Source organism: Amblyomma maculatum, chromosome 1 (assembly GCF_055883805.1).
Source record: "Amblyomma maculatum isolate TAMU_Amacu chromosome 1, ASM5588380v1, whole genome shotgun sequence".
Taxonomy (NCBI): domain Eukaryota; kingdom Metazoa; phylum Arthropoda; class Arachnida; order Ixodida; family Ixodidae; genus Amblyomma; species Amblyomma maculatum.
Window position 1 is genome coordinate 184,342,279 of NC_139344.1, and position 144,179 is coordinate 184,486,457.

At 47.2% G+C, this 144,179-nt stretch overlaps 1 protein-coding gene across 1 annotated transcript; it reads left to right on the forward strand.

Annotated features, from left to right (window-relative positions):
- Positions 1-7,271: 7,271 nt before the first annotated feature.
- Positions 7,272-116,405, forward strand: sbm (L-type amino acid transporter sobremesa). Its single transcript, XM_084589787.1, has 13 exons — positions 7,272-7,403; positions 74,704-74,874; positions 81,627-81,728; positions 84,476-84,751; positions 86,055-86,180; positions 100,376-100,475; positions 100,744-100,788; positions 100,949-101,072; positions 110,799-110,902; positions 111,748-111,844; positions 111,906-112,055; positions 112,183-112,351; positions 115,816-116,405. Exons 1-13 carry the CDS (start codon positions 7,376-7,378, stop codon positions 115,887-115,889), a joined length of 1,566 nt encoding a protein of 521 aa, XP_084445913.1. The 5' UTR covers positions 7,272-7,375; the 3' UTR covers positions 115,890-116,405.
- Positions 116,406-144,179: the final 27,774 nt, after the last annotated feature.

Below are 144,179 nucleotides of genomic sequence, written 5' to 3' on the forward strand. Positions count from 1 at the left end.
GCTGACATACACGATGCCTCTAGAGGCGGAGCAAGAAACTTCTAGAACCATATAAGCTGGCTAGGGAAGAAGAATCAAAGAAAGCAGGATCGGATTCAAGACAACGAGGGAAATTGTTTAAAGGGAGACAATGCAGTGAACTACATTACATCAGTTATAGCCGAGTCATTTAAGAGCGACGATAGGGTAATCTCCGCAAATCAGGAAGCAACACAAGGCAGCAGAATACAAAGCAGCTTAGAACTGACCAATCTAAACTGGAAAAAGGCAGAAAAAAATATTCCTAAAACACATCTACAGGAATAGATGGAATTCCGATCAAGCTGATTAATGAACTTGGTCCAAAAAGCAAGGAAACGTTGTTAAAAGCTCTGGAAACAGTCATAACGAATAAGCAAATTTCGGTCAGCTGGCGGCATAGTAAAATGAATTTGATTTATAAAGGGAAAGGAGAAAGGATGCACATAAAATCCTACAGGCCGATTACCATAACATCTGTTATGAACAGGTTGGCCATGCAGGCGGTGAAATTAAAGTTGCAAGCATGGGTAGAAAGTAACAAGATACTCGGAGAACTTCAGAACGGCTTTAGAAATGGTAGGCGCTTAGATGATAGCCTGTTCGTGCTTACCCAATGCATCGAAATATCTAGAGTGGAAAACAGACCTTTGTAGTTGGCCTTCCTGGACATAAACGGGGCGTACGACAACGTAAGCAGGGCACTCCTGTGGAACATATTAAAAGAAGAAGGTATCGGTTATGAAATAATCGAGTTCCTACAGGAAATATACCGGGATAACAAAGTAGAAATCACGTGGGAAGGGATAAGAAGTACGGAAGATGTCAAAGTATCCAAAGGATTAAGACAAGGCTGTCCTCTATCACAGCTGCTGTTCATGTTTTATATAATAAACCTGGAACGGAGGATACAAGACAGTAACCTAGGTTTTATCCTGTCATATAGATTAGATGGAAAGGCGATAGAGCAGCGCCTCCCCGGTTTGATGTATGCAGACGATATTGTGCTGCTAGCTGAGAGTCTGGAAGAATTGCAAACTCTAGTTAAGTTTTGCGGAGACGAAGGGGACGCTGGCTTCAGTTTTAGCGCAGTTAAGTCGGGTCTTATGATTTTCAACGGCTCAACTGATCAGGGTCTTAAAATACAAGGCCATGAAATACCCAGAGTAGCAGAATATAAATGTCTGGGGGTATGGGTAAACGAAGGATTGGCATACATTGCAAAGCATGAGCAATCACTTAAGGCCAAAGGGCGAAGGAATGCCGGGATAATGAAGCATAGGGCATTGTGGAGATACAACAGGTATGAGGTTTTGAGGTGTATTTGGAAAGGAATTATAGTACCCGGACTTACTTTCGGAAATGCGTTTTTGTGCCTAAAATCAGAGGTACAGTCGACATTAGAAATAAATCAAAGATCCGTTGGACAATTAGCACTAGGTGCCCACTGCAAAACCACAAATGAGGCGGTACAGGGAGATGTGGGCTGGGCATCTTTCGAAGTACGGGAAGCTCAGAGTAAAATATTATATGAGGAACGCCTGAGGAAATTGGACAGTAACAGATGGGCAGCTAAAGTATTTAAATACCTGTACTTAAAAAGCGTTGACTCACAATAGAGGGAAAGAACTAGAAAACTAACTAGTAAGTATGCTAGTCACAAGGGGGGAGAAATAAAGAGCATTAGGCAACAGGTGAAAAACACAGAAGACAAAAATTGGATATATTCGATGGAAAAGAAACAGACTGTGGAATTATACCGAAAGTGGAAAATGCAGATCAGGAAGGAAGATTTCTTTGATAACTCAAGAGGTAGTGCCCTACTTTTTGAAGCTAGATCAGGGTGCCTTAGAACACGCAGCTACAAAAAGAAATTTAACAATGGAGATGACGCATGTGCTGTATGTGGTAACTCCAGTGAAACAATTGACCATACTATACTCGAATGTAATGGTATCCATCCGGAAGTTGATGCAGGCGCAGTCACAGTTCCTGAAGCTCTGAGGTTTAGAGATACCAGTGGCCGGGTGAATAAACCGGCGGTGGAAACTAGCAAAACCGACTGGAAGATTGGTGGCTTAAAAGCAGGGGAGTGACATAATGTTAGTAATGTAGAAACAAAAATTTAATAAATAGAATGATGGTTTAGTTAACCAATCTAAATCAATAATTAAGATGTAGGTAGAAAAATGAGCATGATAGCTACCGCTACAACCCCGTTTCAAAGGGGACGCTCCTATATTCCATCCATCCATCCCATTCACGCAGCCGATACAATGCGTCAGCGTTATCATGCGAGCTCCCTTTCCGGTGCTGCACCACTGCATTGTACCTCTGTAGCGCTAGCGCCCAGCTTGTTAGCTTAGCTCTCGGCGGAGCGTGAGAAACGAAAGGCGATTGTGGTCCGAAACAACGTTAACCGGGGCGCCGAAGAGCCAGATGTCAAACTTATTTAATCCCTAAATTACCCCAAATGCCTCCCTCTCGATCGTAGACCATCGGGTTTGCGTCGGAGAAAACTTGTGACTAGCAAACGCGATTGGCACTTCCGCGCCGTTTTCATCCCGCTGAGATAAGCAAACCCCTGTGGCGAACGCTGAGGCGTCGGTGTAAAGCCAAAATGGCTTGCTCGGGTCCGGCGTCCCAAGAAAAGCGGCCTGACAAAGTGCATCTTTGAGGCACTGAACCGCCCGTTCGGCTTCCGCAGGCCACGAAATTTTGTTCAGCCCCTTTTTTCTCGTGAGCTCTGTCAAAGGCCTCGCCATCTCAGCATAGTGGCGCACATACTCCCGATAGTAGCCGCACAATCCCGGGACACTCCGCAGCTCTCTTTTAGTCGTTGGAGCTTCCAGCCCTTTGATTGCGGCCAATTTGTCGGGGTCCGGCACGTGCCGCCCTGATATGATAATGTGTCCCAGGTACCGTACAGATCCCTGCGCATCCTGACACTTTTCCATCTTTACCTTGAGGTTGGCCTGCCTTAGGGCGTCAAAAACCTGGCGTAGGTGTTGGAGGTTCTCCTCTAGCGTTCCGCTGAACACGGCAATGTTATCGAGGTACGCGCACACGTACTCTGAATGTGGGCGCAAAAGGTTGTCCATTGCCCTCTGAAACGTTCGCACTGCGTTCTTCAGCCCGAAGGGCATCACTTTGCACGCGAACTGTCCTCAGTGGCACACGAAAGCTGTCAAGAGCTGGGCGGAGGGGGCCAACGGCACTTGCCAGTATCCCCTTTGTAGGTCGAGCAACGTGATAAATCGCGCCCTGCCTACCTGCATTATCAGTTCTTGGGGGGAGGGGGGGGGGGGGGGGCTCATCAAGTATGCATTCGCCACCGTACCCGCTTCCAACCTGCGAAGGTCCACGCATAACCGCGTGCTCCCATCTCGTTTGGATACGCGGCCGACGGGATGTGCCTGCGGGCTTTCTCACGGGAAGATTAAGTCAAGGCTCAGCAGTTCATCTACCTGTTTGCCCACTTCCCCTCTTAAGCTCGCTGGCACCCGGTACGCATGCGATGCTTTTGGCGTGGAGCCCTCTTCCAGGATGCTGTTATGTTGCTTTACTTCGGCCACTTCGGGCTTGTTGCCAAACAAGTCTTTATATTGTCCGAATAACCTCATAATCTGGTCTTGCTCTTTGCCCTGCAGGTGGACGGTCATGTGCGCGGTGAATAGCTCGGGATCGGTTAGGCGAACTGGTAGCCGAGGTGTGCATTCTACATCCCCGAAAGAACCGTCCTCCTCGAACATCGCGCTCAACGCCATTGCCCTACTCTAGTAGGCCCGGAGTTTACTGGTGTTATGACCGCGCATGGTCCGCACTTGCGCGCACTATTGTTCGCCTGTGGGCATGGATATGTGCTGTGGATATGTGCTGTTGATGCAAGGGCTCTAAGTGAGCCTGTTTCCATGAATCTTTTTGTGGGAGACTGCTTTGCTTTGTCGAGACCCTGCAAAGGCCAAATTGGCCCTGTAAAGGGAACGTCAAGAAAAATACAAAGAAACGTCGACCTGTGAGAAATAGCCGGATGTGCTTTTGTTCATTTGTTCACCCTTCCCGTCGAGAAGCGCTATTGTCAAGTGAGGAATGCCTATTATCCAAAGGAGACTACAGAGTGACACGTCCGCTGACGTACAGGACAAGAAAGAAGCATGACGAATACGGCCATTAGAGGAATTCCCGGGAATGCAGGAAAGATTTGCAATTGTCGGAAAGGGACAATGCTGGGAGCAGTATGTGGCGCACGTGCACTTGGGTTTCTGAGAAGGAAATCCACTTGCCGGAACCACCATATCGGATCTTTGCTGAAGAATAGAAATGTACCTCCTCGCCGTTCCCAAGCTCTTCCCGCCAACAAGTGACCACGCGCAACGAAACAATACCGGACCAGTCAGTGCATCAGACCATCAGTGCAGTGATGTGTTCGATTGGATGCCGATATCTGAGGGGCGTGCCCTGGAACTGATTGGTCAGCATCTTCAGAGAGGGGCTGGAAATAGGGGGTTTTAAGGACGTTGCAGAGCACGAAATGACGCTCTGAGCCCTGGGTAAACGGCTCATCCAGACGCTTCTCGCTATGAACTCTTAACGCTTGCCATTTTGCTGATATACCCTTCTTTTTCATGTAAATAAGTTTTCTCAAAGTGCCATTAAACATGCTTGTATATATTTTACCAACTTCGAAGATTCAATCCTTCTTCAACCCGGAGTCTCTGCACGCTACCAAGTGAAGGCCGGGTCGACTTAGCCCCAGCGTCACGACACTGGTATGAACTAGCTTTCGGCTACCTTCGGACGTTTCGACAAAATATGAGCGGTCCCTGTACCGGCCTGTGACCGTTCCCGGCTCCTTCCATTTTGGGAGAATTTTTCCCGTGCGTTGGTCATCGAACACCAGCACCGCTTCTCCCACCACGAAGCTTTTATTGGAAGTCCACTTATTCAATTGACGGGCATACGCGTTCTGTTGTTTCTCGCTAATCAACTCAGCTGTCTCTGCCGCTTGCCTTAAATGCGTTTGCAATTGCTTCAAGTACTCCGAGGGGAATGTCGCTAGGGTTGGGGGCACGAGGTCGCTAGTGCTGGGGGCCTATCGGTTGTCGACCGTAAAGCAGATGGAAGGGAGCCACCTCCGTACTGTCTTTGGGCACTTCCCTGTAGGTCCACAAAGGAAAAGGGACATACCTGTCTCAATTTGTACCACCTTTCTGTATCACATGACACAGCATGTTCTTAAAAGTTCTGTTGAACCGTTCAACTGCTCCATTGCTCTCCGGGTGGCCTGGTGTTGAAAACCTCGGCGAACAGCCTAGTCTTGTTAGAAAAACTTTGGTTATCTCGGCGGTGAAGTTTGTGCCGCAGTCAGACGCGACTATTTCCGGCACACCGGTCCGGCTGAACACCGTCAGGAGGGCGTCGCAGGTAGCTTTTGTGCTAAGTGAGCGTAGGCATACCAGCTCATGCCAGCTAGTGCACAGATCGATGATGCACAACACATACCTCTGACCCCTCCTCGACGGAAGCTCAAGCGGCCCGATTACGTCGACGTTCACCTGTTAAAACGGAGCTGGGCCTCACAATGGTTGAATGGGCCCGTTGTCCGCCCTGCGTATACAGTCTGATCTCATCTGGCAATCCCGGCAACTATTGCAGTGACATCTTACATCCTCCTCAATCCCTGGCCAAAATAAACTATATTTTATTCTGGCCTTAGTCTTACGAAGTCCTAAGTAACCTCCCCTACTCGATTCGTGGGCCATCTGTAGGACCTCCTTCCGCTTAGGTTTAGGGAGAACAAGTTGCGATACTGGTTGTCCCATCCCCCTGTCCGCGTGGTAAAGGAACCCGTCTACCACTGACATACCTCCCTTGCCTTTCGGCGGTTCGGCGGCGTATGTAATCTTCACCCCCTTGCAGACGGACCTTTCCGTTCATACATGCGGCCCATACAGCAATCCTCCCCCCATCGCTACTCTGGAGATTGTGCCCATCATTCATGCCATCGTGTCCTTTTCTGAACTTCCTTGCACTTCTTCGTACGCCGTTTGCACTGACTCCATGGCGGCTATTCACTTGCTGCAGCGGCGGCTAATTCCTTCTGACCTAGAAATAGAACTACACCACGCCTTACGTTCCTTGGCTCCATCGTCAGTCGCTATACGGTGGGTCCCTGGCCATGCAGGGATCCCATGAAATGGGCTCACTCATCACATAGCTCGCGATATTCACATCCGGGTGCTTGTGATCTCGTAGTCAAGCCCCCAGACGTGGGACGATGCGTTGGCCAATAAACTCACAATTAAGGAGCACTACCGCAAACTAAAAACGTCATATAGGCATGTACCCTGCCCCCATCCACATCTCAACATTGCTCAAGCACATATACTTCGTAGGATTCAAACAGACACCCTTATTACACCTTCCTGACAATTACATTTCCGTCTTCGTTCTGACCTTTCCTGTTCCAACTGTCCTGCGCTGTATGCCAATCTAGAACACTGCCTCTTCTCCTGCCCAGTTGCACAGTCTAGTCACTACATCCCTTCATTTCACCCCCATCCTGGAGTGCCTGGCTGTCGTCGGCACAGATGGAAGATCAGCTTGCCTTGGTTAACCAGGCGTAGGATATGTTGAGTGCTTAATATGAGCTCTTAAATAAATTGTTTATCTCTCTCTTTCTCTCTACCTGTGCGTTCCTCCTCGCATTCGCGCGTCATTAGACACATGGAAAGCGGAGCGTTACATCGAGTTGATGCGCTTAGAGCGACGAGGCGCGCCGACGAATAAATGAGGCGGGCTGAGCGAAAAGGTTTCACTTGGTGCGGGGAGAAGAGGTCTGTGCTCCACTGTCGAAACGTCGTGCTCGCCGTGCAAATCTCCAATTTGCCCGATGACATGTTGACGGTGAACTGACTACGAGAGGCCTAGGTGATGCGGCAAAAGCGCCAGCAAGAAGCAAAGATGCAGCGACGAAAGGCAGAGGCGAAACACCACAGTCGTGACGATGACAAAGAATTGAGACAGCGCAGCATTAATGCTTTCACATATAGTCCATCGTTCAAGGAGTAAACCATTGAGAAGGACACCAGCTATCTGAGACGCTGGCAGTGTGCACAGCGGCTGGATCATAGAGCAGCTGGGTTTCTGATGCTCAGTGGGATACGTAAGTTGGCCGGCGATGCACAGATGGCGCCACGGAGTACCGGCGCTGCTACTCCGCTGGGAACGTCGTCTGCTCCCGCGGCGGCAAAGCGGAGCCGACCGGCACGGCAGGCGCACGCAGCACTCCGCTGGGACCCGAGGACGCGGGCGACAACCGGCTACCGCTGCTCCTGCTGGCCGGATAACGCTGAATATGTCTGCCGAATACGACTATGCGCCAGGTGAGCGGCCACGTGGGCCCTTCTCCCTCTCGACATAATGGTTGCGCTCATCTCTTTAGTCTGCATATCGCAAATAATTTTCTGAAACGTTTGTTTGATGCCAGAGTGCTTCGTTGCCACGTGAAAGGCCCTGCCTTTTTTTTTTTTTTTTTTTTCACACCACGCCGAAAAGCGCGCTTGAAATGTCATCTCAATGGCAACTTTGTTCCGTAACAGCGGCGACGGTCGTGCGCAGTTCGTTGCTTCGAAACGCTCACGACCTGAGCCCAACTGAGCTCCTGAAACACGCTAGTCCGTTCATCTATCGTGCACAATGTGGCCGGACGAGAGCATTGACGTGCTGCTAAAGAAGCGGAGAGGGGGCGAAGCACTTGACTGAAGCTACTAAGGTTAAGCCGCCGTCCAAGATATGAACGTGTTTAACGATAGAATTTAAAGCATCGCCGATGATGCTAGAGCTTTCCCGGTCGCGTGGCGCTTCATGGCAGTCACCGATAAAAGAATGTTCGTCTTCACTTTTTCAACTTTCACTCTCAAGCAACCAAGACGTGTACAGGTGCGGACGTAAGTAAACAGAGTGTGTTTTTACCTTCAAATTAAAAACACGCCTTCAGCACTGGACATAAGAAAACAATATTTGTCCAAGTGAAAGGGCACCTGTTCGCGCATACTACGACTGGAAGTTTCAATCATGCAATGCGTGAAGAATTTTAGAAGGAAATAGCTCCTTTTAGTTTTGTCCGCACCGGTACACAGCGAAACCCTAACTTCCCCACGACACAAGTACCTACGTACAAATGGGATACTTCCAATTTCAGCTCCCATCGCGCGCTACACACCCACACAAAAAATGCCTCGGGAACTAATTCCTCCAACACTTAAGCCGTACGCAAGTAACGCGTAGTTATTTGTTACTTAATATGCTGTTGTGGAAATAAATGCCCTTTTGTGACCGTCAGAACATGCTACAACGTGCTTGTCTTTCATGCTCCTGCAGGATATTTTTCAACCAGATGGATCAACGCAGAACGGAAGAAAGTTACAAAATTTTCCTGCATGTCTTTGCCCATCCAGTTAGAACAGTGACACCAAGAGCAATGGGTTCTTTGCGAAATGGCCACGGTTTTCGTCCAGATGCCGATTTTTACCTCAAATCCATGCCACCAAATATAATTTTCCCCTAACACTCTTTTTGCCCAAGTCCCGTGACAGACTCCTGGTCAATGACGGAGAAAGCTGGTGCACTGAACTAGGGGGCCTCTACAGGTGGATTGCATCAGAGCGCTGCCGCATGTAAAGACTTGTTTCGAAGCGCCCAGTCGTCGTCAGGCTCATTAACGTAACACTTGAGACTGCGCACACGAATGGATCTCGGAATGTCCGCAAAAACGTACTATAATCTCAGAAGCGCCACATGTGTGCCGCCTAACGATGAAGCGATCCACTCCTTGCAGCGTCCGCACTTTTTTCCTCGGCGCTTGTTTTTACGAGGCGCCGCTTGAATATTCATGGCGCTCAAGCGGGATCACCGCGTTGGAAGCGGAGTGCGTTCGAGGAGAATTCGCAGATGCGAAATCCGCTGTCCGGATAGGCTCCTCCTGCACGAAGCCAAGTCGGTGGCACGAATGTGGTCACAAACACATACACTCGCTCAAAGACTCACGTGTAGGCAAATATGCGTACTTTCAGCGTTCGGAATGCACAATTCCCCGTGTATCGTGTACCACTGTTAGGTGGCCCCTTCCTTGGTTATGGAATGCAACCGTCAACTCTTCAATAGTTTCAATTTTTTATGTGTGCGCGCTTCTTAAGTTTTATATACTGGGTGCTTCTGAAATACTTTCAAAAATCTATGAAGATAGTTTGGCTGAAAAAGGAAAAAAAAAAAACAGTGCAATGCTGTGTCCTTGCTATATCATGCGCTGCTGTTCTTGCTATGAAAAAGAATGCATCCTTCTGAGGACACACCGGTAACAAGAAGCTCGGGTGGGCAAAGTTCATTGGAAGGGCACACATCACTGCTTGGCACTACTTGAAGTTCCAGGGCATGCGAAAAACACATGCTCACTATTCAAGAAGATCGCTGTCTAATTTTTAGTTAAGAAAGACACACTTTCCGGTGCTTAAGGGACACGCAGGTGTTCAGGAAGGTCGCCTATGACCAAATAGATTGCTATGAAGGCGCAGGGATGTCCCCGTCTGCATTGAGCTGCCACGGGCGCGCATTTTTCACTCCCCAAGTCGAGCAAGGCAGAAACGTTGAACAAGTCGCGTGACTGCTGGCGAACGATCGATGCCACTTAATGCTTTTCGGCGTTCTTGGCGGTTTAGCGAACGATAGTAGAGGGTCGCTCTTTTTCCGTCCGTCTCTCGATTATTCTGCTGCCGTGCCCTTGAGGCCGCGCGTGGGCAGGACGCAGTAAAAGCCGATCGTCGCATCCTGCCGCCGAGCGCAGCTTACAGGGAGAACGAGTCGTCCCTCAGCTTATGTGCGAAGGACGCGTGCTGCATTGCTTGACTCAGACCCCAGGCTGAGAACGCCGCACGAGGCATCTGTCCTCTGTCGAGCAGCAAATTGGACGCCTGCAGCCACGACGGGCATTTATGACACCGCAGTTGGTGGCCGTCGACCTCCTGTGGCATCCGACGACGGAAGGCTTGTATGCCGCCGCTGGGGTTCTTTTCAGAGCTCGGCACAAAGGCCGCCTCAAACCAGTGTCTCACATGAACGCGCATTTGCTGCTCGTGAAGATTAGGCTAGAAAAGATGAATTGCGTAATGGCAACTAATTTTCGATTAAACGTAAGAAAAATAAAATACTTTGTTCTAAGCTTACTGCAGATTCAGGTCAGCGCTACATAAAGTTCGGTCAGCGTGCCCAATGAGCAACCTTTATAGGATTTTCGAATGCGTGAGTCCATGCGAGATCCGTCATCAGCTCAAAGAGCAGCCGAGAACCATGAAGCATTCTTAGAAAGATTTATGGAAACTTCCTAATAGTTCAGCTTCTAAGCAAATAAGGAGTAAGCTGTATCGACACTCTTCTCTACGGAGTTTGGAAAGGGATTTGGGGAAGACAAAGTTGCGATATCATCGGCCCTTTATTATTGCAGTGCCTTACCATGTAGGGCCAACGTATCGTTCCAGCTCAGCCTGTCTCAGCTCATGCTCACCGTCGTGTTTTGCGGGATGGAGGTGGCTTAGGGAATTTATTGCGGCGTTTTAGAATTATAGAAGAAAAATTCTCCAGTCTCGGCACATTTTTAAGCTCTCATATAATCCATGAAAATTACTTGGGTGGAAGGGATGCCGTTTTCGCAGTAAATGACCTGCTCTAATCAATGAGGTATAAAGCGGCGTTTTGTGTAAACTATATCTAGACAGCAAAATTACTTGTCAACATAGGTGGGCAACCTCATGAGATCGACCTGAACCTCACTCAGTGAGTGAGGTTGGAGGCAGTTCGAAAGTTTACTAGTAAGGCAGAAAAACGGACCTCAACCTCACGCGTGAGGTCATTCAGGTCAAAATTTTGACCTGAATAACGTCGATTGAGGTCGAAATTGTAAGGCCCAGGCTTTTCGCAGTTCCGGTGATTTATTCCGATGAGCACCCCGCCTGACGCGGACTTCGAAAGTACCACCGTGGTAGGCATGCAGTGATGCTTTGTGTTCGGCTATCACCCGTATACGGACGACCGGATGTCGCAGCCCGCTCCCAGCTTTCGGCGCTTTATATACCGCAGTGGCTGTTTAGCACGATCCTACAGGAGGACGTTTACCTCAGGTCTTCTTGGAAGGAGTGTTTCTCCACGACTGCATGCGCAGTTGCTTGCCGCCGGCTCAAACACCCAGAAGCGCGCAAATCGCATAACTCGGCGATCCGCGCTACATAGCTCTGTCCGAAGCCGCAAACAAGCGTGTTCAATTCAAGCGCTCCTTAGCTACAGTGAACAATAGTTCAACGTTTTTCATTTTCCTATTTATTCAATGTCATTTTTATTGATTTTATTACTGTAATTTTTGTCAATTGTTAAAGTTACGATTTTAGTATCAACCACTAATCACCCACCACACTTTCCATTCGTAGCTAATCATTTTTATTAGATGGACAGACCAATGGGTCTAAAATTTCCGAGGTCGAATTGCGAAGTAATATATTCAAATATCGTTTTCTTTTTTGAATCAAGACATGTGAAATGAGACGATTGCATAATCTGTGGAATACAGTACTGAGCTGATGTTTCAAGCCTTCTATAATATCACGCTTAATGGTTGGCGCAGTTGCCCTTTTTGTTTTCTGTATACGACATTTCTTTTTATGTTCGGCAACATTATTTTGCTTTTCTCGTATGGTTTAAGTTACACTCGGCAACTTCCCAGCATAGAACACACCGCACCCTTCGTTCTTGAAATTTCTTTGGCTGGTTTAGGGAGGCCCCCAGTTGATTTCCCTCTCTCCGTGTAGCGGCACAACCATTCGCCCCCCCCCCCCCCCCCCCCCTCTCCTTTTTTTTTTTTTCGTAGCGAAAAATGCAAATCGTGGTGTATTCCAGAGCGAAACTGGCATACGTGCGCCAATGCCTTTGGGTTGCTTTAGCCACAGTTCGGGAGCGCGCCGCTTCAGCAGAACCTGGGGACGGACTGCGAAGGGCGAAACGCGTCAACAACAGAGGGGAGCGCGGACCCATCATATCGCGTGTTCATCTCCTTTATGTTGTCCCAGTATTTTTTGTTTTATGTACACGTGCTGAAACTATACAACCCTAATGACGTAAACGGCTTCGCACAATGCAGGCACGGCTAAGCAACCTTTAAGGCACCGGCGTGCGATTCGTTAGGTCAGTTTTGAAGAAAAACAAATGAATGCCCCAAGGAAGCTCGTCTCAGTCTAGTTGACAAAATAGTACCCAAAATTCTGTTAGCACGCGCGGGTATATAGGCTCTCTCTCTCTCTCTCTCTATTTTTTCTCTGTCTCTTTCTCTCTCTCTCTCTTTGTGCCCCGGTAGAGACTCGAACAAACATTTTTCTGAGGCGAAATTTGACGGGGGAGCCGGTGTTCATGATGGGCAAAGCAGCTCACGAGTAACACTTTGGCCCTGCTGTTCTGACGCTCTTTTGCGAAAAAAAAAAAAAAAAAAGCATGGTGTTGGAAGACGAGGGAGTGGTTTGACCTTGAGCGGCTTGCATCTATACAGCATCAACAGAGTCCTTCCTCGAAATTTCCTGCAAGTACTCTTGTTTTCCTCCTGACTTAACGTCTTCCGTAGGTGGATAATGTTCAACTAATAAATAAAAAAACCTGCAAATTAAAAATTCTGTTTCATTCTCAACTTTAAAAGCCCGCTCAATTTTTGTCACCGTCGTCATCTCGAGGGTGAGCAGCATGTGTCATTGCAGTGCAGTAAAAAGAACACGCTCATTTGATTGCTAGCACTTTAAGTGCGCAGAATATTGGGCTCTCTTTTCGTATCGCTTCATGAGCCCATGTGTTGTAGTGTGGGATTCGTGGGGACCCTAGAATGACGCCAACCACAGGGGTAGAGCGACTCAAGAAAAGAAAAAGAAAAGAGGTCATTGCTCATTTTTTTTTTTTTTTTTGCTCAGCGCCCGACCTTAACCTTAACCTCAAAATTTGAGTTAGTTGTTGAGCTTGAGTGAGGTCGCCAGTGGCCGCTGGAAAAGTAAGGGGAGGTCGCCTGATGAGCTCAACCTCAATTGCTGAAGTCGAGGTTGAGCGAGGTCGCGAAATAATTTTGAGGTTGAGATGAGGTCGCGGTTTGAAGGTCATATGTCCACCTGTGCTTATCAACTCCGATCGTCCAGAACGAGAATCTAATCGTACTCTCCTCGACAGGAAGTAACACACTGTTGAACACAGTATCACGATCATTGAAGAAATTAGCAGCAATTTTGAAAGGAAAAAAAAAAGAGAAGAGAATGTCTAGGCATAAAAAAAAATGTAAAAACGTCGGCAGTGCTCTCGGAGCAATCGTTTAGTTTTTGGCTCTTTCTGCTGCCCAAGCGAATGTTTTTTATGTTTTTGTAAATGTAATTTGGTTTAAATATATATCGTACAACCATGGAGGCAGCACACGGGGCATACCTACATTCGACAGCCCCACTCACGAAACGGTGCGCTGCTTGAGCTACCAATTATGCTCCAATAAGAATTGTTCAGCGCCACTTTCACGCAGTGCATGAAGCGGGGCGGAACCTTGTTTTCCCATGTGGCACGAGGAACATGATTTACAATAAAGATGAAGAATTCAATTGTTTTGCAAAATATTAGTGCTGATCCATTAGCAGTATTGAAACACAAACAGTGATACATGAACTGTGGGCACTCGTCAAGTCACTTTGCTCAATCTCGTCAGTTGTCGTTGAAGCCTTTGTCTTGGCTATTTCGTCGACCTGTCCATTCTCGGCACATTAAGTTTGATCGGTTGTAGGATAAATTGCAAAAGTTTCCGATAATTTGATCACGCATATCAGGAGCGTCTGTAAGCTGTATTCATGCTGCATGTACCCGCAATCCGCATATCTTAGCAGTAAAATCTTTGATGAACCTGTGGCTCATCAAATCATCGTAATACTCCTAAAAATATTACCCGGCATCACTTACAGGTTATATGTTTTCTCACAGTCTCGCCAGAGAAGGCCATAGACAAAGAACTCATTCCCTTCTGTTCCCAGTGCGAATAAGCTCAACTTAGAAAGCGCTGTGGCTTGTAGAGGCAACTAACGTTCGTAGTGGTTGCAAAGTGCAGCCCAAGAACAACAATTGCTACGAAAGTTGTCTCACTTGCAGAAACGACTGGACGCAATGCATCGCCCAGCTGGAGCTGAACAATCAGTAAACAATGGCACAAAATAAATTTCTACTACGGCGTACTAAAATCGAAGATAGTTACACAATCGTAAAAAAAAATATATATATATATAAATACCAGCCCACACTTTCACTAAGACAAGGCTTCGCCCCGCTTTCGCTTTGCTTGGAATACGCTCAAATATGCGCTTTCGGTTCTTAATCAACGTTGTCACTTTTGTGCGGAGGGCCAGCGTAGGCGACCGAGCAAACCGTGCGAATACCCAAAACGACAGCACTGCATGCTGCGCTAGCGCCCTCAGACACTCGGCGGTAGTCGCGTGCCCTAAATGACAGCATATAGCCGCCGCCCCGCTGTAGATCAAGAGTCGTAGCAAAAGACTCGCTATTCTGTGTGGGGCCCGCGACGAATGCTGTTACTTTTTGCAAATGCAGTGTGAATGGCCTCGCTCGTCATACCGATGACACGCGCTCATCTGCGAAAAGGTCGGCTCTCGTAATCATGTACCCTGCCTCACTCGACACCGTGAAGAGGATAGAAGGCACTTTTCCTATTTGAAATGTGCTTGCAAACTCGCACAAATAGACCTCACGTAGCGTGGGCGCAGAATAAAACTTCCCGCTTCACACTCGGTACCAGCGCGAATCACACTAAATTCCGAGCTGTTTGCACACCGACCAGAGCGGCGAAAGCACCTTCGCGAACGTTGCGTCCCTCAGTATCTGCCTTTTGCCAGTTCTTTCGACGCCGAAATACCTGCTCCACGAGTGCTGCGTTCAACTGTGGCTCGACGTTCATGCGTGGAGAGCGTACACAATCAACGCTTACACAGCTGAGCATTTCACCCACGTCCGCGCTCCCGCTTGCAGGATAATCATGAAAAAAAAAAAAAAAAGATAGACAAAAAATGCGTTGTTCCAATTCCTTCACCGAACGGTGGGGCACATTAGAGAGCCCTTCTTTCCAACTCTCATTCTGAAATGATCGTCAAAACGTCATTTCGCCCTATCCGTTTTATGCCTCATTTTGCGCTTCGTCTGTCTCCGCTAAATCGCGTGATAACGGCGGTGAGCGACCCTCGTTAGCATCATCGCTCGCTTCTGCTGCCTTCACAAGCGCCTGTCGTTTTACAATAGGTCGGAATGCACCCGTTTTGCATAACAGTAAGATACGTTGAACTCATCCGCTGAAGCCTCCGGCCCACAACCCGTGACGCCAGCTGCCATACCGCAAAAGCTCCCGCTTAGGTCTCGTTCTTGTTTCTTTTTGTGTGCTTTTGTGGGTCAGACGATATTTTTCTGTCGAGCGTAGCGAGCAGCATCGACATAGAACTCCGTCAGTATCCCGTTTCAAAGCCAAGCTCTTGATAGAGCGCCTGAGGCTGTTTCATCGGCGATATTAGGCAACGAAGCTTTAAAGACACGAAAATGAAAAGCAGCACACACTGTCATGCTAGAGTATACGCTCGGCAGTGTCAATCTCGACCGTAGTGTGGTGTATGGTCACGAGAACTGCAGTGAAATCGTGTTTCAACTGCAAACTCATGACAGAGATTGTTGGGTTACATCACTTCATCTGCAATAATCAGCAAACATTATCGTCGTAGGCACGCGTGTGAGAATGAAGACGAAGATGCACAAACATGGCGCCATGTTCGTGTTTACTTTCTTGAGGAAGAAAACAATTACTCCCTTGAATTCCTAATGACACTCATACCTTTAGGTGTGTAAATGAGATATTCCAAATGGGTGGAGTATACAAAGCCTTCATAGAGGCGTGCATTGGAGGACGCGTCATTTACTCTCATCTGGGCTTATTTTCCCTAACGGTGCAGCTTTACTGACACGAATGTCTGGTTTAACGACGTTCCAGCCGAAGTAACGCTAACGTCCGTGTCTAAAAGATGTCAAGGATCATCATCTACATTATCTTTTCTCTTTGCCGTAAAAAATGTGACGAGGAGAACATAGAGAACTCGCAGGTCTTAATCACCTTTTGGCTATTTCACTGCATTTGTTCTCATGACGCATTCCGCGCGGCACCTGACACTTAGAGGGCGGTTCTGCTTGTCGAGCTGCCAGTCCAACCAATGGGTTTCTTAACCTATTAGTCCTCATTCGCGTAGTTATCGTACGCCAGTCCTCGCTGCGGAAGGTTGGGAGCAGGTCAGCTCGGTCGTGAAAAGACCTGGCTGAGTTCCACGAGCGCTTTTCGCGGCCTGCTGTGCGCAGCAGACGGCGAAGCGGCTGCACGTAGCAAGGTCCTGATAAATTACCTAACGCGAGCACGTCCTAGCGGCGAGCGTGCTAGTTGCCGCCGCAGGGCTCCGCTTATAGTAACGCGACTTCGGAGCAGCTCAGTCAGACACTCGGGACAACTATGACAGATTTGACGCCTTTGCACCGTGCGCTTTGCGTAGCATTGTGTCGTTTCCAAGAATCATTCGCTTTCTGAAGCAGCGCTTCCCTTTGTTCGAAAGCGCGTCCATGAATGTGGTGTGCACAGGGCTTAAAGTTAGGGGAGTCTCGGGATGTCTGAAGCCCCCCACAAGTACTTAAGAGGGGTCCGAGACCGAGAGGGGTCCGAGAATGTATAACACGAAGCGTGCTGCGATTTTTATTTTTGTCAGTGGTTTTCAGATCATTCCTTCTCTATTGTTTTTTCGCAATTTTGCGGTGAGTTTTAATAATAACCATTAACATAATTTCTAAAACCGAAGGCAAAGAAAAATTATTTCTCCCGTTGGAAAAAAATGATGTGCAAAGCAGGCCACCAGTCGCCTTCTTTCTCGCTCCCTCTTTATTTTCCTTTGCACCTGTGCTAAGCACCCCCCTCCGATTGAGACAGACTTTAAGCACTAGGCGTGCATGTATCTCACCATAGAATGCGACCGCTCAACACATATGGTCCAGAAGCTTCGTTTCTCTCAGCAAGCCACATATCATCTCGCAGGTATGTTAAATATTTGGCGTGCCAGCGCAAAACGTGCGCTTTTCAGTGTAGCGGATTTACAGTTGCGTTGTTCTTGTGGTAGGAAAAAGCTTCCAAGAGTTGGCTTTATAGGAGCTGTATACTGGAAGCTGTGGTTATGAAATTTCTCAGCAACGTTTTAAATAGATCTCACTTGTATGACAGCTCAAAACTTGACATGGCTTTTAGTACTGTTTGTTTTTTCTCACTCATATACCTTTTCCTTCGAATCAAGGGAATCCACAAACTTTGTATGAGTTAAAACGGCCATGTTGCACAGCCACTACTAGGAATTTCTAGCTTAAGCAAAAATGAATTGATTATATTTATGTTTTTGCCGCTATAACATTTCACGCATGCTTTCTAATAATAAAATACAAACCGACTTCGCTCAAAGTACTAGCCTTGATCGTGTAAAAGGCATTGAATGGAATCTTTAGAAATGTTTGCACCCTTTATAGTTGCATATAGAAAGGCACCTAAACATTCAAGGATATGCGCTTAGAGAAACGTGCGAATAAACCACTGAAATCTTGATCCTACCTTCTCGCTTAATGTCACCGCAAAATTAAAAAAAAAAAAAAATGAAACAAAAAAAAACATCGGCCAAGAAAGTGCTTTGAAGTCGCGAATACCAACGTGGAGTATATTTTTAAAACCTAAAGAAATGCCATGTGAATCATGAATGGGCATTTCAGCCCCGAGGCCTCAGCCTCTGGGAGTGATGTGCTGCCGTCGACGTAGCAGCAGTTAAGCTTGCTGTTTAACTCGGATACGCGGGCTCAACCAACTGCGAAGTGTGGGCCATGTCGCACCGCGCTGAGGGCCTCTCCTGCGGTAGTGTCAGTCTTTCAAAATGCACGAGAAGGCGATCACTTGGGTACTTGACGCGGCCTGTCCGAGGGAACTTTGAATCCTGGCCGACTCTTCCGCCGCAGAAAGCAAGGAGAGCGTGCCCGGTGCGTGCAGGAAAGCAGCCCGGCTGCAGACTGGAGGAAAGTATGCACGGATTATGGTGATGGCGCTAAACGAATGATCGACACGGAAGCGTGGCTTGGAAACCTGTTAGTTGTGCACTCTGGCCGTGCAAGTGCGTAACGCTCTTTACCCGGCTCGCCTACCAAGCTCCTTGGATGATACCAATTGGCGAGATAGGGAGCGCGCCTTATGCAATCGCCTCTGTCGCCCAGCAAGAGAGCTCGAGTTCCTTGCCTTCCGGCGAAGGAGGGCCGGAAGCGGCGTTCCTTTCGGACGGCTAGCTATTCTCCACGTTGAAGCCGTTAAACACCTGTCCCTCGCCTCGGCGGCATACAGCGATGGAGAGGTTTGTCTACAAACATAGCATTTCCTGTTGTTTGTTCTTAAAGAAATGCCTGCTCGTCGTGATAGAATGCTTTGCTAGCTGGCAGACGCTCTGACTTCACCGGGTTGGCTGCAGTTCCCTTCGCACAACTTCTCTGAAAAGCTGGAGCCGCGGGGAAGCTCCGTTACAGCAGGGCCACGACGCATGAGCCGCACCTTAACCTTCGCCCAGGGGATGCGAGGTTCCTTCCGATGCCCGGTCCGACGCCAAGTTGTGTTAGCGAAAGCGGCTTGGGCCGAGCTGTGTTAGCACATTTTTACCTTTATTTTGCGGCGTATGTCGTTAATATTCTGTATAGTCCCGTTGTTCGCACTATTTTCCATACGTCCGCATCAAACGCAAGACTGTGTGTGAACGAGAAATTGTGTGCCTGAAAGCAATGCAACTGACTGAACTAAGCAACGCGAAAGAAATACCATGTAGGCAGCCGCGCTCCAGCTCGTTTCGCGAGTTCGCCACTTGAGGCTTCGTCACCGAAACAGATGGTGCCGCAGGTCGGCTTTGTATACTCGTTTACGACACAGCTGCCCACGAGCCGAGCGCCATGCAGGATGTTTGCGCATATTGTTCAGTGCGCCGTTGACAACACACGTGAGCCCGCACAAGGACGGCAGCCTCCAACAGTGCCGTCGGGAATAGAGGGTCCATTGGCAGCTGTGCGCCCGGAAAAATCGTTGCTGCGCAGCACGCGTGGCACTCTTGGCCACCTTCACTCACCGGAACGCTTCCCGGGACCTGCAGTCGCAATCGCTGCATGTGTTTCCCACTGTTTAACGGAAACGCTCTCGCGCAACGTTTGCAACCAGATGGACTTTCGATTTGCCGCAAACGCGTTCGACGCAACTAAGAACTTGCCGTCCTTGTGAGCATCGAATGAGTTTACGCCTCCCGGATAACTTACACGCATGCACGGCTTGCATCCATGGCGTCTTTCCCTGCTTTCCAAAGGCACGAAAAAGCACTTTTGGTGTGACCACTGTTTATTTAAGCACCGCGGACATGCTAGTGGATAGTGCTCGACGAAGGCAGGCCGGAACGCGGCTCACGTCTCTCCCGGATGCAGCGGCGCGGTAAGAAATCGCCACGACATCCGGACCGACTTCCTGCCACCGCCGACGAAAAATGAACCGCGCTTTGTCCCACGAGTCGCCTGCCAGCTGAGAATAGTATCAGATCCTGATGACCCGCGAACCTCGTCATTAATTGGGTTCTCAGATTATGCAGGGGTAAAAATCGATACCGCCACTCCGCCACAAATGAAAGCTTAAAATGAGCTGCCGATTTTGTACGGGAAAGCTAACCAGTGGAACGTCGCGTCATTCGAAGACATCGGGCCTGACAAAAACGACGTCGCCGAGCTAAAAATGTCTCGTGTACCGCCTATGACGATCGGCTCTTTGCCACACACATTGCGTTGTCGTATGCACTCACGTCTGAGGCAGCGGGTACTGTGGACCAGATCAGGCCTCCGTTACTTGCTTGTAGACTGGCTCCATCGAAGGGGGCTCACTAGTGATAGTGAAAAACGAAACGAAGAGAGAGAGAAGAGACTGGCGGCCTGTTGTACGCATCATTTTGTATACCACCATCATCATCATCAGCCGGACTATATCCACTGCATGGCGAAGGCCTCTCCCACACTTCTCCAATTAACCCGGTCCTATGCTAGCTGCATGCTCGACCCCTGCAAACTTCATAACCTCATCCGTCCACCTAATTTTCGTCCGCCCCCTGCTATGCTTTCCTTCCCTCGGAATCCAATTTGTTACCCTTAGCGACCATCGCTTATCCTCTTTTTGCACCACATGTTCTGCTCGTGCCCATTTTTTCTTCTTCATCTCGACTAGGATGTCATTACCCGACTCTTACCCACTCTGCATGCCTCCTATCACTTAACGTTGCAGCTAGCATTTCTCGTTCCGTAGCTCTCTGCGCTGTTTTCACCTCTGTGTTGTCCTCAAAAGGTAGCGTTTTATAAAAAAAAAGGGAGAAATTATTTTTGAAGGTGATTTTCTGCTCAGTTTATGACAGGGGCCTCGTAGAAGCGACACCCACGCTCTGCAAGCGTACCCGACAGTATAAGTGACATAAAGCAGCTCGCAGTGAAAAGAAGCAACAGTCCTTTTAATGCATGTAATATTATTTGCGCAACTGTACTATGGCATAATGCTGAAGACATTGAGGACACAAGTAGCGTTAATGACCTGAGGGGTCGATGCGACGGAGACCGTAAGAAAAAAATGTATATTTTTTTTCAAATAAATGTGTTTTATTACACTTTATAAACAAAAGCACGTGGTTGTCTAAATATTTTCAACAGAAGGTTAACGAAGCGAAGACAGATATTAAACACCCGTTACCAAAAGTATTGCAAGAGCAACAGGCTAAAAGTACAGCTCCCGAATCTTTTAATATCATGCGAGGGCTGACAATTCTCTGTCAGCGCTGCGCATCGGAAAATCGTGTACGCAATAAGCACCAGTTGGATATTTGCGTAGTGCTGTCGACTTTTTATTTTTCTTCGGGTATAGAAGAAATGTTGATGATTCTTACAAAAATGGCAATGAAATATTAGAAATCATATAAAGAAGAAATGTTCCGACCACCACTAACAAAAAAAAAAAATAGCTGCCTATTTTGGATTCGTGCAGTCCCTGCATCGAGGGGTCTCATGTCTCTTGTCAGTACTAAAGGGGGGGGGGGGGGGGGGATCCTATTTTGAACTCAGAGTTGCTTCGCCTAAGCGCCTGTGCAGAGAGCGGTTGTGTACATCTGAACCGAGCCCGGATTGCTAAGCTTCTTCTCTTGTTTTCGTTTTTGCATCGCAGCCACTGTGTCTAAACGCCATGCGTATCCGAAAGAACGTTTTGCTACCATTTCTGCTTTGGGCACATATGCTTAGGCGGCTTTAGCCCCGCGACTACACTGTACACCTTGAGCCAAGAGAGCAGGCACGCCGAGTGAAAGTGAGCGTCGCTCAGACATGAACCTTTTTACAATAATCTTCTGCGCATGCGTCAACCCTCCTCGTTCACCATGTTTGACGACTATTCCAGGCGAAACTGAGGGAGGAGTTCGCTCATCAAGCGACAGGACGCGGTCATGTTCACCAGCTTCCCTTTGTCACGGATTAAGTAGACAAATTTCAGGAGAAATATGTGTCGGGGTGTGTCCACAGATGGCTGACGCTTCTCATGCGCAGGCATGGCGAGACTAGCCCTGCACAATCTGCTGCTTGGAAAATAAGCCCTTGGACTTTCTGTACAAAATATCCGAGGGAACCTCGGTAACCCGGCCCGTCATACACACTTCGTCGAGCGGCTGCAAGAGGGGTGCGCTACTGGGAAGAGGTCCGTTGGTACTTGGACAGCTGTCCTGAAAGTAACGGGACAAGTCATGGTGTTGCGCGCGTATAAGTGCGATTGAGAAACCGGTTTCGGAGGATGGTGGGCGAACCTTGAGCTTCTCTAAGCGACGAGTTCAGTTGGCTTTAAAAATTGAAGCGATTTGACGTGCCTAAGCTTGTAACCTTGCTTCATAAGTAATTTGAGAAAACAATGGAGCGAACGTTGGAACAGCTCTGCGTGAACAAGTTTTTAAATAAAGTGGAGAAATCGCCTGCAGAGACGTTCGATGTGATCAAGACAGCATACAGCAATGATTAAATAGGCTGACTGTAACTGTTCAAATGACAGAGATCATTTACGGACGAACGTATATATACGTGCAGTCCAGCAGTCCGAGTGCCCGTTGACGATGACTATGGACGCTAATGTTGATTGTGTGCGTGATTTATTTAGGGCTGTCGACATTTAGGTGTTCGTATGATTGCACAAGAGCCACATCCTGCTGACACTTAGACGCCTATTAGTTTTCACTGAAGCGTGTACAGCTGTCACATGACAATTGGGTTCGTCGTCACTGGGTCCCTTGCTCCTCTTGACGAATCTACGCACTGTAGCCCTGGTTGGGGAAAATCGAGAAAATAGCGCCACGGTGGAAGCGGCGGAGCAGCTCCAAATGCCCGTAACCACGTTCGGCTACTGGATGTCCTTGAAGTGCCTACTGTGAAAATATGTGCTGTGGTGGCTGAAGTGCGAAAGTTGGATATCACAAAATGTGACTGAGGATGCAAAAAAAAATTTTGACGAGACATCTAACTAGGCTTTCACATTCGCATTCTTAGAGGGTTCTAAGCATTTCCTGTAATTCTTTAATCCTGGGCTGAAGTTAGCTTGGACTCCTCGGTGTATGACAGCCCGAAGACTATCTCAGGAACCTTCCTCTATGTTGTCTGAGATAAATTTCATTCCGTCTTCAGACTTGGTGTACAGCGAAAGACTCGCGACGGTAACCACGAGGAAGCGTACTGTTTCTTCCTCCAGGTTTACTTCTGGTCTGTCTTTCGGGGCGCGCGGGAGTAACATATGGTGCATCTAAGCGTGCGACGTCGCACTGAAAACGAACCGGAGGGCGCTGCGCGCGAAACTTGTTCGGGGAGGAACCGCCGGGACGGCGAAGGGCATTACGAACGTCGCCGTGTCGCGGCGGCGGGCGGCCGCGTGACGCCGCGGACCCGATCTCGTCTGTCAACAGCCCACGTGGCGAGCGCCCCAAAGCCCCTCTCACTGCGAGTGCGTATCGTCGCATGGCAGCGGCTCGCTTTTGCGCAATGCTTTCTTCAGAGCTGGGTATCTGCCAGAAGAACAAACAAACTGAGCCCAGAAGCGCGTGCTCGCATCGTGCGCGCTAGGCTTTACTGAGCAGCTGGGGTGGGCGCCCGCGACCATAGTGACTTTTCATGATACTTGCCTTCTGCTCGCAGTCACTGGCTGCATTCGTTACTGAACGACGGGTCTGACAGCGAGATTGAAGTCTCTGTACGACTACGTGCAAGCAAAGAAATCCACCCAAACTGACTTATACTAAATGAAGACCAATAATTTGCAAGAAATGACGACCAGGTAAAAGCGTGTATTTTATTTGGAGCATTGCATAATTAACTGCGGTGTTTCGAGGGACTTGATAAGCGGCATCCAGACGGTGTGGTTCCAGTCGACAAGTTGGCTGTTTCAACAATCACAGCAAGTAAAGCATATAATGCTCCCACGATGCATCAGTATATATTTTAAGAAGATATTTCTCCTAGGTGGTCGTTGATATACATAGTTTGAAGAGATGAAAACCACGATACTGGGTGAGTGATATGCCATGCTTTACAGTGGCAGCAATCACACGGTCAGCATTTCTGGAGACTGCTAGGCCGAAGTCAGGTCTGCCGGAGAGATATTGTGCATGTTATCTCCTGATGTCGGCAGCGTCACATGACCGGGAATACTTTATCGCTCTACTCAGTAAACGTGTACGCCGTCTATGCGCGCGGACAAGACCGTATTAGCTGCAAGGAGTGATTTAGGACACGGTAAGGGAAGCTACAGGTCATTTTCATCCAGCACGCGGCTTTAATACGTGAGTACGATTACCTCATCCGTGTTTTCTTTTGTGCCTCATTGACGCTGGACTGTCATTGTTATGGGAGGGGAGCAACACTATATGTGCCAAGAGACATAAGCAGTTGCTGCGGTAAGCGCCAGAGACAAAAGTGCGCATGAGGCTGCTTCAAGGTGCATGCTGCTAAGGATGGCCGCGCCGCTGCTCTCCGCGCACCGGCTGCGATCGGAAAACGACGCGTCGATATCGCCAGTTCACATCTTCCGTTCTGACGCCTCCACCTTGCGGTGTTCTCCGTTTGTGCTCGCAGCGGGTTGCTTGGACAATAAACGTGGGTTCCTAGGGCGCTCGTAGGAGGAGCAATGAGCGGAACTGCGTCAGATGAGCAGTGCGTCCAGCTGCCGCGTCGTGTCGTAATTTATTCTAACATCTCTCGTTTCCTCTCGTGCTGCGCGAAGCAGCGGTACCTGGCTTTGGTCGCTTAATCAGTGGGTGGTGGTTTCGGTAATTACCTTCACCACTAATCGCCCTCAGCATAGTCTCGCGTGCGCCGCGTTCAGGTCTTTAAAGAAGGAACAACGCGATAAAGACGCGCTTCCGGTGGGCCGGGCGCCCCGAGGGAAAGGGAAAAGATGTGAGCCGGCGAGGGTGGGACAGGAAAGTGGACTGCGTTTAGGGAAGGCCTTAAAAGCGGAGCATGCTTAGACCAGTGTCATAAGCGGCACTCGAATCCGCGGAGCCACAAAAAAAAAGAAAAAAAAAAGGGAAACCTACAATAAAAAAAAAAAAAAACTCAAGGAAAGGTCAGATTGTCTTCTACGCAATGGAAAGCAACCTGTTTCAAGCGTTCGACTTTGTTGCGGTTTCGTTGGAAACACTGCAGAAAAATTTTACCGAGAATGTTTCGATCAGTGTATACGCCACTTTTATGTGCATCGAAACTGGAAACTATGAGCAGAGACCGCAAGGACGATTGGGTGTCGGCGAAAGTGCTGCACCGAAAAGTAATATACTGCTGAACAGGCAGACAATAAAACATTTTAGTGTAAAGTGGCGTCTATTTCATTTTCCACACCGAAGGCCATTATACGGCACAGGAACGCACGTCTCTGCGACGAAAATTTTAAGGGGCCGCGGTAAATGCTTCATCTAAGGTTTTCAAAACACTGGCGCAATCTGACAAATGCTAAACGCTCATCAGGCTATGCTAAAATAAGGGTAGTTCTTATCGTAGAGCGACTGTAGAAAGCGTAAAAGAAAATAAAATGTGACGATCACCTCTGAAAGAAAAATTCCGAGAGCACTGTGAAATCTACACTTCAGAAATGCGAAAGTCATCTACTAAACGCATCGTAATTGTGATTGCTAATGCCATAATTGTCATTATGACTAATTGCAGCGTAATTGCCATCGCTGCTATCATCCTCACGGTGGACAAGGAGAATTACGATGTGCGATCGCGGGAGTTAGTTAAAGCGCTCGGCTGCGGATGCAAGGGATGGAGGTTCGATTCGCAGCAGGATTTTTATTTTTCTGATAGCGTGATTATGACGTCGTGGCCGAATGAATGCCTTTCACTTTAAAATATCACTGCACATTTACGCGCTGAAACGACGTTGTTCTTGCTCATGCTTGAACCATTCGCTGTGTATTGTCATTTACGGCCGTTTTACGGTGTAACAATGTTGCAGTGTGGACGGGAAAACAAGAAGAAGCACAGTAGGGTGCTTCAAACTAGCAATTTCTTTTCAGCGCGTTGTATGTCGTGCACACGTGACGACTGCGTTGTACAGCAAGAATGTTTATTCTGCGTAATCTATGGCAGTTCTAGATGATGGCAGCTCTTTCCTCGCTGCAAAGAAATACCAACCTCTTTCAGATATTGGTGATCACGAGGCCCACTAGGAGAAAAGATGTAAACAATACGCAAAGCATAAGCATATGATATCCCAAGAGACTTGGGTCGCCACGTTTAAAAATAGCAAACTGTTGGGCTAGTTGCTTGTCTGGCTGCTATTAAGTGATTCCCCCTGCAGCGGTAGAGCAGCGGTTAGGGCACTCGGCTACTATGCCGAAGCATGCGGGATCGAATCCCGGCCACGGCGACCGCTTTTCGATGGAGGCGAAAAGCAAGGCGCCGTGTGCTGTGCGATTGTCAGCGCACATTGAAGTACCCAAGGTGGTCGAAATTTGCGGAGCCCTTCACTCTCATAGCCTGAGTAGCCTAACTAAACTAAACTGAAGTGATTCCATTAAGCGTGAAATTAGAGGACAATAGGAGAAGGCGATGATGAACACAAGCGCTACTCAAAGCTATTTTTTGACACTCACCAGATTGCACAGGTGCCATTATGCGGGACACTTCGGAGACATGTCAACATTATTATCGGAATATGACGAAAAAAAAAAAAAACGTTACCTCACCGTTATAAATAAATACTGAAAAATCGCTGAGGCAGTTTGGTCCTGCTTTCCTTATAGGAAATGCTTTCAAAGATTGCGAGCTGTTTTCTTCCCAGGATTTTCACATCACGGAAACAGTTTACAATCATTGAATGACTAAGTGTTAATTGGTCTTGCCGATAGGATTCCTCACAAGGGGATCTCGTCAAAGTTAGTGACACGCCGGAAGAAATGATTCTCGTGTTTTTTGGCAGTCACATTTTTCGCAAATAATGGGAAATCTCAGCTGGGTGCTTGCATTCGTCGCCTTCTTCCTCTCTTCGCGTAATTAAATCACTATAATGATGTCGCAGCACAACTGTGAATGGCTACCGAAACTGACCACTGAATGGCGGCGAAAATATTTTGCGTAACTTTCACATACTAAATACGTGTGACCTACGACAGAGCAACCGTTACACTAAGCGACATAAGTGCAAGGGGAAATTAATTCCCGCCCGCGTCAATACTTATAAGAAGCACATTAGTAACAGGCAGCACCGATGGAAGGAAAACGTTTTTTCGCTGCTTACTTCATATGCGTCTGTCCCTTCCCTGCGGTTTTTTTTTTTTTATATGGGACTACGCTCCAGATCTCATGGAAGGCGGGACACTCTGACGCCTTTTTGCGTAACACCAGTGAGCAAATGGACATAACAGCAGGTCGTTTTGCACAAACTCACAAGTACAACCGCGTCATTGTTCGACGTATTCGCGTGACGGTGGACACAGATATTAACAGCACTGCGCTTAATTCTGCTTAAGAGTGGAAATGACGAAAGTCACTTTACATGACTGTTTTCACTCATTGTCATCCCTCATCCCGTCATTGTCATCCCTATAATGTCATCATCATCATCTCTATCGGTACTATCATTATTATCAGCTAAATGCGCTGTCATTGTCATCACTATACTACCATCGTTATCATTATCCCTAACTGCAGCGTCATTGCCATCCATACTACCATCCTCTCGCTAGACAAAGAGAAGGGCGATCGGTTTTTCACGAACCCGGCGTGGCGTAGTGGTTTGAGCGCTCGGCGGTGATCGGAGAACGATTTTTTAAAGGTCAGTTCGTGCGAACACTTCCGCAGCCCATGAGCCTAAAAAGGTTTTCGTCTTAAGATCTGGAAAATAGCCCGGCCACGAAGCCCGCACCGCGACCGGGACTGTGCAAGCGCTCTCACCACTCTGAACGGCGACGCTGCTATCGCGGCACCGTAAGTTATGAGATTTTCAGAGCCAAAATAAAATTATAAGCCATCGTTTCTTCGATATCTTAGTGCTACCATATATGAGGAAATATCTGTTCATACGTTTAATCTCACTGTAAATTTTGCTCAGTGATCTGTCCCTTTAAAGCATCCACGCAGGCGTCTGCAACGAATCGTTACAGAGCTGGCTGCAATGTAAAGCCAAACGCTGTCAAAGGTTACAGCCACATAGTTGGCGATGACTGGTCTTTTCTTTCACTTATAGACCAGATTTCAGAGCACAGCCATTATCGGGCGCGGCCATCATTTTCTGCCGACTGATGCGCCGCCATGCGCCCGTTTCCTTGGAGACAGCAGACAGAGGGGCTGCAATGTCTACGCGGCCGCGCCTGCACGGTAGCCGCGATTTGCTTTTTATGTTTGGAGCGTATCAGACTCTTGCGTCTGGATGTCACCACATGACAAATCTCGTTAAACCCTGCACATTCATTATCGCACATGCCAAAAGAACAGCAACGGATGCTAGCTGGAGCATAACAAGTCGGTTTTCATGCGGTATATGGCGTTAGTGTTTCGAAGCCACATCAGATCTGAAGTACGTAGTGGGGTGCTCCTGTAGTACCGACCACCTGGGTTTCTCTAACGGGCGCTGACATCGCACATCACACGGGCGCCTTCCGGTTTGCCTAAATCAAAACATGGCTGTCGTAGCCGAGATAGAACGCACCTCCTGAGGCTCAGCAATCGAGCGCCTTAACAACCGATCCACTGCCGGGTGCACGAAACAGTTCTGTATGTTGTGTTTACGTGACTAAATATTAACATAGAAGCCAGCTCTCACGTGTTGTGCAGCCAGACGACGAGTGTATATTTTATTTTGAAACTCTCGCTCTGCGCGCGTTGCGTGCGTGCGCGCGCGTGAGAGAGAGAGAGAGAGAGAGAGAGAGAGAGTGTGTGTGTGTGTGTGTGTGTGTGTGTGTGTGTGTGTGTGTGTGTGTGTGTGTGTGTGTGTGTGTGTGTGTGTGTGTGTGTGTGTGTGTGTGTGTGTGTGTGTGTGTGTGTGTGTGTGTGTGTGTGTGTGTGTGTGTGTGTGTGTGTGTGTGTCATGCGTAAAACCATGATTTCCAGTTCCTAAATTGCCCAGTGAACTATGTACGTATACCGCGTCGATGACAGAAAAATACGCTTCATATAGCTGCCGAACTGTTTGGCACAGGAAAAAATGGCAGCAGCGATACGAAGCGCGCACCTATATTCATGGTTGGTAGAGCCCGTTAACGACAGAATTGAAGAACGTTTGCACACAAACATGCATTCTACGTACAACCATCTACGCTACCCGCAGACCCCGAGCCATGCGCGGCGACAGATGACACTCGCCTAGTGTCGAGAGAGCCGACACGCGCCAGCAGCCTACGTCATCATCATCAGCAGCAGCAACCGGACTATACCCACTACAGGGCGAATGCCTCTCCCATATTCATCCACTTAACGGCCGGTCCTGCGCTAGCTGCATCCACTTGACCCCTTCGAACTTCTTGACCTCATCCGCCCACCTAACCTCCTGTCGCGCCCTGCTACGTTTTCCTTCCCTTGGAATCCAGTTTGTTACCCTAAGCGGCTATCGGTTATCCTCTCTTCGCACTACATGTCCTGCCCATGCCCACTTCTTCTACGTGCGAAGGTAAAATGCACGAAGCAAAAGGAAGTGCAAAGCGCCCCTTGCAGACACTGCATACGTCCGCTCTCTTTTTGGTTCTACACTAGATTTTCTCCATACATTTGAGAATGACATCTTCGTTTCAGAAAGCGACATGGCTCGTTTGGGGCTGCAAACCATGGGCGGATTTATGGATCGTTGTCGGAGAAAGAACTCGGGCCACAAGGGGGTGGTCGCGTATATTTTTCGGACTTATTTTGTTGAAGGAATGGAGTTCATGTCTGGTGTTTTTACGCAGATTTCCTTGCTTATAGGGAAGAAGCTTAAAAATTCGCCCTTAGTGCTAATTGGTACTCACCACCAAATTGATTTGATCAAAAGGTTACTACTAAACAATAGATTTCCTTGCTTATAGGGAAGAAGCTTACAAATTCGCCCTTAGTGCTAATTGGTACTCACCACCAAATTGATTTGATCAAAAGGTTACTACTAAACAATAGTTAATATGATGTCAAATTAGCACGTTTAACTAACGGCCACCGCGGCTGACAGTTTAATCGTGAAATAATTTTATCTCGGTTTCGATCGCACTATGTTTTGAAATTTTGAAAGGGTGCGTCTAAACACCCGTATAATGAAAGCGCATTTCAAATCAATCAAGCTAGTCGTGATGCTCGCAGTAAGACTGTTTTTCTTTTTCATTCGAGGTACAACCCCAGAAAAGAGTGGATTTGTCCCTTTAAAGGACCGCTTACCCTCTGCACCCAATCCGACAATGGCGTCGATCCACTGTCATGATGCCGTGGATATATTTTCCCTGGACCCACAAGCCTAGCGTGTCAACGCATAGTGTGACAGATGAAAGAGGTGTTCACCACTATACTAATTCGGTCGAAGCCAATGACGGAGTTTTATCCGGCTATAGCCAAGGAGGTTAAAATAAAATTGCAAATTTATTATATAAACTCTTTAGTTGGATGAAGTCCCCCTTTCGTTTGCCACACTATGCGTTGACACGCTACGCTAGTAGGCCCATGGAAACAATCCACGGCGTCATGAGAGCGGCTCGGCGTCATTGGCTGATTGGCTGCATTGGTGAGGGGGGGTGAGGGGGTCCCTTAAAGGGCCAAATCCACTCTATATCGACAAAAACATTTTGTCACATGTTCCATTGAATTCACAGTAGTGCGGTTCAACTGCGGTCTCCGTCTCACAGAACAGTGCTGGCTAAGACCCCTATAGCTTCTTGCTCTGGATCACCAAAGAAAAGCTCCGCGGGGATCTGAAAAAAGAGAAAGTCATGAAGTGGCTACAATGACTTCCTGCGCGCATGGACGTGCCAAGACGCAGAATGGTCGCAGGCCTTGTGATCCTTCGGACCAAAACATCTCCTCCCGGTGGTGGCCGAGAGGCTTGGATCGCCGAACAGCGGGCCGCCTTTCTCAAGGGAGAGTCCGGCTTGACTGACGCCAGCAAGGCGAGTTCACCAGCGTCGAGAATCTGCCCGACGTCGACAGACTCCGAAGTTTCCAAATCGCGTACCGGGTAAAAATCTAGCTATGTGCGCACTCGCTTGCGTTGTCGCCTACTGTCTTAGAAATTTGTCTTCGTTGGGCTTATCGTCTTCCTCTCTGGTTAGGAACGCTGGGCGGCCAAAAATACACCTTCTTTTTTTGGCAGAGACGGGGGGCAACGATCGCCGCCCCGATGGTCGCTTTGCCGCACGGGCGCTTCGAAGAGAAAGCAATGCTTGGCACTGAGGGCCTGCCACCGAACGGCATACGCATCCCCTGTACAGTAATCCGAAAGTAGCAAAATTATGAGAACTCTGTACCCGCACCCCGCCCTCGCAGATCCGCCTCTCGTACCTCTTTCAAGGGCCTAGTGATTTGCCCCGCGGGCCGTAGCCCGGGAAAAGCGCGCAAAAAGTTCACTTTGCTTGTGTTTCGTCGGTTCATTGTCCGGCCGGGCGCCGTCGTTGCTTCGGGCCCAGCATCCTTGGAATTACGTGCTTGCACTTGGCGCTCTGATTTCAGTGACACCCGGTGCTGTGCATTTCAGTGCAGAAGCCGGCGTGAAAACTTCATGCTTTTCGCCATTCCTAGCGGAAAGAATGTCATCGACTGAAAAAAAAAAAAAAAAAAAAAGTGCATACAAAACATCAGCCTCAAGTACTTCGTTCTAGTGAAACTCGACGAGGTAGTGTGCATTTCTTCTAAGCGACTGTGTATACTTGAAACTGCTTGCTAGCTCATCACCAGGTTGACAGTCTCACTATAATTCGCTGACCATTGTGCGTCTTTTCGTTCATTAGTGTTTTCATCGCGGGATGCTGCTCATTGTGTCCTAGTAACGACAATAGCCGCTCTAGTTCTTGAATCGCGGTCTGGCTTTTCAACGATAACGCTTGCAACGGGGGAGCTTATTTCGTTGCGAGCAAACGCACATGAATATTTATTTTGTAGCGTAACGAGACAGTTTGTTTACTATACTCTGCTCTAGTGTGGGGAAGAAAACAGAGTCATTTAATGCGTTTGCGGCGTTATACCACCGGGCGCGTAGGGATAATTTAAGAGTATTTTGTACGTTGGGCACGCGACCGCATGCAGTTGGTTTCAAAATATTGCTCATTTTTTCACTACACGGTTTGGGAGTGTTCTGTACAGTGCGTTTTTTAGTGTGCCAAGCACTACACTACGAAGTCTGAAAAACCTGACCTTGCGGTGAAGGTTTTGCCACGCTCGGCAAAAAGGCTGTCCAATCAAAGTGTACTCACAATAAGGAGCTCACTTCACAACTAACTGACCACGTCTTCTTGAACTTCCAGAGGAACTTGGTCCACCCCAGAAATTTGGGTGGCCCACCCTCAAAATCGACATTACGCTTAACTGAACCACATCCAATACCCGACTCGGCCGCACAAAAAATTAACTTGGCCCACCTCAGAAATTAGGGTGGCCCAATTCGAGAATTAAGTTGACCGGCGTTCAAAGCTGACTGGGCCCACTGCCAAAATCGACTTTACCCACCACCAAAACTTACTTGGCCCACCCGGAGAAACGGATGGCCTACCTTTTAAATAGGGATAGACGGGATATATGTTTGGACACTTCCGCGCGATATCACTTTGGTTGGCGGAGTCGGTCTCTTATTTTGTAATGATTTAGGCTTTAATAAATTAAGCATTTCAATATTAGTGATATCTTAATTTCAGAACCAACGGGGGCTACGCAGACTAAATATGTATTTATTAAGCTTTTAATATCTTCGCACGGGGAATCGTTGGGGGGAGTCGTGAAAGATGAGAGTAAGTTGTTAATCTCTTTCAAGCAGCCGCGAAAAAAAAGTTAGGCCGATGCACGTGCATCGTTCACAGCCGCCAACTCTTTCGGGCTGAAAATTGATAAAATACATCCGGACGGCATCAGAGGAAAACTCCCAGCCTGTTCCCAGCAGCTGTCCCGCCGCTGAAACTGCACTCACGAACAACATAAACAGTACTTCCGCCAATATGCACCTCTGGGAGGAACCTACATCTAAAAAGCGTCAATGGGGAAGGGGGAGGGGGGGGGGGGGGGATGCTCAAGAATGTCAGATATAACCTAAATATTAGGCTGAAATGTTTAGACAGGCGGTAGTAAACTGTCAAAGACAACGTTGCGACACAGGCAGTAGGCAGTTTTTGTTTATGCCGCAAGAGCTCAAGTTTTATGCTTTCATTGTGCTCAAGAGAAGGTGATTAATGTCGCTCATGGCACATCCAACCATGGCACATCACTTTCCTCTATTTTTGTTCAATTATAGTGCGAGAAAAAATCACAAACTGAACAGCAGTGCAGGGGCCAACTAAAAGACAGGGCCAGCGAGCGTGCCTTCAAAGCGTGCCGTACGTGCGCCGCGCGCACAGCCGGCGGGCTAGAATTTTCGAGCGGGAAAACGCACAAGAGGAGAACTGTGTCGCTACTTTCAAATCAGAGAGGGATTTTACCGCTCAGCGCTTCCTCTTCCTTGCATTTCCGGTAATTTTTCGCCTGTCCTTGTAGTGTCCGTATTTCGCGATACAGTCTTTCGCCCGCGCAATGCTTTTATTTCAAGTTTTTTTGCAAGGAAAAGGAATACTCCTTTCGAAGTACGCACATTTCTTGTATTCAGCTGTAGCATTTACTCGACATTCATTGAGCATAGAATATAACTGTCACCACATTATCCGCAGACGCAATGCCACCTTTACTACGTGCCATTTATTAACATGTTAATAGCCAGCTTAACTCTCACGGTTTACTGGCGGCTTGGTTATGAGGTTTAACGTCTCGAAGAGACTCGGGCAGTGGAGGCGACGTAGTTGAGGGCTTCGAAAATTTCGACCGTCAGATTTTTTTTCCTAACGTGCACTGGGGTTATCGAACAGCAGAAGGACGCCTTGCGTTTCGCCTCCATCGAAAAGCAGCCGTAGCGGCCAGGATTCGATGCCGCGTCCTTGAGTTCAACAGTCGAACGGTAACAACTTGAGATGACCACGTTACGTCCAGTTCTCGCAACTACACGAGCTTTGAGATGCCCAGAGACGAAATCTATTTAGAATCCAGACGCTCAACCTGTCTCGGCATCGACCGGGCGTGGAGTGGCGAGGGGCAGACGCCGGTTAAGGCCAGCAACTGAGCGAACCGGCTCGAGCAGGGCGAGCAGGGGCTGTGCGACGGTCTACGCGCTTTTCATTGTGTAACAATTAAGGCGGCTTCAGGGACAACGCTCGCGATGTATATCTCGAAAAGTGTATGCTCTATATAAGATGCTGAAGTACTAGATTTTTCACAATAAGAACTGTTCTAAAATCTGCGGCGCATACGCGTGCCTTGATTATGCTTTATGATGCTCAGTTATGCTACCACCGGTGTGTTCACCTCTCCTAATAATGCAAGAGGTCGGGCGGAACTGCTCGTGCTCTGGTACAAGGGCGTTGCCGCTGCATATAGTTCCACCAAGGACAGAATCGGGCGTTATTCCTATGTTGCGTTATTCCGTATGGCTCGTGTAGTGCGATAAGTAGCGGAGCGAGGGTGTACTGCTTTGAGGCAACATATATTTTGAAAACGATAACTAGTTCTTTAAAAGCAGCAGTTGAGAGCTTGGTGAAGGTTCTTACACGCTCAGTACGTCTGTGAAGAAATCGTTACCTACCACCGCGGGACTTGAGCATAATAACAACGGGGGTTCGAGAGCCACTTTCGCTCACTGTCGCTAGTTCTTCTCACTTACCATCTGCTTCGGACTAGCAGACGATGCGCACTTGAAGCAACGGACACTTGCTAAGAACGAAAGAGGTTGACCGTGGCAGGCGTTGGGCATGCTGGCGCACATCACTGCTGGCAAAAGATACATCGCATGCCTTCCTCGCTACTGCGCCGAAAGAATCGGGTCCGCGCATCGCAGTGAATAGTGTGTGCCATGCGTGATGGTAAATACTAATGAGCATAAAAAAGGAAGGGAAGGAATGTTGCCGGTCGCGCCAAGTTTTATCTAATGTATAGTTGATGCGCGCAACCTTCCTTGCGTATTCATGGGAAATCAGTAGTGCATATTTCCCGGACATCTGGTAATTATTTGTAAAGAATTATTTTCAGATGCGGGGCCTCACCGTGGTGGTGCAGTGGTTAGGGCGCTCGACTGCTGTACCCAAGGATGAGGGATCGAATCCGGGCCTCGGCGGCCGCTTTTCGATGGAGGCGAACAGCAAGGCCACCTGTGTTCTATGCGATGTCAGTGCACGTTAAAGAACCCCAGGTGGTCGAAATTTCCGGAGCCCTCCACTAAGTTGTCTCTCACAGCTCGAGTTGCTTTGGGACGCTAAAGCCCACAAACAAAACTAAACTAATTTTCAGCAGCACTAAAAGCGATTAACCACAAAATAGCTGTCGATTAGAGTTTTATTGGACGAAGTTGATCAGCTACACAAGAAAGCCAACATATGTATCAGTCGTTCGTGTTTCAAGACAGCTTATTAAAGGTGATGCCTTTTTAAACAGGTGCTTCGTTTGATTCAATTCCACACCTTCTTAGAAGTTTGTTTGCGTGTCCAGTGCACGAGAGTGTTTTAAGTGTGCAGTAAGCATTCACTAAATACCCAGCGCCATGATTTGTTGCTTTATTAATGCTATATTTTCGCATTGCTTAATAAAAGATTAAGGGCGCACCAGATACCACAAGCACTATTTGCCGTGTGCGTCCTGCACCTGTTATCCTAATTCTTGCTTTCTTTACAGCAGAGCGTTTTCAACATTAATACTTGGCCGCACATGCTGTTCCACCCTGCTAACCGCTAAATAAATAGCCATTCAGACTTATCAACACGTTAACTGAGAAAGGTGTCACAAATTCCTTTTAGTAACCTTGCATACCTGCAGTGTCGAAAAAAAAAAAAAAAAAGCTAATGTAACAGTGCCTGTACACATGGACGTCACCGGACGGTCTGTACACGAATCAGATTGATTATATTCTTTGCCGGCAGAGATGGAAAAACGCTATACAAGCAGCAAAAACAAGGCCTGGGGCCGATTGTGGCAACGATCATCAGCTTCTTGTTGCCAAATTTAAGCTTCGATTGAGGAAAACGCAGAAAACTAGGTCTTTCAGGTATGATCTGGATCGAATTCCATCAGAATATGCTGTGGAAGTGAGGAATCCATTTCAAGAATTATATCTAGAAGACAGAGAACTTGAAGAGATGTGGACTGATGTTCGCGATATAGTACAAGAAGTTGCTACTAAGGTAGTTCCAAAGCAAAAGAAATGCAAGAAAGCAAACTGGCTATCTGAAGAGGCTTTGCAAATAGCTGAGGAAAGGAGGGTGGCAAAAGTTATGGGGGAAAGAGAAAGATACAAGGTTCTCAATGCGGATTTTCAGAAAATAGCAAGGAGAGATAAGAATGCCTTCCTGAACATACAGTGCCAAGCAGTTGAGGACAACAGCCAATTAAGGAACACAAGAGCTCTGTATAAGACAATCAAAGATATCAAAGGAAGCTTCTGCGCCTAAGCTGGGCGTGATAAAGGACAAACGAGGCAGGGACCTCACTGAAGCATCAGAGATAAAGAAGAGGTGGCAGGAATACACAGAAGAACTGTACAAGAAGGACCCGGATGTGCAAACCCAACATAAGACGGTTGTGATTACTGATCTCGAGCCGGGCATCCTGAAAAGTTAAGTTGAATGGATGATAATCAACTGGTGAGGTGATTATCATCTAAATAACGCGGATTTAAAGTAGTCTGAGGTGCTTTGTACTGCGGCAAATGTTTCATCCAGCTGTGGTGTACCTCCTTTAAAATGTTGGCTTAGGTTGCTTGAAAAATTCTGTATATACAATATATAGTGCAGATCTGCTGTTAGGTGTGCATGGTATGGGGTTTTGGCCGGCTCGGAAGTGGCTGCTAGAGGGCCCCTCGTTAACTTTGGTCAGTCATGCTCTGCAGCAGCGCCATATGCATTTGCTGTTCTAGAATCTAGATGATGGCGATACTAGGCGGCACAAGGATGATGAGAAAATATCATGTAAAGCTTTAATTTCAGACATAATTGGAAAATAAAACGTTAACAAGAGGTAAGCCAAAAGAAAATTTAGCCATCGTGGTCTAAGAATATGTCCGGTATTCTGCAAGGCAGCTCGCTAGTCTAACTCTCGCTATACGAAAAAAGGACAAAAAGAAAAAAAACAATGACTAAGGAACAAAGTACAAAAAGTGGTAACCGCACTTCTTAAAAAAAAAAAAAAAGTCATGTAAGCCCAGGCTGCAGAGACAAGGTGTAACCGGCATCCGGTATTTGTAATGGTGGGAACCGAATCCCAGTAAACGGTGCTCGCCGCCCTGGTCGTGCACTTGAACTCCATTTCGAAAGGAGTGCTCGCAGAGTAAGACTTGGAAACGGCGAGAAGCCTCATCCTCAAAAGTAGACCTCACTAAAAGACAGTCTCACTCACTGACTTCAAATTCCCGTCTGTGGTTGAAGTTAAATTTTCTGACCCCATTCAAATATAATTTTTTCTTATGTGGCCAACATCACCTGAACATAACTTCACTTTGAGAGGTTGAGGCCACCTTGAGTTCGGGCTCGACCTCGGGAGGTCGAAACGTCATGATGTTGCCCATCTCTGCTCCTGTGTGTTCTAAACATAAATGTCAAACACATAAAGTGGCCCTGTCTTAATTTGCGTTCAGCAAGAAGCACAGTGCCATTCACTGTCAAAGATGTCATTCTCATCATTCACGAGAGAACATTAATAAATGGTGCAAGGTTCAGACTATAGTAAGAAGTGGAATTTACTGCTTAAAAACAACATTCTCATCCCATGGCACTTGCCCATTTTAACTGTTTAAATCCCTACTGCACAGCAATCACATATATATTAAGGCCTTTATAAGCTCATGAGTGTCCGGCTCTGTCCATGCCTGCGTGCGTTCGCGAGAAGTGCCACACTTCTTCGCGAGATTCCGCGGGATTAGGTTTGCTTTTAAAGCTGTCAGTGAAGGACTTTAGTTGATAGTGATTGCTAATGATAGTGGTAGTTAGTAATAGTGATCGTTAATGATGGTGATGATAGCGATAGTTCCTGAAGGATGACATACGAACCCCGCCGTGCGTCCGATCCAGGCCTCCGTGCTGCGGCAAACCGTTAGGGCTGCATGCGGACGCGGGGGTAAAGAACACGCCAATTTGGTGTATGAAGTGGTTGTTTCCTAGGTTTTTCTCTAAGTTATCCAGGATGTGTGGGGAAGAAAGTGACCGAAAATCAGGTCTGGAGTTGTATCCCGACTGACACTGTTACCTACACGGAAAAATGGGGTTCATTGAAGAGCATGATGCGGTAATTACAGACAGCCTATACTTAGACTTCCTTTCTTGTTACGAAAAGAATAGCCTCAAGCGAGGTGTTGGGCGTTGAAATATCCAGCAGTGAGGAGATTTATCATGACAGTGCTGGGGTACCAGATCGAAAAGGAGGTTAAAATCATCGAGGTTGTCGCGTGGTTGGAGTAGAGGTATATATAATTAATAGCTGGAGTGTCCCTGTTGCGCCCGGAGAAGTTCGATCAATAAATGAGGTACGTTTAAAACCGCAAATGCGTGGACTCGAACTTGATGGCAGGCAACGAGAAATGAGAGCTGTGGGAAGCTATGGTTGCTGAAATTTTGATAGTTAGGGAGACACGTACGAGGACATGGTTCTTGAAGCGCAATAACCAGGGAGGGGAGGAGGGGAAGTGGAGATGAATTAGGGAGAGTAGAAAACTGATGGCGGCAGCGGGTGAGACTTGCAGTTCCGCTGTCAGACGCGGAAGAGTTCACGTGTGTTTGGCACGCGCCGGCGTGGAGTGTGCTCGGCTGGGGTGATGGCGGTTCGAGCTCTGGCGTGGACACGAATTTATATCTCTGAGTGCTATTTCGAATCAGGGCCGTTTGTTTCTCCAGAAACCAGGGCCCCCGTCTCATACAGGAAAATTCGCAATGACAGCTCAGCCCGGTTTTATGCCTGTTCAACCTGTACAATAAACCGGTGTACCGAATCCGGAATGCCATTCGTACCGGATTTCGCAGTGTGGTTTTAAAGCGAAAGCTTCACTAGCCTCGTCAAGAGAAAGTCATCAGCGCAGTAAATTTGACCTTCAAGTGGAGGAACGTCAGCCATGTGACGTACGTGCCCTGGGACTCGCCGCCGCAGCTGCACCGTGCGGAGCCGACGGCGCATCTCGCCTGAATAAAATCTTGAGGCGTTTGCTTGCAGACAGCCAGAGAGGAGCCACCTCCCGGATCCTGTGCTTCGACTATGTATCGCAGACGCCGGGCTCAAAAGAATGATCCTTGTGATATACCGTCACGGGACCAGGTCTTAGCAGAAGCCCCCAGCAGAAGTTAAACAGCGGCAGCGAGCTAGGTCAGGCCAGCGGCTCAACACCAAAACTTCGGCTTCTTCGTCTCGAGGAGCCCAAGCGCTCGCGAAAGACCAAAGCGACGACGAGGAATGCGCCGTGTCATTGCCCCCCTCCCCTCCCCCCCCCCCCCCCCCCCCCCCCGGGTACATATGCATCGTCCCGATGCTGAGAGGTTGAACTTGAGAGAGAAAGAAAAACAAAAGTAGCATGGAAGGCAGTCGCTGGGTTCACATATACGTGCACACACACAAACACAAATGCCAACTGTTTCGGTCGTAATAGGGTTTCAGGTGGACCACCTCAGGGAGCGCGGAGCGTCGAGACTTTTGGAAACCATCCAGAACGACTTCGTAATTTAGGTCCCCAACTGGTCGTAGTGCCTTGTACGGTCCGAAGTACGGACCGTATACGGACGAGGAAGGCGCCGTGTCAATATAACGCAATATATACAGCGTGCGTCCGGAAAGTAATGCAATTATTTTTTTGCGGACGATGCTGTTGTTCCTACCGCGCTCGGATTTGTTGGGTTAGGCAGGAATGATTCAACTTTTCATCACTGCTTAGCGCAGTCTGCTCCAGGCTCTGGGAGCGTTAGGATCACTGTTTCCGCGTACCTACTGATAGTGCCCTTGTCACGACGTGCGATGACATCCGCACGCGATCACGTTCTGTGATAAAGTAAATTATAGTCTTGCAGACGCCTACCACATGACTCAGCAAGCCTGCGATAAATCTACTCTGTCATATTCTCATTCTCATGTTTCAAGGTGGTTGAAGGCGTTTAAGGCGAGCCGGGAGGACGTCGTCGATGATGAATCCCGCTCTGGAGGGCCATCAACGGGCAAACGTGATGAAAATGTTTGTAATTTTTCAAACGTCGACCATCGAATGAGTTTGGGGATAATAGCAGAGACTGTCAATATTCCAAAATCCACCGTGCACGAGATCGTAAGCGGCAGTTTGAACATGCGGAAAGCATGCGCGACAAGCTGGTCCCCAAATTGTTGACTGACGACCACAAGAACAACCGAACGGCGATCACGAGCGAGCTTTTGGACCTTATTGGAACCTTGAAATTGAACCTTATTTTTTAGAAAGCATCATTTTTAGAAAGCGACGAAACATACTAATTGAGTACGACCCTGACACGAAGAGCTAACGTTTCGAATGACATACCTCAGAGTCCACTCGCCCCGTGATTAAGTCAAGAATGAGCCAGTCGAAAGTGAACGCAATACAAATCGCCATTTTTGACTCCAAGTGTGTAGTTCACAAAGAATTCGCACCCCAAGTAAAGGCAATCAACACTGTCTACTACGTGGACGCGCTCGAGATATTGAGAAAAAGGGTCCTCAGGGGGCGCGAAAGCAGATCGCCGATACCTGACAGTTGCACCACGACAACGCTCCCAGCCATACATCTCTGCGCGTACGGAAGTTTCTGGCCAAGCACAATTTGGCGACGCTTCCCCAGCCATTCCTCATCTGCTTCTGGCAGACTTCTTCCTGTTGCCGAGAATCAAGAGCACACTGAAAGGGGTTCGTTTTGGGAACATGGAAGAGATCCAAACAACTGCGACAAAAGCTCTATAAACGAGATTCCTGTCGACGCTTTTCAGAATGCGTACAGTGCGTGGCAGATTCGCTGGAAAAAAATGTTTAAATGCCAAATTGGACTACTTCAAAGAATTTTAAACGTTTGTAACGATATCTTGAACAAATGTTTCTACCGAGAAATTGCATTACTTTCTGGACACACCCTATATAAGAGCGTAGATGCACACTGCCGCCTCGCAGTTAATCGCAATGGATGAAGCGAGTCGGCCGGGTCCGGGAATAAACGATGCAAAACACGCGGTTGTCTATGAGCCTAACCTGGCTTAGCAAAACAGCATAAACAAGCATAACAAAGCTTTCGCTTAATAACCGGGCTAAACCGAGATAAGCCGCAGCCATATTTTTATTTTTTTAGCCCTCTTAATGGGCTGGAAATATGTCGTCGAAAGATAACGACAGGCCAGACGTTGCAAACCGTCTATGAACACACCGTATTTACTGACAAGCTTCTCTCACACTCTGCGGGAGCTAAAATTCTCGAGGGCCTCGCTTGAGAACGAGTTTACGGTATCCGATAGCCGAGATGCAAACACACTCGAGAGAGAGGCGACGCAGCAAGTATGTTTTTCGAGGGTATCACATATCTCGCTCGCATTTTGGGATATGCGCTTGCGCATATGTTCGCGATGCAGATTTTGAACCCAGTCGTCGTTAGCGTCATAGTGCGCGAACTCAAGGCACCTGCGTGCTGAAATACACACTGAAAAAAAAAAAGAAAAAAAAAACAACCTACGGTACGATGAATCAAGAAAGAATTGTCGTACGATATATCAGATAAATGCACTGTTAATTTAAAGACACTATAAAACCAAATTTGTTTTAAAATGAGCGCGATGCTCCTTCTCGCCACCAAGAGCTCGATATTCCCTTCGGAGACGAAAACATGGCATAGGCTCGAAGAAAAGGTTCTAGTGCTTGCTACCAAGCAGTTAGCGGCAACAAGTGCGACGACCAGAGGCTCGTAAGACGAGCGCGGTGCCTTTTATTTCACGCTGAATAATGGCAATATCGCCTTGCCTACAGTTACGTTAAAACAACATGCTTCCGTTCGATCCTCAGAAACATCGGCGATACAGGAACGGGTCGCTTTTCTCCGTGGCAGATCTCGTAAATTCGTTTGTCAGTTAGACGGGGATTTCCTGGGTATCTACAGTGACGCCGACGACGGAACTTCGGTCTGATAGTCCGTGGTGTACTTGGAGAGTGTCCGAATTAAGTGATCCTGGTCAAAGCAGCGACCAGTCTTCACAAAAAAAAAAAAAAAAACACTAATTGATCCCTAGCGCTCTCCACTGAAATAGCAAGAAAAGGAAGCCACATGCTGCTCCTTTCCGTTCGAAAGGCTCACACGGATGTAATGTTTTCTTGTTACACCGCACGTGTGAAGGGCACCGGAAAAACCATCAACTGAGACGCTTAAAAAAGGAACGTGGCCTAATCCTCGCACATATGTCTTCTCAAGACATCATAGCTGTGCGCGAACTAGGTACACGGAACAAGTAAGACAAACAACGGCGAGCAAAGAACAAACCAAGCGATAAAGAATGCATGTGAAGGGAGCAGAGCTTCCTTGCTTGTTCGCATTGTTAGGGAGGGGAAGATTACTTTTCCGACTTGTTTCTTTAAGGGACCCCCCCCCCTCCCCCCCCCCCCATTTTTTTATAACAAACTTCCGAGAACGCAAAACTGGCGTGTCTGTGCATTGGCTGAATATCTTCATAAAAGTGAGCACCGCGAACTAGCGACTGCATGCTATACAAGGACGATGTGCACGGCGAGCAAAAAACGCATTTGTAAAGGCAGGAGTACCCTTCTCGACGGTTCCACAGACACTTTGGGGGGTTTATAGCATTGTTGCCGGTTGGCGGTCTTGCTCAAAATGGACGCGAAAACTTACTGCTCTGCCAGGGGTTCTGTGCACACTGGACTGCAGCACTATTATAGCCGTGTGTCGATGAGGAGCTATTTGATCAGCTACTGCATGACTAAGTCCGCGATGTACGAATACATGCGCAAGCATTGGAGTCGACACATACGCGTTGCCCAAATAGGCGCATACTCAAGTATCAGTTCCTGTCACCTCCCCTCTGTCATCTATCTTGCCATTAAAGATTAAATATTTAGCTTGCCGGATACGTACGTACGGTTTACCGGGCGCCCTGCCAATGCGCGTCTAAGCATAGCGTCCGGTAAACCTATGTCAGTACGTTTTCGTCAAGCTTTCTACTATCATCATTCGCGGAATCCGCTGGTATTAGGCATGCCGTTTCGGCCTTGATACCAAATTATGCCAGAAAACCGCGTGTGCTCGCAGCATTCATTGCAGAAGTGAACGCATAAAAGTAGCCCTGTCTGACACATAGCGTTGAACGTTAAACCCAACCAGCAGGCGAGAAATCGATGCTCGGAATCAGCAGTGATTGAACCACTCGATGATTTGGACTGACTGCGGTGGTTGATAGAGGGTTGCGCAACGACGACGCAACGATGTGAACCTCCCGGTTGTTGTTGTTTTTTTTTTCAGCTTGCTATTACGTACTTTTTTAGACATTGATGAAGCTGCATCTGTATAATGAAACTTTGGGGCGTTCTCCGCCGCATGGAACGAGGTGGCCGCATGAGATATGCAAAAGAATGCGCATTAAGAATGAAAGGTTCGATAAAGCTCGCTTGTCCAAGTTTTAGACTGTTTTGGCTGCAGCTAGTTGATACACCACCGCCATTGGGCCGCGCGAGTGCGGAATCGCAGGGTGATCGTGTTTCCGTCGAGAAGACGAGTGAGGCTCCCATGTGCGATGCTCGCGTATATATGAAGCACAGGCGCAGACACTTACTGCTCCCTTTCATTCAAGGTGTAGCGTACCGCCATTCCTGATGACCCCGCCACGTGGCGTCGCAAGCGTCCCATTCAAGGGTGACTAATTGTGCTGTTTTTAGGAACTGGTTGGGACGAATGTCGCGCCCCTTTCGGTTGGTGCGGCAATCGTTTATTAGCGCTGTTCTCTCACTGTGCCGGAGAGCGAACAGTGTTTACGGCCAGCTTCGCACGAGTCTCGCGCAGTTTCTGCTGTGTTACAACATCGCTCAAGGTTGTCACCGGCTGCAGCGATGAGAAGACTGCTGACATTCTCGGAGCATTTAAAGTACCCATAGTCTAAAAACTGCTCCATGCCACGTACGATCACGTTCCGCCAGATAGAACGTTGAAAGCCCCCAAAAGCCGTCGTCGCCGGACCCACGCGACGGCGCCAGTCTCGGGTCTGCCATTTAGCTCAGTGGCGCCCTTAACGAAGGCCCCAGGAATAAAGAAGGAGGCATGCTTTGAGATAAGCGCCGGTTACCGCTCGCTGTGGGGGGGAATTTGTTCGGCAAACACTGCGAGGAGACGTCGGGCATAGAACTCTGCAGGTGCTGCGAGTGCCTTGGACGCACTTCGTGTGCGATAGGCTTCACGCGTTGCGTGTTTGACGCGAAACGACGGCGCTCCGTACGCTAACTTTTCGGTCGTCGATCAGCATTATAAGACCAGTGGCGCTGGCCGTACTGACTTTTCTTGCCAGTCAAGTTTTGTTACAAGATAACGGTCGCATTTAATATAGTTTAGTCACATGATGCATTACTCAAATCTCGAACAAGCTAAAAGAAAATATTGCAGCAAGAGAGGTCTTGAAATGCGCGACTGCAACGCGACTTCATGCTGCTTCGGTATAATGTGAGGAATAACTTTAGTAAACTTGTCATTCTAAGGCTGATGCTGTCGGGAAATATAATCGCTCTGAGCCGCCACTAATAAACCGTTTGAGTACGGCAGGACAGAGTAGAGTTCCTGTCTGCAGGCGCCGCAGAGTTAGCTCCTCCGCTTTTTTTCAGCCCTTTTGTAGGGGCCGGGTAGAGACGGTGGCTGTCGCAGTAATGGTTTAGGATTTCTCGGGACCGCAAAAGCGAGCTTCTGAGCCATAGGATGAGGGGCCCGGTGGTGCGTAAGCACTCGGGCAGCCGCCCCGTCCCAACACCTCGTCCCAACACCGATGGGCGTTGCCCGTGGCGAGATCTGCGATATCTATATATGGTCTGAGCGTGTGCTCCCGACCTTCCCCTACCCGAGAGGCATGGGAGACTGCTCTCCTCAACTGCTCCACACGAGAGGCTTAAAGGGCTCTAAGTAAAGCTCGCGTCGCGCGGTTTCCCGGACTAAGGATACCGACCATGTCGCGGAGTCGAAACCGTCTGTTCAACATTAAAAAATGTTTCGCCACTACCACTAATAAAAACAACCATTGTAAGCCATGTGCAGGATCGAGGGTAAAGCAGGCATAAATGCATAAATAATAAATGGTATGAAGCAGGAAATATCGCCATCTGAGTGCATTGATTTGGGCTAACAGAGGAATATGCTGATATGAATAGCGTGGCCAGAGTGTCTCGGGCGAAAAGCAGCTTGTAGTCTCAAGCGCATACGGGACGTCACTCTGATAAAATCAGCTGGTGGTATTTCAGCGCAAAAAAACGTCACCTGTGCTGCCCCTTACAAAGGTAACCGATGTCCCGGTTCTCTCTGGGCACTTTTAACTGCGTGGTATCCCAATTTCTTTATAAGATGGAAGCTCTGCTGCGAATACGGTTCCTATAGAAGCTGCATAAAGCATACGTGGATTGCGCAAGAACATACACAGTATACACACAGTATAAAATATCTATTTCTTATAAAGAGAAAACTTTAGTGGAAGAAATTTCACTTGCGCGCCTACAGTGCTTCTGTATTCACACACGTCATCTTAAGGTGGGTTCAGGACGAAAGGACCGGAGCGCGGATGGTCCGCGAGCATCAGCACGGATCTGGTGCCACGTGACCACGCGTCGATCCGGCCGTGGAGCATTCACACAAAGCCAGCGGACCATCCACGTGTACCCTCCTCCCCAGCGCTGGCGGCGCGCTGCCGAAAACCTTTCCACCGAGAGTTTCAATATGAACGCCGAGCGAAACCGTCGTCTCGCTGCTCTGGCTGCTCTACGTGAAGTGTTCTAGGACGACGAGGAAGCGAAAAAGCGTTCATTTATTGCTAGCTTTCGTTATTGCAAGCATCGTAAATATTCCATATCGGTGGGCAGCTCTCTACGAGCGCTAAAAACGTGACTGTCGCTTCATCACTGAGCGCTTTTTTCGCTACTTCACGCATAATAAGCACTAGAAACCGAGTAAAGCTACAAGTCTGGCACAAACACAAAAACGATGCACTGCTGCGAACACAGAGCGAACGACGCAGCGCATGCAACAACAAACAATACCCCGCTCGAACTGAATACAAGACGAAAAGCGCGGGCGTAGCAGCGCGAAGGTAGCAACGATAAAGCAAAAAGAGCAAAAACAATCTCGGTCCGCGGCGGACGCTCGGTCCGCGAGGACTGAAAAAGGCGCTCGGCATATTCAGTCCGCTCCGCGATCCGGGGCCCCGGACGGCCACTCCGTCGCTCAGAGCAGCGACGTCGGCGTCACGTGGGGCGCGGGTAGCTCCGGTCCTCCCATCTGAACCCACCTTTACGTGTGTCTGCGGGATTTTTTTAAGGCTTCGGTGGTCTCCAAACTCGACAGCTTTGGCTCGCATTTGCTACCACGCACACACATCCATGCGCCGTATAACAACGAGTGAACAAAGCAAAACTGGGATTTTAGTCGGCACAACCTAGAGATTGGCAGTCCGCGACTTCGAGTTCTTGCTGTTTGGGGTATGATCGCGACTGCCCATACGATCCCTGCACCAAGTGAACGGACTCACAGAAAGCCGGCGGTCCCTACTAATTTTCTACTCATTTCAGTTCTACTCATCTTTTTAGTGCGTAGCAGTACTAGCCGCAATCACTGATTTCGCCGATGTCTGTCCGAAGCCGCTCACGCTCTCACTTCGTGAACTTGAAGTGGAGAAAGAGAAGATGGCGACGCGCGCGTCACCCGGCTCAGCATTGAGGAGGAGGAGCGGCCGCACAGCTGCAGCAGAAGCCGCTCTCTCTCTGTCCATTCGTCACTCCTTAAACTTAAGGACGAAGGTAAAGTGGCGACGCCCGCATCACGCGACTTAACACTGAGGGGCGGAGCGACCGCATAGATGCACCCAGGGAGAGAGTAAGGCCGGGAGAGAGAGGCGTGTCAGTTGTAGATATGGCGGCCGTCAATGGGCAGCGTTTCACAAGCGTATGTTACTCCGGAGTCTGCAGTCTCGTGTGTCGCTCGCGCGTCCTAAACTTCGGCATCTCTCCCCCCGCATCAGTCACTCATCAGCCTTCACGGATAGCAGAAGTGCAGTTGAACGCGCCGATCCCCATTTCATCATTCCCAACAAGAACCACTTCTCACACGCGCTGCTCCCTGGACCTCGGCTCCAAGCCGCTCGCCATGAACCTGCTTGAGCTTACCTCCGCACATTAACTGGCGCTCGCCTTCAAGCGCGTTTTCCTCTCTCTTCTCTCTTTCTCTCCCCCTGTGATCACGCTAGAGACTTTTCGGCCGCAGAGCAGGGCATTGTAACGAGGTACATTGTACCTGTTTTCGTTCATTTCTGAAGATGGTGTAAGGAAAGCTGAAGACGCAGCTGCGCCGCGCGTTTGCTTCGCGTCGCAATGGATGGAGCCGGGCCGTCAGACGCTGCGGCACAGGTTCGCCGTGCTTAACGTGCTGAAGCACAACGGTTAGCAATGCTACGCACCTACTTCGCATTTGATTAATTATGCAAATCGGCAGTAATATTTTTGTTCATTGTTGTCTACAAAGCGTAATTGCAGGCCGCCGCCTCGCCAGCATATAGTTTCCTTGTTCTTGCCTTGCCCATTTTTTGCGCTGACCCAGCTTGCCAAGCTTTGTTCCTTGTTTTGAGGTGCCCTAATGAGCATACGCAGTTTTGCCTAAAAAAGGAACAGTGTTTATTTCAGTAAAAGTAATTTCGAAGGGGAAAAATTACCTTGACTGCGAAATTACAACCCTAAATTAATTCATTGCATTACTCAACTATTCTACCAGAAAAGATTTTCATTGCATTACAAAGTGCAGAGTAGGGCTTAACCCCGGGTAGACGCTTGGCCAGCGTCACTATACGCTTTAACCCGTCGTTTGCCGGCTTCCTAATAAAGTTATACATACATACATACATACATACATACATACATACATACATACATACATACATACATACATACATACATACATACATACATACATACATACATACATACATACATACATACATACATACATACATACATACATACATACATACATACATACATACATACATACATACATACATACATACATACATACATACATACATAATTAAATACAGTAAATTTATTAGAGCAACTCAATTCCTCTTATGTTTGAACCTTGTCGAATACTGGCACGTCATCGCAGCACGTGCTCACAACCACGGCGTTCAATCGGGGGTGGGGATGAATGACCGAGTGGCAGCAGCGCTAAACGCACAGGAATAGCGCCCAGCCTAAATCTTGTTGCGGTAAACATTAGTCATGAGCATCTCGTCAAAAACCAAATGCGTGCATCATAATTTAAATTTTTTATCAGAGGAAAGACAGAGAGGGCGCCTTGAAAAGCGTATAAAGTAGTGACTCGAAGATATCCGTAAATTGGCTATCGATAGTTTTCTCTCTTCTCTCGATAAAATATCGATGAATAACTGTCGATAGTGCTATCAAAATTGGAATTGATAGTACTATCGAGAGCATAATCGGTACCCAGTATTATTATCAATAGTGCCGTGAATATTTATGCATCTTTTGACCAGCAATATTGCCTATACATTTGCGGTAACCCATACCAACAGCAACACTTAGTTCGTGTAACGTATGAACACTTTTTGGTGAATGAAAAATCGTTTCATTCCGCAATAAAATTATTGATTGCGTAAGTAACCAAGCTTGTGGAAGGCGACTGCTGTGTGACTTTTAACGTACACATGCTTCTCATGGCATTTCTCACACATAGACAAAGTAGAATGAGAAAGAGGGGTCTCGCCCGCACCGTCTATGTATCGATAGACATAATGCCTTTGCAGTGTACCGAGGCTCCAAGAAGAAATAAAAAGGAAGCAAAATAGCCTATCATGCACCACTGCTGTGCCATACCAAAATTTTCCAATCAGTATATATATATATATATATATATATATATATATATATATATATATATATATATATATATATATATATATATATATATATATATATATATATATATATATATGTATATATATATATATATATATATATATATATATATATATATATATATATATATATATATATATATATATATATATATATATATATATATATATGTTTTTGCTTTCTTATTTCATTCGAGTCGAAGTAATGTGCGTGAGCTTCCCGCCAGCCACATCCAGCAAAAACATTACTCCAAATTGCACTCTGAATATCGATTACTTCTTTTTAAGGTTGGTTTGTGGGGTTTAACGTCCCAAAGCAACTCAGGCTATGAGAGACGCCACTACTTTTTAAGGAATCTCGTAAGGTTGAAACGCCCCAGAACAACACAGGCTAAAATGTCATCTAAGAAACTAGAACTGGTTTTGAACAATGCTGCTCCTATGTGTTCCGAAGAGTTGGCAATTATTAGACCACCGTAATCTGCATCACCTGCATCCCGACGCTGAACGTTCTGTACAAGCTTACCTAGCACAACCAACCATTGCTACTGTTTTGAATGCAACACATATACTACTACAGAGAGCACGAATCTCGCCTAGGATACTCGTTGAAATGTTAATTCCAACCGATTTCGGCTCAGAAGCAGGGCGCCAAACGGTGCGTCTCGGGTCGCTGTTGCCAGCACAAATGAGGCATTTGCGACACGTAACACTTCATCCAGCAACTCTACCTTGGGATATAGTAGTGCTGTAAAACCATTAACACAATGATGCCACCAGAGCGGCGAAAATTGGCTCGCGCGGCGCCGAGATTTGCGAGCACGATTGCCACTTTTGTTATCGGCACGTTCTTAACCGTAGCACCGAGCATTGTTGTTGATCGCGCCGCAAACACACTACGACTAGACCTACATCTGCATGTCTCGGTGACGCTTAGACTGCGATAATGGAGAGTCCTTCCATTGTTACCAGTGCCACCCTACAAGATACAAAGGGAACCAAGTTCATCCTGCAATGAGTTTGCGCGGATGATTTTATAGCACTATCAAAATTGCGACCGATAGCGCTATTGACATACTGTAGAAATTACTATCAATAATGTTATCTATAATACTATTGATAGTTTTTTTTTTTTTTTTTTTTTTTTACCATCGATAGTTCGACAGTGACCCAAATATCGATAATATCGGTAGTACTGTCGATAGTTTTGCATCACTAGAGTAAAGGCCCGTAATATATAACGCATCCCCCATTTACTAATTTCGATATGTGTTTGTTTCCTAGCCGAGTCGTATCTATTTTATTTATTCCACTCCCTTCTGTAGCGTCTCAAGGGGTCGTTATTGAAGGCACTTGATTAATAAAAAAAAAAAAAGCTCACAATCACAATTTGCAGCAGAAAAAAAAAAAAGAAAGTGTGATACCGCAAAAACTAAACCGTAAGCTTACACGAAATACAAGATGAGATTAAATAAAAGCAGATTAGTCAAGTACGGAGTTTTCAGCGGCCGTTTTAAATACACAAGTGCCAGAAATATCGGCAACCACGGTGGCCAGGTGGTTCCAATCGCTGGCCGTCTTCGGTATGTCTATATCCGTTCAGATATGCATTTGCCCGGCAGTATAGAATGCATACCTGATGACGATGACCTGTGCGAAATGACATGAAAAATGGCTCAGAAAAAATATCGGCTTTGAACTAATGAATGTGGTAGTAAATTTTCTGAAAAATTAACATTCGCGATAGTTTTCCACAAGATAAAAGCCTAGAAAATTCACGGTATTTTTCACTGCAGTTGCTCTAGCAGTTCGGAAAAGGTTAGATAATATAGAACGGGCAACTCAATTGTTTACTGATTCTAATTGATTTTCGTTCCCACACGAAGCATATGTATTCTATTTTCGTTCTCAATAATGTTTTCTAGAACGACAGCTTTAAAGAAGATGGAGCGATAAAAAAGGTTATGACGCAAATAACAAACCATGCAGTTAGTAGTGCAAAGGACAAGACAAAATGCTAGCCCTGTTTTCCTTGTGTCTTGTCGTCCTTGTTTCCTTTGCGTTGCAGCTCTCCATGATGCCTCTTCGACTGGCCCAAACGAATATACTAATCCATGTATTTAGCGTTGTTAACAATACAATAGTCACGCGACTGCCGGGAAAGTTTAGCAGTTACATGAATGCCTAAATATTTATACATGGTTACTTGTTCATGTACAGAGCCTGAAATGTGGTAAGCACTAAGATTCGCATTAGCAGACCGATTTGAAACACGCATAACCTTGCAGTTTCATGAGCCAAGCGTCAGACAATTTTTGTTTATTTCAGTCACACTGAAGTATGCTTCAGTAATAAAGGTAACTGATTGTTCGGTAAATTGCGTAATCATCTGTGAAGAGCTTGATTGCGGAGTTTGGAAGATGATTATTCCTTTTCTGAGAGGTCATATGCGCTTTCCTCAAGGAGCGTCCGCCAGTGGCTCAGCGGGATGTCGCCGTAGCTGATTATCTCCGCCAAGGTGTCCAGCGATCGGGTTTCGAGTGCTGACCGCAGATTTCGAAACCCGTCCTATCGCGAAGCGGTTTCCTACGTCACTGCAACCTCCGTGCACCGCCTTATCATAATGCGGTGTCGAAGGATAAAAGTAGCAGCTCCACGTATGGTCAAAACCCAGCGTTTTCTCACTGTTCTGGTTCCTGAAAATTAGTAATTTGATGGTGCGGCGCGTGTCGCACTAAGCGCTTCTGACTGGCGGTGAGATTTGCAGAGTCGATGCACGCCTGTCGTCCTCAATGGTCTTTCATACAGGTATGCTTTCCACTGTGACGCTTTCGAAACGGCATCGATTCGACATCGCCCAGCTCCGGGCGTTCGTCCTAGACAGAAGCCAAAAAATATTTCAAGCCAATAGCGTACATTTCTGGTAGTTTCTTGTTTTACAAACAAATTATTAGCTATTAAATTAATTTGATGAATTCGTAAATAATGGCTTTAGAAAATAAATGGCATGCGAAAATTTGGGAGTGCCTTCAGGAACCCTCATTCCATTACTTGCGATAAGAAAAGCCTGACGTGTATCGTTTTCCCAGCTCCAAAGAAAGCTCGCAAAATACAAAAAGAAACGTTATTATAGCCCGTTCGCGCTGCTCTCGACAGTTGTTTGCGCGAACGAAATCAGCTGCAGCTGTGATTCGACGGCCGCGCTGCAGCTTCAGGCTATGGTTTCTTCATTCGCGTCAGCCATTTGCTGAGCGTGACGGAGCAACTTTCTGCGATAGCCGCGCTCGTTCCAAACATCGCCAACATATCTGCCTAGCACTGCATCGAGGTCGTCGAGTAACGGCTGCAGCTGATTTCGTTTTTGCGATCTTTTTTGGAGCTGGAAAACATACGAAAATAACGGAATGAAGGTTTCTGAGGCTGCTTGTAAACTTTACAAATCCTATTTATTGTCTCAAGTAAATATTTAATCATTTACTTAAGTAATTACTTAATTAAATAATTGCAGAACACAAACTTCTAGCGGTGGACAAGGTGACTGGTAGCGATATGCAACTGGTTTCCCCCGACTATCTCAAATATTTTATTTCTTAGCGCTTGTCTCAAATAAATTGGGACATCAAGTGTAATAACGTGAGGCGCCGAATAGGAACCTCTTGAGGTAACAGCGCGGAACGTGGACGGGAGGGAGCACAAGATTAGAAGACGACACAACGAGCGCTGACGTTCAACAACGTTTACTTTGGTTATGCGGCACGTGTATTTATTTATCTATTATTGTGTTTTTTTTATTATAACTGTGATGAGATGTGTGTGTGTGTGTGTGTGTGTGTGTGTGTGTGTGTGTGTGTGTGTGTGTGTGTGTGTGTGTGTGTGTGTGTGTGTGTGTGTGTGTGTGTGTGTGTGTGTGTGTGTGTGTGTGTGTGTGTGTGTGTGTGTGTGTGTGTGTGTGTGTGTGTGTGTGTGTGTGTGTGTGTGTGTGTGTGTGTGTGTGTGTGTGTGTGTGTGTGTGTGTGTGTGTGTGTGTGTGTGTGTGTGTGTGTGTGTGTGTGTGTGTGTGTGTGTGTGTGTGTGTGTGTGTGTGTGTGTGTGTGTGTGTGTGTGTGTGTGTGTGTGTGTGTGTGTGTGTGTGTGTGTGTGTGTGTGTGTGTGTGTGTGTGTGTGTGTGTGTGTGTGTGTGTGTGTGTGTGTGTGTGTGTGTGTGTGTGTGTGTGTGTGTGTGTGTGTGTGTGTGTGTGTGTGTGTGTGTGTGTGTGTGTGTGTGTGTGTGTGTGTGTGTGTGTGTGTGTGTGTGTGTGTGTGTGTGTGTGTGTGTGTGTGTGTGTGTGTGTGTGTGTGTGTGTGTGTGTGTGTGTGTGTGTGTGTGTGTGTGTGTGTGTGTGTGTGTGTGTGTGTGTGTGTGTGTGTGTGTGTGTGTGTGTGTGTGTGTGTGTGTGTGTGTGTGTGTGTGTGTGTGTGTGTGTGTGTGTGTGTGTGTGTGTGTGTGTGTGTGTGTGTGTGTGTGTGTGTGTGTGTGTGTGTGTGTGTGTGTGTGTGTGTGTGTGTGTGTGTGTGTGTGTGTGTGTGTGTGTGTGTGTGTGTGTGTGTGTGTGTGTGTGTGTGTGTGTGTGTGTGTGTGTGTGTGTGTGTGTGTGTGTGTGTGTGTGTGTGTGTGTGTGTGTGTGTGTGTGTGTGTGTGTGTGTGTGTGTGTGGCGTAAGGGTATAGGAAGTTGAGGGTTTTCCAAAATAAACGTTGTTGAAAGTCAGCGCTCGTTGTGTCGTCTTCTAATCTTGTGCTCCCGTCCACGTTCCTCGCTGTTACCTCAAGATGCATAACCAACATGCCCAAGCTGCTATTCTAGCCGAATAGGAAGTCACCGAGGTGAAATTACTCGGCACTCGGCCATTTCACATTTGCATTAAAATGCGTCCTGCCGGCGCCGAACACCCGATACCATTACCAGGGCGAAGCAGCCACAGTATCGATACGCGCTCGTATCAGTCGGCCCTGGCCCGCCTCCTAATGGCCCCATTGCCCCGGAAGCCACACCGGCAGCCTCGAGTGTCCGAAATCCACCTTTCGAGGGCTAGCTATGATAACGCTTTGAAGGGCCGAGTAACTTTCCTTGAGTGGTGCGCTACTCCGCATTCTCCGCTTAGCCTGCTCTCGCCTGTTTGTCCCAGCGCGCGAGGCCACGGAAATCTCTGGTCCCTGCAGTGAACATCAGTGCGACTGCGTGTTCGCTCGAGGCAGATAAATTCTCTACTGCATGCTTCCGTTGTCGACAGATGAGCCTAATGGATGATTGGTTTATGGGGTTCAAAGTCCCAGTCAGGTTATGAGAGACACCGTAGTAGAGAGTTCCGGAAATTGCGACCACCTGGGGTTCTTTAACATGAACTGACGTCGCACAGCAAGCGGATGCATCTCTCATAGCCTGAGTCGCTTTGGGACGTTAAACTCCGCAAACCACCAGCACAGCGCGTGGACACCTTGCTTTTCGCCTCCACCGAAAAGCGGCCGCCACGGCCGGGATTCGATCCCGCGCCCTTGGGAACAGAAGTCCAGGTCCGTAACCACTGCTCCACCGCGGCGGGCTGTTTTGATGAAAACATGAAGGTCGCACGGGAATAGCTGGGACACCCTGTATATATACAGGGTAAAATACAAATAGCAGTTATATATACACTATATGTACCAGGGCATGCCATATCTAAAAAAAAAAATAAAAAAGCCTAAGCATTCTTTCCAACTGAAATCAAATGGGTGTTGTGAGAGGTCATGTAAAGCAGCGACAGTTTTTTTTTTTTTTGTTCCGCTTGCGTGAATGATTAGCTTTTGAAGCGCATTTCCCCGCCAGGACAACATCTGTACTTCATGCCACCAATACCTCAAGCGATCACGCATAATTGACAAATTTCGGTCTGTGCTTCGGTATGTTCGCTTTTTTTTTTTTTTTCTTCTCGAAAGGAACAGCGTATTTCTATCAAGCGGATCAAATCACTTCAATACAAAGCTATAAGATTCCGTACTTTATTTCGGGTGAACTGGAACAGTGCATTCCTTAGATCTGTGGTGCACTTTTCGTTTGAAAGCCAGCCGCCACTGTGTGCCCTCTAGCCTTTTCTTTTCCTTTTTGCACATGTCGGTCGCAGGACCAATTCTTATGGCGTAGGAAAGGTTACATATGGTCATAACCAGAGCTCTTTAATATAACTGGTTGCGAAACTTCCCATAGGGTTCACGTATAAAAAAAAAGGCGGGGGGGGGGGGGGGGGGGGGGAGGTTTTTATCGGTCAAAATTCGGGTGTTTACGAATAGGGGCGGCGGCTGCGGCCAATACAGGGAACTGTGTATAAGTTGAAAACTTTCAGATTCTTGATAAAAGCAACAACCTGCAAGATAAAATAAGTTGAAGAGTTGTGGTAGCAAGAATTCTTCGACATAACAGCCGTAGATTTAATTAAGGTGGCAAAGTAAAAAACAAAAAGGATTTTCAGAAAGCAATGACGACAGTAGCAGAAAGTTTATATTGACCGCTTCTAGATGGCACAACTCATCAATTGAACATCTTCAACAATTGAACATTTATAGTCGAATGTGATGGTATTCATCCGGATGTCGATGCAGGCGCAGCCACTCTTCCTGAGGCTCTGGGGTTTAGAGGTACCAGTGGCCGGGTGAATTAACCTGCGGTGGAAGCTAGAAAAAGCGATTGGAAGATTGATGGCTTAAAGCAGAAAAGTAACATATTAGTAATGTAGAAACAAAAATCCAATAAATAGAATGGTGGTATAGTTAACCATCCATCCATCCGAAAAGTGCGTATTAAAACTATAGTTCCGTTTTGAAGCGGAGTTTCCTAACTGGTATGATTCAAATGCTTTGGGCATAATAGGGAACAACATCACTAATTTCCTGATCATCTGCTCGCGCCTATGCTTTGTTCCACAAGCTGTTTACAGAGCTCCGAAAGTCAAGGGCGACCAAGGCCGATGAGCACGTATACACACTAGGGCAGGAGCACGATCCTGTAGTGCGTGCAGTGCTGGTTGGCTCAGGTTGCCCTTATACAGCGTACACTTCTTAGTACTGCAGTCATCTTGTGAAATAAAGTATGGTCAGCCTCTGGCGGTTATTAATAGACCACCGAAACAAGCCGCATTACAACTATGCAGTAATCGTATAGGGATCCAAAATACACTAATTACGTAGAGGAGTACAAAGTAATGTTTTTATTGTTATTATGCAGCAGTTCCAAGTGTCCGCTGGCGTCGTCATTATGGCGGGATCAGCTGCACTAATTACGTAGAGGAGTACAAAGTAATGTTTTTATTGTTATTATGCAGCAGTTCCAAGTGTCCGCTGGCGTCGTCATTATGGCGGGATCAGCTGCGCTCGCTCGCTCGCTTGTGTATACACGTTTCCAGACAGCTCCGCGCATCGGGTCGGAAAGAAGCCACGATCAATCTGCCTGCTGGCGGAAAATCCCCGCTAGCGGAAAGGGCCACCATGGGAGGCGTGCACGGAAGGATACATAGGCGAGCAAGGTTGTGAAGTATTTTCATTTGAAAAAGCTTTATTTCAGTACGAATCACATTACCCTTCCTACGCATTTCCCGTCAATAGGCAAAGGAACTTTGGAAACAGTTTTTTTCCATATACCATGATGATACTGCCGACGCGAGGGCTGCTTTTGTGAACTTGCTGATGACGGCAAACCTTCTCCGACTGAGGTGTTTGTTCAGGTGGAGAAACAAAGCGAAAATCACTGGCGCCCGCGGCAAAGCATTCAACTGGGATGACGCCAGATGCGAAGCTGTGGAGCGTGCGATGTTGGCCCAAGCGTTGTGACGAACCAGGCGTACGTGCCATGTCCGGCGCGCTTATTTTGATCAGCTTCTGTGGCTCGCGGCTTTCATACTCTTGGACAAGAACGGTTTTATGCGATTCTCTTCTCGCTGTATGCTTAATAGAGCGAATTTCATTTTCCCAATTTTTGCGGAGAAGACCAAAGCGGCATCATACTGCTTCGTGCTCCCTTTTTCCTCATGAACAACAGCGCTATATACATTCCGGTGGCAACCGGCATATCTACACCATGCTCTGCTCATTCACAACATCACCCTTTGTGGACTTCCAATGGTGGATCACATCTTACGCTCATCACGCATGGCACCATCTGGCTTGAGCCTTGGCCAGTACAGATATTTCGTGCTACTGGGCCAGGCTCTGGAGCGGCAGTGAAAATTAAAAGGGAAAGGAGGCCTTTAAGCACTGTGGTCACTTGTCAACTGGCTTGTCGGCCAGCGCACATATAGTATTCTTACTTGCTTTATTAGCCGCTGAGAATGGACTATCGGTAGCTGCACGGCAGGGTTGTACTGGTTTGATTTATGGTGTCGTAACGTTACAAATCAACTCAGGCTGTCAGGGGGTTTACATGAGACCGACAAAGTCGGGTCGGGGAGGCCTGTCGGGCTGAAAACCGGCTATCGGGCTCATGTATACGCTAGGGGGTCGAGCTAAAGGACCATCGGGTCCCGCCAGCCCGACTGCAGGGGGTGCTCGACCCGATGGGCGAGGGGCATGTATACGCTGACGCGTTGGGCAGGCGCCTCCTCTCTTGCCTCCTTGCTGGTCGGGGACGGGAGCTGTTCGTCTGAGCATTCCTCCTCTCCCGCCTGCGCCTGGTTCACTTGCTCGACGCACGGTGTAGCAGCGACCTTTGCCCGACAGAAACGAGCTCATGTAAACCCGGACGGGTCGAGCTGGATCAGCTCGACAACCGGCTCCCCCTGCCCGACCCGCTTGCGTCGGGCTCATGCATACAAGGCTTATGAGACAACTTAGTGGAGGGCTCCGGAAATTTCGACCACCTAGGGTTCTTTAACCTACACTGGCATCGCACAGCACACGCGGACGCCTTGCTTTTCGCTCCATAAAAAAGCAGACGGCGCGGCCAAGATTCGATTCCGCGTCATTGAGCACAGCATTCGAACGCCCTAATCATTGCACCACCACTGCTGGTTGTAGGGTTGTACTACGTAGCGCTTTACAAGTAATTCATTACTTACAATCAATTGTATTTTTGTACTTCTGCAATTAATCGATTACTTTTTGAAGTTGTTGGTTCTCAGTAGTTCAATTACTTTTTTCCCATAATCGATTATTCGTAATCAGTTTATTTTTCCTCAGAAAACAATACCGATGGCACAGCTTTCAGATTCTCAACTGGGCAGCAAACACTGGTGCTAGGGAGTAAGTTTCTTTCGTGATAGAGTGACAACGGACCATTTGCGAAGAAGCATCACACGCCATCATGTTTGGATTGCGATCGGGTCACCGACATCTCCTGTAGGAGTTCTCGTCTCGACAAATATCATATGTTCTCTCTGTAAGGACCCCCGCACTGTCAGATGGTGCCGCAACTTGTATCCCTCTACACACAGGGCATAAAGGCGGCGCGGATATATCTCAATAAGGCGTACGAAGCAAGCATTCTGTGAATATTACTGCGGTTTGGTGCAGGTGCTCACATACTTTATGACGGTGCTCTTCCCTGCAGCACATGACTTGAGATAATGTCCACTGTAGCTGCTATCTTGATGAGAAAACATTTGCATATAACGACAAATTGCAAACAGAACTTGACTTGAAAATTAACAGCGTGTAACAAAATATCAACTTGCCCAGACCAGCTCATCGTAGTCCGAGTAAATTTGTGTCGCAATAAAATCTGGAAGTAGCTCGATAGTAATCAATTAGTTTTCTGTAATCGTTCAGTGGCTTTTCTGTAGTTGCAACTGACCACTGTAACCAGCCAAGTCCCGCGTGGAGTAATTGTAATTTAAATCGATTACTCATACGCTATCGGTTTCGAGGACACTTGACGGCTAAAGTGATGAAAGGCGAAAGCCTGAGTGCTGCATTCTGCTACGTGATTTGCCGGGTGAGCGGCATTAATTCGTAATTGTTTAATTAATTATGCAACTATCACTAACTAGTAATTGATCATTGATTAGCATATGGCCATGTAAGGCGGAATTAATTAGGATTTAATTAAGCAATTGCGCAACGGTCACCAATTAGCAATTTTTATTAATTAGTAATGGAACAGTATATATGTATTTAGTCATTAACTAGTAATTATTGTTAGTCTAATTATTAACCATTTAATTCGTCACAATTAATACCTAGCTGGTTATTAATTAGTAACTGACCATTGATTGTCATATGGTCATATAAGGCACGCATTCGCGCATACTGTGGTGGTGCTCTGATTGGTCGAGACCTCCATGACGTCATCTCGTCTCGACCAATCAGAGTCGCCGCAAAAGCGTGACACGTTTGCTGACGACAACCATGAGGCAATAAAGGCTTTCGCCTTAAAAATGCTTGATGGCTGAGCAGCGAACATCATGCTGAGAACGAGGACAGTAGAGGGAAGCAGCTTCAGCAACGGGAAGACGCGGACTTGTGCCGCCGCTCCGACTATATCCATGGCCTGGCGACAACTGAAGTAGCATACAGATGCGACCACGTGCCATCCGAGCAGCGACAAACGAAGCAGAGAGCAAGTATAGATATATGACCCTCTTGACTCTGCTGTGCTGGGTGGAACTGCATGGTTTGACGCAGAGCTCTTTTAATTCACCGATCCTTATTTTCTAACGCGCGTCAATGTATTCGCGGCTTTTGGTAAAGCTTTCGGAAGTGGCATCCGTGTGTAGTCATAGCTGAGATTTGAAACGCCTGTACCACTTGCCTCGTATCAGTCCAAGTACACGCGCAAGAACCTCACTACGAGCCAAGATTTATTCATGCATCGTGCAAGGACCAACTTGAGGTGGACAATCTCTGGAGTGCACCATGTCGACACGCGACGACCTCTGGCACCCTTTTGCCTCAGGCTAGACGATGGTCGGCAGCCAACGAGTGGGCCGAGCTTCCTCTTGCTCCCAATAGATAGCGCAGAGGTCGACGGCCTCTCTATTTGGTTACCGAGAAGGGCGTGGTGCGAGGATCTTCGCAGCTGCGCATTGCGATCTTCGAAAGCGGTTCGTTCTTTCTCTTTTTAAGGGTGCTTTTTTTATTTGGAAAAGTCTCGGACAACCGGTTCATCGCGTTTCTAAATGTGGTCCGTTTGCGCCACTACGCCGGAGCGCTCCGTTCTCTTCCGGTCACCCTGCGATCTCAAAATGTGCAGTATTCTCCACACAGTATGCATTCTAGTTCGAAGCTCAGCATGATGAGACCGCTCAAATTTGGTAGACAGAAACGAGGAGGGACACAGACAGCGGCCTGTTTCGTATGTGCTCGTGTCTACTTGTGCTGTTCTGCACGTATATGACGCAATGCCAGCTAGCTCAGGCAGTTTCTCGGAATCGGGTCACTAGGAATCGCGTCACGCTTTCTCGGCAAATCTCCCTATGAACTCGAGCTTTCCCTCGGCATTTCTCTCGCGACTTTCACAGCTGATAACGCGCATTTGGAAGCACCAATTGGACTCAGTCTGTTTTTATGCCGACCAAAATGGACCGCGTTTTGCCCTTCGCCCGAGCGTTTATGGTCCCCGCTAACAAGTGTGCGCTTTATTTATAACGATATAAGAGTTGAGGAACAACAAATTTGGTTGGGGGACACGTGTCACGCTTCGTGCGATTTCCCCACGTGGCTTCCAATCCAATGAACAAGGTGCCGTCGGGCGTGTGCCGGAAGCGAAGCGTCGGCCTCGTCCGCTGGTTTCGCCGGAAGCGCGTGTCCGGTGCACTGCTACATACGTGCAGTGCCAACAACCGACGCGTTATCCACCGAGAGGTACATTCGCTCCGTGTTGGCCGTGCAAGTTTATGGCCGTACATTTTTATTTCTTTAATTGGGTTCATAGAGAGCGCATCCTGCTGGCGCGAACCGGTTGCCGCTGGAGCTGCTTTGCATGTTCGGCCTGCAGTGGGAGCCGTGCTCGACGAGCGCAGAGTCAGCGCGAAAAAAGGGCTTCCTTTGGCGGCTAGTTCGAGAACTTGCCGCTGCTTGACACCACTCGTTTAATGCAGGCTTGTTGGCGATGCGAAAACGTCCACTGTCCGCGAAGCCTAGTGCAACGGCAGAAGAACTGACTACAATGAAAGCTTTGTCTGACGCAAAGCTCATTCAAGACCACGCGTGAGCACTTTCACCGCGCTAGATCGTGATTACTTCCGTGACAGAGCTATAGAGCTGGAATGCTCTTGCTGATCGCGACAAGCGTTCGAACGTTGTCGCATCTCTGTACGGCGCAATGCAATGGCGTACCGCCGGTTTTTCACAGCGGATCGGCTGAGCTAGCGAACAGGATGGCTCTCATTTACGACGCGCGCTTGGGGCTTGATGCGCACGTTTGAGCAGGACTCTGATCGGAGACCCACGGCGCGACTAAGAGACATTTGAACGCATGCGTGCGTATGCGTGGGGTCGAAGCGGGTTGCTTGGCCGACACATGTACGACAAGCTGTCAAAGGTAGGTTAGTGAAGCCGGGCACACTGCCAAGACCAGTGGTGGGTTTGGTCATCCTCCTCCCCCAGGGCCCGATGCCCCACTGGCTTCAGACGCGGTGGTTTGCCGTGCCACTTGTGCGGCGACACAGGGGCCGAGAGCCGAGCCACGCCGAGCTGGTCTGTGGAGCGCGCTCGATTCTATTACGGCCACAGGAGCTGCTCGGGTTTAGACGTCGCGCCGTTTGGGTGGACAAATAGTACGCGAGATTTTCGATAGAGGCCGTGCATCTTTGGGACGGAATTACGCTTGCGATGATCCTCTTTACCTGGAAGCGGCGTCTCGCAATCGAGCCAGACCTGCCGGGGGAGGCCCTCTTTGCGAGCCAAGAGACTGCTCGCTCCAAGCTCTTGTCTTGGAGCACCCAAAGAACGGAAGACGCTCGCCGAATAAGGAGAAAAAGCTGCCTACCGTGCCAAGAAATTAGATCGGTGAACGCTTCGCCACTCTTGCACCACTTTCCAATCCACTCTTTCGCGTTTTTTTTTTTTTCTTCTGAAAGAAAAAATGAGAGGGAGACGAGTGTACACATTCCTCTGCTTTTGCCCCGCAGACGGCGTCTACCTTCCATATTTCAGTATAAGGTCGCGCAAGGCATCGTACCACGCGAGCAGCGCACGTGGATAATGAGAATCATGCGTCGACTAGGAAGCGACTCGCTCGGTTCTCTTTCTAGGAGCAACTTCCTCTGCATCGTTCTTATCCGAGGCGCTTGCGTCACCAGCAAATGTCGTTTTCCGGCGGAAGCCGCAACGATTCTCGTAATTTTGTCTCCCAGAAATCTTCGCCGCGGAGCGTAGAAATGTTTACGCTATTTCCAGCCCATGACACCTGCAGCCTCCCAGCAAGATAATGTTTCCACATCCTAATGAACTAAATTATACAGCATGCACGATATAACACAGAACAACTTTAGGTACTTCGCAGTCACTGCACGACGATAAAGCTAGACAGGTCGAGAAGAGACCGGTCTGGTTGAGGAACTAAAACAGACGTTTGTGATAATTTATGTAAAGGGAGGAGTTCACATCGACTGTGCCTAAGCGATAGTTTTGGTACCGCTTGCAGAATGTGAATGTCGCCGGAAAATATGCTCAGCCATAGCGGCCGTTCTTTCCAGTGCATAATTGCGATAGAAAGAGACATTAAAAAAAATGTGGTTGTTGGGACAGCATCGTCGGGACGCTGCCTATGCGGGCGTTAATGGTGCTAACCGCCTGCTAGTGAGCGATTCTTCTGGAGCCGTTGAAGGACGGATCTGCAGACGCCGCCGAGAACGATGACTACACAGTGTGTGAGAACGATTAACCTGTACTGAACAGTCCTATCTGCTCTTTTGCGTTCTGATAACCGACCTTTAGCCGCGTGGACTATGCACAAAAATTCAAAATAATAAAATCAACGAGAATGTGTCGTTCTTGATACTGTAACTGGTTCGTCATCATTTCCAGGAAAGAACTTCAAGAGCCCTGACACTGTCCGCGGCTGTGTGCAGTGCACCTCTGTTGGCTGTCTGTTTGACGTCTATTCTGTAAATTTATTCCATGCAAATGTTTGGACGAATAAATTAAAGTTCTCGCAATTTTGTTTGCTGCGACCTTGCTTGGTACACAGATCCACTATACATATAGCGCGAGAAAGGCCATTCTCGACGGGGCATACGCTGTTGACAGTGAGTTGTAAATGCGCTACGAACAATAGCTACACAGCTGCACAAGTTTCGTCCAGCGTCCGAAAAGCGATTTTTTTTTTCTGTGTGTGTGTTCTAATTCACTCGAAAAAACTCTCTATCTCGCCCTTGCGTAGCTCGTATTGTGCTGCACCCTCCGCCCGGGGTCGATACTTCTCTCGAGACAGATTCAGTGCGCCGTTCGTTTTAACACAGTGGAGTCAGTTCGAGCAGGCCCTGTCGGATTTGCTGGTGGCTTTCGTAAATATTTTTGCACCTTGACCGACGTCGCCACACCTGTCCTGTTTTCAGTGGGCGTCGCGCCCCTGTAAGTGCCCATCATTTCATTACGACACGGCTGGAAGCGTAAAACGATTACACGAGCAGGATAACGTCTGTCTGCGAGGGTCTTTATTAACGGGGCGCTGTCAAAGCCACCCCCCAGCGAGACAAACAAGCGACGTCACACGTGAGCGAGCGAGAACAGCTGCATATGCTCTGGGCGCAAGGTTGGCGCATCACGCTCCCCTGCCGGCTAACGCAGCTCGCTTTCGCCCGCCGTCGATACCACGCCGTTGTGGATATTCGAATAAAGTCGCGGCGAGGCTGGCTCAACGTCGATAAGTGGGCGGGTGCGAGACGGTGGGGTTGACTGGACGATTAGGCGGCCACTCGCGAGGGAAACGGAGAAGGTCGGCAGCCGGTTTACTCCACCGCTCCACGAACATTCCGCGCGCGAAGAAAATATTGCCACCAGCGGCTGCACCGGGATGCGGAACTCTGCTCGCCTTCTTGTATTCTGCAACTCCGTCAGAGCATATAGGGATGGCAGCGTCGCTTAGATCGATGGATGGATTGAAGTATATATGTTAAGAGCGTCCCCTTTGAAACGGGGGCGTTATCACCATGCTCAACCTTTCTTTTTATGCTTTTTAACTTAAATTGAACCTTAACGGCTTTACTTTCAGATGCGGGTTATCCCCCATCGACATCTGGATGGGTGCTGCCATAGTCCAGTATAAGATGTTCAATTGTTTCTAGGCATCTACCGCACATAGCACAAGTTTCATCTTCATTCAACTTCCTTCTGTAGCTTCGGGTTCTAAGGCATCCTGATCTAGCTCCAGAGAAAAGGCCGCTGCCTCTTCACTTGTCATAAAAGGTTTCGTTCTCAATCAGAGTTTTACATTTTTTATATATGTCTAGGGTCGGCTTCTTTTCCATTGAATTATTCCAGTTATTAGCCTCTGCGCTCTTTACCTCCCGTTTAATGTTCTTTATTTCTCCGTCCTGCCTTCCTACATACTTACTGGTTAGTTTCCTTTTCTGCTACTGTGAGTCAATTTCCTTTCGTTATAAGTATTTAAATACTTTAGCTGCCCACCTGTTGTCGTCCATTTTCCTGAGGCGTTCTTCGTACAATATTTTGCTCTGAACCTCTCGTGCCTCGAAAGATGCCCAGCCCACGTCTCTCTGCATTGCTTCGTTTGTAGCTTTGCCGTGGTCTCCAAGTGCTAATTACCTTCCCACAGGTCTTTGATTTATTTCCAACTGCGACTGGACTTCCCCCCTTAAGCACAAAACCGCGTTTCCGAAGGTAAGCCCTGGCACCATTATTCCTTTCCAAATACCTTCAAGTACTTCATATCTGTTGTACCCCCATAATGCCCTGTGCTTCATTATCGCGGCATCCCTTCGCCCTGGTGGCCTGTTCATGTTTTCCATATATACCTGTCCTTCATTTAGCCATACCCCGAGGTACTTATATCTGCCACTTGGTATCTCGCTCCCTTGTACTGTCAGCTTTTTATCACTGAAATCATTGATTATCATCAGACGGACTGCATCTCCATCGTGTTCACATATGTTAACCATTAATGCTTCTAAATCTGTCTGGCTATTGACTGATAGAACAATGTCGTCCGCGTGCATTAATCCTGGAAGCGTATGTTGCACATCCGTTCCACCTAGCTTACACAAAAGATTAAAACCAAGGTTGCTTTGTTGCAGACTCATTTCCATATTCTTCATATAAAGAATGAAAAACAGCGGGGGTAGCGGTCACCCTTGCCTTAGCCCTTTGCATACCTCGACAGTAGACGTACTTCTCAACCCCTCTCATGCAATCTCAACTTTATTATCCCTGTGTATTTACTTTACTAATTTAATTACTTCTTTACCGCTGCCTTCAGATTGGAGTTCCACAGGAGTGCCCTGTTTACGCTGTCGTATGTCCAGAAAGGCTGAATACGGCGGTCTCTTTCCGCCCTGGCTACTTGGGTTATCACGGAAACGCTATCATCTAGGCGCTTCCTGAACCCGTTATTGCTTTCTATCCATGCCTGCATTTTTAGTTTCACTGCCTACATTGTCAGCGTGTACGTAAATGACGTTATCGTGTTCGGTATAAATGATTTAACGTTCTTCCTAGCTCATTTTCCTTCATAAATAAATTCATCCTATACTCTGTCGTCAGCTGTCCGGTATTTCTTCATTTGTTATGACTATTTCCACCAGCGTGTCCTTGACTCTTGGACTAAGCCCATTATATAGCTTGATTGGAATTTCATCCATCCCTATGGCTGTACAAACATGAATATTTGTCTCTGCCTGCTTCCAGTTAAGATTTGTCAGTTATAAGCTCCTTTCCTTCGTGCTTTCTGTGGTTTCTTCATTCTGGAATATTACCCAATCATCGCTCATAAATGATTCAGCAATAACTGATGTAATATATCCTGTGGCGTCATTCTTCTCGAGACATTTTCCCTCGGCGTCCTGAATCGCTTCCTGCCCCCTATGATTCCTCTTACCCTGCCAGCCTATATGGCTCCAGAACTTCTTTGCCGCATCTTTAGTTGAGTCGAGCACTTCGGTCATCCAGCGAGTGGTGTGCTGCTTTATTTTACTCTGCGCAAGTACCTGAACTTCCAATTTCTTTTGCCGATGGGATTCCCACTTCCTGTTTATTCCCTTTAAGATAGCTGCGCTTTCTTAGGTTCTATGTGTTCTCTGGAAGCCATCCGTCTTCGTTCTATTGCCTGCTTAATTTCACTGTTCCACCAGCTTTGTGGAGTCCTCCTACCTCTCCACCAATTTAAGTCTTGTCGAATATTTGTACGAAGGAGTGTTTCCTGATTTTTCCTTTCTACCAAGTGTCCCATCTGCAGGCATTTAATACGTTTATGGTCATTCCACAGGCTGTACGCACCTTCCTCATCTATTTCCATCCTCGCAAGCTTATTGTAGATTGCATAGAGACAAGGGTGCCTCTTCTGACGGCGTCCTGCGGAGGGCTTCGCTCGGGCAACTCCACCGCGGCTCTCTGAGTGCACGTGTGCTCCGGTCGTCCGCGTTCAAACGGAAATCGCTGTGTTGTGGTGCGAAACACCCAGACGAGCAACTATCCAGGCCCCAAGTTCTGCACGAGAGCTACTGGGCTCGTAGTGCTGAAACGTACCCCGGAATTGCCAGTGAAAAACTTCTAATCAAAATTCTAACTCAACTGTTCTTCGTGTAGCGTTCAGTGTAGTGTCATACCCTTTCGCTTCCCACTTAGCATCCATCTGCTAGTCAAGTTAAAGGCTAGTTTCTTAAATGCCTTTTATTTAGTCCTTTGTTACCAGACATGTATTTGGATGTGGATAAGGCAGTGGTGCAAGTTCATGATAATGCGGTGTAAAATCATAGACCATGTCATTACCTCGCCAATTTCTTAGAGTCAAATTATTTTCTCAGTCATTACCAGCATTGCTTTCGAAAAACATATTCTTGGGAGATCCAGCTTCTATGTTTTACACACGATCTGCAACTTCACTCTGAACCGGTGATCTATTCCGGACTCGATTTTTCTAAATCCTTCGATAGCCTCTCACCAACTACCTCTTCCCAAACTGAGTAATCTTAATCCGACGTTAACGTTTTTTCGTGACTCCAGTCTTTCCTCACTAATCGTTGTCAATTCGTGACTACAAATAATACAAACTCCAGCTACTCTTCTGTGGGTTCAGGTGTTCATTAGGGTTCGGTTCTAGGGCCCTTACCTTTTCTAATTTATGTTAATGACTTGCCTAACAATATCGTTTCTATTTACCTTTTTGCTAACGATTGTTTTATCTACCGGGAAATCCAAAGTGAATCTGACGTTTCTGTTCTTCGCTCTGATTTTAACCTTGTTTCTAAATGTCTTAAATGTCTTACACTTGTATGTCTTAAATGTCTTACAAGTGTAAGCACATGCGTGTTTTTCGATTCTTTGCTGTGTCAAACACTTATGAACTTAACAATATCCCTCTGGAGTCTGTTCCATCGTATAAATACCTCGTTGTGCATATAGCTCAAGACCTCTCTTGGAAACAGCATGTAGAATTCATTACTAACAATGTCGACCGCATGTCCGGGTACCTGTGTCGAAATTTCCATCGTTCTTTATGTCCAGTTACTGCTTTATAAAACAATTGTCCGACCTAAATTGTAATGTAACTTCTAATTGGACCCTGGACTTTTTTTATTACATTTATTTATTACAGAGTCCTGCAGCACTCGAAGGCATTATTGCAGGGAGGGATATGACAAATAACATTGCCAGGAAAGGCATAAAAATGCATAAAAATGAAGAAAATAACACGACGCAAGTGTTAATGCAGAATGAAAAACATGCATCGAAAGGGGGCAACTGCGCGACGAATAAAGTGATTGCAGGGGTGACAATTTGGCATTTATTGCAGGTGTGACAAGTGAAGGAACACTAATAATACAGTGGGTCGTTGAGCTTGTCAGTCGGACATGATGGAAAACGCAGCAGAGCAGACAACAGAGAAGAAATACGCACACACAGACAAGGATGATGCTGCATTGACAGCTGAATTATTTAGATCCACGCACCTCCTTCTCTGCTCTGCCACCAACGGTGCGCAGGAAAGGCTGTGTGATACGCAAAAAAAAAAAAAAAAAAAAAAAAATGGCCAGACGACTTTCACAACGCGCAAGTTTTGAAAAATAACAAGGAAAAATTGACGCGAATGATTTTAGAAGCCTGGGCTATCGAGATGTCTGGTGAGCAGTGTATCAGTATGCCTTCTGTGCTCTTACCGAACAAGGAAATGATCCTCCTACGCGTGCCGGCAGGACAATGAAGTGAAGAACGAAGTTAGCTGCAGGTAGGTTAAGTGAAGAGAGAGAAGGTTGCGCGGGTAATAATTCTATTTTCACTGCACCATCGTCCTTGTCTTTGTGTGTGTGTGTTTCTTCTGTGTCGGCGTCTGCTTTGTTGCCTTATCCATCATGGAGGAAAAATATATGATTTAAATTAACGTGTGAAAACAAAGCAAAATAACTAAGCGCAGTTATTAAAAGCAAGAAAATGACAAATACGCAACACCGGTAAGTCATCTTGATGGCAGCGGTCTTCAAGGCGCCATGGTTTAAAGCATGTCGAGAGCAATTGTATGTAGCACAATTTGCAGGAGGCGTGCAACACCTAGCTCGGCCGCGAAAGGGCGGCTCATGTTGGCTATGTTACTATATTTAGCTTGTTGATATCAACTGGCGCGAACATCAGAGGAGCCGAGCAGCAGGCGGTGGTTTCAGATGCCTACAGACGAGCAGCAAGCATCCGGCCCGTTTGGAGAAACATCATGTTCGCCTCGCCGGTGTGTAATGTCTAAGGTGTGCATGGTGCCACGCAGTCCTGAGGTAGGAATCGCCCGGAGAAAAACTGAAAAACAATGACATCAGTTCGGATGACTGGAAATAGAATGGTTTTAGAGCAATATCGTAGTGAAGCTCCAGTGCTTCACTACGAGTGCGTAGTGCAGGTTTATGCTTGGAGAGGGATGGGAATCACACTTTATTGAACCGGCCTGTCGTTGTCTTGAAACACACACCGTAACATTCACGGACTGCCCAGACTTCCAGCGCTGTTATGTCGGTGTAGCAGGGATATTTGAATGCATAAAGGAAATATGCAGGTGTGCAATTAACGACAGCCGAATGACTGTCTTCCCTAGAAGACACATCCAGGAACCAACACTTGGGTCATGACCTTGTCTTCAAAAACACCTAATTGAAACGCGGAAACCAAGGCTACCGTGTAAAGTAGCTTTTACCTGCCCGCCTTAAACTCGCGCAATAAAATAAAGCTTCCTCATGAATGTGGTGTCACTTCCCAATACGCGTTTCAGAGAACAAATGCGTGTTTGTTTGTTTGTTTGTTTGTTTGCTTGTTTGTTTGTTTGTTTGTTTGTTTTTTGGTCTCTTCGGTGGAGCTTTGCGTGTTCGCTTACTGGGCAAGGGATGCAAGCCAGCAGCTTCACATGGTAGATTTTGTTTTTCAGAGCCCCCCCCCCCCCAAAAAAAAAAAAGAAGAAAAAAAATAAAGCTCTGTGAATAGTACTTTCATGTAAACATTACAGCTTGATCTTTTTCAAGACGATCTACAGTTTTTGCTTTGACACTTTTCTCCTCAAGCCTATACATAAAAGACAGCTATTTAGTGGAGTAACTATGTACTGTGGCGAACGAAAAAAAGAAACTGCAGACTGAGGGCGGTGACTTTCAACTGATGTCAGTTGATTTGACCGGAGCTAGCACACTCCCTGCATTTGTTTTTTTTTTTTTTCTTTAATTTCGTTACGTTTAGCTGGGACACCTGGTATACAAATTCACAGCGGAAGGTACAAACAAAACAAAATTAAAATAGAGAACCCGGATTCTCCGTGTTTCTAATTTTGGACCTACATATATTACCAGCAACTCTAGAGCTCGTAACGTATTCGCCGCACGAACCCCATTTCATGTTTAGCATCCGCGTGCCGTGCGTTTCTCTCTTTTGTCCACGCGGGTCGATGACGCGATCGATGGACTTTCTGGGCGGAAAGTAGCGATTCCCTTCCTCGGTCTGGCTTCCTGGTGGGCGGCCACAACAGCGCGGGCGATACACAATGTACGCGAAATCGACCGGTGAGCTCCGCTAAACAAGTGTGCACTTGAACACGTGTGCCAGCATTTTAAACCACCTGCGCGCCAGCTACTGCTCCACCAGCCGCATGAAGGGGTTTCATTTAATGTCAGCAAATGTTTCAAATATGCGATTACGCTTGTCTATATGTGCGCGTGTGTGTTCTAGAATGGCATGACTGGTGCTGACGCCTTCTTATGCATTTAATACGTGTGAAAGCTTAAAGGGGAATAACTCCAGACTTACTCAAGGTAAACTGTTGACAGTAAAATATCGAACAAATTGCTGTCCTATGCTTGCTGCCCTAGACTGTATGCGTGCTGTTTGTGTTTTGGTCGCATGAACAAATAAGAAACGATAAAAAGGTACAGACTGATACAGAGACCTTTGCATCTTCATGCCGTTACGTCACTTGCAAGCCGCCTTGTCGCAGCAGTGATGACGTGTAGCTTATACGTCATATCTAGTTAGAAGCGACCCCTGTTGTCAGTGCCTTACCGCAAGTATATTCGTTTTTAGGTGCAACTCTGGCGCTCCTGCTACCTCCAAGATCTCACTAGATTTCAACGCAGGTGCACCGTAGTTTTCCGGCCTTTTCTGCCAAATTTCGCAATGGAGTGGATTTTGTTGCAGTGCAGGTCAATTTAAAATTGTCCCATTTCATGGCCTTCCTTCTCAATATAAGGGCATTTCTACAAGCAACCATGAGCGTCGGGCGTGCAAAAATAATTTCGTTCTTACTTTTGTTCATTTAATTCAGGCAAATGAGGGCCCACACTTTAGGGCACTTACAATAACCAGTTCAGCCAATCAATTTGTGCCTAATACGTTTTGTGCACGTAGGTTTGCGACTATTTGCGACGTCATAGATTGGGCTATCGTGACGCCATCACTTCTTTTTGAAAAACCCAATTCTGATTTCAGTTTTTCAATTTTTGTCTTTTTCAAACATCGCTACTACGAATATCTAAAAACTGTTCTAACGCGGGAGCGTTAGTAAGCACCTCTATCTCGAAAAAAATTGTCCGTTGGCGTTGGCGTCGTCAGCGTCGACCATTCGAATCCTCTAAGTCTTAAAAAATCACACGTGTAGGCCTTCACTGCGAGATATAGTGACCCCCTGTCGGCCAAATTTGGCTGCCTGCTTCGGCGTCGACCTTTTGAAACCTCGAAGCATTAAAAGTGACAAGCATGCCTCTGGTAGGCATTCAATGCGAGAGCATTAGTAACCCCATATCGGCCAAAATAAGCCTGCTGCTTTGCCGTCGGCCATTCGAAACCTCGAAGCCTTGAAAAATCACAAGCATGCTTCTGGTAGGGCTTTGGTGCGAGAACATTATAGGCAAATATGTCAAACAAAATTAGCCAGCTGCTTCTGCGCCGGCCGTTCGAAGCCTCGAAGCCGTGAATAATCAAAACATGCTTCGTGTAGGTTTTCAGTGCCAGCATTAGCAATACCATGTTGACCAAAATTGGCCGGCTGCTTCGGCGTCGGCTATTCGAAGCTTTGAAAAATCACAAGCATGCCTCTGGTAGGCCTTCAGTGCGAGAGCGGTGACCCCACATCGACCAAAACTAGCCGCTGCTTTGGAGTCGGCCGTTTGAAGAGCCGCGAAAAATCAATAGCATGCAGGAAGGCCTTCAATGCGAGAGCTAATGATCCTTTGTTGGCTACAATTGGCCGCTGCTTCTGTGTTGACCGCTAGAAGGCTCGAAGCCTTCAAAAATTGAAGGCATGCTTCGGGTAGGCCTTCAGTGCGAAAGCAATAGTAACCCTATGGTGGCCAAAATTGGCTGGTGGTTTCAGCGTCGACCTTTTGAAGCCTCGAAGCCTTGAAAAATCAAAACCACCCTTTGGCGGCTTTCAGTGCAAGAGCATTAGTAACCCCATGTCGGCCAAATGTAGCCGGCTGCTTCGGCGTCGACCGTTTGAAGCAGTGAAGCCTTGAAAAATCAAAATCATTCTCTTGGTAGGCCTTCAGTGCGAGAGCATTAGTAATCCCATGTCGGCCAAAATTGGCGGGCTGCTTTGGCGTCGACCGTTTGAGGCCTCGAAGCCTGAAAAAAATCTCAAGGTCTTCTGTGATAGGCCTTCAGTGCGAGAGCATTATTACCCCGTGTCGACCAAAATTAGCCAGCTATTTCAGTGTCGACCATTTGAAGCCTCCGAAGTCTTGACAAATCAGAAGCACGCTTCTGGTAGGCCTTCAATGTGAGAACCTTAATAACACCATGTCGGTCAAAATTGGTCAATTGCTTTGGAGTTGGCCATCCGAAGCCCCGAATCCTTAAAAAATTACAAGCATGTCTCTGGTAGCCATTAAGTGCGAAAGCATTAGTAACCCTATGTCGGCCAAAAATAACGGGCTGCTTCGGCGTCGGCTGTTTGAAGCATCGAACCCTAAAAAATTAACAAGCATGCCTGTCGCAGGCCTTCAGTGCTAGAGGATTAGTAACCTCATGGCAGCCAAAACTTACCGGCTCCTTCGGCGCCGACCGTTTGAAGCAAGGAAGCCTTGAAAAATCAAAAGCATGCTTCTGGTAGGCCTTCATTGCGAAAGGATTAGTAACCCATGGCTGCCAAAATTTGCCGGCTGCTTTGCGTCGACCTTTGAAGCCTGGAAGCCTGGAAGCCTGAAAGTTCAAAAGCATGTTCTTGTAGTACCTTCAGTGCGAGAGTATTAGTAGCCATATGTCGGCCAAAATTGGCCGGCTGCTTAAGCGTCGACCGTTGAAGCCTCAAAGCCTGAAAAAAATTCACAAGGATGCCTGTCGTAGGCCTTCAGCGTGAGAGGATTAGTAACCCCATGGCGGCCAAAAGTTGCCGGCTGCTTCGGCGTCAAACGCTTGAAGCCTGAAAACCTAAAAATTCAAAAGCATGTTTTTGGTAGTACCTTCAGTGCGAGAGCATTAGTAACACCATGTCGGCCGAAATTGCCGGGCTGCTTCGGCGTCGAAGGTTGAAGCTTCAAGCTCTGCAAAAAATCACAAGCATGCCTGCCGTATGCCTTCAGTGTGAGAGGATTAGTAACCCCATGGCGGCCAAAATTTGCCGGCAGCTTCGGCGTCGATGGTTTGCAGCCTCGGAGCCTTAAAAAATTAAAAGGATCCTTCTGGCAGATTTTTAGAGCGAGAGCATTAGTAACCCCATGGCGGCCGGAATTTTCCGGCTGCTTCTTATTTGACCATTTGAAGCCTCGAAAAATCACTAGCATGCCTCTGGCAGGCAATAATACTCCCATTTGAAACATCACAGCCTCGAAGAATTACGAGAATGCCTCCAGTGAGCAGTGTGGTGGGAGTATGGTTGATTGTGGTAATAGAAATGATAAAAACTGAAAAAAAAGCGCACAAAGTAGTTCCGGAAGCGGCTAGGTGCTTTGGCCAGCCGACGTTGGCCATCCAGCTGCTAGCTGAGGCGATCAGCTATCAAGGTTTCCAGCAGTGAAACGTTGAAGAAACCCATACGGTATAAATTATTCACCATCCCTTTATGATGGCATCCACCAGAGCACATGTGCCAGTCAGCATCAGCAACTCCTTGTCTTCACGGCTTCTGCTGTGCTGATGCAATGTCGCTCGTCAATTACGAACGGAATCCTAAATCTCTCATACGTGGTAATCAGCTACTTCGCGATGCTTTTTTCGTCTTTTTGTTTCTTATTTCATACAGTGAACAGTCTCTAGTCCCAACTTTTTCTTTTTGGAACTTGTCTTTATTTTTGGGTGTTGTTTGTGCGACTTTATTAACTTATTTCCAGTTTTCTGTGCTGTATAGATTGCCTGAATTATTGTTGTCGTTCAGCGGAGCTGTTTTGTCTATTATTATTCTCATTTTTTAAACATGATGGATGTAATTCTCATGTCTTAAGGTCTCCAAGAGAGACTGACTGTATTGAAAATAAATAAATAAAATATTCTTGTCCTTGCCTGTGTTCTGGTACCACCGCCCCGCAGCCAACCCGCTGTCCTTACAACCTTTGACTGATGCCTACCAGGGGTGGAATAATATAACGATTCTATTCTATTCCATTCCATCGCCTTCTCTGCCGTTGGCGGGTTAAAATTTGAATCTGTGCATAATAAGGTTGCGTTGCAGAACGTCACAGAATGTCACAAGTTCTCGTCACCTCATATGCAATTTTGACGTCATCGCTGAGAGAATGAAATATATTTCGGAATCGATATATTTTTTCCACCCCATGTCCAAAAGCGCAGGTCGCTGTTCGGGCTCCAGTGCACATGTGTCGAGCATGCACAGTGGCGTGAAAATGGCGAGGTGTAAAGATTTTGTCACAGGCTTGCAGCCCAGGAGGTTTGCTTCTGAGCGGCGTCATGCGGCTCTTATTGCATTTAATTCCTGTAAATATTGTGAAGGTTTATAATTTTATCCCATTCAACGAAGAAGGCCCCCAAATGCTTAGAAGTTACCATTTAAGAAGTGAACCACTTGGGCTGTAGACCTTTGAAGGCGCATGCTGATTGGTGTGATGCCGTGTATCTATGCGCAGTGTACAGGCCGACTACGACACCCCTGGACCAGACAAACGGCCACGTGGCTGCCAATGGAGCGGTTCCCGAAGACGATGTCGTCTCCACCATATCGCAGCAGGGCGCCGTACAGCTCAAGCGCCGCGTGGGGCTCGTCAGCGGCGTAGCGCTAATCGTAGGGACCATGATCGGTGAGCCACACCGCTGGTTTCTGGCAGAATACGTCTCTCCAGTAGGCACTTGTCAATAGGGTGAGGGTAGGAGGTAGGAGGAACAAGCTTTATTTAAAAAAGAAAAATAGGCAGCTCTTACATCCAGGGAGGGCTCCTAAATGTCCAGGAGCCCTCTGGTCTCCACCTCACGCCTCGCCCGGGTGAATAGTCATTGCTTGTTCATCAGGCCGGTGGCAAAAAGAGCGTCCTCCCAGGAAGAAACCTGATCATATTTTCATAGTGATATAAGTTATATAGTGACATAAGTTATCATAGTGACATAAGTTATATGTCAATTCTAAGCCAAATCACACGTGTTTGACATATAAACCACGCGTCAGCAAGCCGTTGCTTTCCTTCGAGTCCTCACATTCGAAATTAGTGAAACGTAGCATAACGAAATCATCATGCATCCATTCTATTAAAGATAGTTTCATGTATCAAACTCGAGGGCTTCAAAACGCAGGATATCCCAAGCAGCTGTTGGTATCGGTAGCGGAGACTATTTTGTGAAGTATAAAGTCTTCTCGGGCGAGCATGGGGAGCTCATCCATTAACCAGCAGACAAAACAAAAGATAGCGGTCATTCCGTACATTCATCAACTCTCGCATAGACTAAAACGTATAAGAAATCAGGCAGGTGTGAAAGCTGTGCTTTCGGCTCCCGATAAATTAGGGAAAATGTGCTAAAAAGTTAATGGCCCGAAAAGCATTGGTCAGGGCTGTACCATAAAACACAAAGACCCTCATGTGGTTTGCCAGAAGGGGGTGGTGTACTCTGTTCCACTGTCTTGTAGAAAACATTATGTCGGACAGACGGGACGTTGTATTAACGAAAGACTAATCGAGCATCACAATAATGTTTTTGGTACGGTACAAAAAAATTATGGGCATACACTGCAGGGACTGTAAAAGCGACGCTTGCCAGCCCTTTCTAGAGGAAGCAAAAATAATCAATGGGCATAATGACCAGACAGTTCGGGAAATTTTAGAAGCAAATGAAATCAACAGGATAAAGGAAACTTGTATCAGCAGCCCGTCTATAGCTTTATCGGAACGTGTAAGATTTATGAACACGAGAAAATGATACGTTGTGAAATTCTGGATGACACATGTTTATCTTGCATATCTTACGTTTTCTGGTGTATCGTTTATTTGTTCTTGGTTCTTTTATTGTGTGAACGTGTTCATACATATGGATGCAGGCATGCAGTAAACCTGTCAGTTGAAAGTCAGCGCTCGTCTTGTTGTCATCGAAGGGAACAAAATGTAGCGCACCAAGACAAGGACAGAGAAAGAAGACACCCATAGCGCTAACTTCCAACTAATGTTTATTCAAGGAAGAAAGCATGGTTTTATACCACCGCGTATCACATGCGCCAAAAGAACATGCGCTAGCAAGTCATATCAGCCAGATACGCAATCTCCTTTGGCAACAACGCAACAACGCGACAGAAGGGTTACTTATACAATCATCTTACAAAAGAGTAATCCATTCAGCTTCAACTATTTCACGCGTTAACCGGTTTTTGTGCCCTTTTAAAACCATAAAAAAGTATGGTTTTAAAAGTGCACAAAAACCGGTTAACGCGTGAAATAGTTGAAGCTGAATGGATTACTCTTTTGTAAGATGATTGTATAAGTAACCCTTCTGTCGCGTTGTTGCCAAAGGAGATTGCGTATCTGGCTGATATGACTTGCTAGCGCATGTTCTTTTGGCGCATGTGATACGCGGTGGTATAAAACCATGCTTTCTTCTTTGAATAAACATTAGTTGGAAGTTAGCGCTGTGTGTGTCTTCTTTCTCTGTCCTTGTCTTGGTGCGCTACATTTTGTTCCCTTCGATCATGTACCAACAAGCCCAAGTATCTACCCTTTTGTTGTCATCCTTCGTCCCTGTCGTTTTTTCGCGCTGTTCTACATACAAGTAACCATGTCTGCATGGTTCGTTTCTCGCTTTTATTCTAAAGTCAACACGTACTTCCAGAGCATCACAAGTGGTTAAAAGTATGGAGTCGAGCCCGCCTTTACTTTGCACAGATTTACAGCTTCAGAAGTGGTACGAATTCTCTGCTGCCCAACTGAGAAGCGGAGCAGGCAGCCTGGTTACTTTTGGCAAGGACGGTACACATGCAGTATGGTCCTGCTATTGGCTGTGCGTTTGCGCACGTGGAGAATTGTTCCTTTCAGTTGAAACTGGACGTTCAGCGCCGAAAGGATTGGTCGAAAGCCAAATTGAGTTGGGGCAAATAACCTGGAGATTCGAGGTGCAATTGCATACGGCGTAACACGACATAATCAATTTGCTGACGCAGCTCGTAACTGAAATGGGCCTAAGGCTTTCGAGTTTTAATGTCTTGCTCGGCTGGGGACCCAGATTGACGTGCGCGTGTTTCCAGGCTGGGTAAAGCGTACCCGCCTCCAGTGCTCATTGAGCGGGCCGGTCAGCTCCAATAGGACCACGTCATCCAGGTTGCGAAGCATCTTGTAGGCAATTTGATCGGGCGCCGGCGCGGCGTCTCGCTGTATATGAGAAAGGTCTTGTGACTTCTGCAGGCATAATGTGGAGGGCTTAGAAGCTCGTCAAGTGGTCTAATATTCGTCTCACATGAGCATTTTCAAAATATATTAGGAGCCTTGAATATATATTCAGTCGCTATCGAACTCAAATGAGTTGTGCCGCTGCCACACGGCAAACTCAATCGCCGCAGAGGGATTCCGTCAACTCTCACGAAAGTGTTGTGCGCCGCCGTCGCCACAAATAATTTGGCATGTATATGATAAAAATCAACCTACAAGCCTTCAACCTCAAAAAGGTTAAAAAATAAAGTTTTTTCTGAGAGTAATATTAATTAGTTTTGAAATGAATTTGATTGTTTTTGAGAAGCTGTAAAGCATTCGTGCGTTTTTCAGAAAACCGGTGTTGGTTGTTTTTTGTATTGCGGGATGCAAAGATTTTGAGCTTTGTGCAGCGTTGAAGCCCGAGATATATTGTTCTGCCAAATTGTGAGTCCTCAAAGCATTCCTCGTACGATGCCTTCGAAATCTGGATAACAGAGATCCGTGCTGCTCTGTTGACTCGACAGACTATTAGCTCAGTGGCCATTGAAAGTGTCCGTGTAGCAGCGCTTAACGGCTTTTGATTTAAGGCTGTAGGTTCGACGGCCTTCATATTGCCCTTGCATCAAGTGTATTAGGCTCTTCAGATCCGTTCATTTTTAGGAATGCAGGGTCACCTTTTGAATGGCTAGGCGAAAAACACCGAGAGGGCGAAAAACCTCAAAATACTGTGAGATGGCTTGGCTCTACAAACCAAATTAGTATCACGGGGAAGCTTGCAAATCACGACTGGCCATATTTAGGACGTTCCGACCTAATTTCTGGGGTAAGTCACCGGTATTTCTCATGTGAAACCTCACTGTACTATGACATCACCACCCTTCATTCACATCCTACCTCTCTCTTACTTCCTCTTCGCCCCTTCCCCAGTGGGTCGTAGGTCAGGCTCTCGGTACCGAAGGCCGACCTCTCCACCTTTCTTCTCATTAAATTACTCTCTCTCTCTCTCGCTCTCTCATGTGGGCCAAGTCAATTTGAGGGTGCGTGAACTCAATTTATGAATTTCAATTCTTGAATTGCGCAACCTCATACTAGGGGTTGGCCATCTAATTTTAGGAATGGGCTAATTAGGTCCGTCCGTCGAACCGTCCCTCACCTTTAGCGTGCAATAAGAGGACAATGCGATAGTGGTGTGTTCGGATTCATTGCGCGCGGAGATGGAACTTGATGAAGGCGTCGAAAGGGAAGGATATTTCCATTCGGCCGCAGTGGCGCTGCATATGCGGCCTCGAAAGTGCTTGTATTTTAAGTCCCCCAGAGCGGCGATTTTTTCTCTGCGTTGTACGATTAAGGATTAGAGGGCAGAGCTCGTGTGGACTCAGATATACGCTGCTTATGTTCCGATCGTTATTGCAGGACGTTTGGCGATTGGTTACGTCGTGTGGTCCGGAACCGATATTTCTTGCACGAAGCGTGACATAATCTCGGGTTGCAAAACCGAGGTGTACAGATGGAGAGTACTTGCGGTTAGCAGTTATCTTATCGTGCAGGAGAAAAAAAAACACGAGAAATATATTCTCGGCGTTTCTAGTTTCATGTGACCGAGTCTAGTGGGTTATCTCTCCACGTGCATGTGGAGTGTGCCGGAGACCAGCTCCGCTTCAAGTGGCAAGCGTCTCAAGTGGACGCTAGTCAGATAGAGCACTGCTGTTGAGCATGTTTTCTTTCGATAAGCCGGTGCGATGTAAAGGAGCGCCATACACTGGGGAAGAAAATAAAATAGCAGCTTTAGGTGATCTATATTGTCAAAAGTCATTGTAGCTCTTTGCTTTAGTATATCTTCGTCACACCGCGCGCGCATATAATGCAGGTCGGGTTTTTTGTTTGGGTAAAAAGAACGCTACTGATATGCAGCCCATAAGTACCATTAGAGGTTGGAGATTACTTTCCGCGTCACTATGTAATCAGCCTTCTAAGAATTATATAATGATATATGGGGTACTCAGAGTATAGTATCTTTGTAAATATCTATGCTCTTGGTGTTGCTCTTCTTTCTCCGTATGAATTTTTATTTAAATGCACATAGTGTCGCTCACGTATTTGAGTAAGTCATAAGGCATTGTTGAGCATGATTCTTTGGGAGCAGAAGCCTCTAGCTGAGGGCATAAAGACAACTCATCCTCGATGAACTGTAGGCTTACGCCTGCATTTTGTTTTTGTATACAGTGAAACTCCAGAGTTGAGAAATGCATTTATATAAAAACTGACAAGTCCAACACTTGTTCGGGCCTGACGAGGATATACACACAATAGCTATTGTACTGGTTTTCTTGTTATGACTTTTGTTCGAATTGCTTTTCGTTGATGACTTTGTTCCTCTGAATGGCTCAGAAACTGCGTCTGCTGGGAGTAGAAATGCCCCGGAACTTCTGACATATTGAAATACGTGTAAACGAAAACAGATAAAGAAGGAAGAATAATCTGGTGCCGCTAATAGATATCAGTCAATGTAGTAACATGTATGGTAGTGGAATTTTAATGCTGAAATGTAAAGTCCGACGAAATTAACATCGTCACGACATTTAGCATTACCCGAGCGCTGGGTTCTGCCTCGTTTCAGTTCTCCGCGCATTGGTCCCTCGCATCCGACAAGCTCTTCGTGCGCCAGCACTACAGGCCTCATTCACAGACTTGGCTGGTGTATGTTGGAAATCGGCAGTATACTTTTGAGACGGGGATCAAACCCATCGGGACTATATAGTGTTGCCTAGCGGGGGAAAAAAAAAAAGTGGTATTCCGGGAGGAGGGATTATTAGCGGCTTTAAGTAATCGGCCTTTTCACTGGCGGTTTTTTCGTGGTCCTTTGTAGTACAAGTCATTTAAAATTATATTCATTTCTTCAAGAGAAACCCGCTGCGAACGCATGACTAAGCTGAGATGTCAAGGTGGCGAATATTTCTGCAATCCCGTTTAGAACCGTCCTTACGGTTGCAGTGGTGGCGTAGAGGTAGAAATCCGCCTCGCGTGCAAGATGACCGTGCTTCGAATCCCGATGCCGGGCAATTCTCCACCGGATTAAAACAAACGAAACCCAAGTGGAAACACAAGTGGAAACACAAGTGTCAGCAAAGCTATTCGCATTTGACGTAACCACGCTGAATCAGCCGTAACTCTTTTTGTGTGTGTGTATATAATTCACGTTACTCGGGTGATCAGCTTGATGTGCTCAAAGATTTTGTGGATGTCTTCCGTTTCAAGTGACTGCTGATTATTTCAAATTGCACGACTGGTTAATGTTTTTTCTTCATATGTTATGCGAAGTGTATACATCTCGTTCGGTTGAAAATGCGTCACCGTCGCAGTAACACAGAATTGGGAAAAAAGTAATGTTGGAGAAAATACGTAATTCGCATCAACTCTGCGACGCAATCATTCTTCGCAGCGTTCAGGGTGGTGTCATAACATTTCGCTTCCCATTTACCATCCATCGTTGGAGACTGCTTTGCGATAGGGATTCGAACCGACGACATGTGCGCCTCTGATTGCATACATTGTATTAAAAGTGTACGTGTCCACATAGAAGTGACACAGATGCTCCAGTTCCTTTTCCCAAAGCCCAACTCAAAGAAAAAATATAAAATATTCGTAGAACGAAAGGGCGGTGTTAAAGGCGCTATTGCGTCTACACTTAGAGGAAGCTTGAGCCTCCGCTTATATTTTGTATCCTTTTTGCCAGAAAACATAAATGATATCGTGATACTAATTGGACTAAACAGGCTACCTAAATACCCTTTACAGTTGAACGAAATTGATAAGTAATTTGTCAGTACTATGCGGTCACCCTATATCATGGAAAGCAAATGTAGAGATCAGCCTACTATCTTGAAGTGAAAAGAAAGCGAAAGGAACTTTTTGTTAAGGAGCGAAGAAAAAAATTTTTTTACTACAGAATCTCTTACCGAAATGATGGTGCATTCGAGAAGAGAGGGACTGGAGCGTAACAGATATTTACGAAGGCGAGGTCATGCATCTCTCGGTGCGAAACTCTTCAGAGAAAAACTGTCCTGCGCTAATGCGGAAATACGCGGACAACATGGAGGTCTGTTTTATGTTTTTTACTCAAGAATGAATGCAATGGACACAAGAAGCCACTGCGTAACGGCTCTTCGCAGGTTCGGGAATCTTCGTGTCACCTAAAGGCGTCCTCGAGCGGTCAGGCTCCGTGGGACTCAGCCTGATCGTGTGGGCCGGCTGTGGCGTCCTTTCTCTTTTCGGTGAGTGTGGCTGGCAAGCTACTCCACAGACAGCTGACGCATCCTGTGTTCGGACCCCTGCATGTATAAGTGAAAGTTTTACCTGACGGCTTGTTTTCGCTGGTCTTCTCAATGGCGGATATTTATGGCGGGATTCCTGCAGTTATGTTGTACAGAAAATTGTTAAACTCCTGCCACTGCAGAGTTCGCGATAAGCGTTTAAACGCGTGGCATCCATTCTTCCTTTTAAATCGAACTTCAGACAAGACAGAGGCTAATCATGCATCCTGTGTGTTAAAATATGCAAAAAGAAAGAGTACCCGCACACCTTCAAAAGCACTCTAGGAGAGGGCTGCTAGTCCTTGCCACTCTGCTCGTGATTTCCGAGGTCACATTAGGCTCTCTGCGCAGCTGTTTTCGTTACGCCAGGAACAAATGCAAGATGGCGCAGATGGCGAAGCTGTTGTTACGACTCGCATTTGTTGGCCTCATATTTTACGACGCCCGGCGGCTGTCTCCGGGCCCTTTCAGACCTGAATGTGCACAGGGTGAACAGCCGCATGTGCAACGATGGCAGCAGTGCCCCCGTGCAGTCAGAACACCTTTCTTTGTCTGCCTCAGAGTACCACTGAATGGCAGACGTCGTTACCCGTCACCGAACTTTTGGGAATTAACATATACTCATCCTGAGGATAAGCCGATGGAGGCATTGTTTGCGCGTTTTCTTAGAGAAACGACATTGATTCGGCCAACTGCTGCCTTGCGACCACAGGCGGACCGCACATCAGAAATATTCTCCTGTCTCACGTCGTTCCGCTGGATTCGCATGGCATCAGTTGACGTAAGCCGCCGGCCTTGGTTCGCAGTACCGGTGCAATTCCTCAAAATTATTCCAAATATGTACCGCGTGTGGTTGGCTGGTTGGACAACTTATATTTCCATTGGAAAAGGGCGTCCCCGCCCCCGGCAAGCAGGTCGGGGAAGACGGGAGGTCGTGCTCCCGTAGATTAGAGGTTGGCAGGTAGAATACCGTGTGTGACGTCATGGGCGCCAAATCATGGCGCCCATTACGTCATCTGCAAACCGTCTGTGGTTAAAGCACCCATGACCGGATGTATAGCGCAGGGCCATGCGGGCAAGGTTGTGGGTTCAGGTGTTCGCCTGTTCTGCTATTTAAAAAATATTGGGGAAGAATTCCACTGTTCTCAGGCTACCGGGAGTAAAATGTTCGCGAACATTTGACTGCTTGCCAACAGCTTTCTAATTTCGCCAACAAATTATAGAGTCACATTCTTTCTTTCAAATGGCGAGTGCGTTAATTTTCTGGGCTGTTCTTTTAACGGTTGCATACTTTTGTTAAAAAACCTTGGAGAAATTCACTGGTTCACGCTTTCAGGTGGATTATACAGCGAGGTGGACATTATGTTCGTGATGAGGTTCATGATTAGACGATAAAGTAATTATGACTACCTAACAGAGTTCTTGTTTTTGATTTAAATAGGCAATGTTTATTGCGAAATCTAAGGCCGACAACATAAAACGTGAGCGATATTTATAAATATTTTATTTGGCAATGCGGCTCAAAATATCGAACGTCAAAAAATAGGCTTTTGAAATCTTGTTGAGCCGGCTTTCAAGCACTGTGAATTAGTAAAATGATGTCACTACGTGAGTTATTGTCGCCAAAACATTACATTCTACGACATCAACTAAGCAAAGGGTGTCTGTGCTCGATGAATAAAATATACAAGCGACACCACTTCATAAATCTACAGTGGGTGAAAGACAGCTCAGCGACACTTTAGATCCATGTTTGTGACTGAGATCTGCGCTTAAAATTGATTTCAACGCATGGGGTCTTTCCTAACTTATGCAAGGTTTGTTTTTGACTAGGGTGATTTCTTTGTGGTCAGAACGCCGCATCCTATCAACCTTTTGCTTCGGGCGAAAATGATGTCAGAACGCTTCTTTTCTGGGTTGTTGCAAATTGGTTCCGCTGCCGCTTCCACCGTGCTGACGTCAGGCGCTCACAACAGCGCAGCGAGCAATATTGCGACGCCCACGGGGCCCTCGGTGTAAAGGTCTATATCTCTGTCTATCTTCAGAGTGTCGTCCTACCCCGTAACAAAATGCAGGCCAACATCACTGTATCCTCATTCTAAGAAGGCCTTCGTAACGAACGACCGATGCATGGTCGGCGCAGCAGTTTCCTTTTCGAGCAGTGAGACTGCGGGTGTGCGGGTGTGCTGGCCGCAGTATCACAACTAACTTATGCACGTGGGTGCCATACAAAGCGCCACGTGACATAAAGGGACTGTTTTTAATATAAAAAAAAAGGCTAGAATCGTCATGTATATTTTGGCAAGTCGCGACACACGTTGCGGCTCGGTATACATCTTTCTTATATATATTTGCGCAACACGAAGACAGCTTACAAGAAACACTGAGCGCGTATTCCAGTCGGCGATCTAGAACACCTATCCGAGTACGCGAAGATGTCAAGACCGTCTAGGGCCATGTGGTCGTGCTCCAATCTTAACTTGGAATACAAATCACCACTAGAAACAGACTCTCTGTATCGGGGAGCAAGAAATCTTGCTCAGGAGTCGAATTGATCATTATTAGTAACTGAAGAGTGCTGTATCGTTCTGTAAAGCACTGACGAACTGGCCGAATGCAGAAGTGTGACCAATGGTGAGAGTCACTGCGCTTAGCTGCGACAGGCGCGTCCTTGACTGTGCTGTAGCTGCTGGAGGGCTGTGCGACAGGGGCACTGTCGCTGGCTGAGCTGGGCACCATGATCCACAAGTCCGGTGGTGACTTCATCTACATCCTGACGGCGTTCGCGGGTGACCCACCGGCGCGCGGGGGCCTGAAGCCTGTGCCGGCATTTCTGCACGCGTGGACCACGGTGCTGCTGCTCAAGCCAGCCGGGTTGGGCATCATGGCGCTCAGCTTCGCCAAGTACCTCGTTCAGCCGGCGTTCATTGACTGCGGGGATTCGCCGCCCGTGCCCACCAAGATGGTCGCCGCCGGATGCATCTGTGAGCACAGCCGCGTTTTTGCCTGCTTTCTGTCGTCCGCGTTGCTTCTCGCAGTGCCTACGGGGGTACCGCATTAGTGGCGCTACAAGCTTTGTCTTATCAATCGAACACGCACGCCTTGATGCCGGAGTGAGAAATTTGTGTCATTTTGATCCAGGCAGCGACATTTTGCCTATAATACCGAACCCAACCCCAAAAGACTGTTATGCATCTCACTGTCAGACACGCAAAATGACCTCCGTCTTGCCACGCAAATGAGTTGAAGTATATATCTGGAAATTATCGCGCATGGCGTGCCAGCAAGCGCACAAACACTCAGCGCAGTGTAAAATTATGAAGCTGTACCCTTCACTGTGAATGTGAGCCAGGGCTTCTATACGTTGGAGGCAAGTCAAACGCTCTTTGTAACACTGGTGTCTCTGAGTACTGTTTACTTACTACATATCGTCGTTACTGGAACGGACGCACCGTTTTAACGTGCAAACATCTTTAAAAACTCTGCCCTTAATCGCCGGTGCCATCTGCAGCACTTGGGCCAGTTGTGAGGGCCTTTTTTCATTGACGCTGTTGCTTCATCATCGTCGCAGCCGGCGGGAAGTATGCGCCTGAATGCGAGCCGTGAATAGCAACGAGGAGATGCGCGCCCTCAAGCGAGACGGGGCTGCGCACATAATCGCGAATGGCGACATTTGTAACCATACATTGACAATTCTACTCAATCGCTTCGGCTGTTGGCTACAGACGAGCGTGAGTGTTTTTACCATGCAACGAAAACTACTAAAATGCGCTTTTTATTAAAAAAGAAAGCAACAGGAAGGGAAATAAGCAGCTTCCAAGTCAGGAAAGAATTATCCTAAAATTCATGCCAGCTCCTCCAGACACGTGAAATTATTTCCGCCTATCAAAATCGTCTTTCCAAATTTTTGTCGCCGACTGTGGTGGATATTTGCTACCTCAATTTTATCGCACTCTATTTACAAAAAAAGCACACAAACCAGATATGCACGTTTAGCACACACGCCTTGGTAATATTTCAGTGCGATTAGCTTGCCTGATTTGCACATGTGTGAAAGTGTCTGCTGCGTTCTATGTGTGAAAGCCGGAGTTGTTTAATTTAAGGGTGTGACGTGTTTCACGAAGCTGTGACATAGGCAGTACCGCAACAGTTCCTAACATCCATGGAATTGGCGCACTCGGCGATTAGAGAGGAGTTGGAGGCAGTTCCGCCTTACATTATTGCATCACTGGACCTGCTGGCACGTACGCGACCTCAACGCAACTTTTTTTCTGTGCCCCCGTGTAGGTCTGGTGACGTTCGTGAACTGCTTCAGCGTGAAACTGGCAACCAGAATACAGAACATCTTCACCGTCACCAAACTGGTGGCTGTGGCAGTCATCATCATCGCCGGAGTTGTCATGATAGCCAAAGGTGAGAACATCGACGGAAAGGGCACTCTTATTCCTGTGCACGATACATGGAAGTTCTACGTCTAACTTGCTAAACTGATCGTTAATACGGAAGGAGAGTCACGGGTGGTCTCAACGACGCACGATGAGAAAGGCTTTCGCCCAGAATAAGCCTATTCCCCTCAAATGACACGATGGCGCGATAACTGCTCTAGGCAGTGGGTTAAGACGAACCACACTTCCGAATGCTATGCCCACTCAGTCACGGCAACGGAGGGCCCATTTTGTGGCAGTCTTGAGGAACGGGCTGTGATGCACAAACGCATGCATCAAAATCAATGCACCATAGATTTGTGAATATCCCAGCCTGAACGGCGCCGTGGCTATTTTCTCGTCGGATATACACGATCCGCCAGCGCACTGGTGGCGGCCGCCTACGTTAAATACAGATAAATAGGTGAACGTTGATCACACACACACACACACACACACACACACACACACACACACACACACACACACACACACACACACACACACACACACACACACACACACACACACACACACACACACACACACACACACACACACACACACACACACACACACACACACACACACACACACACACACACACACACACACACACACACACACACACACACACACACACACACACACACACACACACACACACACACACACACACACACACACACACACACACACACACACACACACACACACACACACACACACACACACACACACACACACACACACACACACACACACACACACACACACACACACACACGACGCTGTGGCGCACACACACACACTCGCACACAGCGTCGTGTGTGTGTGTGTGTGTGTGTGTGTGTGTGTGTGTGTGTGTGTGTGTGTGTGTGTGTGTGTGTGTGTGTGTGTGTGTGCGTGCGTGTGTGCGTGTGTGTGTGTGTGTGTGTGTGTGTGTGCGATGTCACGTTAAAGATCCCCAGGTGGTCGAAATTACTCCGTAGCCCTCCACTACGGCTCCTTTTTCTCTCTTTCCACTTTAACTCCCACCTTCCTCCCTTCCCTCACGGCGCGGTTCAGGTGTCCACAGAAAACGAGTGAGACAGTTACCGCGCCTTTCCCTTCCAGTGAACCAGTTATTATTATTATTAAGTTATTTTTTTATAATTTATTATTGCACACGGCCTCACTTTGTGCGTCGTTTTGCTTGAGGAAATCAGTGCCCTTCTTTGCGTGTGGTACCTTTGAGTACACACTGTGCTATAGCTGGTGTGGTCGTTTCTTAGCCCTGTTTGCTGCTGGGCATGTTGGAGGTCGCCCTGCTGACACTTTATTTTAGCCCCTTGTTAGTGCAGAACGTCTAATTGAAACAGACGTTAGCGGCTCTTCGTTGTAACTTTCGCGGCGAAGCTCTAGACCATTAAGTGGCATCCAAGTTCGCAGCGCCCAGAATTGCATTAGCGCAACATTGTACATGGGCTGTGTGTAGAGCTTCGCCGCCCTCGTGCACCGTCAGATAATTTTTCCATGTATTTCCACGTACGAAAAATAAAACTGCAGCTGCGTGTTTTAAACACATCTTTGTAGGCATGAAACACCACTGCGTTTGTAGACGTATCTCAAGCAGGAAGGTAGCAGACGACCGGCTTGAGGAGAGTCTGCAACCTCATTGCTTCAGACGCGTGAGTAGACGCGGTGGCTTTCATGTGCGTACAAAAGTGCGTTTGAACACGCAAATGCAATTTGATTATCCGTCGCATTGCTAAAAGAAGAGTGTTAGTGGTATTCTAAAATTTTCGCCGGCGTAATAACTCTATGGTCTCACCCATCTACCGCAGCGGGGAAGAGGGGCGCTGCGGTCGCTTTGCGATCAACTCACTCCTGACCACGCTCCTGACCGGCTATTGTTTGGCTTTACACCGTGGTTTGGGCCCACTAAAGTGCCTAGAATATACTTGCTAGTGTGCCGAGCGCCAGCGCTCTGCTGTGTGATAGCGTGACGCCATTTGCAATGAAAGCCCGCTGCGGGCAATAGAGAGCGCTGCTTGTCAGGTGTGTGGAGGCACCCTACGGCCCAAGGTGAATGCCGTCGCGTCATCTGCTGCGACAGCAGACGACGCGACACGCTTTACGCATCGTCCACGCCTAAGAGACAGAGCAAGAACCGCGCGTATTTCGTTCCGATGTGCACGAGCGGCTACCGTTAAAATAAGTAGCGTGTGTCTTCGTTCACTGCGCCCACGGACTCTATGCAATTGACAGAGTGGGAAAGAGCGATAAAAAGGCAAGACAGGAGGTTGACACCTTCATGCGTTGTGTGTGAGAAACATTTTGAGGAAAGTTGCATTGATCACGCTCGTTCCAGATCACTGTAAACGGTGTGGTTAGCGAGATCGCTCGAAAGAAACCCTGTCTAAAGGCCGATGCCGTACCAACGTTGTTTCAAATGTATCCGAAATATCTAGTGCCCAAAAAGGCACTCAGGAGAAAGGAGAGGAACCTTTGCTTGCAGGGGCCGCCCCAGAAAAGAAGCAGAGAAAAATCTGGGCCTCTGAATGTGATCGACAACACTGCGACAAAGGAGACCGAAGGTTCCGCCTGTTTTGACGGCGCGGCCGCGCACAAGCCCAACGAAAGCGTCGACACAGTGGAATAGCTGGTTTCACTCTCGAAAAGGGGCGCCCAGCCATCACAGCAGCTATCAGTCGAGAATGGTCACCCATTTAGTGCCATCTTCATCCCAGTAACGTGAATGAAAGTTTCAAATGTGTCCAGAGAAACTTTATCCTATGCATTCTTCGAAGGTGAGGCAAATGACTTTGGAAACCTATTAATTGGAAAAATTGTTACATTTAGCAAGCCCTTAGCCTGAAGGTGGAACTGTTTTAACTACCGCGTACTTGCGAGGAAGGGGACACATCAAGCAGGTTCTTACAGCATGTGGCGAGGCATAGTTACTGGTACAGAAAGTTCCTACGATGGTGCTTTGTTGGGGGTGTGACATAAAGACACTCTCAGGAAAGTACTTCATATGTAGAAAAATGTCCTTTTATCCAAGGTGCCTATTAACAGCCGAAACTGAAGGAGGTTCCTATGCCCTGTTTGAGATGTAAAAAAGAAAATCTATGGCTATGAATTAAAACGGGCATGCTATTTATTGAGTCCCATCTTTAATATGTCCATGAATGTTCTTGTTTGATATGGAAGCATAAAAAAAGTGGAATGACGATGCTGACGGCTGCCATTGGTAAATGTATCGCCTACTTTTCCGATTAAAGGTGAAAGAAGAAAAAGCAGAACCTGACGCACGTACAACGCTGCGTCAGCCGGTATCCTCTCAGGGAATATGAAAACACCTACAATACCACCAATGATGCAGCGGTGCTACCAAAAACTGTTATTTACGCCTGAGAAAACATTGTTCGCAGCCAGGCGCCCACAGCGAAAGGCACGATCCTGCGACGCGCATACGTACCAGACGGGCGGGAGCGGTGGATGTTCCGGCGCCACCGGCACGCAGCTGGCGGGAAGCCCACTCCTGCCTAGTGGCGCCCCCGCATGGCTTCCGTTGGCATTCATCGCACTCTAGACCACTCCTCCGTGCGCGCTCGGCACACTAGCCTGTAGATTCTGGCGCGCCAGCACAGTTTGTTTAGGTAGGTCACGGCCGGTCTCAAGGGAAAGCGCGCCTGAGCGCGCGCTATCCTTCGAGACCGGCCGTGCTTAGGTGCAGCACGGCCGGTATCAAGCGCGCTCTCCCTCGAGACCGGCCGTGGGTGCAGTAATGCAAAATTATTCTTACACCGTGATGCAAAAGTATTGCGAGTTCTGTCGCGCCGCCTGGTGGATGCATTAGACAATACATCAACGGATTTCGGCTGCACTCGGCCAGATGGCGTATGTGTATGGCATACTTTTTGGGGGGCGACACAAATTTCACAATCCTGTACGAGCGCCTCAATGCGCGCGAATTCGACACCCGCGCCCTGGAGGGGGGCGTGCGCATCGATGCACCCTAGCGTACTTACCTAGGATTCGGCGGCGATGATGGAACCTTGTGAAGATGAAGATGTTCACTGCACAGTGCCAGAGCGTGTTGCAGTTGGAACTTGAAGACGACGATATTTACTGCACACCGCGAGAGTTGTTTGGTTTGTGGGGTTTAGCCTGGGGTTCTTAACGCGCACTGCCATCGCACAGAACACGGGCGCCTTCTTTTCACCTCCATCGAAAAGAGGCTGCCGCTGTCGGGATTCTATACCGCATCCTTGGGCACAGTAGTCGAGCACCCTAACCACTGCACCACCACGGCGGGGCAACACAGCGTGAGAGTGAGTTGCAATTTTACACGAGGCGTGGTCGGCGGCGGCAATAGTACAGTGCTCTCGTGCGTGGGCCTGAGAAGCTGATTGTTAATTCTGGTGCGGATTCTAAACCCAGTGGAGGCAATTATTGGCATTTAGTGCGGACACGCTCTGTCCACAAATCCTGCCCACGCACGCCACTCATGAGCCTAGAAATGCTTTCGCATTAAAAACGAAACAGCCTCAGTGTTGGGCCTTCTCTTCATTCACGGGCTCAACACCACCCAAGGATTCTCGCAGCGAAGTTATTAAAAGCAACAGTTTTACGTCCACGACAGGCTACGAGAATCTCCAACAGCTTGGAAAAGCTAATAGAAGCCATGAAAATGGCGCAGTATTGAAGGCTAATGAGCACGGAAAGTGGTCGGCATATTCTAAACAAAATCGGCTAAGCAAAAACATGCACTGGTATGCATCTCGAGGATAGGAGAAAGGGTAGGGCTGAAGCACTTCGGTCAAGATTCGAAAAAAAAGAAACGTATACTCTACGTCGATGCAGCGGAATACGAAGAAAGAAGTGACAAGGAATCGGTAACATCCGACGAGAACAACGAGATGTATGCATGTGGCACTGTGAGAAATGGTTCTAAGTGGCGGCAGAAGTGGCCATTGCACTAGCGACCACCTCCGAACATGCCAGGGTTATAGTATAAACGACTTAAACAGCGCAATAAACAATTACAACGGCGGTCGCGTCTCTGCGGAGGCAGCAAAAATCCTGAAGAATACGAAATCGAAGGCCAAGTTATCCTTATCACGGCCCCCGCACACCAGGCTTTGAAAAGAAATGGAGGGGCAAACCAACTGGCTCGAGGTATTACTTTCCTAGTCGGCCCCCATCCACTCTGACACCTCCTCAGATCGGACAAAGATATGCTAATAGGATACTGGGAAATAGTTCAACACTGTACACTATATGCCGGAAGCTATAACCGGAAGCTGATCACAACTCAGCAAAAAGGAGGAAGTAATTTGGAATCGGTTATAGAAGTGAACGAGCCTTGATCCCAACGTATTAAGCAAATGGTATACCCGGGTATATACGATGGAAATTGCAAACATTGTAGGAGACAAGCAGGCGTGATCCACTTGATGTGGACATGAAGTCGAGAGTTGGGCGAAAGCTCGCCTGGTCGGGGACATACCGACACGAGAACATGGAACGCCGACCTGTAAAAAAGAAAGAAACGGGACATTTCGGGTTACGTACGGGAGCCTTGTTCACATAGAAATTAAGCAAGCAGGGAAGAGGGATTAAGTGTGCATAAAAAAAGGGCTCAAGGAGCGTGAGTAGACAGTGTTGAGACTTCCAGCCTTGCGGTTGAGAATGTGACTAGAAGTTTCAATGATTAGCGATTCCGGGTGGAGGCGAAGAAGCAGTTTGTTTTCGGTTGTCAGCACGTGGGCTCGGCCCCGGTCAATATCGTGGCATATATATGTTGATACGGCGTACTCGGCGATAGCGTTCGAACGCACTTTTTTTACGTCATGAAAATGTCTTTCTGGGCGCCTCCTGAAGTTACCGTTTTCCCTAACGTGTACATAGCTAAAGTCAGAACAAGGAACTGTACACTATGCCAAGGTATTTTTCCTTGGGAAGAGGATGTCTAATGTTTGCCAGTGCATGTCGCAGTTTTGGCGTCGCTTACTCGTAGTGCGCAGGGCACAGCATCACGTTTAATGGGTGAGAAAGCTTCCCGTGCTGGGTAAATATCTGCTTTTCTACAGATTGCACGAATAAGGTCGGGTAGTCGTTGATTGAAAGTTCTTGTCGTACAGTTTGGAAGTCATTTGCCTTGTCTTCACGGCAGCTGCAGATGTGTTCAGATCATTTGAACAAATACATAGCGACTGGTTTGTTGTGTGGCCAGGTGAATGAAATTAAAGTTGGCGTATTTTTCTACATGTGGGTAAATTGTTCTGTAAACGCTGAAGCTCAAAAAGCAAGCAACTCAATTTCAGCGTTCACACAAAACCGGCCCACTCAGTAAAGTTTGCCCTCTTTCATATCAAACTTGCGTCGAAACGTTTCTTGATGGTGCGCTGCGACTGGTGTCATAGTATTTCGCTCGCTAATCAGCATGCACTTGCTAGTTCATTTAGCGATTAATGTGGAACTACAGGCTAACATGAAAGCACGCACAAAGGAGACAACACGACACGAGGCTGAACTATACCAACTGATCTCGCCCCTCGCTCTCTCTCTCTTTCGCCTTTATATTCCTTGCGCCTTTGATTGAAGATCAGTTGTTAGTTCAGCATCGTGTCGTGTTGTCTCCCTTGTGCGTGTGTTAAGCCGTAGTTCCACATTAATATGCACCAACTAACTTTGGATTTGATCATTTTCCATTTAACGATAGGGATTCGAACCTACACATGTGTCTCCAATTGCATGCCCTAATCTCCTCTCTGCCACTCGTGACATAACGCCCCGAGCCTGTTCAGAGGAGGAGGAGGAGTGGAGAGGGCACTGTCAGAGAAGCAGTAATAGTGGCTATCACGCTACCGGTCGCATGGTTACGCGCACCACACGGGAGACGGCGGGATTCGGGTATCGTTGTGAGCTGTCATCTTCATGCACGTAGGCGATCCTATGTGTCTCTCTTATTTAATTACGCTTGTTCGCCTAAATTACTTAATACTTGATTTAGGTAATAACTGGGATCTGCACGTTTAAAGGCCATATTTAGAAACACCGATTGTGCTATTATCTATAAGGAAATCCTTACGTGTATCTTTTCCTATCGCCTCAGAAAGAATGCGAAATACAAAATAAACCACATGACTATAGTGCATGCGCACGCCACGATGGTGATGCTCTTAACTGCGGTTTAAGCGAACGAAATCAGCTTTTGCAGAGACAAGACGACCCCGCTGAATCGGTAGGCCACTTTGTTGGGATTATTTGCTTCGCCTGCAGCCAGTTTTGGCAGTTTGGGCGCGGGTGGTGCTATTTGCAGCGAACGCCCTGCGCTCTGGAGATCGGTTCTCGCGTCCACCAGTACATATATTTGCCTTTTTTCGTCACAGTACTGAGATCACATTCGGCTCTCTCTCATCACCCACTTTCAAACTCGGTAGTAGAGACATGCCCTAGGGATCCGTCCTTTCTCCACTGCTCTTTAATATTACCATTATCACAATGGTTCGCGCCCTCAGCCAAATCCCTGCGCTGTACCACTCCTTCTACGCCGATGATATTGCACTGTGGACCACCACAAGTAGCATTGGCGCCGTAAAGAAACACTACAGGCCGGAGCAGACATTGCAGCACTGTTTGCTTAATTTTCAGCGTGACCTGTTCCCCTACCTACCGAGCCGGTGATTCTCATACTCCAACCTTTCTAACGCCGCACAGACAGCGGCGGTCCTCCCCCATCTTCGTCGTCCTTGACGACACCTGGATGACAAGATCCGTCCCGATCGGTATCCTGATAAATAACAACGGCAAGAATGCTGCCGCCATCAGTAAGCTGACGCTGATGGCTGATCAAACAACCCGCCTATTTCGCCGCATTGCCAACCGCCATTGTGGCATGCGTGAGCTCAGAGGCTCAGACGCCTGGTACAGGCCGTCGTCCTGATGCGTGTCGTATACTTCCTCTCCTAACCCTTCCTCACAAGGGCAGAGTAACACAAGGTCAATGCTCTCATCCGTCAGGCATATAAGGCCGCCCTCAACTATCCGTTACACCTCCAATGAACGCCTTCTTCACATGGGCGTGTCTGTGGAATATGGTCGAGAGTATTATCTTTTTGCTTCAAGTATGCACGTGAGTCGCATCATAATAAGCATGATTTTATTACATTCCGTGACACTGACCCACTCGTACTCTGGCTGCACAAGCTGCGAGAACTGGCCTCTCTGTTAATATTTATTCAACCTAAAATAATGAGCAAAACAGTTTTGTACCCACAGTGCCTCAGCGGTTAGGGCGCTCGACTGCTAAGAACGAGGAGGCGGGTTCGATCCCGGCTGTGACGGCTACTCTTCGATTAAGGCAAAACGGAAGGTGACCTGGTCGAAATTTCGAAAATATGTCAAAATTTCCAGAGCCCTCCACTATGATGGGCGATATCGCTTTTTGACCCTAGATATACCGTATGAAAACTGACTCGTTATGCTCAAACTAGCATATCCATTTGCTCCTGCTTTTTGCTATGTTCGGTGATATATGTGATGAGGACAAGCTGTCGAGGCTGGTAGGTTTTCGATCGTTTTTTTTTTTTCCTTTTTTTCTTCTTCATTACGTAGCCGGACAAGGACAAAGCACCGAGGAACAAGTAGGATACACACGCGTTGAACTTCAACTTTATTTTGGTAGTCCGCCAACAACATGTTTTATACCCGGAGAAAAAACGCCCACGAGGGGAACAAAAATCTAAACACTTGGCGAAAAACCCGGCGCATACAAAAGCAAGGCGTCGAATGGAACAAACCACGACAAATTTATATATCGATAAATCGATATATATCGATAATCCTAGCCCACGATTAACAGAAAAAACATGAGCTGGAAGCAAGATGACATAAGTCCTGATAATGATAGGCAGTGGAAAACAGTGCGTGAAAGAATCAACAATATTTCTAGATCTTAACAAGCTTCATTGGCTGACAAGCTTCATCGGTCGTCTTTGAAAAGATGACCATTCTTAAAAGATGCCGTAATAAGCTTACACGCGAAATAGTGGAAGCCGCCTTGATGGCGAAGTACAAGAATGAATGCGTCAGCACATCCTCTGTTTTCCTTTCAAACAAGGAAATTGCATTCATATCTGGTTTTGCTGATTTTACCTCTGATTGTATTGGCACTCTTTACATTCCATCATAATATATATTTCATATTTATTTCATTTTTATTTTTATCTGTTTTTTTTCGCCCTTTGAGATTCTGACCTTTCACATTCAGTCCTTAAACCTGTTTTTTTTTTAATGATTATATTTTAGTCTACACATCCATCTATGCCGCATTGTTTAATTCATTATTGGTTTTATTTTTGTTTTGCCATTGGCTTTCGATTTCGATCGAAGCTGGCTTTCGATTTTGTTTGAACATTTCCATCACTCTCCATCCCTTCATGTGTCATTCATTTTCTATCTATCTCATGTGTTCATCTGCGGTTTTAAAAGTCTTATAGACCAACACCGTGTTTACAAACAAAGGGGGCGCTCGCGATGCCGCAGCCCACTGGGGGTGAAAAACGGGGTTTAGCGCCCATAGGATTATATGGAACCGAAAGGTTTCAAAGCAGTTTTCTCCTTTCATGGGACACCTATATTCAACACAAAGCAACCATGAGCATCCTAGAACAGATCACGAAAATATGAAATCTCATTACCGAGGTGAAGTATTTTTAAAACACCGTGAAACATGTGGGAGTGCGAGTTGGGAGGTCGACCCGTAGAAATACATGTAAACACAAATTACCGGAACATTTTTCTCATTTCGCAGAGCATCAGAAGTGGTGGCCGGTCGTTAACGTAGACCAGCGCTTTGAAGAAGTGTGTGATAAGGTATGGTGTGTCATTACCGAGGAAGTCTACTTTTAAAACTCCCCGAATAACCTGTGTTGTGAATCCAGACACCGCCAAAAGGCAAGCTGGGTGTAGCGAATCGCGCAGTTTTGCTTACAGTCTGATATGCCGCCCCGTGGAGTAAATTAGCTTGATAATACTGTCGCTCCAGTGATGCGTCCTACACAGAATTACATTTAAAAAGCAGTTGTCAAACGCCATACGACAATATGGACCGAACGAGATTCGCGCATTGCAGCAGACGACAGCGCAGCTGACGATACCCACCGCGGCCGCCTCCAGCTGCTAGCGACAGCGCAGGTGATGCATGGTCGTCTGAAACTGTGCGCGGTCAGTTTATCGCGCTGTGAGCGGTCCTGCAAGTCGTCAGACTTGCATTACTTGCAAGAAAATGTAGTGTGTCATGCAACATGACGTCGGGGCGTCGTACAAGACGTTCACCAAAAAATGAGAAAGGTTCAACGCTGCTGAACCGAGCAAAATGTTGCGGTAGGTTGTATTTCTGCTGCAGTCCGGCATCAGATAGGCAGGTCAAAACGTGCTTCAGACGGTAGAGGTGTGTGTCAGAGTCAAGAGAAAAGACGACAATGTCATCGAGGTAGCAGAGGCACGTTTTCCACTTTAGGCCACGCAAAATGGTGTCCATCATCCGCTCAAATGTTGCCGGAGCATTACAAAGGCCAAACGGCATAACTGTAAATTCGTACAAGCCGTCGGGAGTTACAAAGGCTGTTTTGGGGCGATCAGCCGCTTCCAAGGGGACTTGCCAGTACCCGGAACGTAAATCTAGGGAAGAAAAAGAGTTCGGCGCCTTGCAAACAATCAAGAGCGCCGTCGATGCGTGGGAGAGGATAGACGTCATTTCGCGTAATCTTATGAAGGCGGCGATAATCGACACAGAAGTGGATAGAACCATCTTTTTTTTTCTTTTTTTTTTTTTTTTTACGAGGACAGCAGGTGAGCCCCAAGGGCTGCTTGAGGGCGGAACCACGCCATTCTGGATCATTAGGTCGACTTGCTCTTCAATAGCCTGGCGTTCGGTTGCACACACACGATAGGGGCGCTGTGGCAGTGGTGCGTGGGTGCCAGTGTCGATGCGATGACTGACTGTAGAAGTTTGACCCAAAGAACTTTGATGAGAGTCGAAGGAGGAGCGAAAGTGATGTAGTAGGTTCAAAAGCTGAGTGCGCTGCTCTGGAGGAAGATTGGCATCGATGGAACGGAGGAACAAGTCCGTAGAGGGGGGAGCGGGCGCAGGTGAAGGGAGGCTGAGCGCAGTCACGGCACAGTGAGGCGCGTCGTCAGGTTCCTCACAGATCAGAAGAGATGCGATTGGCTGGATACTTCCGAGGCATTCGCCATGGCGCAAAGCAGTAGGGGAGTTAAATGGGTTAGAGACCCATAACATGGAAAGGCCAGCGGAAATAGCGAGCACTGCGTAGAGAAATGGAAGGCACTTGCGGCGCAGGAAAGTATGGGCTGGTGTGAAGAGAACGGTGTCATCGCTAATAGAGGCACAAGCGACACGAACAAGCACTGAAGAGCAGGGAGGAAGGTCGATATCTTCAGCGACGAGGGCTTTAGCACAGGAATTTGATTGATCAGCGTCTGGTAAGGCATCGGGAAGAGTAGAGAAGCCCACTTCAGCTCGAGCACAATCGATAATAGCAGCATGACGCGACAGGAAATCCCAGCCTAAAATTACAGCGTACTCGAGCGGTGCACGCTGCTAAAGGCTTGATATGCTAAGCGCTGGCCGTTCGCAACGAAAGTACCGCAATTAATTGGCGTCTTCACTTTCTTTAAAGTGCCACATAGTTTTGCGTTCATTACCGAAATCGCAGCACGAGTGTCAATTAGAGCCATGACAGCAACACCCTCGACTAAAATTTCAATTAGGTTTGTCGGCGACAGATGAGGACTTGGGAAGTTCGACGGGGTCGCAGTTCTCGCCTCAGGAACTGCGGCCTCTAGTTTTCCTCATGTGAAGCGTTCTGTCGACGTCGCAACATGTATTTCTATGGGTCGCCCTCTCAACTTGCACCCCCATCCGTTTCGCAGTGTTTTAAAAATACTTCGCCTCGGTAATGAGATTTCACACTTCCACGATCTATTCCAGGGCGTTCATGGTTGCTCTGTACCGAATAATGACATCACAGATGACCCATAATAATGATTGGTTCACAGGAAGGGAAAGGCGCAGTATCTGTCACACTTGCTCCGTAGACAACTGAACCGCGCCGTAAGGGAAGGGGTGAGGTGGGAGTGAAAGTGGAAAGAGAAAAAGGGGAGCCGTAGTGTAGGGCTAGGGAGTGTATTTCGACCGCCTGGGAATCTTTAACGTGCGCTGACATCGCACAGCACACGGACACCACTTCGTTTCGCCTCCATCGAAACGCAGCCGCCGTGGTCGGGTTCGAACCCGGGAACTCCGGCACAGCAGTCGGGCGTCTTACCACTGCGCCACCCCAGCGGGACAGATGACCCATGAAATTAGATGACCCACGAAATTAGAGAACAGTTTTGGAATATTTCGCTTCCATGTATTCCTATGGGCGCTGAGCCTACTCCCCCCTCCCCCAGTCGGCCCACGCTGCAGCGATAGAAGCGCCACCGCATCGTGCTTACGTCACAGATCGGTGTTGGTCTATAAACAAAAACGTTTTTTGAGCTTCCACTTTTTTAGCCAAAGAAGCTTGTTAAAAACTGGAAATATTGTTGATTTTTCACACACTGTTTGCCACTGGCTATTATTATCAGGACTTATGTCATGTTGCTTCCAGCTCATGTTGCTTTTTCTGTTAATCGTGGGTTAGGCTTATCGATTTATCGATATATCAACTTACCGTTGTTTGTTCCACTCGACGCCTTGCTTTTGTATGCGCCGGTTTTTTCGCCAAGTGTTTAGATTTTTGTTTCGCTCGTGGGTGTTTTTTTTTTCCGGGTATATATGATGTGATTGGAGGATTACCAATATAAAGTTGCAGTTCAGCGCTCGTGTGTCCTACTTGTTCCTCCGTCTTTTGTCGTATAATCCGGTTACGCGTTGCAAAAATCGTATGTGAAGAATTTAAAGCATCATTTAGCGACATGCTGACGCAACACTTTTATGGCTGCTATATTTTACAAAATATAACAGAAGCATTTTTAATGTCGTGGTGTTTATAAATAAAACGCAACAGAACTTACATTAGTGAGCTCTCCAACTTCGTTGGGCACACAGCGAAAATTTGTTGATGTTACAGGCACGGCACCATGCAGGCAAAAACACAGGCTAATTTGTGAAGTTCACTGTGGCTGGTAGGAAGGATGCAGAGGCCACTGGAACTGGAATTATTTCTGATCGTACAGATACGAGCAAGTATTGTAATTGTTCAGAAACGTTTGTTGGGCTTTAGGATACCATGACGGCAGCGTTAGTATAACTGCGCGCAGATAACGCCGACAAAATTAACATGAATGTAAGTTCAATCTCGTAACTAACGCCTATATTTTAATTCAGTGACCCCAGAAATAAACTTTTCTGCTACACAACCGCGGGGTGGCAGAAAAATATCTTTGGCGATGTTTTGCAGCGCCCCAATACTATTAAATCGCGGCTACCGTACAGGCACAGCCTAGGAGATACCGCAGCCGCAATAAAACAGCAGCGTGGCGGCGCGTCAGTCGGCAGGAAAATGGGAGCGCTTGTCAACGGGTCAGCAGCGTACAGTCAATATATTAGCCACGGCTCCTTCGGCTGCGTCAGCCTCTTCGCGCACGTGACGGTGCAAGTTACAGTGAGCAGTGCGGCGCGTTGCAGCCATCGAAAACATATCGGACTACCTCTGCAATGGTGCCATCAAGTCAAGGCCGCAGTTGATTTTGTTCGCTCAAATCGCGACTGAGAACAGCGCAATCGCGGCGCGAGAATGAGCTAGTTACATGATTTGTTTTTGTATTTCGCGGCTTTCTTTCGAGCTCAGAAAAAAAAGGTACGCACAAGGATTTCTTTTTCGCAAATAATGAAATGGAGTATTTTGAAGATGCTCTGCAACATAGAAAATCACATTTATTGTCTGAAGGGAATGTTTAATTATTGTGAAAGTTTATTTAATTAATCAATAATGAATTAATTTCAGAACAAAAATTTTACATGTGGTATAAACCGTATGCAACTAGTTTTCCTGGTCTACCTCAGACATTTTAGTTTTTAACCCTTCTCAAATCAGCTGGTGCATATATATACACAGTTGGCTGCATCATCATATACGGTGTTGCTCATTTTTCTCTTCTCTGGCTTTCCACTACATGCAGGCCACACACAGTACCTGTCCACGGGTTTCCAAGGGACTACAAGCTCAATTTCTGACATCGCCACTGCATTTTACTCCGGACTCTGGGCTTACGACGGATGGTCTGGACAGTTTTGGCCGTTTAGTGGTAGGCTTAGGCGCTAGGTTTTTGCGCACGCACCGCAAAACACCGTACTTGCTAATGGGAACGTTCGACGCCCAATTTAGAGCCAAAACTATCGATAAGTAAGAAGAGAGACTGTTGCAAGCATGAGGATAGTGTTTAGTAGCTTTTATTTAAACTTAGAGCGCAGGAAAGTGCGTTACGGGAGCCTTTTGTGCAGCGGAAAGAAGGAAATGACAACCTGCCTTCTTGTTTTGTCGTTTCAGGAATAACTTAAACTACATTACAGAAGAGCTGATCAACCCATACGTGTAAGTATGCAAACACGCTGCATTTAGATTCTGCTTTAAATATAATGGGGGTGTCCAGGAAAGAACATGAGTGCTGTTCACTGCAATGAATGGTATCTGTGCAGTATAGTGAAATAGAGGTACCAGTCGAGCCCGTATAACTCCCCCATGTGGTTTGCAGCAACCTGCCCCGCTCCATAATGATCGGCATTCCCTTGGTGACTCTGTGCTACGTCCTCATCAACGTGTCCTACATGAGTGTCATGTCCGCCACTGAACTGCTCGCCTCCGAAGCCGTCGCTGTGGTAATTAATCATTCTCTCTTGTTCCTGGAAAGGCACCTAAGAGTCTCTCAAGGCCTTGGCGCCTGGTGTCAATATGGACCATTGAGCATCCATTCCGGAGCCTCTTTAAGGCTGACCTGCCCCCGTGACTCAGGGGCTTTGCCTTTCGACTGCGCTCATCTTCCTTGCTTTGGTGGAGGCGAAACACAAAGGCTTCCGTGTGCTGTGCGATGTCAGTGCAAGTTAAAGATCCCCAGGTGGTAGAAATTATATCGGAGCCATCCACTACGATCGCACACTTGAACGCGAGCCAAGGAACGCCACGCGACAGCCGCCGCAAAAGCGGGACACACTTTGTCCACGACAGTATGAGCCATTAAGGGTTTTCGCCTTAAAATTTGAGTGTTTCAACGCTGCTGGACCAAATATTGAGCGAAAGGTCCTCTTTCTTCTTTCGATGCCACCTTCCTCCCTTTCCTTACGGCACGGTTCAGGTGTCCACCGAGAAGTGTGACAGATACTGCGCCTTTCGTTTCTTTTAAACCAAGTGACATCTTACATTTTTAAACACAAAACGGTGATTTCCTGTGCGATGTCCGCGCACGTTGAAGAATCCTGGGTGGTCTAAATTTATCCTGAGCCTTCAGCTACACTGTCCTTCATAACTTGAATTGCTTCGGGACATAAAAATCCCCAAAACAAGTTTAAGGTTCCTGTAAAAAATGTTTCATCAATACAGTTATCAAGGCGGTGGTCTCAGTTCAGCCTTCTCAAATTAACTTAGGGAACAGCGCGTTGCTCGGTCCTATCTCTTGCTCTGTTTAAAGTTCGTGACATGAATGTAAGTCCTGTATTATACTAATTTGTGAACGGCGAGGCCAGCTGGGAGCCATGAGTCTACGGTGGGCAGACGAAAACGGATTTGAAGTGAGTGGCTATAAGAACACCTATGTGCTCTTCTCAATATAACGTTTGACCGCAACGTTACACTATGTGAGCACAACATCCCTATTAGAAAACACTACACATTTTTTAGCGTCGATGAAAATCTTGCTTTCATTGCGCAACATCAAGTGATTCCTGTTAAAACTACTGTAAAGATGCTGCCACGCAAGCCATATAGCCTTTGAAGTATATTTTGATATGTAGCGCAGTTTTAACGTGTTGGCTCAATAGCGTTTGTGGCAGCGTCGAGGTGTTCCCTAATGTTGATTTGCCCAGCGTACCACTGTGGGCTAGCGGTGATTTTCTACTAGCTCGCTGATAGCCTTAACATCGAGACAAACCAAAGGTCAATCGAACTCGAAAAGCGATGCGAGTTGACTAGTATTAGATGTGCTGAAAAGTACTGTCCTCCCAGCCCAGCAGTGAACTCAACGTATTCGCAAAACGACAGTCATACATAACACTACCATTTCCCATCATTCAGAGCCGCGGTTCGAGATAGTTGGTTAAACGGTTATACTGATCATGCGATGCGAAGCATTCAGCAAGCTATAGACAGAATGGTAAGGGCGGGCGTGAGGCGCCTGTGCTTGTCCTTTTATGCAGCTTAATTCTCTTTGTGTATTTTGTTTGTGGAGTCAGTATGTCACCGCAGTGGCCCTTACGCTTTTCGAAAGCTTTAACATATCAAGGTTCAAAAGACCTCCGCTTTAACCCTACCTATCACTGCCCAGATGTGCGAGCTCTAAAATACTTCTATTAGACCATACAGCAAACGTTTAGGGTTCCGGCCCAACTTATTCACTTGTTACAGAGAACGTTCCCGCTTTTCTAGCTCGGAAAAATATCCAGATGGGGCCCTTTGTCAAAGGGGCGCACAACTGTAGACTTCCTGGATGGCATTCACTTCCCCTGCACTATGCGCCAAGTAAAACGTTTAACTCGGTGTGACTGCGAGAGAACTTCCTTTAATGGATTTTTTTTTTTTGGATACCACAGCTTATGTTTCCTGTGACCTATATATACGTAGCTTTACTTGCGGTATGATGATAGTCTCATAGATAAAAGCCAACCCCTGCACATCTGTGGGCTCGTTCTTGCAATTAACGACTCAATTTTCGTGTGTTTTTGTGCGAGGGGTCATGTCCCTTGGACGTATAGAACAGTTGTGCACACATAAAAAACTTTGCGGTTAATCGCTTCGGGGAACACACCCTGTTGACTGTGACATATTTTTTGCGGTGGGCTGACAGAGGCCGCCGATTGCCATAAAGCAGCAATTTGTGTCTTATGAAAAAAAGTATCGGTGCATTCAATTTTATGCTGATGCCTCGCAGTTCTCTACAGACTCGTGGGGCTCTCACAGCCTTCATTCCTCTGGGAGGGTAGCCGGCCGTCCAATGCTTACTCATGCGCCCGACTGAGAAACATCTTGGCCAAGTTAATTTGTCAAGCGGGGGGAAAATTTCTGTGAACGCCCATACGCCATCTTGAGATTACGAAGTACCGAAATCAATCGCACGTGCGCGCCTAAACCATGTCAGAGCCTAAAATTGTCAGAGTATCTTCAACTTCTTAAATGTAGCACAGAACTTAAGTAGGGTTCATTTGACCATGCAACTTACAAGCTCGATGTCACCAAACAGCCCATCGAAAAGAAATCGAGGCGGAAAATGTGTCGCACTCGCGAGATATCCGTGAGTAGCTACTCCGCTTATGTACCATGGCCACCGGCCGATGTGGCATATGAGTTGATAAGCTTTCTCACTGATTCGCTTATTTGTTACTTTGTTTACTTGTTTCTGTGGTACGCATAGCGCAAGTGTCAAATATTTTATGCATACGTTACCTACGCGCCACAATAGCTTTGGCGCAGCACTTTTCTGCCTGAATGATTTTGTTTTTGTGTGTTTTTGTTTGTAATCTTGCAATGCGCTTCAGTGCAGATTATAGCCTTGTTTTCTAGGGCTCAGCAGAGCAGGAACTCGCAGGTCCGAGCTTGCATACTTGATGATCAAGTCTCACGCCGGAGCACAGGCTGCAGATTATCTTTATAATCAGCCTCGGGGAAAAAAGGGAGCCATCTTGGAGACTTATAAAGGCAAGATCACGTGTGAGTCGTAGTGTATACCTTAAACAAGACACACGGTCAGATTCAAATCAACGTGTTCACGCGAGCTGAATGATGTAGGTTACTTTAGAAATGCGCTCCAAGACGGTTTCCGTGGTCGTTCGGGGACAGCTTGGAAGGCGAGGTAGAGGGCACACAGAAGCAAAGACTTGGAAAAGAACGTTGTCGGTACTATGATATGGGCCGAGTTTCTGTCGCACCTGGTCGCCGCACGGGAACGATCGGGTGGGCTTACGGCACTCTTCGACGTATTTAGAGGGTTCACAGGAAGGGTTTCATAAGAATAAGGAGGAGTGGTATCAAGGGGTAGTAGAACTCCCACGCCCATACAGTAAGGAAAATTGCGGGAAACGCGCGTTCTGCTCGCCACGTTGTAAGCGTGCGTAATGAGGGCCAGCGCTGTGTCCCAGTTGAAATGGTATGCAACTATTTAAGTATATTGACAACAAGTCGTCTAGTGTCCGGCCGAAGCAGTCAGGGTGTTAGTCTGCGGATGGTAGGCCGTAGTGGAGCGATGAATAACGTTTCAATGCTGCAGGAGAGGGGAAACCACCTCACATGAAAAAGATGACCAACAGTTCAACCAGCTGTTCCCGCGGCACTCCATGGCGTAGTATGAAGTGGTGTAAAATGAAAGCGGCGGCATTGCACGCACTGGCATCAGGGAGGACGGCGATTTCGGCCTGCCGGGTAGGGTGACACGCATCGAAAACCTTATCGAAAGCCCTAGATGGACAAGGTAGAGGCTGCATCGGGCTGGTCGAATGGTAATTACTTAACTTGTAGCGTTGACGATAGGGGTAGGAACGGATAAACAGCGGGACATAGGCGTACACCTGCGGCGTTATTAGTATCGAAGGCGCAGTCATGCATAAGCCCTGAATACATCAAAGTGAGCTTTTAGAGTCTCATTGGGGAATGAAGTGCACATTTTCGACCGCAAATGTCTAGGGATCACAAGCAGCCATTTCGGCCCTTAAGTGGCCAGCCAGATGGAGGACTGCTCGTTGCATTGAAATGGCCGAAGGCTTTGCAACAAAGCTGACCAGAGAAGCGATCTAAGGATCCCTGGACATCTAGGTGGCCATACTGTCTAACGACATTGGAGCATAGTCGACCGGGCAAACGCTTTCAGCAGGGGAGCGAGGCAAAGCGTCGTTATGCTTTCTGCCAGAGCAGTACACCACATGAAGGCCATATTCTTGAAGGCGCAAAACCCAGCGAGAAAGGTGGCCATTGGGCTGTTTTTGAGAAGGATAGCCAACAGAGGGAATATTGCTCAGTAATGACCTCGAAAGGTCGGCTGTATACGCAAGGCTGAAATTTTCCTATCGCGCATACGATGGCCATCTACTCCTTTTCAGTACCAGAGTAGCTCCACTCTGGCTTTGTCTAGGCGTGGCTCGCGTATTACACAACATACGCGGTAAACCCGGCAGTAGCGCCGCTGAAATCTGTGCGGATTTCAGTGGAAGCATCGGGGTCGAACTGCCGTGATATAGGCAGGGAGGTAAGCAGTCAGGGCAGCATCAGCATCAAACGCAGAAAACCAGCCGGAGGGGGTTATTGCTGCCACAAAAATCGGCAGTCAGGGGTGCGATGATAGGAAACCACTTACAAGTGAAGCGTCGAAAGAGCAGAGGCCACTGAAACTGTCAAGTTCCTTCGTCGTAGATGGTTTCGGGATCGCGGTGACAGCATAAAGTTTAAATGGGTCGAGACAAATAAACACAGACCTTATATATACGACGTGTCATAGAATCGTCAAGTGGTGGGCAGTGAGACAATATTTCTTCAGAATCGGTTGAAGTCCATCTGCTGTAAGACATTTTGACTCAAGCGAATTAGGTGTGTCTGAATATCCGAAGAAAGAATTTCAATGCCGTCCAGTTAGCAAAGCCAGGTTTTTCACTTGAGGCCGCGCAATACGGGGTCCATCACGCGCTAAAGAGGTGCAGGGGCATTACAAGGTCCGAATTACATGAGTTGAAGCCGTACAGCCCGTCAGGCGAAATAATAGCGGTATCGGCAGCCATCACGACTTTCTAATGCTCACAGCGTGCACCTAAAGATGAGAATTAGGCTCCCTATACGGCTCGTCAATTGAAGACAGGAGATTGACGTCTTTGCAGGTGGTTTTATTGAGGCGCTGGTATATAGTTAACGCAAAAGCGTATGAAGTCGTCTTTTTTTTGTGACAAAATAAGGGAGGCCGAATGACTTTGCGATGGTTGAATGGCGCCAGGATGAAGCACGTCGGTCACCTGTTCGTCGATGGTGTTACATTTGGTCGCCGAGACAGATACGAATGTTGGCGCGGTGTCAACATCGTGCCGGTGTCTACTCAATGAGCAACATCCGATGTGCAGCCAAAACGATGGTGGGAAAAGTAAACGGAGGAAGGATTGAGCAGTGCAAGGAGCTTGGTCTTTGGAGTCGGCGTGAGCTTGTAGTCGATTGAGATGGCGAATATAATTACGGGGGCTCGATCAGAAGGATAATTAGTAAGTTAAGCTACCGGTGGAGGTAGCTTAATGCAGCCTACTTAATGCAGCTTAATAAATGCAGCCTACACACCACGCATACTTGACGAGTGGTTTCTCGGCAGACACGAACCACTCAAACACAACATATGCACCCACTGTCAGGAACAGTGTACAGCAGACCTAAAACATCTTATATGCGAATGCGTATCTTTTTCACGAAGAAGAAACAAAATTACGCATATTCCACACGACGACAGCGGCGAAAAGTGGCGGCAGGAGCGCGCACTACACCGGCTGCGGAGCTGGTTACGGTGGACAACGGCGGCGGCGACGACAACGCGAAAAGCAGGAATGGGCGCCAAACAGCTGTGCACTAAAATATTTTTTCGTAGTGTATATATATATATAAAGTGTTCTTTGATTATTTCCGAACTTATTTTAGACCCTGCGAGAGGTACGTCAGTGCATTATGTGCAGGTGGATTGTACATTGTGTACGTGATAGCGCCCCGTGATAAACCATTAATTCACTAAAATTAACTAACCAGATATTCTGCTTATAATTTTAGGGAGCCTCGCCGTGCGGTAGGGAAGTTGTTAGGGCGCACGACTACTGTTCCCAATGATACGGAATCAAATTCCGGCCGCGGCGGCTCCTTTTCAATGCAGGCGAAAAACAAGGCGCTCGTGCCGTGCGCGATGGCAGCGCACGTTAAAGAACCGCAGGTGGTCGAAATTTCCGGACTCCTCTACTATGGCGCCTCTCATAGCCTGAGCCACTTTGGGACGTTAAACCGCACAGTCCAAACCAAACCAATTTTAGGAGCTAACACTACATTCAGTAATTGAAGGCCGGTAACATGAAAGCCGAGTTCAGTTTTAAAATTTTCTTTATCGACAATGCAGCTCGAAATATATAACGTCAAAAAATGCGCAATTTTTGGCTCGTAAAGTTGGCTTCCTGGAATTCCCCTTTTTAAAATGACGCTGCTTACATTTTACCCACCTCGCAATGAAGCCCCTCATCTTCCTTGCATTTGTTTGCTGATTAGCTTCAGAAGGCTTGGAATCTGATGGTCTTGACAGAATAGGTAGCATAAGAGGGTTATGACACAGCTCCCATCCTCCCCTTAGATCATGTCTACGGCGCGCGCGTGGTTTCACAGGACGTTCCACGTCCGCCGCTATGGTGGAGAATGGCGCTGACGAACACTCCGAGGAACAGGCAGCAGCATGAATACCTAAGAAAGCACAAAATGAAACAGCCCTCGCTGTAGCTGAGCGGTTGAGCATCGGACGCGAAAATTGGAGATTGTGGGTTCGGATCTCACCGGCGGCACTTTTTTCTTCTACCTTCTAGCGAATTGCTTCCATGATTAATTATTACTTAAAGTAAATCAAGATGAAAACATTCCGAAGCAGCGTCGGCCTACTATATGGCACGAATACGGATTATATTTGCTGTGCTGTTGTCGACCTGCTCCTCACGTGGAACGTGCGGCGTCCGCGCTGACACTGAGGGCGCATATAGGCAACCTGCAGTAATTTGAGGCGGCAGCGCGGTTGGGTTACAGTGCCCTAGAAGGGAACTCTAGTCGGGTTGCGTTCGCGTTGCACGATGGGAAGCATGTCCGTCGTTATTATCAGTAGTGTTAAGGCCACCGAAACTTTATAGCTATTTTCGACCACTGATAGTGGCGAAAGAACGTCGCCTGTTCGAGAATGGCAATGTTTAGAACATGAAAGACGTCGACGAGGGGCCTCACGTGAAGTGCGCGACGCTCCTGAACAAGCGCGTGTACGACGTTGAGCTTCACATGAGTAAACGTACCTTTTCATTTACCTATTACGTGCACAGCTCATGCTCAAACATTCAAAGTGCAGAATAAAGATGAGAACAGATTGATCACCTATCTTTGTTTGTTTGTTTGTTTGTTTGTTTGTTTGTTTGTTTGTTTGTTTGTTTGTTTGTTTGTTTGTTTGTTTGTTTGTTTGTTTGTTTGTTTGTTTGTTTGTTTGTTTGTTTGTTTGTTTGTTTGTTTGTTTGTTTGTTTGTTTGTTTGTTTGTTTGCAGTATGGTTACAGTCCTCGCGGTTTCGCTTTAGGTGTCGTGCATGCCAAGCACTTGTTCAGATCGCGCACAGCTTTCGACAGGGACCCGGAGGTTACATGAAAGCAGGTGCAGTTCCCGGTACGAATGTCTTGGCAACTGCGAGGAATGTGCGGCTGTAGTAGGCTTCATATAGTACCGCAGGTGTGGACAAAGCCGGTGGGTAACCCGGCACTCGTCTACAAAGCTTCCATAAGTGAGGTCAGAGTTATTATTTTTGGTTGTCGCTACTAATAATGACGTAACGCTCGATCGACTGGGGCAAAAAACTCTTGAGCAGCTTGATAATTCGGTGCAAAAGGTTTTGGGTGCGGAACTATAGGTATGAAATTCCTGCTCCACGCACAGGATCTCACGGGCCTCCACTTACCGTAGTTCGAGTTGTTCAGCACCCTAAGACTAGTTACCGAGTATTACGCTAGTCCAAATTTGTATTTTGAAAATTTAAGCATATGTTGGGTTTACCGTCCCGAATAATTGCCGAAACTGAAATCTGGTTTATGAGAGCAGACGAGAATGTTTTTTTTTTTTTTTTTTTTTTTTTTTTTTTTACTTCGCCTCCAATTAAATACGGCTGGAATTCGACTCTGCGATTAGGTGACTTTGTTGCTTGACTGGATGTTCCATCCTTTAAAAGGAAAACAATGCCACTCGAACCTGCACAAAACATAGAAGTGGACGCCGAATTTCACAGCACTGAGCGCTTACTGTAGAGTGCTCCAACCAGCGTGCGGCGGTCCGAGCCAGAAGTTTATGCCATTAATTTTCTCCACTCAACCAGCACATATTTTGTTTGCCTCTTCGCTCTTTACGCCACTGACCCCACAAGCGAACGAATTTAATTTCACTTCTTTTACTCTCGCACAGGCGGTATCTGCACTTCTTTCGTCACTTTTTCTCTAAGGGTCTCCCCAGGAAGTGGTACGAGCTTGAGTCCCCTTCGGGATTCTGGAAATATTTCACGCATCGATACCTGCGCTCAATATTATTGTTATTATTATTCACATCTGTAGCAGTCGAAACATCGCACGAGCTCGGTGAAGCCACTAAAGGTGCAAAATCACGCTCAGTGGGCTAAAAAAAATGCGAACGCGAAATTCTAGGAAAAAGAGCAGCGCATCAGCCCAAAACACGAGGGAGGAAGGGACGAGAGACAGCGCTAACAACTGATCGTTTTATTCCGAGCGCCTCTGTTTATGTACAAGTAGCGGCTTCCGATAAACCAGAAAGGAAAAAAGAAAACACGGGAAAACAAGACAATAACATATACGATGATACAAAAAACTTGTTCCTTTTTTTTTTTTTATATGGCGATGGATGGAGTGCGAACGCATGCCGGACCTGGCTTCGCAATCTCTGAAGCCTCAATGATATCTCTTGTGACCGTATCTTTGTGACATGCTACAACTTGACACTTTTCGACCAGCAGATACGACAAGCACAATCACGGCAATTAATCCCGATATTGCGAGCAGCATTTTTTGCATCATTGAAGTGTTCCCTGAGCCTGCCGTTAAGACAGCGACTAGTTTGACCAACATAGTAGTTGCCACAGGACAGAGGGAGAGAGTAGATAGCGTTGCTTTTGCGGGGTACAGACTTGTTCCGGTGCTTCTTCATGCAAATGGGGACAGTTTTTTACATGCTTTTCCGGTGCATTTATACGTGCGCACAAGCTACCCAACCGTAGTGGAAGCGCGATTGGGTATGTTCTCCCATGTTTTTTTTTCCTTTCTGGTGTATCAGAAGTGGCTACTTGTACTTAAACAGAAGCGCTCTGAATAAAACAATCAGTTGTTATTCAGAGCTATGCCTCGTCCCTTCCTCTCTCCTGTTTGTGCTTGTGCGCTGCTGTTTTCCTAGAATATCGTACCAACTCGCCCAATCAGTCTACGCTATTGAGAATGCGAATCGAACAGTGCAGCCGCAATAACCACGGCAGCTGCTTCAGGGCCGCCTCATTGCTTGCTCTCCTCGACTTCGAGGTGGCGCCACATTTCTCACCAAACTTATTGTCTCTACTGGTGCGCTTTCTGGGCGTGTTTCTAAATGTCTGGCTGTGTGGTGTTGATGCAGCGGTTCGGAAACCACGTGCTTGGACCGGCGGCAGTGCTCATCTCTCTTTTCGTGGCCGCCTCTACGTTCGGCTCCGGCAACGGCACCACTTTCACCACGGCCAGGTGAGTGCGCCCCAAAAGATATGTGCACATCGTGCTTTGGCCACCTCTGTCTTGCCTTGAGATCTAACTGTGCAGTCGGTGGCAGCTTTATTTGAAATTATTGTGGTCAGCATAACTACGCCCACTGCGGAGCATCTCGCGCATATCCCATGAACTTGTGAGGGGCCTGGTTCCCGCACTCCAGGACAGCTTTATCAACCGGCATAGTATAGATCAGAGGTTTTGGAGCATAAGCTGCACCTCCTAGGGTCTAAGGAGCTTCGCTTGAGGGAACCAGTGACGCACCGAAAAGACCAAGCTCCCAAAACGTTCGCTCACATATATGCCCTTTTCTTCGCTAAAAGCCTTCAGGAGAAATGTATAGTAACTCAGAAGCTTCCTTTTCGCCGCGTTCTCCTCGCGCCCTGTTTTTTTTTAAGGAGACCTGTTTCTTTTAATGCAACCGTAGATACCAAATCCCACTTCATTCTATAACGCCGCTCACGAGGAGAAGTTGCCATTTAAGAAGCGCCTCAAACGTTTTGCGCCTCTGCCGCCATTGTGATCACTTTACTGAGATATGAAAGAGTCAAGTTGCAGGGTTTTGTCCGAGAGTCACCAATAAAAACACTCTGGGTTAACATCAGTTATAGCAGTTGCCCGTAAACCTTTTTTCGTCCAAGTAGATTTTATACTTGAGCATTCGCGTAATACGGTAAAACCTCAGTTACTCCAAATATAGCCCACTGAAAAACTAGGACTAGCATGAGTGCAGAAATCGTTTAACAGCATGCGAACGGCGCTGTGCTGTTCCCCATTTGGAATGGCGCTCACAAGCTCCACTGGTCGGCCGCCCGTGTTCGCAGGATCGGTTTCGTCGCTGCCCGGGAAGGCCACCTGTCTGAAGTGCTGTCCTACGCGCATGCGCGGAGACTTACTCCGGTCCCAGCCTTGGCTCTCAACGTGAGTAGGGCATGGCCATTAGGCGCACAGATCAAAGCGTGACGCGCGTTTCTTGCCGCAGTGCGCCCTGTCCATCTGCATGGTCTCATTGGCTGACATCGGCAGCCTGATCGACTTCTTCAGCTTCGCAGCGTGGATGTTCTACGGAGCCACTATGCTGGCCCTCATCATCTTGCGATGGACGAAGAAGGACGCGCCGAGGCCGTACAAGGTATGCTCCATCACAGTATTAAGACTGTGTACTTCTACGCACCATTTTGGAGCTCGGCGTATTTCCCTGAGCGCGGGAGCAATGGTCTGAGTGGCACCGCTGAGCGTGGTGCTGTTGTTGCTCGCAGGTTCCCATCGTTATTCCATGGATCGTGCTCTTGCTCTCTATATACCTGGTGGCAGCGCCTATTATACAGAATCCACAGGTGGAGTACGTCTACGCCTGCCTATTCATTGTCTCGGGGCTCCTGTTCTACGTTCCCTTCGTCCACTACAGGCTCCGGCTTGGCATCATGCGTACGTACACGTCAGACACATCGAGTTTCGTGTTAATCCCCAGAATGAAGATGTTTGCGCGTGACAGCGCCTCTGTGCCGCCCATACATGCGGGTAGCTGAAGACTCTTTTCGTGACGTCGCTCGATCTGATCCATGCTTCATGTCTCGTCGTAGATTGTCCTTTTTATCTGATTTGAATACCATCAGGGTAAGTATAGGTAACAATGTAGGGGTAAACTTGAGAAACGATTTTATAAATATATAATCAGAAAACAGCAACATAAAGATGTCTGTACAATTAGTGGAAATACAACGAATCACGCTCTACAGGAATGAAGTGTGCCTTGGTTAAGGCACAGTTGAAAAGTATGAAAGCACCTCTAATTTTCAGTGGTAGTTGATTCTAAAGTAGTGTAAGGTACTTGAATCACATAATTACATTCAAGTATAGTACGTTCATCTTGTACTGACCACGAGCAGAAAATAAAATCAGGTTGGGCGATCCCACACGGAGTGAAGCGACACGTATAGGGTAATAGATATTGCCGAAGGAGCAGAAGTGGCACTATGCTAAGAGTTGGTCTCATTTCCGTAGTGCGGTCGGGGTTAGTTTAAAAGGAATTCAACGGTAGCTTGCTGCTCAATGGGAGGATACATAAAGATATATTAGGTCGGAGCTTACGCAGAGATGCAGTTTAACGCGCAAAATAAATATTGCACTTTAGATGAGCATGACTGGGTAATAATATGGAGCGCTCACTGCTGTTGAACTAAAACGGCTCAGGTATGTTGCACGCATTGTCAGAATCAAAAATTGCATGTTTGTTAATGTCAGGTTCTGTGCACTGGGCACGTTAGTGAGCGACGTAATTCTGGTGAATTTCAATGGGTCTAGTCATTGAAGTGGGGATTGATATTTTTGTTTTTTCTCATTTATTGCTTTTCTATTTCCCTCTTCGAAAGCGCGAAAAAAAAAAAGAGCGACAGAACTGTTTGACAGGTAGAGAGGAACGCTTGTGCACTCATTCGCAGAAACGAAATCTGGGATAAAGGTATCTCTCATAAGCCGCTTTAATGAATCGAAATGGCGAGGCAATAGGCGCTTAATTGTTAGCGCCGTCAGGGGTGACTATGTGCACAAGGTAAGAAATGAATGCACAAACGGAATTGTACATAGCGGAGCAGTTATTTTATAGTTGGTTTCTGCAAAAAATCTGCGTGGCACGTTCTGGAGATGCCAGCTGTAACTAAATTAGAACAGTCAGGTCTGTGCGTGGTAAGGATTACGCTGCAAAAATAAAGTTAGTTTTTGAAAATTATAGCCAGATGAGTGTAGAAGACATGTTTCATTGCTTTAAAGGCTACTAATCCGATGGTGCTTCGAATTGCAGTAGAAAAACTCCTAAAGTCAATTATTATGAAGATGATAACCACTGTTTAGAATGCCTGGCGTACTGAGAAATCCAGCAGAGATTTGACTCAAGGAGTCTTGTTATCACAGGCAGCACGGCATATGTCGCCTAATGTCGAGTGCTACATCCTATAGTGATAGGATGCCGCAGAAGACATACTTCGAATTGCAATAACTCTTCAAGTCATATACTACAAAGGTGATAACCACTCATTGTAAAAGCTGATGTAATATAAAATCCAGGCGAAATCTGATGCGAGGAGTCTTTTTCATGAAGGATGAAATTCCTATGGTAACTGATCAACGCGAGTACTAGACAATCCAGGTGAAAGAGACAAGCAAAAGGGAATGCGCTGCACTAACAACTCCCATTACTGCAGCTTTAGTGTAGCGTCTGTCCTTGTGATTTTCCTTCTCCGTGGATTGCTAGCATTTGCACTCATCGATTGCCACAGGAATATCATGCCCCAACTATCCTCTGGTGATAGGACGGTGTTTTTAAGTGCATTCCGGTCTTTTTCGGCTATTCTACTTGTTCGACGTTGCAACCAATTGTTCGCTACATAGCCCACCATGCACAACGCAGCGAATATTAGCGAAAACAATGCAGAGTGAAACTTCGAGCTGCGCGCAAGGTTGACCATGGATCTTATCAGATTGTAGTACTGGCCGAGGGAACAGAGGGCAATTTCCACAAGTTTTATGTATGATGTCCTTTGAGAGGCAAGTAACATAAACTTGCGCATGGCAACCGATAGATTCTCAACAATAATCAGCTTGTTACATTGCATCACGGAGTCATATTCAATATTTTTCTTTACTTATAGCATGACACTTCGTTGTTGAAAGCTAGAGTAGCAGGTTCGCGAATCGGGATCAGCGTCAACGGTGCCACACTTGGATGTTTCGCACTACTAGCCCGAAAGCTGTATCATAGTGATATGTTCAGAGTTGTGACTTAGTGCAGGTACAAACCAATTCATCTATTTTATTCATTTATTAATACTGCCAGTCTCAACTGGGGGCTTTTACAGGAGTGGAAAATAAAGGTGTAAGTAATGATTCGTAAAGTTCAAAGTACAAGACAGATAAGCGTTGAATAAGTATAGGTATACAGCAGCTTATTAATAGCGCATAATCTCTAAATACGCGCATGAACCAAACTAAATTCTCACTTCAAGGACCAAGGGAATCAAGGAATACGATAATACAATTTCTAAATGCAACACATCAAAAACAAGATTACAATACCCACGAAATTTTACACCTCTCTTAGGGCTATACACATTTTTTCTAAATGCTTCAGGGATTCAGTTAGAGCTGTAGACGGAACAGCAGTGTCTGGAAGACAGTTTCAATCTCCGCAGCTTCTCGGGAAATGATTTAACTTAAAACAATAATTTCGTATGCTCGACTATGGAATGAACTTACTGAGGCGATGCCCTAATGTTGCATTGGTTTTGATTTGAAAATAATCTGATTTGTTTATTTTGAAACAATCCTCAATAATGTGGGAAAGGGTTTCAATCTTTCATACCTGGCTCTGGCTTCTAGCGTTGCTAATAAGCTTGATTACAGAGTTCTGCTTAGGAATGGTTGCGGCGGTATTTATTATAAATAAATCTTGCAGCAAGTCGCTGGATCCTCTCAAGTTTGAGGCTATTGATTGTAGTGTGAGGATATCACACTATTTTGGCATATTCAATTGCCGGTCTAAGTAGTGTTTTGTATGCAAAGTCAGCACAGTTTTGCATAGCTTTACAGTGGCGCGTGCATGATTTCAGTTTCCCTTCCAGTGGTCTTGTTTTGCAGCAACCCGAGGCACAAAACACAACTGCAGCGAAATTTCAGTTTGCAATGAATACGTCCAAAAGATTTAAACATGGATTGATCTCCCACGTTTCCAGGCATCACCACATCACAAACTTTCGTATAGCTCTTGACCTGATAGAACGTGAATACCCGCAGTAAAAATATATCAAGAAATCGTCAATGTTCATTGCATCTCTACTGACTATGGGTGACAAGAACGTGACCTTGGCTTTTTCCCCCTCCCCCCTTTCTTTTTGCAGGAAAATTCACAATCCTTCTGCAACTGTTGCTCAACGTAGTTCCGACGACATACAAAAACACCGTGCAGGACTAGACCACAAAGCCACTACACCAGGACGAGCAGGTCGCAGTTCCTTCAGCGCTGCGTTGCTACGCAGCACACGTCGGTCTGCTGCCGAGGGCAAACCTGGCGTCCACCAACCTGTCTGGGTGGGGGTATGGCGATGACCCTGTAATGTGCCTGTCTAACAGGAAGCACCCGCAATGAACTCTTTCAAATACACTGGCTGCTAACCGGTGATGTTGGCAGTGCTCAAACACTGCGGCGCGTTTCGTCTCAAAGAGATAAAAAAGCAGCTTTCCCGAAGGTCTTCCACATAAACATCTTTTTATTCGCCCCCACTGGAGATCACACACTTTTTTTTTACTGGCGATATCGACTGTACGACGAGACGAAAGGAGCTCGCGGCCTGTGCTTAGGTAACTGCGTAACTGTACAAAAGAGGGGCCTTTGAAAGGCTTCTCTCTTTCAGTTGCTGTATGTTTTACATTAAAATATTAAAAATGATTAAACTGCCAGCTGGACTGAATAAAGTATTGGCCCCCTTTCTGTGTGTCCTGCACATTTTTTTATAGTACCACGTATTGGTGACGAAAACCTAAGCCTCACAAACGATGAACTTGAAAAGGAAGGAAATTTATTAACTTTGCTCAGAAATGGACGCTGACGAGCGATGCACATATAAAATCAGCTGAAGAATTATAGGTTGTGATCGCCGCATAGGAAACTATCCATTCCCATCTCCGACATGTCCTCCAACAAAAGAGTAACTTCTTATACCGTGTCAACGTGACTTCCCGTAATTCTGGCTTTGGTCAAGCTATGCAGCTTCTGCCCCTCCCTACTGTTAATAAACCACAGAATCCTCTGAACTTTCCCCCTAGACACTCTCGCCTCTAGAGTGAAGAACTAAATTCAAAGAGCCGTACGTATACCGCAGGAAGCGCTTCTGCAAGGTCATCATCATCATCATCATAAGCCTGACTTCACCCACTGCAGGGCGAAGGCCTTTCCCATATTTATCCACTTAACCCGGTTCTGTGCCAGCTACTTCCACTTGACCCCTGCGACCTTCTTAACCTCATCCGCCCATCTAACTTTCTGCCGCCCCCTGCTACGCTTTCCTTCCCTTGGAATCCAGTTTGTTACACTAAGCGACCATCGGTTATCCTCTCTTCGCACTACATGTCCTGCCCGCGTAATTCCGTTCTCTCAACGGTAGGGTCCTCTGAGCAGCGTCACCTGGCGACAGATAGTGGAAATATTCTAAATATGAATAAGACCACATTTAAAGCCTGCCCAACTCGTTGCCTCAGTGGCGCAATGGATTAACATTACGTTCCTGACCACTTAGCGAATAAAATGTATGTTCGAATGCTTCGTTTGTAATTCTTTTCGAAATTTGTTTTTTAAATTGCAACATTAAAATAAGCTACGAATATCTTTCTGAAGGGTGTTCCCCTTTAGGTTGCATCATGTGATGTTTTTCATTCTTAATAGCTACAAAACCTGCCGTGAACACAGCCGCGAGACAACAGAATGACAATGCTTGCACTATTTTATAATTTTCAACGTAATCATTTCCTGCCCTTAGTGAGTGTATGTTGCCTTTAGGTTGCGTTCAAACACATCTCTCAGTAACAATCGCCGTTTAACCCGCTCAGAGGCAACCAGTGACGAGAAAGAAGTAGCGGGACCCTACCGTTGAGAAGACGGAATTACGCGTCCTGCCCATGTCCATTTCTTCTTCTTAATTTCCACTAGACTGTCGGTAACTTGAGTTATTTCTCTGACCCACTCTGCACGCTTCCTATCTCTTAATGTTACATGTACCATTTTTCGTTCCATAGCTCTCTGGGTTGTCTTTGGGGTTGTCCTTTGGGTTGTCCTGGGTTGGCCAGGGTCAGTTTCCAATGGCGGCCTGTCCTGGCTCAGCTGCACAGGCCGCCATTGGAAACTGATCTTGGCAACGTTTAACGCTAGAACCCTAGCTAGTGAAGCTAGTTTAACAGTGCTGTTAGAGGAGCTAGAGGGTATGAAATGGGATGTCATAGGGGTTAGTGAGGTTAGGAGGCCGAATGAGGCATATACTGTACTGAAAGATGGGCATGTACTGTGTTATCGAGGTTTACCAGAGAGGCGACAACTAGGAGTAGGTTTCCTTGTCAATAAGTATATAGCGGGTAATATAGATGAATTCTATAGTATTAATGAAAGGGTGACAGGCATCGTAATTAGGCTTAATAAGCGGTGTAAACTGAAGGGAGTACAGGCCTATGCACCTACATGTAGTTATGATGACCAGACAGTTGAAAGCTTCTACGAAGATGTAGAATCGGCAATGCGAAAAGTAAAGACGCAGTATACTGTACTAATATGGGCGACTTCAATGCCAAGGTAGGGAAAAAGCAGGCAGGAGACCAGGCAGTAGGTGACTATGACATTGGTTCTAGGAATAGCAGGGGGGAGTTACTAGTTGAGTTTGCAGAGCGCAATAACTTAAGAATCATGAATACCTTCTTCAACAAACGGAAGAACCGGAAATGGACGTGGAAAAGTCCTAACGGGGAGAATAAAAATGAAATTAACTTCATAATGTGTTCAACCCCCGCAATTATGCAAGATATAGAGGTAATCGGGAAAGTGCGATGCAGTGACCACAGGATGGTGAGGTCCCGAATTAGCCTAAATTTAAAGAAGGAACGCTACAGATTAGTAAGAAAGAAACCCATCAACGAATTAGCCGTGAGGGGGAGGACAGAAGAGTTCAGGATCTCGCTACAGAATAGATATTCAGCTCTAACCGAGGATGGCGACATTACCCTAGAAGCAATGAGCAATAACTTCAGAGATATCATTACTGAGTGTGCGGTAGAAGTAGGCGGTAGGATACCGGTAAGCTGTCTAAAAAGACGAAAGATTTGATTAAGAAACTCCAGAGTATGAAAGCTTCCAACCCAACAAACCAGGTCGAATTGGCCGAGATATCAAAGCTAATCAATAAGCGCAATTAAGGTGGCTGATATAAGGAAGTATAACATGGAGAAAATTGAGCATGCTGTAAAGAACGGGGGAAGCCTTAAAGGGCAACTCCGGGGGTTTTTTGACATTCGAATATTCTAATAAAATTTTTACTGTAGATTCTCCTCTCCGTCCTGACGCATTCTACAAAATTTGGGCGCCGTACGATAATCCGTTCGTGCGCAACACGACTTTAAAATATGCTGTTTTCATGGCCTAAGTTGAGACTATTTCTGCCGGCAACACTGAGTTTTTGACGTCACAAACAGTATACCGGCGTTACTGTCCACTTCCCGCATGATTATAAAATTGTGAGGCTTATATTGAACTACCTCAGATATTTTATGCAATGATTCATGATTTCCATACTTTATTTTCACCATCCAGCGCACGTACGAGTGTTTCTCTAATACTGAGTGTGACGTCACCATTTCGTCACCTGGGACGTCGTTTCTGGCCGTGAAAGCAGTTTCGGTTTCGATTTGCTGTTTTTTCATTTTAAAAATACTTCTAATTGGAATTTCGAAAAACGGTTTTTTGTGTTCGAGTCAGGACGTGCCGAGGAATCTAATTCAACCAAAAACACAGAACGATGGAAAAACCACCGGAGTTGACCTTTAAAGCGGTAAAGAAAAAAATTGGGCATAGGCAAAAACCAGATGTATGCAATAAGGGACAAGGCAGGCAATGTCATCACGAATATGGACAAGATAGTCAAAGTCGCCGAGGAGTTCTATACAGATCTCTACAGTAGCAAAACTAGTCAGGACAGTAATGAGATTGGCGGTAGGAAAAAACAGTCAGACGTTCCACCAGTGACGAAGGACGAGGTCAAGAAAGCATTAGAAACTATGAAAAGGGGGAAATCAGCTGGAGAGGATCAGATAACTAAAAATTTACTGAAGGACGGGGGGGATATCGTGCTAGAAAAACTGGCCACCCTGTATACTCAGTGCCTGGTATCATCGACGGCACCGGAACCATGGAAGAATGCAAACATTATCCTCCTTCATAAGAAAGGGGACTCTAAGGACCTTAAAAATTACAGACCAATCAGCTTACTGTCTGTTACCTATAAGGTATTTACTAAGGTAATCGCTAATAGAATCAGGACAACCTTAGACTGCAATCAAGCAAAGGATAAAGCAGGTTTTCGGAAACGATACTCTACTATCGATCATATCCATACCATCAATCAGGTGATAGAAAAATGCTCGGAATATAACCAGCCCTTATACATAGCATTCATTGATTACGAAAAAGCATTTGACTCAGTTGAAACTTCGGCGATGATGCAGGCATTGCGAAATCAGGGGGTAGATGAGACGTATGTGAAAGTGCTGGAAGATATATATAGTGGCTGCACAGCAACCATAGTTCTGCATAAAGAAAGTAACAAAATTCCCATAAAGAAAGGTGTTAGGCAAGGAGACACAATCTCCCCAGTGCTATTCACAGCTTGCTTAGAGGAAGTATTCAGAGACTTGGAATGGGAGCAGTTAGGGATAAGGGTAGATGGAGAATACCTCAGTAATCTGCGATTTGCTGATTACATTGCCTTGCTTAGCAACTCGGGGGATGAACTGCAAATAATGATTGATGACCTAGAGAGGAAAAGTAGAAAGGTAGGCTTGAAAATCAATATGCAGAAGACTAAGGTAATGTTCAACAGCCTCGGGAAGGAACAGCAGTTTACTTTAGTAAGCGAAGTACTGGAAGTAGTAGGCGAATATGTCTACTTAGGACAAGTAGTAACCGAAGATCCGGACCATGAAAAGGAAATAATAAGAAGAATAAGATTGGGATGGAGCGCATTTAGCAAGCACTCGCAGATTATGACTAGCAGCTTACCGGTATCGCTCAAGAGAAAAGTATACAACAGTTGCATGTACTCACCTATGGGGCTGAAACGTGGAGGCTAACCAAAAGAGTTCTGCAAGGTACTCTCGCCTATTTAGCCGTAGAATACACGCAGCACACACATATATTCAACTACGGTTCAGCTGCTCAAGAAACTTATTCCTGCGGCCTTTATGTGCTATCAACAAGCCATGCCATTTCTTACCGGTTGCAGCGGCAGACATCCTCTACAACAGCCGAACTTCCCGGCATTAAAGAAGCTATTTCCTATCATCATGGGCTAAACCCGTAGCCGATGGGTTATCTTCACCAACTCCAAAGCATCTTTGCAAAACCTCTCCAACCTGCTCAAGAAAACCGATCATCAACTCGTTTCCCTTGACAACTTGTTGACGCCAGTCTGCAGGAGACACTTGATGCATATGGAGGCGATGTAGTTTCAGACGGCCGTGATATCGAACACATGTCCACTATTATAAAGCATGATTCCCTTGCGCACACTGTCATCGCAGAAGTGCCCGCGAGACGCGCACAAACCGCAGATCGCACGCGCGCACCACGGCCACGCTTGCAGCATGAGGCCCGCCTCGGGTACCAACGGCCGCCGCTACGCGGCTTACAGTGGCACCCCTATGGGCGCTGCGCATGGCGTATATGGTACGCAGAGACACGGCCGCTCGATGGAAGCGCACTAGGTGCGGCCTGCTACGTCGCCCGAAACAGGCGGGAGCACGGCCGGTCTCGGGGGAGAGGGCGCGCTCTTTCTTACGGCCTTCTCAATCGCCGCAGGAACAATGGGAACGTTTCTCCTTGAGTTGCGCTCTCCGCCACCGCAAGAGGCGCGACCTGCTCACTGTTCGCTCCGCGTCTGCTTCAGCGGCGGCGGGTGGCTTTTGCCTGGTTTCGCGCTGTCGCTCGCGAGTTTCGTGGTGAGTGCAGCGCCGAAATTAAAGAACACAGAAGGTCGATGCTGCAGCGGCATGTCGTCAACGTACTGCACACGGGAGCGAATATAAAAAACACTCTCTTTCTGCAAACGTTCGACAAGCATGACATACATTGCGGCATGGTAGCTACGTTTGTCCATTTTAATCCGAATTTTTCCAAAGCCTGTACAAGAATAGGAACAAAAAAAGAAAAATGAATGAGCAGTGATCACATCGAAGCTTCTTCAAGGCTAACATGACAGCAACTCGTCTGCAACAGCAAAATCGTCTTTCAGCGCTAGATGCGAAATCATCCATGTAGCACCGAAGATGAAAATAATTTCATAAAAATTTAATGTAAATTGCAAAATGCTTGCATGATATAAAGTATTAGTATAACAGTCAAAGTAAACGTTGTACGGTTGAGTTTTAAATGTTATTACAATTCATATATTAGCCAATTTGTGGTATTATAAACATTATTTTACTTTTGCAGATAAAGATTGTTTCAATTAAATTTTTACATGATATTAAGCTTATTATGAAAACAATCAAAAATGGTTTGATATTCATGGCACCACTTGTGCTCGAAGTGGTAAAAAGAGGCCAATAAAGGATGAAGGTGATACTCGATGCAGTAACTTACGAATGAGTTCACCTGCTATATCGAAAGTATGCAAGAAACTTCTAAAACATTAAAGGACACTCTCAGTAAAGACTCATTTCAAGCCCTATATAGCGACCTATTGAGGCTCCCTTCGGGAAAGTAAGGTTAATGTGCGGAAGAGAATGACATATGCTAGATTCGAGGGCCGTAACAGCTAGCGGCACATGACTGCATTGTCAAGACGGAAGTTTCATCTGAGAGCAAAATCAAAGCACTGAAGGAAGTGATGACATCTCCTACCATCACATTTCCCACTGTCACATATTCCGGTTTACCTTACGCCGCTGGATATATCGTTTAGTTAATCAACTTCGGGTGTGACGCTTGCGCTATTCTTCTTGAAACTAGCGAAAGAAGCAGCCCCATGTAACACGCTCTTCTGCGAGGACAATATTCTAGTGGACTGCTTTATCCGAAACCAGAGCTTGTTGCCCTATCGGACAAGCTTCTTATTTTTTTTTTCGAAAAAGCTGCTGTGCACCTACTATACACACAAATGTTCTCGAAGTACCTTAGATCCTGATTCAGTCAGCATTTCAGAATTCAGCACTGAGTTGCCCGAAAGGAATTGACAACAGCTATGTTATTAGGTCCGCTTTGATATTTGAAACATTTCTCAGAATTCTTCTTCTCAATTAATTATACCAGGAAAGTGGCAAAGAAGACCGAAGGCCAACTCCTTATGAGCATAAGCCGTGGAGGAAGATTTTGAGACTGAATTTTCTAGACGCAGGTCGCATTTTGATGAATTGATGAACATATATAGTGCAATGTGTAACTTTGAAGCACAATTTTTTTATTGTTTGCCGCTCTTTTCGATTCTGCTTAACTGTTTATGCCCATTTCCTTGATTAAAAGTAGTCGCGAGACTACATATACATCTTAAATTTACAAGTTAAATTTTTACTATATGAGTAAATTTTTGTTCTTTAAGACGCGCCATGAATTTTTGCCGGTGCCTCTTCTGCTCTAAACGAAAACGGTAGCGGTTGAGAGAATATCCACCCAACAGTTCACCATGCACTCACATCAGGTCGCGCTACACCTGCTTAAAGCGTTCAAATGCACATTGCATAGCCTGGTAAACTTATTTTTATTCAAAACTTAGGGGTAAAAAATGTTGAAGTGTATCCGAAGCTTCATTCGACCGTGCACGGCCGCACTGACGAAGGAGCGCGCGCATGAGCGGATTGTTGACTGTATTTTATTCCTTGTACACGATAAATGTTCGATGCTGATTACAGCCTTTCTATAAACCATAAGGGGCGAAATGTCAGGACCTGCCGGTTGCAGCTAAAAGTGAACGCGTAGCGGAGGAGCAGCAGTGGGGCGGTGGTGACCCCATCGAGGCGCGGCGGACGGTGGAAACAGACCCCATTGGAGAGGCCGTAAGAGAAGAGAGAAACGCGCTCACCCTCGAGACCGGCCGTGGCGGGAGGCGCCTACTTCCCGTCGCCACCGCCGCGGCGCCACCGTTCGGGGACAGCCGCGCGTGGAGAGCTGCGCCTGGCTGCGCTTTCAGGGAGGCGTCGGCGTGGTAGAAGCCTTTTATTTTAAGGACATAAGAGCTCCGCTTCACACAATTTGGCAACAAGAATTAGTATATACTGTCATGTCTAGGTGACCATGTCAGCATTTAGCGCTTGCTCGGCAAGGATGTATACTGGAGTGTACCGCGAAAAACTTATTGTGACGGTGGTTCAAGGCCACTCGATTGGAGAGCTCGCATTACCGTGATGTTGAGGGCGCTGCATGCAGCCCTAAGAGAGCGGATGCATTTCACATGGGCTCCGCGTTTGTTCGACTTTTTTGGCAGCTTTTCGAAGTTTTCACCCGGATTTGTTCTCTGAATCAAGTGGCGGAATACGCAAGGACCACGGCGACAGCAATTTTGGGCAAGTGGACCTCTTATTCGGCATTTTTTGGCTTTTCAAGACCCGTGTCGCTCGTGGAGTAGCTAAGCCTAACGAACGCTTCGACGAGCTAAGCCTAGGGAGCCGACCGCGTCCTCGCGGGCCCTACCCGAGGCCGCTCGCTGTCGAAGAATTTAAGCATGGAGGCCCCACGGGCAACGGTTGTAGCGTCTGCGGAGACGCCGGCAGAAGAGAGAAGTACCGAGGGAACGCAACGGCATAGCAGCTCGCAGAGCTTCTGCGCCGGCCCAAACATGACACAACCACGGGCGGCGGCTGCAGCATCGGCGGAGACGCCAGCAGAAAGAAGAAACGGAGCCGTATCAGCCGCGGCAACTACCAGAAGTGACGAACAGTCAACGTTGTCGGCTGCAAATCAAGAAGAAAAAAGCGCTCCCAACGCTGGCGAAGAGTATGATGAAAAGATGGACCTCGGCACTTTCGACGAAGGGAAAGACTAAGGGGGCTGGTGCCGCTCCATAGGCGGCAGATACGTCCCAGATGAAAAAGTGGCAGAAGTATTAGCAAGAAGAAGGGAATGAAAAACACTAAACCTGAAGAAAAACAAAGCCATGGCAGAGAGGATGGTCGACAAGCTGCAAGTTCGCCTACCATCGGGAACAGAGAAGATTGTCCTACGACCAGCGGGAGGAATCGACAATATAAAGAAGAAGCTGGGGGGTTTTGCTGGAGACGCTATACTGGAGGCGGCCGGTCTATCCCCCATGGCAGAAGAGGACATTGTCTTCAACAAAAACAACCAGACGATCCTAATATCAACCCCGGACAAGGAAAGGGCCGAGGCTTTCGCCAAAATCAAGAACATCCGAGTCGGAGAAGAAGATGTCGAAGTGACTGGCCACCCGGCGATGCCCGAGGGGGGCAAAAGCGTCATCTACGGGATTAATCTGCAGTTGACGGAAGAACAAATACACAAGGCGTTGGACAACCCACGGAACCCAACGTATACGGCAGTAAGAAGACTAGGAAGGACGTCCGAAACAGTCATCATTAACTTCAAAGAACTGGAAGTACCAAGGGCCGTAAAATTCTTCAGTCAATGGATTCCATGCAACCTATATAAGAAAAAGTACGACGTGTGCTACGCATGCGGCAAGATTGGGCACAGGCAAGACGTCTGCCCAGATCCAACCAGCACCCGCTGCCGAGGCTGCGGGCTAAGAAATCAGCCAGAGGAGCATGCCTGCGAACCGAAGTGTCTTCTCTGCGGGAAAAAGCATCAGTTAGGGGACCCGACATGCAGGGAACTCTACAGGAAGCCTCACTGGGTTAAACAACGCGACGCGGCCCAGGCTGAGGCTAGGGCCGAACAAGACAAGAGAGGAGCGACCACGGGCAGAGGCAGGCCTCCAACGAAGGTCATGCTTCTACCTGCGGCCAAAAAACAACGATCCGAGTCCAGGGACACAAGTGCACCCAAGCCGCCACCCAGAGACAACCAGACCCACTGGCCGGACCTGCGGGAACCAGGAGAAAAGAGGACCCACTCTGGTATGCCTGTCAGCTTCGCAAGCGCGGTCTCCCATGATATGACACCAGAATTAGAGGCACAGGCCAATATGTTTAAAAAAGAGATAGAAAAGAGAGATGAGGAAAATCGCCATCTAAAAGAAATAATTAAAACTCTAATGGTAACAGTAAACAAACTCAAAGAGCAAGTTGGGCAGCTAACGAACACTACAGTGCGAGCTACGTAGGCGGCGCAAAAAAGACCGCTTACCCCTGTCCAGAGAATAGCCGCCCCACAGGCGCAGCACGAGGGCAGCATGGAGGTAGATACGGTAGGCACCGCAAAGAGGAAGGCAGAGGATCATGAGACGGCTCAACCCGAGAGAAACAAAAAGATGCACAAAAACATTAACGAGAGCGAACTAGAAGCACGCCTCAAGGAACACGAGGAAAGCATACTAAGCAAACTAAGCGATATCATAGATAAGAAAGTCCAGGCTATAACAAATCAAATGAACTCACTTCTGACCGTGCTAGGAGGCGAAGAAAGAGCTCATCCCGATCCGAAGCCTCCCTCGAGGCCGGAAGCCCCGTTCTTTCACTCATCAGGACAAGACAGGGACCATAATTTGGCAGTGGAACTGCAGGGGCTTCAAAAATAAAAAAGCATTGCTGCAACAGCACATTCTAAATCAAGGAGAGCCTCCGCTTGCTGTGGCGTTACAAGAAACAGGAAAGCCCGCAGTCAAAATTTCAGGGTATCGCACATTCGACAGCGGAAGAGGGGACAAATCTAGAGTAGCCACCCTAGTCAAGAATAACATTGCGGCAATTGAACATGACGCAAGTACGGATGAAGTGGAGGCCGTACTCGTAGAAATTCTCACCGGCAAAAAGAATAGGGGAAGCATATTCATCCTGAACGCCTATAGCCCCCCTCGTCACAAAAAGGCACAGTTTGAAGCGACATTTAAGAAAGCTTTGAGGACAGCAAAATCATGCCCTCTGCTCATAGTGGGGGATTTTAACGCAAATCATCACGAATGGGGCTACTCCAAAATTGATAGGAAAGGTAGAATGCTGTGGGAAGCGATTCAGAAGACAGGACTCTCGCTATTCACGGATCCGAACAACCCAACCAGAACGGGCAACAGCATCTGCCGTGACACATCACCGGACCTAACACTAGGACACAGGACGGGCAAAACGTCGTGGAAGAACACGGGCGAAAATCTTGGCAGCGATCACTTTATAATCGAAATCCAAATTGATAGGAAACTAGGGGTGCCCATACATAATTCAAAACAGGCCACCGCAGCTGACTGGGACAAATTCAGGGATATCAGATCAACAGCAGACTTAGGCGAAATCGGAAACATAATAGAGTGGACGTCAACCGTTGTCTCACACGTAAAACAGGCCACCGAAACAATAGAGGGAGATGACCTCCCATTCCGATTAGACAACAAACTTAGAAATATGTGGAACCGAAAAACAATTCTCGAGAATAAGCTAAAGCTCCAGAAATGGAACAGGAAGCTCAGGAAGAAAATAGCCGAGCACAATAGAGAAATAGAGAGCTATGCATTCAAACTAGAAGAGAAAAGGTGGGATCAAAAATGCGACGAGCTAGAGAAGAATATGAGCCATCCCAACACGTGGCGGATGCTGTGTCACCTCATAGACCCCACTAATACCAAAACCCACGCCAACATTAAGCAAATCAAGGCCAGATACAAATTTGACGGAACCGATGGACAGCTCATCGACCGACTTAAAGACATATATATAGGCCCCGCATTTCCGGCAGTGGATAAAGAATATCAGGGGGCGGAGAATCCGCTACTGGACGAACCCATTCTAGTAGCAGAGGTCAGAGCTGCGCTCTTTGATCTCAAAAGAAACACAGCACCTGGACCAGACAAGATAACCTACGGCATGCTTAGGAACTTAGACGACAACTCTATAGTTCACCTTACAGCATATTTTAACAAAGTTTGGGAATCCGGGGACGTCCCTAAACACTGGAAACATGCCAACATAATTTTAATCCATAAGAAGGGCAAAATCCCGGGTATAGAAAATCTCAGGCCAATTTCACTGACCTCGTGTCTATGCAAATTAATGGAGAAGGTAATTCAGACGCGACTAACTCGATTCGCGGAAGAAAACAGCATCTGGCCCCACGAGATGGTAGGTTTCAGACCACACCTTAGCGCTCAAGATACCATGCTAAGGCTCAAACACGATATAATAGACAAACAAAAGACCAAAGATACAAGAGCAATATTGGGCATAGACTTAACCAAAGCGTTTGATAATGTCAGCCACTCGGCAATCCTTGACGGCCTGTCAGATATTAGCGTAGGGAAGAGGACCTTTGATTACGTCAAATCATTTCTCAAAGACAGAACAGCAACTCTGCATATGCAGAGCCTCAGCTCGGAAGAGATTAAATTAGGAAACAGGGGCACCCCACAAGGGGCCATCTTAACCCCTTCCTATTTAATCTAGTTATGAAAGACCTCCCGCGCAAATTAGGAAGCATCGAAGGGCTAAAAACGAGCGTCTACGCAGACGACGTCAATGTTTGGCTCAATGAGGGCAGTAATGCGTCTATCGAGGAAAGGCTCCAGCGGGCAGCCGACATCATAGACCTCCATGCCAAAAATAAGGGACTGAGCTGCTCCCCGGCGAAGTCGGAACTACTAATCATCAGGCCTCGGACGAGGACAGCCAACGCATCTCCTCCCAGAATCTCGATAGAATTGAACGGGAAAGAAATTGTGCAAGTAGATGAGATCCGAATTCTGGGCATGCTCATAAGCAAAACAGGAAACAATTCCACGACTATAGCTAAGCTAGACGCGCATGCAAACCAAGTGGTAGGCATCACTAGAAGAATCTCGGCCAGAGGTAGAGGGCTAAAGGAGAAGAACAAGTTGAAGCTGGTCCAGGCCTTTATCTTGAGTCGGATCTGCTACTCAACCCCATTCCTTAACATCAAAAAAGCAGACAAAAACAAGTTAGACGCCATAATAAGGAAATGCACGAAACGAGCACTGGGACTCCCAATCTCGACCTCAACCCTGGCACTAGAGGGAATGGGGTGCATAACACATGGGAAGAGTTAGCGGAAGCAACGAGAACGACACAACTCGAACGCCTAAGTCTAACTGAGACAGGGCAACAAATTCTAAGCTGGGTAGGACTACGAGGGAACAGAGGCACTAAACACCAGACGTTCCACATTGAGTCCAAAATTAGGATAGCCCTCATGATCTCACCGATACCCAAGAACATGCACCCACAACACGATCAGGAAAGACGCCAGCACAGAGCCAAACACTTGGTAACAAAACTAAGCAGAATGCCACCCGAGACGGTTGCCTACACAGACGCCGCTTTTGACGATGACGGGAACTCTGTCTCGGTGGTAGTCGACGGGTCCGGAATAGAGCAAGGCAAGATATATACAAGCGGAGTAGACGCCACGGCAGCGGAGGAAGCGGCGATCACCCTAGCGTGCGTTAGTACGAACGCGAAGGTGATCATCAGTGACAGCAAATCAGCAATAAGGAATTTCTGCAAAGGCAAAATATCACACTACGCGTTGAACATATCGAAAAACAGCATAGACAGAGGGATCACCCTAACCTGGGCCCCCGCTCACACCAACATACCAGGAACCGAAGCGGCCAACGCCCTTGCCCGAGCGCTCATTATCCGGGGGAGGACGCCGGCCTCAACCTAACTTTAAAGTCGAGACGCTCGCGACCTACAACGAAGTCATTGAGCACTACAAGTTAGGACGGCGGAAATATCCACCCCCAGATAGGTCCCTCACATCCACAGAGGCAGTCACCTGGCGCCGCCTGCAAGCCAAGAACCACATGTCTCCCAGGTGGAGATACCTCACGCAAACTGGAAATCCGGAGGACCAATTCTGCAGATTCTGTAGTGATATAGGAACGTTAAAACATATCCTCTGGGAGTGCAGCCACTCCCCGGGCTACAATTTATTCAAGGACGCAGAAGCATGGGAGACCGCGCTTCATAGCGAAGACCCGGCGACACAGGCCAACATTGTCCGACTGGCAACCGAAGCGGCGAACCGCTTTGTCTACTAGCCCCTGCCTCTTGGGGTGACATCGGGCTCCCTGGACGCCTGCGAGCGGTGCCGGAGCTCCGGTGTCGCCTTTTCCGGACAATAAAAGTTTTCACCACCACCTACCGTGATGTTGCATTCGGATCAAGTTCTTTGTCACACGAAAATGTCACCTGGCTGTGAACAATTCGAAGCTGTTCAGCCGCCATGGTAGCCTAATGCATAACCGAATTCCGTGTTTCATTTTCATACCATTTACTCATTACTGCATACAGCTTTTATAACAAATTGAGGTCAACCTGTTCTGAGCTGACAGCGCTATCCAATAAAAAAATGTCCTACTATGGGCAACCTCTGTGAAAATGCGACATGTAACCAACCTTTCTATCTCATTCTGACAAATGTTACAATGGAAATATGAAGATGTTTATTAGGTTAAATCTAGATAATAACCTGGGATCTTCGACTCAGTTGGATACCTTAAACTTTGTACACCAGAATGCTATCCGTCATGGCTTCCCGCATTTTGCATGACCGAACTAAGCGCGATTCATAGAGCAGGTCTGCCTCAAGGTGCTACGCATATGTGCCGAAAGTTTTTATTACTATTTTTATTGGTTGCTCGCAAACCCATACAATTTTGCTGGTTTGTAATTTTTAATGGAAGAATGCACATCGAGTGTTCCTGTTGTGAAACTCTTAGCTGCGATCACAAGAATGTTCACGCTTCAAAGCGCAACTGCAGCCGAGATTCAGCGGGCAGCCGAGTACGCTTATTAAATGGCCACACAAAAAAGGAAGAAAATTACCAATCGTAGATGGAAAACCTTTCTTGAGGGAGGTTTATGCCATAGCCATAAACGACGCTCTACTGTTGAATTTACATTTCCAGCCCAGCTCACTATCAGTGGGTGCAGCAACTTAACGATATCTTGCATAGCGCCTCAGCATGGGCACGATCATTGTTTTCATAGATTAGCTGCAGGTACTGTGTACAGTGAAGAAACAATGATGAAATCAAAAGTTTACACAGCTTGTTACTTCACCGAACCTCTTCATACTTCATCATCCTGTTAATGAAGGTGCTTGTAAGCTGACAAAGCTTGATTACTTCCTTTGCGGGGTACATCAAGCCTCCATTGTCCTTGGTTTTCATTAACTGGTCCAGCTGACTCATATTTCCTGCAACAGGGTCTTGCACGACTGACATGTAGCCTCAAAACCATTACCAAATATTGCATAAAATAAGCAACAACCTGGTAGTAATAAACAAAACTTGGGGTTCTTAAATCTCCTTGCAGTGCCTCGTTGAAGTACCCGCACTTTGCTACCTGCTTATTCACCTTATCCCGTAATTGCTGCCTCTGTCGCATATCATTAGAATGTAGCCTTAAGCCACCACATTATATGAAATAGCGCCCTACACTAGCTATATAAAGCCCCTCTTTACTGAAGCGTTACGAACGTGCCCTATAGGAGTATAGTGTGCCTGACTTGGGACCTAAGGGTTCCACTTTCAACAATTCCCATTTCACCTTTACATCTTATTGACTCTCTCTGGTTTGGCAGCTCCTGCCACGTTGAACATGTGATGTGTTCTCATTACGCTAAAGGTGTCTGGCTGTATCACCAACTAAAGTGCCTCTTACCAGAGAGGTATTTTTCCGACTTTCCGTCGACAGAACGGGCGCCGGATTTTCTGTGGAACGTGGCTGTTCAGTTTATCGCATCGGCTGAAACAGTCTCAAGAGTATAAACAAATGTTGTATGCACAGGCTCCTTTGCTTGCAAGGCCACTCAGACTAGCGCGGCAAAATTTAAAACAAATTGTATGCTTATATAAAAAAAAACCCCTTCGTGCCTTTCTCTGATATGTCCTCGCAACATATCCCGCGAGAAAAGTTTCTGGTGCCACCTCATCGTGTTCATCTGCTTCACAACACATCGTTAAAAATCCTACTTCACTGGCCAGCTCCCTGGTAACTAAATAGGTTAAACAACATTACGGGAACACAGGAAAAGAGGACGACACAACTAGCGCGGTTGTCCCGTCTTCTTCTCCTGTGTTCCGGTCACGTTGTTTGCACGGTTAACCTATAATTAATCACCAACAAGTCCAATCTGCTGTCCCTTGTAGCAAATTCAACGGCAGCTGGTAGGGCATTATGCTTCAGCATCTGGACGTTTTAACCTCAGCGCCGCTTTCATTTCAGAGGATGCGAGTGCATTTCCACTCCTTGCTGCTGCCTTTGCCTGAAGCGAGTTCAGCAGATAAAATTAGAGGGTCTCTTAGATGTCTCTTAAGCGGAGGAGCCTACCCTTTTATCATTTGCCTCTCATCGTTTGCCAAAGTTTGTCATTTCAAGTCGTCGTTTGATATATTGGTCGTTTCCCAGTCATGATGAGTCTGCCTGCATAGTCATTGTAGCCCTTACCAGTCATAACTAAGCAGGTTACTCATTTAGAATCAGCAGTGGTCATTACATGTCGTTTCACACATTGGTCATTTCGTAGTCATTAGCAGTAATGATGAGTCATGCCTAGCTATTATAGTCATTACCACATATTGCTAAGCACTTCTACTCATTTCTAATCAATTGCGGTCATTACATGTCGTAGTTTGATATACTGGTGATTACAAATCATTTTAGTGATTATTACCCATTATTAGTCATTAGCATTAGTCATTACCTCTATCAATGTCTATTTATCACTTTTATTGATTACCTATTACCATCAGTCATTTTCATTCTTAATCTCCCTCCTTGCACATCCGCTTTTGCGACTGACACACTAGTGCACAGATGCGACGCACAGATTACAGGCACAGCTTCTGCGCACAGATTTTCGCTCCATAAGCCTAGAACGGCCTTCGCCTTAAAAAACAAACGCATCCCGTCTCAACGTTAACTTGCTTGCAGACGCGCACAGAAAAAAAGTGCGTTTACCACGCAGACACGAGGCGAACGCGTCCAGAAAGAAAGCAAATCGTGCGCTCAGAGCCGGCGACCTCGGCGGCGGCGTGTCCCCGAACAGTGGCGCCCTCAGCAGAAATAGCGGGCGCAACTGTAAACTCCCCAAGGACGCGCTTGCCCATTGACGGCGGCGCGACGCAGCAGGCCGCACCCAGTGCGCTTCCATCGAGTGGCCGTGGCAGAGAGCACGAGATGGACCGGCGGGTACTCCCAGAGGCCTAAGCTTTCGTGTTTTTTTTCTATTCCAAGCTTAAAACTAGCGAGAATGCAACAGTTAAGTAAGCAAAGGTCGGAAAGTAGCTTTAGTCGCAAAACTTGAGGAAGCTCGAGCTCGTGTATAAGGCTATTCGGGCAACTGAGGCGTCAGATGTGAAATGCGAGCCTGGTACAAACAGTCCGCCTCGAAGCAATCAGATGCTCGCCACATCTCCCGTGGTTTTCACGAGGCTTCAAATTTAAGCCCTCAAGTAGAGCTATAACGGTTTTCATTAAACAATATCGTGTTCGCTGAAACACTTTTCTGCGTCTTCAAGTGCTTGTTTTACGTTTTATTTTAGAAATTTGTGTATTCAATCCACTTAACCTTTCGCGCAAATGCTGTTAACTATGCTACTGCACTTCATAAATTCCACTCTCTTACTGTAAGCCACCTAGGCAGGATACGAAGTAAAACGCACGAACGAATCAATTGGCAAGAAGCGTGAAATTTCGTCACGGTGTCGCTGCATGACGCGTACTACACTGAAACATCAGTAGGCTGTCTGACATATCGCGTAATCCAGACTATGTTTCGGTACAGTCACATATTCAGTATTTTTTACACGTGCATGGCTGTTGCGCAGTACGCTTACGGCGAAAAGGTCAATCGACAAAGAGTGAAAAGACGTCTAAAGTTGCCAAATTTTAATCAAGAACAGAGGTATAGTAACGCATTTTAAGCATGCTCATCTCAAAGTATAATAAAACGCACATGTCACCAACGCGCCCACACGCATGCTAACGGGCAAAACTATAGCGCTGAATTACCAATCTAGTGTTCATAGACTGTACCCAACGACCCGAGCCACCGACCCGAACCAATATCACAGATAACTATATAGACTCATCAACACAAATTCTTGCATAAGTCAGTCATGTACTGGTAGAAAGCTATTGAACCTGATTTAGGTACGAAGTGCAGTTACAGAACGAATTTTACAGCAGATAAAATACAGGTTTTGGTAAGCAACCAATAAGCGAAGACTACGTCAGTCGTTACTGTGTTTGAGAAGAAAAAAGGAGCCGCTCACCCAAATCCATGATTCTGCCGTGAGCGATTGAACAGTTGCTACAGCAGTAAAAAAAATTAATCTTGCTAGCTGCGATGCCGTCCGACGAGCAATGAAGTACCACTGATAGTCACATAAAGGTTCGTTGACGCATAACTCACAAGTCTCTTCCTGTTTAGCGGCATTGGCGATTTTGTAGTACGTACACAGGCCCAAAGACTTCTATATCATCCCAGACAATGCACACAAGAAACGCCACCAGCCAACGGCGTGGTTTATGAGAACTTTGAAGCACTCGAACTGACTGCGCTAACGGCGCAGCCACAACGTCGTAACGTTCGGGCTTTCTCACCGTCCAGACCACCGCGTGCAACGCAGCCAACCGTTCGGCAAATGACGCCGCTTTTCAAAAAAGTAGGTCGCGCGCCGCGCGTGTGCGCATGTGTGTCTCTATGGGCATATCTCGCGTCTTGTCTGCACATAGGTTACCAAGCTGTTCATAGGTTACTGTGCAAAGGTTACTTGGCAATAATTTGATGGTAACCTTTGAAATGCTTGAACATTGGCCGTTGTAACCTTTAGTCTGTGCAGAAATAAATGAACATGAAAACTGATGACTTGTAACCTTTGCTACATAGGTTACTGCCGTCTAAAAGTTACATTATAGGTTACTGTGTTTAGAATATATACAGGCCTGAGAAGCTTATCACTGACAAAAATGATCCATGGTGAAGTACCTACTTGTTGTCAAAGAACCATTAGAATAGCCCATGCAGATTTTGCAGTCGAACAAGTTTCCTAACGGGTCACAGTAGTTTGCACTATCTGCTTCACTTGCTTCTCTCCACCGGCGATTCAAAACACTGGGAGGAGGTGCCATGTCACATGCACAGTGCATGTTTTTTTTTAGTAATTGATACCCTCCAATCGCGTGTGGCTCATACTAAATTTACTTGCTCTCCATACTTCCATCCCTTACAAAAATATTTGTATTAAGCCCAGTACAAGACGCGTATGTCCTTATATATTTGTCCCCGGTGCTGTGACTTTGTTCCCTTTTCTGCTAAATTTGAAGGCAGGAAATCGAGGCAGCCCGTCTGGAGCAGTTTTGGTGCAGGGGAAGCAGTTTGGAGCAAAACAGAGAAGCCCTTCCACCCACGAGTAGAGTGTTGTCCAGGGAGCATGCCACCCGCGCTGCTTAAAGCAATCTACTGACACCTCCATCAGCGCGCGATTTCTAACGCGCCCCCTCCTCTACGAACGTGGCTGAAGGGGAGTATGGCACTAGCGTTTGTAATTCGTGGCCGTTGGGAGGTATAGGAAGTTTAACCTCCCTGATACTGCTCTCCTTTTATCAAGGAACATGTCTGGAGCCACACATATGTTCTTATCCCTTCGTGTGTGTTAAACCCGCACCTCGGTCTCATCCTTTCAGAGGTTGCGCTTCGGAGGATTAGGGTTGCCCTCACTCAGGCGTAGCCTCATTTCCCATTCACGCTGTCTGATACGCAAATCCGAAAATATGGAAGCCGACATTCACCGCTTGCCAAGGGACTGTTCAGTACTGAAACCTACGAGAATCTACCTGATGGCAGGTCTCTCAGAGAAATTCTTCATATGTTGCCTGGACGCAAGGACACTATCATTGCTCACTCCTGGACCTATAAAACCAGCACTTTCATTTAATCATCGACATACCACTCTGATGCCATAACGCTCGGTTTTGCTTCCAGTAGGAATGCACCGACTACCAGGACTCCTCCACTCAATTTTAGGGAGCTGTAAGTGGGAGTGTCCCCTTCATGGATCACTGCCTTGTCGTGGCGGAGGGGCTTGCGAAACCCGATGAAGTCGTGAGCTCTGTTGTGTAGGGCCACCCAAGATAGACAGGTCACGGCAGAGTTTTGACAAAATGTGATTCACTGGAGAAGGTAATGGCAACCCACTCCAGTATTTCCCGCCAAGAAAACCCTATGGTCATTCACAATAGCATTAATGATAGGGCGCCGGAAGATGAGCCCCCCAGGTTGGAAGGCATCCAACATGTTACTGGGAATGAACAAAGGGCGATTCCTAGTAGCTCCAGGACGAATGAAGCGGCTGAGCTAAAGCCAGAAGGACGCTCAGTTTTGGATGTGTCGGGAAGCGACCGGAAAGTCCGATGTTGCAAGAAGATATATCACATAGCAACATGGAATGTAAGATCTATGACGCAAGGTAAACTGGATGTCGTCAAGCGAGAAATGGACAGATTGAACATTGATATATTGGGTATCAGTGAGCTCAAGCAGTCCGGAATGGGAGAATTTAATTCTGGCGACCATTATGTCTTTTATTGTGGGCACGAATCCAGGTGAAGGAATGTGGTCGCTCTCATAGTAAACAGAAGAATGGGCAGAGCAGTGCTAGGGTACAACTCCAAAAACGACCGAATGATTTCACTTCGGATCCAAGGTCACCCTTTCAACATACCAGTTATTCAAGTCTATGCACCTACCACTACTGCTGAAGAAGCTGACGTTGAGAGATTTTATGCGGACCTGCAATGCCTTTTAGACCGCACTCCATCATCAGACGTCATGGAGGAAGGAAACAATTTAGGAGAGGCCCTTGCCATTCCAAATGCATTAGAGAAAGTGTGGCGGAAGTGACGTCAAAAATTAGGGTTAGCCAAGTCGGGCCATTAGCAACGGTGACGCTGTTGCTATGAAAACTCTGGCCACTAGCAACAGCGTTGCTAAGGGCCATAGGTACGTGAGCGTCGCGGAGAAAGAGAATGCGGAGGGTAAAGGAGGAGGAGAGACGTTGCAGCGTCCGGTCGCGGCGCGGCCGCGCCGGCTTCAAAAAATGACGTCAGGGCCTCTCCTAAGTTCTTTCCTTCCTCCATGTCAGACGTCCTTTTTCTCACAAGAGACTGGAATGCTAAGGTGGGGAGTGAAGAAATATCCTGAATTACAGGCAAGTTCAGTCTTGGTGAGCCAAATGAAGCTAGGCAGAGGAGTTTTGTCAAGAAAACAACCTGACCATAGCGAACACTCATTTTCAACAGCACAAGAGGCGCCTGTACACATGGACTCCATCGGACGGTCTGTACATTGATTGGATTGGAAAACATTTATTTCGTCAAAATGCAGATGCAGACGGTCCGCTCTAGATAGCCTCCAGTCCATGGCTGGCGGCGAGCTTAGTGGCCCACTCGGCGGCCAAGGCTTGAATGCCCGAGTCCGAGCTGACCAGAACGGCCTCCCATCGCTCAAGAGAAGGAATGTGTACTAGATCTTCCGATGGAGGTTTTTCTTTACATTGCCATAGTATGTGATTATACGTGGCTGTTTCGCCACAGACCCTGCACGCGGGGTTAAAGTCATCCGGGTACATTTTGGTAATAGGTAAGGGCTAAGAAAGGATCTCGACTGGAGTCTCCTCCAAGCGGTCTCCTGTGCATTATCCAACGTTTTGTCAGGTGGTAGAAATTTGTGCCGTTCCAATCTGTAATGACTTGTGATATCGTTAAGATGCCAGCCCCTCCTTGGAGTAACCCATGGATACGAAGGACCCACCGACTCGGTTGACGAAACCTCGAGCCATGTTGTGGGCCGCCTCATTTCCCGTATTCCCCAAGTGAGCCGGCACCCATATCACCGCAATTTCTCTGTATGGTTGCCTGGTCAGTGTCAGTATTTTCTGCGCTGCAGTTGAGATTCTGTCCCCCGCAAAGCTACAGACAGCAAATTTAGAATCGGAGATTGTATCCGCGTCGGTGCTAGTTATGGCTAGTGCCACAGCTGCCTCTTCCGCGGTTTCCGAAGATTTTGTCACTACCGACCCTGATGCCTGCAGCCGCCCGTGCACGTCCACCACCGCCAGTGCGAACGCTCCTCTTGTTGCGTATTCTGCCGCGTCAACATAGACAGCTCCTTCGCTCGTTGCGTATTTTTCGTGTAGAGCTATTGCCCTAGCTTTCCTCCTCCCTTCGTGGTAAGAAGGGTGCATATCTTTGGTAGTGGTTTGATCGTCAGTCGCTTGCGAAGGAGTTTGGGTAGCTGTGTTTTCGTGTCCTCGGGTGGAAGTTCCACGCCTATACCTAGACGCTCCAGTATGGCTCTGCCTGCCTTAGTGCGTTTCAGCCGCTCTTTTTGCATTGTGAGGTGAGCCTCCTTGAGCTCCTCTAGTTTATTACGTATTCCCAGTCCCATGAGTCTTTCTGTCGATGTGTAGTTCGCCAGCCCCAGGGCTGCTTTGTATGCTTGCCTAATTATTGTCTCGGCTTTGCCTTTCTCCGCAGCATCTAGTTTTAGTTATGGTAGCGCATACACCATCCTGCTCAGGACAAATGCCTGCACTATCCTACAGAGGCCTTTCTTTGACTCCTCTCCTACGGTTGGCAATTCTTCTGATTAGCCTAATTGACAAATCTGATTATATTCTTTGCCGGCAGAGATGGAGAAGCGCTATACAAGCAGTAAAAACAAGGCCTGGGGCCGATTGTGGCCCCGATCATCAGCTTCTTGCTGCCAAATTTAAGCTTCGATTGAGGAAAACGCAGAAAACTAGAAAGCATTTCAGGTATGATCTGGATCAAATTCTATCTCAATATGCTGTGGAAGGGAGGAATCGATTTCAAGAATTAGATCTAGAAGACAAAGAGCCTGAAGAGATGTGGACTGATGTTCGTGATATAATACGAGAAGTTGCTACTAAGGTAGTTCCAAAGCAAAAGAAATGCAGAAAAGCAAACTGGTTATCTGAAGAGGCTTTGCAAATAGCTGAGGAAAGGAGGATGGCAAAAGGTATGGGGGAAAGAGAAAAATACAAGGTTCTCAATGCGGAATTTCAGAAAATAGCAAGGAGAGATAAGAATGCCGTCCTGAACTTAGTGCCAAGCAGTTGAGGACAACAGCCAATTGAGGAACACAAGAGCTCTGTAAAGACAAAGATATCAAAGGAAGCTTCTGTGCTAAGCTGGGCGTGTTAAAGGACAAACGAGGCAGGGACCTCACTGAAGCCTCAGAGATAAAGAAGAGGTGGCAGGAATACACAGAATAACTGTACAAGGACCTGGATACGCAAACCTAACATAAGACGGTTGTTATTACTGATCTCGAGCCGGGCATCCTAAAGAGGGAAATTGAATGGGCCTTAGCCAGCCTTGCTAAGAACAAAGCTAGCGGTATTGATGGCATTCCAGCTGAGTTGCTTCAAAATCTCAACCATGATGCTGTTAACGTTCTGTATACTGTCGTGACGCTGGGGCTATGGCGACCCGGCCTTCACTTGGTAGCGTGCAGAGACTCGGGGTTGAAGAAGGACTGAATCTTCGTAGTTGGTAAAATATGTACAAGCAGGTTTACTGGCACTTTGAGAAATCTTATTTACATGAATATTTACATGAAGAAGAAGGGTACATCAGCAAAATGACAAGCGTTAAGAGTTCATAGCGAGAAGCGACTGGATGAGCCGTTTACCCAGGGCCCAGAGCGACATTTCGTGCTCTGCAGCGTCCTTAAAAACCCCCTATGTCCAGCCCCTCTCTGAAGATGCTGACCAACCAAATCCGGGGCACGCCCCTCAGGTATCGGCATCCAATCGAACACATCACTGCACTGATGGTCTGAAGCACTGACTGGTCCGGCATTCATTCGTTGGGCGTGATCACTTGTTGGCGGGAAAAGCTTGGGAACGGCGAGGAGAGGAGGTACATTTCTATTCTTCAGCAAAGAAACCACAGGCTGGTTCTGACAAGGGGTTTTACTTCTCAGAAACCCGAGTGCACGTGGCGCCGCATAGGGCTCCCAACATGGTCCCTTTTCGACAATTGCAAATCTTTCCTGCATTCCCGGGAAATCACTTAATGGCCGTATGAGTCATGCTCCTTTCTTGTCCTGCACGCCAGCGGACATGTCACTCTGTCGTCTCCTTTGGATAGGAGGCATTCATCACTGGAGGATAGCACTTCTCGACTGGAAGGGTGAACAAAAGAAAGAAAGCACTTCCTGCTATTTCCCGCAGGGGGACGTTTCTTTGTGTTTTTCCAGACGTTCTCTTGACAGGGTCAATTTGGCATTTGCAGGTTATCCACAAAGCAAAACATGCTTACAAAACAGGATTCCTGGAAACAGGCTCACTTAGAGCCATTGGACCATCACCACATATTCACAAAACTTATCCATGCCCACAGGCGAACAATAGAGCGCGCAATTGCGGATGCTTGGTCGTAACAGCCTCCTCCCCCGCCAGAAGAGTCTCGGAGGGCAGCAGTCCCAGCTGCTGCATGAAGAGACGACTTAATGGCCTGCACGTGAACGCTTGAAGCTCGCTGTTGCTTGTCGCGTTGTCTTGATTGTTGTAGGCCAAATTGCTCGAGCTGTCTGAAACTCAACCACATGTCGAAGCAAGCACTCGGCTCCCGTCTGAAGAGACCAGGTCAAAAGAAAACTGCCATTGTTGTTCGAGAAAAGCCCACTCTCAAGACGTTCAGGACCCACGTATTCCTAGAAAACCAAACGTGCTGCTTTACATAGTCACACATATACAAGCGCACGAAAAAAAAAAAACCTGATTATCAATTTGGATACATGGTGAGGAACATCTCGGACCGCTTAGAAAGAGCGGCTAAGCGCGTCCGCATTCCCATTTAACTTCCCCTTTTTGTATCTTATTTCAAAATTGTACTGCTGTAAAATCAAGCTCCACCTAAGAAGGCGACTGTTCTTCGATGTCGCAGTTTGCAGCCAAGCCAGGGGACAATGGTCCGTCTCTACGGTGAATTTGGCCCCTCCAAGATAGCACTGCAATTTTTGAATGGCCCATACAATGCAAGCGCACTCTTTCTCTGACGCGCAATAAGCCCTCTCTCTAGAACTCAGCTTTCTGCTCAAGTAGAGCACGGGGTGCTCATTACCGTCGTCATCTCTCTGGCAGAGAACAGCACCTAACCCTCGATCACTGGCATCACACTGGACCGTGAATTCTCGGCCATAGTCTGGAGCTCGCAATACCGGACGGCTAATCAGCACAGCCTTCAGGTTTACGAAGGAGGCTTCCTTTTGTTCGTCCCAGACTACATTTGTCGGTTCTGTCTTGCGGAGAGCGTCGGTCAGAGGGCTAGCCAAAGCTGAATAGTTAGGGATGTAGTGATTGTAGTACCCAGTCAGACCTAGGAATGCTCGAATTTCCGTCTTCGTGCTCGGCCGCGGATAGTCTGCTACCGCAGAAATCTTAATCTCGCTGGGTTTCCTGAAACCTTGACCTACATTGTGACCCAAGTAGTCCACGGTCGCCCTTGCCAGGCAACATTTCTCGGCCTTTACGGTTAGTCCAGCTTGACGCAAAAGGCTCAGTACAGCTCTTAGATGTACCATATGGTCCGCCCATGAGTCGGAAAAAACCGCAATGTCATCTAAGTAAGGCACTGCGAATGTTTCACGCCCCTTTAAAACCCTATCCATGAGTCGGGAAAAACAAAATGGAGCATTTTTGAGCCCGAAACTCATCATTGTTGGCTGGTAGCTGCCCGTCGGAGTGACGAAAGCCGCGTATCTGCTGGCGCGTTCAGTGAGCGGTACTTGCCAGTATCCTCGAGTAAGGTCCAGCGTAGTCACATATGCCGCTCTACTGACCTGTTCTACTCTCTCCTCAATATTCGGAATAGGATACACTTGATCCCTGGTGAGAGAATTTAGCTTTCGGTAGTCTACCACAGGCCTAGGGTCTTTACCTGGAGCTTCTACTAAGATCATAGGCGAAGCATAATCGCTTTCCGAGGGTTTTATTACTCCCAATTCCAGCATGCGATTTACTTCCCTATCCAGAATTTCTCTTTGCCTTGGAGAGAATCGGTAGCACCTTGATCGCACTGGCACGTCTGAAGTCAGCTCAATATCGTGCTCAGTCAAATCAGTCCTGCCTGGCCTGTCCACGAAGCAGGTCTCAAACTCTGTTATTATTTCGCCCAGATCGGACAGCTGGGATTTCTTTAGTTCTCCTCTCTGCTCCGTCTTTCTGAGAAGCTCCTGAGCGTTGCTTCCTTTTCCGCTGAGGCAAATCAAGTTGTCCCCCATCTCCTCGGGAAGGTTTAACGTTAGATTTACCACGGCTTCCCTCTGCACATAAGGCTTCATAAGATTGCAATGATAAATGCGCACTGCTTTACGCCTATCGGGGATTTTCACTGCGTAGTTAGTGTCAGAAAGCTTTGCAACGACTTTAGCAGGTCCTTCCCACTGTACTTCGGGCTTATTCTTGGGATCATTGGCTTGCTCCATAGCTAGGTCCTCTCGGGTTCCACTTAGAAGTCTCGTGAGATTACTAGACACCGGCGGCCAGAGGTTAATCTCTAGAACGTCCTCATTCCGTGTCTTATCAAGCTCACTTTCTAGTTGACTTATCTGAGATGCCTCGCTCTCAAAGTTTTCTGACCTGCTATCTTCCGCATCTACCACTGTTTTAACTGCCGTTTCCTCCGCTGTGGATTCTTCTGGAATGAGCAGTGTAGCTAGTTCTCGCGCCTTTGAACGTGTTAAGGCTTGCACAACTCTGTCTCCGAAAAGGATGCCCCTCTTTCGCAGTAGCATGTCCGATTTGTTGGAGAACAAATGCGGATAGCACTTAGGAAGCTTTCCTGAAACGGCAGCCTCGGTTAATAATTCGCCGAAAGGGCCCTCGATGACCACGTTCGCGATCGGCAAGCACACACTCTGTTCCTCAACTACCTGTCGGATCCATGCACACTGTCCTGTATAGTCGGAAGGCGACACATACGCCGGATGGACAACATCCATCGTTGCGGCCGAATCGCGCAGTACCTTGCAAGGCTTCCCGTTGACTACTAGGTCATGCAGGTAGGGTTCCAAAAGCTGCATATTTTCATCGCAGTCACTGACATACGAGAAAACAATCTTTTCTTTCCGGCAGTTGACGGCAATGTGACCCTGCTCATTACACCTAAAGCATGTGAGCGGCTTCCTAGCCTCAAACTTTTTCTTTGTGTTCTGCGCGTTGGTCACTTCCCCACTTTTCTCACTGCCGTCCTTTCTAGGGAATTTGCCTGAAGAAACCTTCATTTCTTCGTTTCCAACTCTAGCAAAGTGCCTTTCCTGACGGTTTTTCACACTGAACTTGGGATTGCGGGGCCTATCCACTGCTGGGTTGCTGAATTGTCGGCGCGAAGCATACTCCTCAATAAGTTCGGCAGCTTCAGTTGCCGACTTAATTTCGCCTCGGTCCTGTAACCAATTTCTTTCTTTTTCTGGGAGGCAGTTATAAAACTGCTCCAAAAGAATTCGCTCGACTACAGCGTCCCTATCACTGTAGGAATCTGTGCTCTTTAGCCACTCGCCCAAATTTACTCTTAAATTGTACAGGAATTCAGGGTAACTCTCGTCCCTGGACTTAGTAGCGTTCCGAAAACGTTGTCTGAACGCCTCGGCGCTAAGCCTATACTTTCTCAGAAGGCAAGCTTTGACCTTCTCGTAGTTGTCCGCGTCCTCCTTGCTTAGCCGCGCGACAACCTCCGCTGCCTCGCAGGGCAGAACCGTCAATAATCTCTGAGACCACGTGTCTCGCTGGAAGGACAGTTTTTCGCAAGTTCGCTCAAAGTTAGCCAGATACAGACCGATATCCCCTGATATCACATATGGCTGCATGTACTTTGACATCTTGAAATCTGCCTCCTTGTTGAGAAGAGGTACCGCTAGCTGGGGACAATCGCCCGACCTCTTGCTCAACTCTAGTTCTAATTTCCGGAGCTCAATTTCTTGGTCCAGCTTTCTTGCTTCTCTTTCACGCTTCTTTTCCTCTTTTTCCCACTCTTTCTGCTGTCTGAGCTGTTCCTTTTTTTGACCGATGAGGTTCCATGCTTCACTGAGCTCCTCATTATCGGTTCCCAGATCAGTGATTGCCTTTATAATCAAGGGTTTTCGTGCCAAACCACTTGTATCAATTCCCAATTCCTCACACAATAGCAACAGGTCCGGTTTCTGCAGCTTTTGTAGGTCCATGATCGCTCCGAGTGTTGGCTACTTCCAAAACAACTGTGCAAACTACCAAACCTAAAGGCGTTTCAACACTTTTTACCAGTTCTAAAATCTAACCCTGTTCTAGAACCTGGTCCACAT

Coding starts and splice junctions, on each gene's coding strand:
- sbm (XM_084589787.1), top strand. CDS start 7,376: ATGTCTGCCGAATACGACTATGCGCCAG. Junction 86,181..100,375: donor AGTTGTCATGATAGCCAAAG/GTGAGAACATCG, acceptor CACTACATGCAG/GCCACACACAGTACCTGTCC. Junction 110,903..111,747: donor ACCACTTTCACCACGGCCAG/GTGAGTGCGCCC, acceptor CCGTGTTCGCAG/GATCGGTTTCGTCGCTGCCC.